Below are 142764 nucleotides of genomic sequence, written 5' to 3'. Positions count from 1 at the left end.
ATCTTTCTCTAGTGAAATATGGTACATTACACAGATAAGACCCTTCTCATTCGCAAGAAAAATCCGAAGTCTGAATAAAAACCTTCTTCTGATAAGCTTTTCTCTGTTCTATGGATAATATTTTAATATCACACAACTATTTTCTCTGTAGCAGTTTCACCTTTTAGTCAGATTTTGTATGTTGAAAGAGAAAGGTTCATGTGCATAGTTCTTACATAACTTTTCATGCAGATACCTAAAGTTCCTAAAACTGCCATAAAAAACCAAACTGTTCAAAGTTTTACTCTCCTTTAATCTTTGAAATGTTAAAATATTAAAATGTAATAAAAGTCATGAAGCACTTTGCCAAATAAAATACGATAAAAATCTGAAGAGTCTTTTTTTTATGGGTTGCAACACATAATTCATCTGAGAAAAAGCTACAAGACTAAGAAAATGACAGAGTAAAATATCACACCTTTTCCATTCACATAGGCACATTGCTTATTGTTACCACTGTAGTATGACTCCAGCTACACACTCCCTCATAAATATCAGCCTGTAGGAGACATCCCACTTGGTGAAAGACTTAGCTCCCAACAAACATAGACAACAAACAGTACCAGGAGGTCAGCTGATAGATGGTTGTCCTGGGTTCACTGGGACAAGATGTTAAAAACATGCTCTACACCGCAGCCGGGGAGAATGGCCCAACCTGGAGTCTCTGACAAAAAGCACCAGGGGAGACTCGAGGTCGACCCCTGTGGTTTTGGAGTCGGGGATACAGAGGATCCAAGGCCTGCTATACTCCCACTGAAAAAGAGATTCTGGCAGCATGTGAAGGCGTTCGAGCTGCTTCAGAAGTGGTTTGTACTGAAGCACAGCTCCTCCAGCACCGTGACTGCCAGTCCTGGGCTGGATGTTCAAACAGAGGGTCCCCTCTATGCATCATGCCACTGATGCCTATGTGGAGTAAGTGGGTCGAGCTGATCACCCAGCACGCCTGAATGGGAAACCCCAGTCGCCCAGGAATTCTGGAAGTAATCATGGACTGGCCAGAAGGCAAAGACTTCGGAGTATCGCCAGGGGGAGGAGGTGACACATGCTGAAGAGGCCCCACTGTATAATAAGCCAGCAAATGAGGAGCAAGTATGCCCTGTTCACTGATGGGTCCTGTTGCATTGTGGGGAAGCAGCGGAGGTGGAAGGCTGCTATATGGAGCCCTACAAGACAAGTCGCAGAAACTACGGAAGAAGAAGGTGAGTCAAGCCAGTTTGCAGGGGTGAAAACCATCCAGCTGGCTTTAGACAGAGAAAAGTGGCCAGTGCTCTATCTCTATGTTGAAGTGGCAAATGCCCTGTCAGGGTGGCTACAGCAATGGAAGCAAAGCAACTGGCAGCATGGAGGCAAACCAGTCTGGGCTGCCCCATTGTGGCAAGATATTGCTGCCCAGCTAGAGAAGCTGATTGTAAAAGTGTGTCAGGTGGACGCCCACATCCCTAACAGTCGGGCCACTGAAGAACATCAAAACAGCCACCAGGTGGATCAGGCTGCCAAGATTGAAGTGGCTCAGGTGGATCTGGACTGGCAACATAAGGGTGAGTTGCTTATAGCTCAGTGGGTCCATGACACCTCAGGCCATCAAGGAAGAGACACAACACACAGATGGACTCGTGACTGAAGGGTGGACTTGACCATGGACACCATCGCACAGGTTATCCAAGAATGTGAAACATGCACTGCAATCTAGGAAGCCAAGCCTGTAAAGCTCAATGGTCTGGAGGACAATGGCTGAAATATAAATACAGGAAGGCCTGGCAGATCAACTGTATCACACTGCCACAAACCCGCCAAGGCAAGCGCCATGTGCTTACAAGGGTGGAAGCAACCACCGGATGGCTGGAAATCTATCCTGTGTCCGGTGACACTGCCCGGAACACCATCCTGGGCCTTGAAAAGCAAGTCCTATGGTGACAGGACACACCCCAGAAAGAACTGAGTCAGACAATGGGACTCATTTACGAAACAACCTCATAGACACCCGAGCCAATGCACATGTTATTGAGTGGGTGTATGACATCCCTTATCATGCACCATCCTCCAGGGAAATTGAACGGTATGATGGACTGCTCAAGACTATTCTGAAAGCAATGGGGGGTGGGACCTTCAGGCACTGAGATACTCCTTTAGCAAGAGCCACCTGGTTAGTTAACACCAGAGGATCCACCAATCAAGCTGGCCTTGCCCAATCAAAACTTCCATGCCTTGTAGAAGGGGATAAAGTCCCCATAGTGCACATGAAGAATATGCTAGGGAAGACAGTCTGGGTTAGTCCTGCCTCAGGCAAAGATAAACCTGTCCACGGGATTGCTTTTGCTCAGGGACCTGGGTGCACCTGGTGGGTGATGCAGAAGGATGAAGAAGTCCGATGTGTACCTCATGAGGATTTGATTTTGGGGGAGAAGAGCCAATAAATTAAATTGCATGATGTTAATTGCTGAATAACCCTGCCACTGTATGTCATCAGTACAATAGTTGTTACATGCTATATCAATGGTATTACAGTAAGAATCACCCAAACTAATGAAGAATGGACTTTCATGAAACCAAGCAAAGTGCAGCGGTGATGGGACTGGACCTGTTTTCAGCAACTGGTGCCCAGCACCTTCATGAAGATCAACAACTTCAGTGTGCAGACCATGGCCATGGGCCACGCCAGACACACCAGCCATGACCTCTGGATGCAACATGTGACCATCCAACACCACACATCATATCTTCTGCTCTGATATACAGTTGCACCAGATGGAGCCCAACATCACGGATTAAATTGACTCAATGGACACTTTAGAGGGATGGTCCGTAGAGTAAGGGAATGATATCTGTGTGTAACATGTTAAAGACAGGGAAAGGGGTGGTGATTAATTGGAAAATGGGTGACCTGATCATGATGGTATAGAATAAGGGGTGGATAATGTCCTGGGTTCAGCTGGGATAGGGTTAATTGGTTCTGAGTGGGGGAGTTAATCACAGCTTAGGAGCACAGTGGGCACAGGGCAGTGAGAGTTGCTCTGTGTATTCCCTTGCTTTTCTATATTCTTCTCAGTATTGTTGTTGTTACGGTTTGCTTCCTTTGCTGTTCTGTTAAACTGTCCTTACCCCAACTCATGAGTTTTGCCTTTTTTCCAATTCTCCTCCCCACCCCACTGGGGGGAGGGGCAATAGAGCGGCCTCGTGGTTCTTTATTGCCAGCTGGGGCCAAACCACAACAATGGTACATGTGTGAAAGCGCAAATCTGATCATATAATTTTGCACACACCCATAAGATACAGAGAGGTCAGTCTGTGACATATGCATCATGAAGATATTTGACTATGGTTATATTAATATGCATCCCTCTATGGATAAGTGTTGATCCTATAAAGCTAATAGTTGTATTCTCCCACATAACATAGAATCATTAAGGTTGGAAAAGACCTCTAAGAACATCGAGTCCAATCGTCAACCTAACACCACCATGCCTGCTAAACCATGTCCTGAAGTGCCACATGTACATGTTTTTTGAACCCCTCCAGGGATGGCAACTCCACCACTTCCCTGGGCAGCCTGTTCCAACACCTGACCACTCTCTCAGTGAAGACATTTGTCCTAATATCCAACCTAAACCTCCCCTGACGCAACCTGAGGCCATAAACAACCAAACTAACAAAACAAGGTGAGGGGGTAACTAGGACGACACTGATAACATTTAACAAATTACAAGTCTATCACTACACAACAACACACACGAGAATGGTGGCCCAAGGTGTGCACACATTTACTCACAACAGGGAAACTCTCACTCAAGGGTACCCAGAAGACAGGATCACTCACCCCAGGAAGGTGTGAGGGCTCACTCAAGGATATCCAGAAGAAATAATCACTCATCAAAAGGGTAAGGACACTCAATCCCAGGACATTTCCATGGGAGACGTCTCAACCCATGGGAAGAGTCCCCGATCACAGGCCCGCTGCTCCCGAGAACCAGGTCTCTCTGGGCACTTCTGGTGGGGGGTCCCTTTTATAGCCTGGTCACATCTGGCCTGTGGTCATTCACGGTCAGAAGTCCAGAAATTTCCCTCAGCAGAGGCAGGACACTTCCTGTCCACCAAGGAGTCCCGCCATCTCGCTAACATAGGAATGCCAAGTGCTTCACGAGAAGTTGCATTCATCTATGCATTTACAGGTGAGCTTGTTTACAAGTACAAATATGACTGGCAGATACGCACACCCAGCTATATACATTTCATAATGCACAGAATTGCAGAAGGCGAATTAAGAGCAGAGGAAGATTGTAAATTTTCTTAAACCAACTGATACACTAGAAAAGGATGCAAGACTTAGGATACATTGTAAACCAATCTAAATCTAGACTACTATCAGTCCACCTCTCCTCTTCCACTGCTGTGTTTGTAGTTCTCTTTCTCCCTTGCACCACCAGCAACATTCAGGAGCCTGCCCATACTCCAATAATTAGGAAGCAGATCTAGCTCAGCACCAATTCAGCATAGATTCTTTGGGCAGAGGAGGAATTCACATCAGCCTGGGTTAGACCAGCTTAAATTGCCATGGAGCTACTTGATGACAGTATAGTTTAGGTAAGCAAGAAGGATCTTATCTGTATAGTGCACAGGATTTAACTTCAGCATATTGAAAGAAACCACCTCATCCTCCTCTCTCCTCATGATATGTTTTTTCTCCTTTCCTTAGGTTGATGTTTCTGACCACATAGCTACAGAATCAGACATGTGAACTGACTTATCTATACAAAAATTGGCAAAGACTTATGTTTAAAATATTAGCCTGAACAACAACCGAGCAAAAACCTAGTTAGATCACTTTGAATAGACAAGAACAGTTTGTAAGGAAAAAAAACAAAAACAAACAGAAGGACAAGATTGCCACCTTCTCCTGAAAAGGGACAGGCATTTACGAGCAAATACTCACTATGGAATACAGGACAGCAGCTAAATAGACCAGAGGGGAAAAGAGGTAAGAAACAATAAAGGCAAAATCTATAGTGAGCACAGAGACATCTTAGGAATAGCTGTCCTATTTCAGCCAGGAATATGCATTTAGACTGTTGTATTTTAGAAGTCTATCAAACACACATTTTCCCACAAGTGGTTTCCAAAACACATCACACTACCATTAACTTTACAGATGAAATTAAAATGCAATATATACAGACTAGGACATAGGAAAACACACAGCCTATGTATTTACAAAGCACATCTCCATAAAATCAGTAATACCCTCCAGCAGACTAAAAGTGCTCAGGTATCACCTCATTTATGCTACGGATAGTATTTTCTCCCTTAGAACATACCAGCAAATAAAATAAAAACAAAAAGCAAAACACTACAAATAAACCCCAAACATTCCACCCATCACTCTTAAAATAATAGATTTCATTTTTTCAGTGTGCTATCTGGATAACACATACACACACCAAAAAAACAGCACCAGCTAGGAGTATTTAACTGGTTATCATGCATTTCTATATCAGGCACTACACAGAAGTATTTTAAAGTTATTATAACACACGCAGTAGAGGAAAGCACTACCTTGAAATGAACTCTTGCCAAATTCTACACATTTTAAAACACAGTATGTTTTAGCCACTGCTATAGATTGTGTTGCAGAAACTATGTAGGTAGAATGCAACAGTTACATTAGAAATAATTTTACATAAATAGCTAGCAAACAACAAGAGAGCCTTGATTTCTATGAAAATAGTGTTACTCACAGAATAAGCAAACCAATTAGTCTTCCCATTTATCCTTTGAAGAAGACTCTCAAGTATCTTCAAAAGATAATACTGGAAACTAGAATCCCTAAACTCAAGCAAAATACCAGGAGCGCTATCGAACTACTGCTTAGCACTTCATAACCATCCTTTTTCCATTAAAAATAAATTATTTCTTTATTCAAGATCTAGCCACTATAAGAACTTACAAGCTAACTATCTCACTTCATCCATTGTTATAGCCATTTGTTTCTCAGGCACGTACTGCCTTTTTGATAATTTATGCGATTGAAGCAATGAAGTTAAGCTTGATTAGTCTTCATTTCCATTTAACATTAGAATTGCACCTGAGGAAAAACTTGTGTGCTTGAAGATCTGTTAATTTTTTTCCTAAGTGTTGCAGGTGATTTAAAGAAAGGTATCACCTCTCCATTAAAAACATTCCAGCACTTACATCTGTAGGCAAATGCAGCTACCATCGCGATACTAAAGCATGCAGCAGAAACAGATAAAAAGAACTTACTAGTCAGCCATCTAAACTCGGAAAAAATAAAGGCAGGTGTTTTCGTCACACAAAATGAACAGTAGCAAACTGAGAGAAAAGAACAGGGGCAGTATACAAGCAATAGTTTTCCTGATTCTAGGACAACAGTAGTGTTGTGATGAACATAAAATGTTAAAGAAAGCCATGATAAACCTCTGAGAATAAAAAGGGCATGACAAGAGGTTTAAACAAAAAACTCTCCAGAAATTTGCTTGAAAACCTTTTAATTTTTGCTTTAACAGTGCAACTGCTTGTAGAAGCATCTGACTTTCAAGGACTTTGAAATGTTAGCGCAAGTACTGCCATGCAACTATTCAATAAATAAATAAAGTCATTCTTAAATCTCCATAGCATGAATTTATTTCAGTAGAGTAGGTAAGGCTATCCTGATAGGACTACCTTCGTGTCTGACCACCAAACATTTGTTTTGTTAGTTTGTTGAAACTTCAGATCAAAAATTAAGTCTATGTTTCTTTAAAGTATCTTGCAAGATTAAATATGTATTACTTCAACAAAGGCACTACAGACAATGCAGAAAAGTACAGAAGGTATGAATGTGCTAATCTCAGAGAAAGGCTCTGATACGGCAAGGCATCAAGGCCATCGGGAAGCAACTTTTTTCCCAAAGATTTATTCAACTTTACAAAAGCATTACGGTTTTACTTTTAACTTTTTGCAGGCTCGAATGTGGGAAGAGAATCACCGTCTAAATGCCATAGTGCAGGAGAATGTTGTCTTGGTATTTTGGTTGCTTTAATACCCAGTTTGGCATAGACTATGTTAGCCCAAAACGATACATGGCAATAAATTATGCTGAGTACTCAAAACCGTCTGCTGTCATTCCCACACCAGCTTAAGTCAAGCGAGACTTAGCTTGCTCTTCAGCGCTTACTGGATGAGAACAAACCAATACAAGAGCAATTTCTGTCTTTTTACCTCTCCTCTCTCTGAAAGGGGGTGTCAGGAAGGTGGCACGTGAACTGGAATGCCCCCGAGCCCCTTTTGGAAGGGAAGGCGCGCTGGCGGGACCCACTTTCAGGCAGTAGGCCACCCCGCTCACCACCGGGTCCCGCCCCGCCCCACCGGCAGCTCGGCGCTCGCCCCGCTGCAAGGGCTCTGTCAGCGCCTCACTCCCCACGCAATGGTCCCGCGGGGGCAGGGGCCGACCGAGGAGTTTCCCCCCAGCTTCCGAGCGGGACGGCGGCTGGCAGAAACGTCGAGGCGCATCTTGAAGGTAAGAAAACCTCCCTCGGCCGGGGGCGGGAGGCAGCCCTCCCCTCCTCGCGCAGCCTCTCCTCAGGGGAGATCCCGCCCCGCCACCCGCTCAGCAGGCGTCCACCGCAGCAACCCTGCTTCACCAGCCCGCCTCCTCCCTCCTGCGAGGAAACGAGCAGCTTGTGCATCCCTCGGTCTGGGCCACGGGGAGTATCTGCTCCGCTGCAGCTGCGTCTTAGCCTGTTTCGTGACCCGCCAAGCGAGGCGGGCTCGTGGGTCCCCGTGAGACGAGGGGCGGCGGGGTGCGGAGGGTGACCGCCTCACAGCTGCGCGCCGCCAACAGCCGCCAGGGGGCGACGGGCGGTGGGGGCGAGGCCTGCCCGCCAAGCCCCACCCCGCCGAGTACGCTCCCCCGCCCCGTTGGTTGGGCGCCGCAGTGCCCGTCGGGAAGGAGGCAGTGGTGGCGCGGCGGCTAGAAGGGGCGCGAGCCTTTGGGCGGCAGTTGCGGGTCGGGCTACGCGGTGCGTGCCATGAAGGAGACGTGCGGGTGAGGCGGCCGGCTCCTCTCCCCTCCTGTCTCCCTGAGGGGTTCTTCCCGCCGCAGCCAACTGAGGGGACTGGCGGGGCGGGAAACCTGCCTCCTGTCAGGGAAAAACCGCCTTTAAAATAAATTGTAAACCTTTTCCGTGTGAAGGCAGGGGGTGTGGGCGCGGGTTAAGGGCGCTGCGGGAGCCCCCGTTTTCGGTGTGGTTCTCCGTGCCTATCTTGGCGTTGTGTTGTCGCTGTAACCTAGCAACAGCTTGGTGGGCTGCAAGCTGGGCTTGGGCTGCGCAGCCAGCGTAAACGAGGGGGGGAAAAAAAGTGATTTTCTCCGAATGTTGGCGTCAAGAACAAGGTGCTTGAACTTGCCAGCAGGTGTCTGCAGGCTTTTTTTAGCCTGAGTTTGCGTGATAGGAATGAAAGGTGTAGCTGGTGTTATTTCAGTGAAGGTCACAGGGTTGGGGTTTGCTTTTGTTTAGGTTTTTTTGTTTGTTGTTTTTTGTGCTTTGTACTATCAATTTTGGTGGCTTACGAGGTGATTTCCAGTCATCCCAAGAGGAGGCTGGAGTGATAAATTCCTATCCAGCTCGAGGCAAGCTGACCTCATGAGTCCAGGAAATGTGTTTGTGGTCAATGCTCATGTACTGCACTGATAGCTGAAGGCAACACCTTGAGCTGCAATAGTGTCAGCTTACCTGTTGTCCCCCAGAGTATGCAGGAGAAATAGCTTGCAGCTTTGTAGAGCTATAAATAAGTGACAAAACCTGGAATTAATCAATTTAAGTTAATGTCTTTATAGAATTAGGATCTATAAGAACAGAAATATGGTGGAGCTGTTCACTGTGGTAGGCAAATCGTAGCAAGAGTCAGTGAAATGTTAAACTGCAACAGACTTCTCATTTAAACAGAAGGCTGATGGATGAATAGATAGTATGCCATGTATGCTGCTTTATCTCTTTTCTTATACCTGGTATGTAATATGCCTAGCAGTCTGATATGCTTGAGAGAGAGAGAAGTAAGATTTTTTTTTTTTTCCTTTTTTTTTCTTTTTTAATTCAAGAGGGGAAGAAATTCTGTTGGGCATAAGTCACTTTCTCGATAAAACTTTCCAAGTCCTATTTTCCTCAGCTGTTAAGTTGTGAGATCAAACTTTCAGTAATCATGCAAGCAACTGAAAAATATCTACTATTGACTAAAAGAACATAATGTTAATAATATCTGATATATGTAATTAGAGACTGACATAAAGGATAATATCAGTTACAGTGTCCATAGGAAGAACGGGTCAGTGAAAGGCAGATGGTGGCCTTCTGTATGCTGGAAAGATCGTGAACGCTAGCTAAGTCAAAAACCCATTCTTGTCTTGTGCAGACTTTCTGAAATGCAAGTTGTACAATGCAAGTAATACACGAAATGTAGGAAGCTGCTGCTGTAGGTGTTTTAATTTAGATGTAATGCACAGCAGTTAAACATAGGCTTTTCTTCTGTATTTGTTATGTAAATTATATAAGAAGGGAAATATTCATTATGAATATTTTTACTTATGAAGTGGAAGTTGACAATGCCTATAAACAAGGCAAGGTTGTAAGTAAACAGCCGTTCTGATTGGGGGTACTAGTTGATAGGACTACAGTCCTAATAAACCCCCAGCTTTTTTGAGAACATGTAGAAGAAAATTTGAAAAATGAGTTCATAGAGAGGAGGGGGAGAAAACAACCCACTAGATGACTAAAAGGTGCATCTGTAGTTGGATAAAGCTACTCTGAGAGGAGAAATCCATCTTCCTTCCATGGAAGAGTAAAGGCAACAACAAGAAATGAGGAACTTTAGTAAGCTTTTTTTTTTTTTTTTTTGAAATCATGTTGAAGCTGTCCTTTGAGCATTTTCTAATCACATTCTAGCTGAAGTGGGTGAGATGCCTTCAATAGTTAAAAGCATCTCTGCGCTAACCCAGCTAATATTTGAAGTTGTCCATATATGAAGTAGAAAAATACCCAGTTGAATAATGGCATAATTAATCCCTTTAGCCTTGGAGTCTGGATATGGACTCTTTGACAAACATGATGAGGTGTATAGACCTTTTAATGTCTCCCCTTTTTGGTACTAGTGCTTCTGTAGAAACCCTTGATCCATTAAGTATAGTTCTTATCTCCTGTCCCATTCCTTCCTCTCCCGGTTTCAGCTGATAATGCAAAGTAGGGCTTTTTCCTCCATTTTTCCTTTCCTAAAGCAAGGGTTCTATTGTGTAACAAAAACAGCTAATGCTGCCTTTAATTTAATGTTGTCCTGCCGTGTCAGTCCTGTGCTCCTTCTGACTCCAAGTAAGTCTAAACGCACAGGGCAAGCAGAGAGTTTGAGGCAGAAATTATGCCTTGCTGTAATTGGAATTCCAGGGGCAGTAGCCCTGTGGGCTTCCAAACCCAGGTACCTGGTGTCCTGCTCAGCCTAACTGGGCAGTGAGCTAACTAAACCAGATTTGAACATCCTCTACAAACAGAGCTTAACTTGGGCTGCTTTATACGCTGACGTATGTCTCTTGGCTTTAGGTAAAAAAAAGATGTATGTAGAGCTAAGCTTCTGAACTATACAAATTGAACAATCTTTTAAGAGTACAAGTCTCTCCTAGCAACATTAGCTGCAGCTTGGTTGATGTTTTTATTCATACTCTTCCATAAACAAAACCAAGGTAATACTGAATTTACTGCATCAACTATGTTTAACAGAACACTTCATTATATGTCCTTCCTCTAGAATCCACTGTAATGCCCTTCCAGGATCAGTAGAAGCACAGCAAATAGATTTATCTAAAAGAAGCCAATGTTAAATTGTCTGTTTAAAGTTAGCAGGAAGCTGATGGGAATATCCTTAAATCAAAACTGATACAAAACAGAAATGTGTCCAAAACTTCTGCTCTATGTAGTGCCACCCTTGGATCTCAAACCTTTTTGTTTCCTGGTGATCAGTTCTAACTGTCTAGAGCAATGCAAATAAGTTGTATTAAGACAGTAGCAACTTGGATCTTTTCTTATACCCACAAATGTTTTTTTAAAAAGTAGTTGTAACTTCTAAGGTCAAGTTATCTAAAAATCATTAGCAGGATTTTTTTTCTCATTTTTTCTTAATGCTGGGTAAAAGAGTAGAAGTTTATTTGAAAACCTGTAAACTGTAGGGTGTTTTCCAGTGATGTTGTGGTTTTTTTGCTTTTGTGCAGTCTTCAGTATTTTGTTTTCTCCCACAGTACTTCTAGGCTGCAGAACCAGCCTCAAAGGCACTATGGAATTACCTCTCCGATTAGCTTGGCTCCTCCTAAGGATGTAGATTGCATTCATACTCAGAAGCTAGTTGAAGCAATGAAGCCATTTGGGGTGTTTGAAGATGAGGAAGAACTGAATCATAGGTATAACAAGATTGCAACATTTTTTAACCTCCTGGGCTTTTTTAAGGCAAAGTTAACATCAATTTTCTTTACAGGCTGGTTGTTCTTGGTAAATTGAATAACTTGGTTAAAGAATGGATTTCAGAACTTGGTGAGAGCAAGGTAAGAATTTTTTTTATATGCTCTTGTCAAAACAGCTGCAGCCTTTTTATTTCTTTTAAAGGCCATTTTGCAAGGATTTATGCTGAAGTTCAACTTTTAACTTCTAAAGTATCAAGGAGAGCTGTAGTAACTGCCATTGAAATAAGGTATAAAAAATAGTTTGGATCAAGATCTTGAAGTCTTTGGGGCACTGAATAAATTTCTGAAGTGGCCATATCAGTTGACTTGTAGGGGTTAACAAAGCTGAAAGAGCATATTGTGGGGTGAGATGGATCTTAAATAGGCACTAATCTTGCCCTAAACAGCCTACAACACTCAATCTAGTTTGAAATTATTACACTAGACTTGCCTTTTGTATAGCTCTTAGATTGTGTTAATTTATGTGCCTCTGCCGCAGGGAAGACTAATAATAGGTCTTAATTTGTGTAAACTAATGACAGGACTGCTACATTACTCATCTTTTGAGTTGCAAGCACTTGCTTCAGAAAAAACAGTATCGATCTTTTAGAATAACGACTCGGTATGGGAGTGAGAAGACATCCGTTTATAGAGGCTGTTGTAGCTTTTCCAAATAACTTGTGTGCTAGTTAAACTTGCACATAGGTCAATGTGTATCTTGTGTTCTAAAGTAGACTTTCTCTTCTACCCACAGAATCTTCCCCCTTCAGCAGTAGCAAATGTTGGTGGCAAAATATTTACTTTTGGTTCTTACAGGCTTGGAGTACACACTAAAGGTAGAAACTTTTGTTGTCTGGTCATAATGTTTGAAAATGACTTCCAACAATAACAGAAAAAATGGAATCTCTTTGCAGGTGCTGATATAGATGCTGTTTGTGTTGCTCCTAGACATGTGGAAAGATCGGATTTTTTTCAGTCGTTCTTTGAAAAACTAAAACATCAGGAGAAAATAAAAAATCTGAGAGTGAGTAAGCTATTGTATGGCTTCTACAATAAGAATATTCATGTTAAAGACTCGTATTGGTCATGAATGTCTTGCAAGCCAAAATACAAACAAGAAATTGTTTCTGAGCACCTTCTATTTTATGGAGCAGGAAAATGTTGAAGATAAACTTTTTGTTGCTTTCCGCAATGACTGTACATCACATAAGAATCTTGGTGGTACACTTCCCTACCCATGGTTTGGGAGTGAGTCAGCTGTATCAAAAAGCAAGGCTGTCTCTAGGAGCCTTCCTATAATCTTAGATGTAGTAAGGGGCTAGGAAATAAGGTAATGGCATGCAGGAAGAGGAAGGTGCAGCCTGAGAACTGAGGAAATTAAATGTGATATGGAAAGGCTTCTGTCAGGTACCTTTGCCATGGAATTCCTCTGGATGTACTTTAAGATCTCGAAGTCATTCTTCTCTGGTCGTGTTCCTGTCTGGCTACTCAGCCTGAGACTTTGCAGAAGGGATGCACAGTCGCCTTTACTTAAAGTTCATAGGAGCTGTGCTGTGAACATACAAAACTACTTTGTAAAATCACCCTCAGGTGCATATGTTGTGAACTGAATTCCTGAGAAGTGTTGCTCTTGGCCTAGTCTTCATTATGCAGACATTTTGAAAGACTTCATGTGCATAGCTAATGAGCCTTCATTTAAATGAACGTCACCATGAAACAGACTGTGGGCTGTGTCAGTTCTAGCAAGCGGTCTACAAAACTGAAAACTATCCCATAAGGTAGCTGACAGCATCTCGGGCACGGTGGAAAACGAAAATACAGGAGACTAGAACACACTGTCAAATGTGGACAAAATGTTTTAGACTGGATGTTAACCAGTAGTAATATAGCTACAGAAATTCGTTACTTTTCTTCCTCATTGCCAAGGTAAGTACCTTACAACCACTGATATTGATAGCTCATTGTGGAGGAAGGCCAAGGCTCACCTGGAATTGAAGCTGGCAAGGGATGTCAAAAACAACAAGAAGGGCTTCTTCAACTACATCAGCAGCAAAAGGAAGGCTAGGGACAACGTGGGGCCGCTGCTGAATGAGGCGGGTGTCCTGGTGACGGAGGATGCGGAGAAGGCAGAGATAATGAATGCCTTCTTTGCTTCAGTCTTCAGTGCTAAGACTGGCCCTCAGGAATCCCAGGCCCGGGAGGTAAGAGAAGAAGCCTACAGAGAGGACGACTTTCCCTTGGTCGAGGAGGACTGTGTGAGGGATCGCTTAAGCGATCTGGATGTCCACAAATCCATGGGCCCCGATGGAATGCACCCACGAGTGCTGAGGGAGCTGGCGGATGTCATTGCTGAGCCACTCTCCATCATCTTTGAGAGGTCCTGGAGGACTGGAGAGGTGCCCGAGGACTGGAGAAAGGCCAATGTCACTCCAATCTTCAAAAAGGGCAAGAAGGAGGACCCAGGGAACTACAGGCCGGTCAGCCTCACCTCCATCCCGGGAAAGGTGATGGAGCAGCTTATCCTGGAGGCCATCATCAAGCAAGTGGAAGAAAAGAAGGTTATCAGGAGTAGTCAGCATGGATTCACCAAGGGGAAATCATGCCTGACCAATCTGATAGCTTTCTACGATGACATGACTGGCTGGGTAGACGAAGGGAGAGCTGTGGATGTTGTCTACCTTGACTTCAGCAAGGCTTTCGACACAGTCTCCCATGATATCCTCCTGGGGAAGCTGAGGAAGTGTGGGCTGGACGAGTGGTCGGTGAAGTGGATAGAGAACTGGCTGAATGGCAGAACTCAGAGGGTTGTCATCAGCGGCGCTGAGTCTAGTTGGAGGCTGGTGACAAGTGGTGTCCCTCAGGGGTCAGTACTGGGCCCAGTCTTGTTTAACTTCTTCATCAACGACCTGGATGAAGAGTTAGAATGTACCCTCAGCAAGTTTGCTGACGACACCAAACTGGGAGGTGTGGTAGATACACCAGAAGGCTGTGCTGCCATTCAGCGTGACCTGGATAGGCTGGAGAGCTGGGCAGAGAGGAACCTGATGAGGTTCAACAAGGGCAAGTGCAGGGTCCTGCACCTGGGGAGGAACAACCTCATGCACCAGTACAGGCTTGGGGTGGACCTGCTGGAGAGCAGCTCTGCGGAGAGGGACCTGGGTGTCCTGGTGGACGACAGGTTAACTATGAGCCAGCAGTGTGCCCTGGCTGCCAAGAAGGCCAATGGGATCCTGGGGTGCATCAAGAAGAGTGTGGCCAGCAGGACGAGGGAGGTTCTCCTTCCCCTCTACACTACCCTGGTGAGGCCTCATCTGGAGTACTGTGTCCAGTTCTGGGCTCCCCAGTTCAAGAAGGATGAAGAGCTACTGGAGAGAGTCCAGCGGAGGGCTACAAGGATGGTGAGGGGACTGGAACATCTCCACTACGAGGAGAGGTTGAGGGAACTGGGCTTGTTCAGCCTGAAGAAGAGAAGGCTGCGAGGGGACCTTATAAATGCCTACAAATATCTGAAGGGTGGGTGTCAGGAGGATGGGGCCAAGCTCTTTTCAGTGGTGCCCAGTGACAGGACAAGGGGTAATGGGCACAAACTGAGGCACAGGAAGTTCCGTCTGAACATGAGGAAGAACTTCTTCCCTCTGAGGGTGACGGAGCACTGGAACAGGCTGCCCAGGGAGGTTGTGGAGTCTCCTTCTCTGGAGATATTCAAGACCCGCCTGGACAAGGTCCTGTGCAGCCTGCTGTAGGTGACCCTGCTTCGGCGGGGGGGTTGGACTAGATGACCCACAGAGGTCCCTTCCAACCCCTACTATTCTGTGATTCTGTGATTCTGTGATTCTGAGTGCTCGTTACAATACATGATCAGCCTCTGAATCTCTTGGCTAAATAACTTTTTAAAGCTAGTCAGTACTGTATTGGTGCTAGAATGCTTGCAGCTTATAAACAGTTTTGTTGGTTCAGAAGCAACTCAGTCTTTATATTGAGTATTTTGCATTGTAAATTCTGTACTGTATTGTAGTTTAGGAAAAATGTTAAAGTAGCAAAAGGTGTTTTCTTAGACAATTATCCTCTCCTTTACAGGCAGTTGAAGATGCGTATGTACCAGTTGTCAAGTTTGAGTTTGATGGCATTGAGGTAAGCATTGAATTTTTTTCTTTGAGTAAATTGTTTTTTCTTGCTTTGGAATAGGATACCTTCTCCAGGGACCTGTGACTGTGCTATTTTTGGAAGGTTATTGGCATCTTAAATACCTCTTTAAATATGCTGACCACAGTCTATCCCAGGAGCAGACATTGCAGTAGAATGGGACCTGATCGGAAAATAAGACTCTAGGAAGCCTGGCAGGCATGGGAACATCAGCGACATATTTTTTAAATCTGCCAGGGTAGTCTACATTGAATAGTATTTATCTTGTGAGGATTGTGTAGAGGGGGAATAGAGACAAGTGTCCCTGCTGACTGTTCTTAGCTCTGACAAGCTAGCTTTCTACAAAGGGCTGCATAGTGTAGTTCACTGTATGAATCATGTGAGCAGACTAAATGTTTTGTTGCAAATAAAAAATGAAGTGGTTAGGAGACAAACAATCTGGAAAATGAAAAGTATTCATTTGACTGCTGCAGGTTTGTCAGCTACAGCAATCCTTGTATCTTGAATACATACTAGACAGTGAATAGTGCTTGGTATCTCAAGTGAAGACACTTGAATGACTTTTTTGTGGCCTTTATCTGGTATAGACATTCACAGAATAATTTTCTTGCCTCAGACTGTACTAAGAACCAGGTACTGCAGGATCAAAAGAGCTTAGTGCATAAAGAAAACGCTATCTGCTTTACTGAAGTATGGCTGAAGTGACCGAACTTATGTCTTAATTCTAGGATTAATTTTAAGTTCCCTTTTAATGGAAATTCTAAGTTTAGAGTATCTTTTCAACTTAAAAAAACGCCTTCCTTTCCCTAGCTTAAAAAGAAAGAGGGGGTGCAATGAAGGTTTTGTAAATAAAGTATGCAACTTACAGCAATTTTTTTGAGTTTTCTGGCAAATAAAACTCTTGGGAGATGTATCGATAGTCACATAATTCTAAATACAAATGTTAACCACTCTTTTTACATTTGACTAACTGTCCCTCACTAGTGTGGTGTTTTTGCAAACAGTGCAGCATTCTAACCCACGGCTGACACTTCTTTTCCTCTTAAGATTGATCTTGTGTTTGCAAGACTGTCTATGCAAACTGTTTCTGATAATCTTGATCTCAGAGATGACTCGTGTCTGAGAAGCCTGGATATAAGATGTATACGGAGCTTAAATGGTAAGCATATTTGCACATATTTTTAAAAGACAGTGTTACTAAAATTAGTATAGAATGCACATTATGCAACCCAGACTTCTGTACAAGATGCAGAAACTGGTGTCCTGTATACTTCAGATCCATGGAGGTGGCAAGTGGACTTAAATTTAGATGTTTCAAGGAGTTGTGTGTTCAGATAGACCTGTATTTTGTGTTTCTTGATCAGAGTGTGTGCATTGTTCCAGTGTGCCACAAACTGCTTCAGATGAATAGGTAGAGCACTTGATAGAGAAGAATGTGTTGTAGTTCATGAAAAACAATGAAGATATTTAAAGTACCTGAAGCCTAATTTGCTCCCTGTTTAATGCTGACTGGTTTAATTGTTCCTGGTTGTCAAAAGAAACCTGCCATTCAGAATCCTGTAGGAAGGCCTTATTGAAAGGTGTTGGCTATAGTCTAAACTATAAAAAAAGCTGTTGAGGGCACCGGTTACCTGAAGTGATATTGAATGTTATGGTAATCTATAATTTTTAAGATAATACAAAGCAAGTAGTTGAAACTTGTTTTCATGGGCTTTAATATTCAACTGTAAGCTGTTGATCCAGTATAGCATAAAATTGACTTGTACCTGTAACTAGGCACTTCTGTACTTTTTTTCTTACAGGCTGCAGAGTTACTGATGAAATACTACATCTAGTGCCAAATAAAGAGAACTTCCGGCTCACACTCCGTGCAATTAAACTGTGGGCAAAACGTGAGTAATGTGGTTGTTCACGATCTTTGAACTTTTCAGAGGTACCTCATGCTGAAAAAATAAGACCATTAGAAGTACTTAGCTTTGGATAGCTGTTTAAATGACAGTTTTTACACTAAAAGCTGTGTTTAGTTCAAATTCAAGGTCTGCCCATGTGGTAGATTCTGTGTGGTTTTTAATGGGGGTAGCATGGGGAGGAGAGGGGAGTGTCTACAAGACAAGGTGTTGCATTGCGTATCAGGAGCCCGACTACAAATGATAAAAATGCCAAGTTAAGTATGAAAGCTTGATACATAAGGAATAAGAAAATATTGTTTGCGCATGTGGCTAGAGTAAGTGCTAGAAGAGTGGCAGAACTTTCTTAAGGGAAGCTGGAGCGAAGCTGTTAGCAGCGTAGGCAAATTTCAGAGTACCAGTATTTTGAGAAGTAGTGTGGTAATGATTCTTGTTCTCATCACTGTAAGGACCAACAATTATGGCCTCACTGCACTGTAAAAATAACTGACTTTGAGGCTGAAGTCTACTAAGTATTCTATAGATTCTGAAATTGGTGCTGTAAATTTGAAGGAATATGCTTGGGTGTTGAAAGATTACAGGCAAACTACAATGCATCCATTCTAGGACGTGGCATTTACTCCAACATGCTGGGATTTCTTGGTGGGGTTTCCTGGGCAATGCTAGTAGCAAGAACATGTCAACTCTATCCAAATGCTTTGGCTTCTACTCTTGTCAACAAGTTCTTCTTGGTATTTTCAAAATGGTAAGAGCTATTGTTTATTTTAATTTGCATAAAGAAGTAACACTTCTAGGGATGGTTCTTTATAAAAGATTTACATGGACAACATTCAGTCCTCCCCTGAGTTACATGACAGAGTTTTAAATGTACAGTTAGTTACTGGCTTTTCTTATATAGGGAATGGCCAAATCCTGTATTGCTGAAACAACCCGAAGAGAGCAATCTTAATTTACCAGTATGGGACCCTAGGGTATGTAGACATCGAATTCAAAGCCTTTAAACTTTATTCTAACTTAAACTGATGCTAAGCAAAATTGTTTTAATGTCATAGGTGAACCCAGCAGACCGATATCATGTAATGCCTATCATCACCCCAGCCTATCCACAGCAAAACTCTACATACAATGTATCTACATCAACGCGAGCAGTAATGGTAGAGGAGTTCAAACATGGTAAAGTTCTTTCCATGTTTATTAGCTGATTAAAAAGTATAATTCTTGCTATATGAAACCACATTATCTGAATCAGTTATATTCTGCGAGGTGTTTTGCCCTTTTGGGAAGTACGCCCATTGCAGGCAACAAGGGACTAGTTTTACAATGAACTGTTGTAGTAGACCTGCACTGTGCCAAGGGAATTCCTGCTTTTTGTTCTGTTAATTACTGTTAAAAACCTTTGTCTTGTAAAGTTTGTATCATGCTCTGCTACTCTTAAACAAAATGGTAATAAGGTTTTCAAACTTAATTGTAGGTCTTGCAGTTACAAATGAGATTCTTCAAGGCAAATCAGACTGGTCAAAGCTCTTTGAACCACTGAACTTCTTTCAGAAGTACAAGTATGTATTAAATCTGTTGTCTGAACTTGAAATTATTTACTTACTGTGTAGCATAGTTAACTTGCAGTCTGAATAAGAAGATGGCATTAATGTTGGTATGCAGAAAATGGAGGTAGTCATATGAGTTTTGGTAAGGGTAAGGACAAGGAAGATAGAAAAACTGTGTGTGTTATGTCACTGATAGTGTTTTTTATTAGAAAAAGTCAACTATGATACTTCAAATATAGTAGAATGCAATTCTAAAGGATGTAATCAGTTTTTCTTCAGTTAATACTGCGCTGAACATAGGACATAATCTATTATGTCTGGAAGTCATATTCTGTACATAGAAGGCAGTTTTGGTTTCACTTGAAGGAATATGAAGTCCTGAGCTAGTACATTAATTTTCCTTTTTTCTAGACATTATATTGTGCTGACTGCTAGTGCCTCTACTGAAGAGCATCACTTAGAGTGGTAAGTCTTGTTTTAGATGTGGGTTCAATACATAACTGAAACTGAATTCAGTGTTGCACTGTATTTTTGTTAACTGTATTAACAAATTAAGTATTAAACTGTGCAACTAGACGTGGAATACAGTACCAAGTTAAGTAGACAGTTCATCAGCAGAATTAGAAGCTTTCTCATGAAGGGAAGTTAACATATATCTTGCTGGTTTAAGAAGTCAACCTAAAGATCTGAGTCATGATGAGAAGGAGCGAAGAGGGTTAGTGTGCCTGAAGGTCAGATGCTCTGCATCATCTGCAAAAGCAGATGCAAGAGGTCTAAGGAGACTGCTTACCTAATACTACTTCAGTTAGGAAGATGCTCCTTGTTGCAGAGGCTGAAGCAAACAGGGATTACTTGATGTAATTGGATGCGTAATGGATGCTGGAGAGCTGGATCTCTTACTGACTCATAGAGCAGTGGTCTCCAAACTTTTTTGATTGTGCACTCCTATCTAAAAAAAAATAGTTTTTGAACATGTACTTGCAACATGTATCTACTTATTTAGAAGTTACATACACATTACTGAAGTTGTAATATTTCTTCCCATACCCCAGTGAATTGTCCTGTGCACCCCCTGGGGTACACACCCCCCACACTTTGAAGACCACTGTCCTAGAGCCTTAGAAGACTTGATTTCATAACTTTTCTTTTACTGGATGTAATATTTAATTTAGGACTAGATTGCACTCAATAGTAAGTTGCTCTCGTTGTGCAGCCAGCCTGTTCCAGAACCTACTTTTCTCCAGTGAAGTGAAACAAGGCTGTTTACTCTGGGTAAAACCTGTCTGCGCAGAGCATCTGAATGTTGATAAATTGTATTTACTATGTTTTAATCTAGTAATGTGTTCAGACATCTTGCATTTAGTGCTGAAAATTATCATTTCAGCATGCTTGGTAGTGGATAGGTAAATTGCAGGAGTGCTGATCTACTTTGTGAAACTTAATGTGAGAACCATCCCAGTTGTGGTTAAAGGAAATCACTGCTTAGGCCCTGATATTTGTCACTGTCTGAAGGAAGATATGCCAATAATAACTTGTTCAACCTATGTGAATGCACTGAATAACTGAATCTTGAAATAAGGGGAAACGGTGAGGAATTAAGGTACTGCATGTGTTTTTCTTAACCTCACTTAAGAAATGAGTACTTTGCATGCTTTGCTCAAGTAAGCAAGGAAAATAGCTCTGTATAACAGACCCCTGCTCTGAGGGCACCTTGGTTATACTTCAAAGTTTGGCTTGCGCTTTAAGGCAAACTGCTGAATTCTTGTGCTATCTGTGAAAGACAGCTTACTTAATGTTTAAAAATAGCTCTAATAGAGAATACTTTTTCCCTGAACTTCCTAATACATTTACTTAAAATGTATCAGCTGCAGCTTGATGTCGGTCAGTTAGGTGTACAACAAGGAGTTATGGGCAGAGGGCTTAGAGCCAAATAATTCTTAGTGTAAAATTTTTTTTAAGTAAACAAAGCTTACTGTATCTCACGATAAAGATGAGGAAAGTTCTGGCTTCAGTAAAAGCTGATGCTTTTGTAGTGACAGAAATGGAGGCAAATGGGGCTTGGTTTTGCATCTGGGAAAACTAAATATCAGAAAATAAACTTGCTTCAGTTTGTCTGCTATAAGAACATGTTTAGTTCACCAATTCTTGAATGGATTTGGGAATAGGTAGCACATCTCTGTTGTTCATCAACATAAGATACTTTTGAAGAATGTACAGATTTCTGACTGCTTTCAAAGTTAGCAATATTTTAGGTAAAAGGGTAAAATGCCAGTGCTTTATTTAAATGAAGAGACCTGATGGGTCTGAGATGCATCCCAGAGTCCTGAAGGAATTGTCTGATGTCATTGCCAAGCCACTCTCCATGGTATTTGAAAGGTCAGGGCAGTCAGGCAAAGTCCCTGGTAACTAGAAGAAGGGAAACATTGTGCCCATTTTTAAAAAGGGAGGAAAGGAAGACCCTGGGAACTACCGACCTGTCAGCATCACCTCTGTGCCTGGGCAGGTCATGGAACAGATCCTCCTAGAAGCTACGCTAAGGCCCATGGAGGACAGGGAGGTGATTCAAGACAGCCATTGTGGCTTTACCAAGAACAAGACCTGACTGACCTACATAGTGGCTTTCTATGCCAGAGTGACTGCATCAGTGGACAAGGGAAGAGCTATGCGTGTGATCTATCTGGACTTCTGTAAAGCCTTCAACACAGTCCCCCACAACATCCTTCTCTCTGAATCAGGGAGATACAGATTTGATGGGTGGACTGCTTGGTGGAAAAGAAATTGGTTGAAATGTCACAGCCAGAGGGTAGTGGTCAATGGCTCGATGTCCAAAAGGACACTGGTGACAAGTGGTGTCCCTCAGGGGTCTGTATGTTTAACATTTTCATCAATAACATAGACAGTGATATCGAGTGCACCCTCAGCAAGTCTGCAGATGGCACCAAGCTGAGGGGTGGGGTTGACATGCCTGAGGGACGAGATGCCATCCAGAGGGACCTGGGCAAGCTTGAGCAGTGAGCCTGCAGGAACCTTGTGAGGTTCAACAAGGCCAAGTGCAAGGTCCTGCACCTGGGTTGGGGCAACCCCTGGTATCAATACAGCCTGGGGGATGAAGGGATGGAGAGCAGTCCTGCAGAGAAGGACTTGGGGCTACTGGTGGATGAAAGGCTGGACATGAGCCAGCAATGTGAGCTCGCAGCCCAGAAGGCCAACCGTATCCTGGGCTGCATCAAAAGAAGCGTGGCCAGCAGGTCGAGGGAAGGCATTCTGCCCCTCTGCTCTAGACCTCACTTGGAGTCCTGCATGCAGCTCTGGAGACCCAGACATGGATGTGTTGGAGTGGGTCCAGAGGAGGGCCACAAAGATGATCCGAGGGCTGGAGCACCTCTCCTGTGAGGACAGGCTGAAAGTGTTGGGGCTGTTCAGCCTGGAGAAGAGAAGACTCTGGGGAGACCTTATTGCAGCCTTCCAGTATCTGAAGAGGGCCTATAGGAAAGATGGGGACAATCACAGAATCAAAGAATGGTAGGGGTTGGAAGGGACCTCTGTGGGTCATCTAGTCCAACCCTCCTGCTGAAGCAGGGTCACCTACAGCAGGCTGCACAGGACCTTGTCCAGGCAGGTCTTGAATATCTCCAGAGAAGGAGACTCCACAACCTCCCTGGGCAGCCTGTTTCAGTGCTCCGTCACCCTCAGAGGGAAGAAGTTCTTCCTCATGTTCAGATGGAACTTCCTGTGCTTCAGTTTGTGCCCATTGCCCCTTGTCCTGTCGCTGGGCACCACTGAAAAGAATTTGGCCCCATCCTCCTGACACCCACCCTTGAGATATTTGTAAGCATATATTAGGTCCCCTTGCAGCCTTCTCTTCTTCAGGCTGAACAAGCCCAGCTCCCTCAGCCTCTCCTTGTAGGACAGATGCTCCACTCCCCTCACCATCCTCGTAGTCCTCCGCTGGACTCTCTCCAGTAGCTCCTCATCTTTCTTGAAGTGGGGAGCCCAGAACTGGACAGAGTACTCCAGATGGGGCCTCACTAGGGCAGTGTAGAGGGGAAGGAGAACCTCCCTCGACCTGCTGGCCACACTCCTCTTGATGCACCCCAGGATCCCATTGGTCTTCTTGGCAGCCAGGGCACACTGCTGGCTCATGGTTAACCTGTCGTCCCCCAGGACACCCAGGTCCCTCTCCGCAGAGCTGCTCTCCAGCAGGTCCACCCCAAGCCTATAGTGGTGTATGGGGTTGTTCCTCCCCAGGGGCAGGACCCTGCATTTGTCCTTGTTGAACCTCATCATGTTCCTCTCTCCCCACCTTTCCAGCCTGTCCAGGTCACGCTGAATGGCAGCACAGCCTTCTGGTGTATCTACCACTCCTCCCAGTTTGGTGTCATCAGCAAACTTGCTGAGGGTACAATCTTTTTAGCACGGCCTGTTCTGACAGGACAAGGAGCAATGGGTTTAAACTAAGGGAGGGTAGATTTAGACTGGTTTTATATGGAAGACATTTTTTTCAGTGAGAGTGGTGAAGCACTGGAACAGGTTGCCCAGAGAGGTAGTGGAGGTCCCGTCCCTGGAAACATTCATGGCCAGGTTGGATGGAGCTCTGAGCAATGTGGTCTAGTTGAAGATGTCCCTTGCTCACTGCTGCTGACCTCTGTAGGTCCCTTCCAACCCAAAGCATTCTGTGATGTAAGAGACTTTGTGATCGTGATTCATTTCTTGGGTAAGTTTCTGATGAGACTGTGACTAGATCATTTGTTTATTTAAGGAACGCAATTTTTTCAGTTTGGCTTGAAGAGGATAAACTCTTTTCACTGATCAGTCTGCAGGAAGAATTGCATCTTTACTCAGGTGTAATTGAACAGTTGTGCTTGAACTTTTTCTAAACTGCTCTTGTCCTTGATCTTTGGGGTAAAAAGGAGTTTTGCTGCACTTCAAAATGCAGCCAGAGGTGCTGGGATCTGCTTGTTGATATTTTCATCATAGATTATAGCTTGAAATGTTGTATCTGAACTGTGAAGAGTACAAGTTAAATTTGTTTACTTCTGCCTTTGGAAACTTTAAAATTCAAATGTCACTGGAAAATGCCACAGTTAAAAATGAGTAAATATCTCTTTTCTTATTAGGATTGGCCTTGTCGAGTCTAAAATTCGTGTGCTGGTTGGAAATTTGGAGAGGAATGAATTTATAACGATTGCACATGTAAAGCCCCAGTCTTTCCCTGGCAACCAAGAACTCTGTAAACAGTGAGTTTCATTATTTTTCTGAAATAGGGTCTGGCCAATGTATTGTAACTTGTTTCTATTCATTCACCTTGGCTAATCTGTGAGAGATGTTCAGTTACGTACCTACTGTTTTGTAGGTACAAGCTCTGACAGGCAAGGTTCTGAGCATGTAAGATCTGTTTGAAGAAGGGAGAACTTCAGAGAGAAAGACTGAGAACTGAAGTATGGGCTGACTCTAATCTTTAACTGCCGCATACAGCTGAACTCTTTTGCTTAATCTCTTGAGAGTAGATACTAGCATCCCAATAACTGCATAAATGATAGATTTTTGAATCTGTCTTTTTAGGAGTGGATATGTGTCAATGTGGTTTCTTGGAATCGTTTTTAGGAAAGTGGAAAATGCAGAAAGTGTTAATATTGATTTGACGTATGTTATACAGTCATTCACAGATACAGGTAAGCATATATTCTGCTCTAGTCTTGTAGGGTTTAATTTTTGTATTCTAGGGGAAGTTGCTTCACAAAGTGATTTGTGCTTCTTTCTGGTATTAGCTGTCAGATAATTCTATAGAGAGCAATGTATAGAAGGTTAGCTTTAAAAATGTACTATTTTGACACTTTGGCAAAGTGAGTTCATCTCGAAACAGAAGTGTGTACTACACTGTGTCATACACCATATGGAAAATAACAGTTCTGCAGATCATAGTGTTAACAGTCGTAGCGAAATTGCATTTCATGAAGTGGACAGTTAAATGTGAAGCCAGGAGATTACCGGGTGTAGCTATACTTGTCAAAAACAGTTGTCAGTCAGTGAACTTTGAAAGTGGGAATTAACTGTATCAGGCTCTAAAATAAGCTGTTAATAACTGTTGACAGTATTTTCCCAAAATAATAGTTTGTATATGATATGATCTCAGAACTTTGCAAGTCAATGAGTTGTCACATTGTAATTGCATGCAGTCTTGCATGTAAACCTTCATGTTCATCTTCCATTATTACTTTTGATAGATGTAGAAACAAAGTAATATTTCAAGTGTTGATAGATAATGCTAGAAGAAAAGGGTTTTGTGGTGAGGAGTCATTTGAAAGTATAGCTCTTTTCTGTTACCTGTTTAATTCTTCCCAAGCTGACTGCTCACATGTGTGTGCTGTCAGGTTCGCACCTCGCTATTATAATGAAGAACTAAAGAAATCGGGTTATTCTTCTGAAGTGGCGTGTTTGGACAAAGAGTTCTAAACAGTGGACTCCTTTAAATGTTTGTTTGCACTGATGAAGAGTTTATCCATAGTACCAGCATGAGCTGTCTGTTGTCTTGCTCAGACAACCGGAGTAAATGAAGTAAAACCTGACCTTCTTTTTAGCTCATGCTCTGGGATATGAAAAAAAGCACAGAAAATTCCATCAAAACTCTTGTCTGAGTTTCAAGCCAGGCAGAGGTGACTTCCTCAGACTTGCCATGTTATCTGTACCAATGTTTGTCTTGTACATTACATCCAGTGGCACTGTTTCAATCTTGTGGCAAATGTAAATGACGTCAACATGGTTTATGTACTCCTAGGAGGCTAGAACTAATGTTAAATCATTTATTTCTCTGCACAAACTTTATTAGTATAGCTGTGTGCTCTTAGTTTAGTGAAGCACAGCCTATAGTATGTTTCGGATATAGGGTTTGAATCCAGAGAGATTGAACAGAAAAGCTATTTCTTGAGAGGTGTGAAATACTTTGGCAAATGTGGGAGTGACCAGTAGTTGTGTGCAAGAAAGCTTTTATCATGTTCTTTGACTTTAAGAGAATATTTTTAGAGAGCAAAGGTTAACTTCAGGTTGTTGGGCTCAAAAATATAAGCTACAACACTAAATTTCCTGTTAGTTTACAGGCAGGCTAACAACCTCAACATGCTGAAGGAAGGTATGAAGATTGAGGCAGCTCATGTGAAGAGAAAGCATCTTCACTATTTTTTGCCTGCAGAAACCTTACAGAAAAGAAAGAAGGTATAATAATAATTTGGCTCTTCTAGCAATATTTTTTTTGCTTTAATAATTACTTGAAGACTTCATTATTTTTTTAACTGTTGTTTCAGCAAAGCATGCCAGATATTAGTCGAAATTCTAGTGGGTTTCAGTGCAAAAGGACTTCTTCGGATGGAAGCTGTTTGGACAATTCCAGAGACAGGGACTCCAGAACACCATATAATTTGTCTTCATTAAATAAGATATCTAAATTGGACACCTCTGCAGCAGAGATAGAAAGGTTAGCACCGTAACCTTAGAAGTGTGAAGAAGATGCTTTTAACTGACTCAAAATGTGAATGATTTCTTGACAGAATCTATATGGATCATAAGCATGGAGGGTTCTAATGGCTTCGGGAACAAAGCTGGCATCTCCTTTGGGCATGTGGCAGGAGATAGGTTAAAGAAATCCTTGAAAAAATTAATGTACCTGAACACATAGGAATGAAGAACAACTTGATACCAGAGAAATTGTTTGGTTTGAATATAAATCCTTTTAGGTTACTGTGTAACTTGAAGCTGAGTATTTTATGTGTTCGCAACTGTTCTTTCTAACAGAAAGTATGGCTAATGCTACACAGTGTTAAGTTTTAATAAAGTGCTGATCTTGATCACAGGAACGCTAGAGCAAGAGCTGACTTTGGAGCAGTATGAGAACTCGGGCAGTAAAGTGCCTGTCACTTCCTGGGAAGTCTGTTTGTCCATGAGCTACTTCAGCACAGGAGGAATAAGTAACCTTGGGAGTAATAGCCCAATAGTACCAAATGTGTAATGCCTGCTGTGTGCAGACTGTTTGGTACTGCAGGAGTAGCATGCAAAAAAAAAAAAAAAAAAAAAATTTGGTACACATACGGGTAGAGCAGATACTCCGTGCTGCTTTTGGTGAATGTTCTGGATATACTAAGCTGGAAGACAGTACCAGTACATAGAGACTCACTAAAGAAAATGCTTAGTTTAGATTCGTGGTCTGAAGTTCAGCAAAATTTTGATTGTCTGTGAGTTTGTGTTGTTTAGTAAAGCTGAGATAATGAGCTAAGAAGGTAGATGTTTGGCTTGCATGAACTTTCTGGAAATGAAATATGTAGTATTTTATAAGCTAGCATTTTATAACTCTAGCATCTGACTTTTACAGAAATACTCTGTACCAGAGATCTAATGGCACTAACAATAGAGAGAAGATACCTCATGTAACTGTGCCATCAGCATCTAAGGGATTCTCAATTCCTGTTATTGATTCAAGTATGTATTGAAGTAGTGGGTGGAATGCAGTCTTAAATTTCATGGCTGAACTCTAAAAGCTCAGTGTCTCCTACAGAAATGGAAGCTGCAGTTGCATTAAGAACATCAGGACCTCCAATTGGTTGCACCATTCCAGGACACAACGAAACTTCTCAATTCAGAGCACATTTTATCCAAGGACAGCATGAATTAAGTAGGACTCCCATTACAGATCTGAGGAATGCTGCACCTAAACGACCTTATTCACTGACCTCTAAAGGACCTCATTCACCTACGTCAGAAGAATGCCCCAAAAAAGCAATAGATAGAGAAAAGGTAAGGAAGTGGTGCTAGGCCAGGATAGGTTTGAAATAGTATTAATTGTTGGTGTACAATGAATGAAATAACTGAGAAGAAACATATACATCCCCAACAGATTCAGGAATCTAAATGTATAGCTATTTTTTTGCAAGATCTGGCACTAGTGACTGTTTCTGGCCTGGTGGCAGGGTCTCTAAATACTACTGTGTTTATATATTACTCCACTGACCAGTTGCTCAATGAGCTTGCTCCTTTGGAAGCAGTTCTTAAAACAATTCGGAAAAAAATTATCTCAAAATCAAGAGGATATGAGTCTTATAAATACAAAAGTATGAGCTAATCTTGTTCTGGCAGATGATTCTTGAATGCCTATTGATAGTGTTGTTGCTTTAGGAATCAACAGCCTACTCAATAGGTTGTCTGCTGCTCAAATGACATTGTGGAGTTGCTTTTTAGTTAAATCTTGGTTTTGTGGAAGCTTTAATACATGCTTTTTTTTATTGCTATATATAAATTCCCTTAAGTAGCTGTTCTTGTGGCTTGACCTCTGATTTGAGACAGAGGCAAAGAACAACTAGGGAAAAAAAACCCTTAATTTTGACACTTGTAAAGAATCAACTTGCAGAACTGTTATCTAGTATCAAATATTTCAAGGTTTGGGTAGTAAGACTTTTTGAGAGGCTTGAGATTCCTGTGTGGTAACAGTAGTCTTGTCTAAAAGTTGTTTTAAGAATGGCCACTAATACATTTAATGTGTTGACTGGAAGCTATATCTAAATATGAAGGTAATTTTAGTATAGCAATTATTTTAAGTCTGAGTATTCTATTCTTCTAGTTAACTGGCCAGGATTCAGCATTCAAAGATGGTGGCAATCTAGAAGATGTCAGGAGAAGATCTACGGAAAATGTAATTTTTGAAGTGGTTTTACCCAGTAGACTAACTGAAAAGCTGAATGGACTGTTCTAGTGCCTAGGCTACCTCACATAAATACTTCATACATTTATTGATGTAAACAAAAAAGACGCCTTTTGGTTTAACTTATTTCAGTCTTCATTTCTCAAATATTACATCTGTATGACTTATCTTTTAGATGTTACTACTAGATGATTTGGTAGTATCTAGCTTCTTGCCGTGCATGAAATCAGATTTTATTTTTATTAAACCACTTGTTTTAGTTTACATCAGTGAATCTACTACAAAGATTAAAGCATTTGGCCTCTCAAAGGGAGGATAGAGAGCTCTAGATGTGATGTAGCTTGATACTGAAGAAAACTAGAGGGCACACTGTCAAATTGAGATGTCGTCTTGTTGGTAGAGCAAAGGCTGAAATACCTGAGACACTGTATGTGTGCTTACAGGGCTTTAAAAAGAAAACAACCACCACCACTAGCGAAGTGGAGGTTGTTTATTTAGTTTTTAAGTATCCTAGCTGCCAGACCTTGCTGTCTCAAATCATGAATTTGACAATGGCTGCCTAATAAATCCCTTCTGGCTTTTTAGGGTGTCCTTGGAGGAAAATCCATGCTGATTCCAATTATCAACACATCAAGATCACAGGTATTATTTATTATGCCTTTGTGTTCATAGGTAAAGCAAAACTAGAATTTTCATCTTATGTACAAAGACTTATGTACTAATAATCCCTGTAAACCTTGTAGTTCTATGTAATTGGTGAGCTTTTGCCTATCGTGCTTCCACCAAATTGAATAGCTGAACAATGACCTGACAAAGTTTACTTACAGAAGTGAAGCCAAAGTTTTCAAGTTATTAAACTGGAAAAACCATATTTCCGTGCACTCACACTGACAGTTTCTTTCCTGATTTGCCATTTTTAGGCAAAAAAGGTCTGTACTCCTTGCAGATCTTCCATACGGTCATCTGAGCTCTTACTATCTTAAATACTTGCATAGTGATTTCTGTGACAAGACTTTGGAAACTTTGAAGTGTATAAGTGGCTTTAACTCTTCTGTGTCACGTAGAATGTTGTGAAATTGAGGGTTATAAGACTGAAAGTAATCTGGACAGCAGAGACATTCTGTTTTCGTGATCCATGGATCTGAGAAGAATGGTAGCTTCCTCTATGATGCTGTTGAGCAACTTGCAACTTATTTCCCCCCTCAGGAATATAATTATCTCAATTGATGCTAGGAAAGAAGCGTGCAGAGGGGAAAATGCTCTTCCTCTGTAAGCTGGTGGTGACTAAACAAGTGGTGTGGTGAAAAAATTCTTCTCTGTAAATACTTGGGTTTGGACTGTACTGTTTTGGTATGTAAAGAATGTTATATTCAGCTATGGAAAGCGTTTATCTGCTGCTACTTCTGAAATAGTGAATTTAAAACTTTCTTTTTATATGACATTTTTGTGTTTTGTAGAGGCTTTCCAGTAAAGAACTACCTGATTCTTCATCTCCTGTTCCAACAAATAGTATTCGTATTATTAAAAGATCCATCAAACTTACCCTTAATGGGTAGCTGGTATCTCTTCAGGTAAAGATTATAATCACTTGTTTAGTGGTCCATATTATCAATGTGTATTGTAGTTACTAACAAAGTATGGAAGGCTACTGTTGCCATACTGCAATTTGGCCAGTTAAAATCATGGTCTTACTTTATAGTGTTGTTAGATGCTTGCTTCCTTTTGAACTATTCTTTGCATGTTCTTGTAACAGTTATCCTTATTAGTCTTTTTTAAAAGTCTTAACTGTCACTAGCTGAAACAGCTTTTGAAAAAAGCCACAAAAAACCGCCTGTCCTGTGACTTGGATTCAGAATGTATGTAAACAGGGTTAACTAGTCACTGCAACCACATTTTGGTTTCAAGTGTGTATGAATGTGCTTGTATTTGTTTGTGCTTTCCTAGTTCTTGTGCATATACTGTTCTTATCTTAAATTATTTTCCCATTTGGCACATACACTCCTGTGCATCTGTCACAATGGTGCTCAGCTTCCTCAGCTAGTAGCTTTCCACTGTCTAGCACAGCCATGCACTACACAAGTATTGTCTCCCATGGAGGCCCATAAATAATTTAAATAATGAAGAAAATGCAACAGAGGATACTACCAAGGTATGGAGATGACAGACATGTCCCATGCCACGTTATCTAATTTTTGTCTTAAGTCTACTCCAGCATGAGACTTGAGGGTTTTTTGTTGTCACTGGGTAGTAAAGCTAAACTCATAACACACAGCTGAAGGCTGTTGTGACACTACTACCCACCTGCAAGCTGCAGTCTTCAAAGCAGCTGGCATGCAGAAAGTGATTTCAGATAAACATGTTACATGAAAACTTGTAGTAGTCTTAAGTCTCATTCTGTAAACTGATAACACTGCTTACCTGGTTAAATGCATTAGGGTTTTTTGAGAAGCAGGGAGAAATTCTGATCATATGAAACAAATGTTATGCTATCTCTCTATTGTAATTTGTTTATAATCTGGTGTTTTTGTAAATGAAGTTGTATGTTTTTTCCAGAGTATTTTTGTATGTACTGTAAAATACTGTCTTCCAAAGAGAAATTTAAATTCTTCAGTCTCTTTTTTTAATGTAAATGGGATCTGCTTAAAAACCCCAAACAACTAAACCAATTGTAAGGCGAGGTGGGGGGCAGTGCCACAAAAAAATGTTCTACGAAATTATAATGTCAAACTAGTGTAAATTTGAGGAGACTATGCACACTGCTTTCTTGCTTCCAGCATTTCCAGGTTTTGAATTAATGCCCTCTGAATAGTGCGCTTTGTAAACTGCATTGACAGCTGAAGTCCTAGTTTGCTATGTGGACAATGGATACCCCTGAATTCTTTTAAAATTAGTTCGTTGATTTAAACAGTAGTTCTGAGCTCTGATCATCTTAAACATCCACCTAAAACCCTAGGGACAAGACCAAAGGACTGTAAAGGAATAATAAGAGGCATATATCTTGTAAGGTCTTAATTCTCTAGCATTCCCCCTACTGCTAGTATTCTAAACTCGTGGAGAAAGCATAACTATATTTATCACAAAATACTTATTTTTTTCCTTATTACCTTTGGTTTCCAACTTGCTTCAAGTGCATTTTATCTCTTAGCAAATTGGCCTTAGTGCATTTGAGAGGTCTTATTCTTCCTTCTCCCCTCCAAAAAACCTAGAACTTTGACTGCAAGGCTTAAGTTTAGTCACAGGTTAAAACTAAGAAACAGGGCCCATGTTACTTGAGCTGCTTTTAGCAGAACTACACCTTGAGTTCATAAAATGGTTACCTCAGTTTTGTGACCTGTGTTAAAACCATGGTATTTCAATATTTTCAAGTCTGTGTACTAGTTACAATATGTATACAAATTCAGCACCTGTGTAAATAAAAATCCATTATGAATTTGAAGGAATTAAAGCTGAAGTTAGGTGATAAGATAAACAGCAAAGCAAATATGAAGAGTAAGGTTTTTGTAGTAGTCTACAAACTTGTAATATTACTGTGCTTTTAAGCAAATTCTTTCACTTGAGTATTCCAAGACTGTTAAGGGCTGTTTTGTCCTTAACCTTTATGTTAGCATGTGCATTTATGCAACTATACTCAAAACTAACCTAGCTAATGGATACCAAAGTATATGCGTCTACACAGATTTTTTTTTTTTTGAACTCTTGCTTTGCAGTTATCGTCTAATTGCTCTTACTTTTTTTTTCCCTCACCCTTCAGGTTTTAAGAAGTTTCAGAAGAATTTAGGTTAGTAGTTTCTCAGACTTGATCCAGCATAGGTGAGATTACATGCTTTATCTTAATATACCCAAACTCAGCGGCTTGCGGCTTGCCTTAGTGCAGAGGCACATCACTGTTCTGGAGATTTGCTGAATGTTGCAGAATTTTGAGGACTATGCAGATTAGATTTTGGCTGTTTTAAATAAAGTTCAAAGTGTAACAATTCAACTTAAATGTTTTCCTTTGTTTATGGAGCAAGTCCTCTAAAGTGATTGGAGGGAAAGTTACTCATCCATAAAGACTTAGTGAGGGAGGCTATTTGATATCAGACTTACTGCAAAATTTACTGTTTTCTGTCTGTTTTCTTAGCTGGTTACTGTATGTGTGGCTTGGAGGTCCAGATGTAGGGGGTGAGGGATGCAGGCTCAATCTCCTTAAAGAGGAACAACTCTGTATTGAAACTGTATGTGGCTAGTAACTTTGAACAAGAAATTCCACTGCAGGAGTTAACATCTCCTGTGCTTTTACTTGTTAGGTATAAGCAAAGAAACAGTTAATGTGAAGTCACCTACAATTCTGCTGTTGCAGTGAATGTCCCTGTAGAAACTAAGAGAAAGTAATAGAATACTTACTTTTGGCCTTAATGAGTAAAAAGCAAAGGGGGGGGAGGGGGAGGGGAAAGTATCTTGAAACTGTTAATCTTGACTTTAGGAGGGAGGGGGCTTATTAATACTGCCTTTATGTAATACTGACATAAGCTGTTTAGCCTGAAAACACAAGCAAAAACTCCTAGCTGTATTTTTGTAATGACCTCATCACACTTCTTATAAAATGAATCTGGTCCTGTGTGTTATTCCAGTAATTGAAAAGCTGTGGTTGTAGCGTGCTGTGAATCTGCGTGCAGCCGAGGAGCTAATAACCATCCACGGCTGGAGGCGGTCCGTGCCCTGTCCCCAAAGGAGAGCCAACGGCTGTATAAGGCGCCTCGGTCTGAGCAGTAACCTGCTCGTGTGACAGCAGGCATCTTCCTCTCCCACAGGACCACCCCAGTGGGCTGCAGCCTTGTTCTTCCCTCCACCCACTGCAGAGTGGCTGTGGGAGCTGCATGTCCTTTCCCCAGTGGGGAGAGCTGGCAGGCTGGAGGGGAGCTGCGGCCCGGACTTCCCATGCTGGGGTGGGTTTCCTGCCGTAAGGCCTGTGGCAGAGGCAGACTGGGGGCTGAGAGCTGCGTGTGCTGCAATGGTGCTGCCATGTGACAGTACTGCTGCAATGCTCTGAGAGTGGCCAGCTGGGAAACGCTGCTGCAGCCCTGTGCTGCCTGCCACCCCTGACCACCTGCCTGGAGGAGCTGGGGGGACCAGCCGCTGTCCCCTTCTTCCTGCCCAGCTCTGCAGTCGCTCTGACTTTCACTGAATCCTGCTGGCCCAGGCTGGACTAAGCAGAGTACAGTGGGGTGTTTTCAAGCCAGAGCTGAGAAGGGGAGTGGTGGGCTGTTGAGCACTCCTTGCTGCCTCCTAGCATGCTGGTCAGCATGGACTCCGCTTCCCATGGCTGAGGGTTTCTTCAGCCGTCATCTACCCCTGGGGTGCTGAGCTCTGAGCATGGCCTAAGGGCTCAGGGCTCCAGCCTCCTGGACCTTGTGTATTTTCTGGGGAGGGATCCTAGCAAAACAGTAGTCTGGGGGCTGACTTTTCTCTTGTTCCAGAAGATACAGCCTGTTGACCTCTTAGCTGTCTGACCTTCAAGAAATTGATAGAAATCAAGAAAATCAAACTAGGCCTGCTTGTCCTTGGACAGTTCCTCTTCACTGGGAAGACCCTGCCTGAATCATCCTGCTCTCTCCACCCAACATTATTTGTTATTCATGCTTCATCTCTTTTCATTTCATCTGATCTCAGACTCTTGCCTGTCTTCCTTTCTCTCTGATAACTTACGTGTTCCTTTCTCACCCAAGTCCATCCTTGCTTCCTCTGCATTTGAACTGGGTGGTATTTTATTTTGTGCTGATCGAGTGAAAATCCCAGGAGTCCTGAAATGAGAGGAGAAATAACCTACCCTGTTTCAGTTTTAGTGTGTGGCAGCCTGGCAATGAAATGTCTACTGCAGGGACCATCCAGCTCACTCTGCAGTATGTGCAATGGGGAGAAAGCTGAAAATTTGGCTACTAAGCAAGTCTGGCAAGCATGTGTAAGTTCAGTATTTTCAAAGGTCTTTGAAAGGTTCAACACATGCCCAGATATGTGTTTTTTTTCAAAGAGCAAAAAGTCCAGTAGTGCTAGATTTCATGTCCTTATTTCTGAAATGTGAAGAAGTTAAGAGTTTCTTAATAAAAGTTTTAAGAATTCTTTGAACATAATTAAAAAAACCGTGTTCCCCATGACTCATTCTTAGAAATGCTTGAGTCATTTTTGTTCTGTTTTTCCTAAAAATCAGCTGGAGGTGCAGTGTCTGTAATCATACTGCAAAGAAAAGTTTCTGGCAAACTTGGAGTAACTGAAAATGTGGCCAAAAAAGAGGAAGTGTTGACTAGTCATAACCAGTAAAGTGCATGGATGGTAATATGACAAAAATAAAACATAGTACCTAATTGCCACAGCATTAACTGAAGCTAGAAAATGCTGGAATTTATTTTGTGCCTGCATTTTTAATTCTGCTCTGTTTTTCCTGTGTGGTCACTTGGCAAGATCAGAAAGTTATCATAAATGCTATAACCAAATGCATGCACACAAAGAACAACAACTGAGTGTTTTGGTTTCGCCTGCAGCTGGCAACAAAAGCGCTATGCGGATGCCCCTCCCCCCGCCACAGTGCGGAGGAGAATGGAAAGAAAACAGGCAGAAAACTGGTGGGTCGGGATAAGGGCAGTTTAACAGAACAGCAAACAAAGGGAACAAAAACAACAATGATACAGATAAGGTGAATACACAGAACAAACCCCACAACCCCACAGACCCGCTCTCCCTGACAGGACCAGCGCTGCATGCTCCCCAGCTGCGACTGAGTCCGCGCCGCCCCCCCCCCCCACCGGAACCCAGCGTGAGGGCACACGTATGGAATACCCGGCTCTGTTTGGCCAGGTGGGGTCAGCCCCCACCCCCCTGGCTGTGCCCCTTCCTGGAGTCCGGTGAAAATTAACCCTGTCCTGGCCAAACCCAGGACATTATCCACCCCTTATTCCATACCATCTACGTCATGCCCAGGTCCCCCATTGTCCAGTTGATCACCACCGCTTCTCCTGTCTCCAGATATCATTCCCTTAGTCTATGGATCATCACTCTAAAGTGTCCGTTGAGTTCATTTAATCCATGACTTCGGGCTCCATCTGTCATAATGGCCTCTCGTGGCAGGAGAGGTGATGTGTGGTGATGGGCGGTCACTTGCTGCATCCGGAGCTCACGGCTGATGTATCTGGTGCGGCCCGTGCCCACAGTCTGCAGGAGATGTTGATCTTGATGAAGTTGCTGGATGCCAGTTGTTGAAAACCAGGTCCAGTTCCATCATCGCTGTGCTCTGCTAGGTTTTCATCGAAAAAAGTCCATCCTTCTTTAATCTGGACGATTCTTACTGTGATACTACTAGTACAACATATAACAATTATAACAGTGATAACAGACAGTGACAGGGTTATTTAACAATTAACTTTATACAATTTATTTATGGACTATTCTCGCCCAAAATCAAATCCCCATGAGGTACACATCGGACTTCCCCATCCTTCCGCATTACCCACCAGGTACACCCAGGTCCTTGAGCAAAAGCAATCCCGCGGACGGGCTTGCCTTTGCCTGAGGCAGGACTAACCCAAACTGTCTTCCCTAACATGTTCCGCATGTGCACTACAGGGACTTTATCCCCTTCTACGGGGCGCTGAGGTTTTAACTGGGCAGGACCAGCCCGGTTGGTGGACCCTCTGGTGTTAACCAACCAGGTGGCCTTTGCTAAATGGGTATCCCAGTTTTTTACAGTCCCACCCCCATTGCCCTGAAAGTGGTTTTTAGCAGCCCATTGTACCGCTCGATCTTTCCAGAGGCTGGTGCATGGTAGGGGATGTGATACACCCACTCGATACCATGTTCTTTGGCCCAGGTGTCTATGAGGCTGTTGCGAAAGTGAGTCCCGTTGTCCGACACAATTCTTTCAGGAGTGCCATGTTGCCACAGGTTTTTTTTTTGAGGCCCAGGATGGTATTCCGGGCGGTGACATAGGGCACAGGGTAGGTTTCCAGTCATCCGGCGGTGGCCTCCACCATTGTGAGCACATAGCGCTTGCCTTGGCGGGTTTGTGGCAGTGTGATGTAGTCAATCTGCCAAGCCTCCCCATATTTATATTTTAGCCATCGTCCTCCAGACCACTGAGGCTTTACCCGCTTGGCTTGCTTGATTGCAGCGCATGTCTCACATTCATGGATAACCTGTGTGATGGTGTCCATGGTCAAGTCCACCTCTCGGTCATGAGCCCATCTGTATGTCGCGTCTCTTCCTTGGTGGCCCGAGGTGTCATGGGCCCACCGAGCTATAAAGAGTTCACCCTTATGTTGCCAGTCCAGATCCACCTGAGCCACTTCAATCTTAGCAGCCTGGTCTACCTGGTGGTTGTTTTGATGTTCCTCAGTGGCCCGACTGTTAGGGACGTGGGCGTCCACGTGATGGACTTTTACAACCAACTGCTGCAGCCAGGCAGCAATATCTTGCCACAATGGGGCAGCCCAGATAGGTTTGCCTCTGTGCTGCCAGTTGTTCTTCTTTCATTGCTGCAGCCACCCCCACAAGGCATTGGCCACCATCCAGGAGTCAGTGTAAAGACAGAGCACTGGCTACTTCTCTTGACTGGCAATGTCTAAAGCCAGCTGGATGGCTTTCACCTCTGCAAACTGGCTTGACTCACCTTCTCCCTTGGCAGTTTCCGCGACTTGTCGTGTAGGGCTCCATACAGCAGCCTTCCACCTCCGCTGCTTCCCCACAATGCGACAGGACCCATCCGTGAACAGGGCATACTGTTTCTTCTCTTCTGGCAGCTGGTTATACAGTGGAGCCTCTTCAGCATGTGTCACCTCCTCCTCTGGCGATGCTCCAAAATCTTTGCCTTCTGGCCAGTCCATGATTACCTCCAGAATTCCTGGGCGACTGGGGTTTCCCATTTGGGCTCGCTGGGTGATCAGCGCGACCCACTTACTCCACGTAGCATCGGTGGCATGATGCGTAGAGGGGACCCTCTCTTTGAACATCCAGCCCAGGACCGGCAATCGTGGTGCTAGGAGGAGCTGTGCTGCAGTGCCGACCACTTCTGAAGCAGCTCGAATACCTTCATATGCTGCCAGAATCTCTTTTTCAGTGGGAGTATAGCGGGCCTCCGATCCTTTGTATCCCCGGCTCCAAAACCCCAGAGGTCGACCTCGAGTCTCCCCTGGTGCTTTCTGCCAGAGACTCCAGGTTGGGCCATTCTCCCCGGCTGCGGTGTAGAGCACGTTTTTAACATCTTGCCCTGACTGGACTGGACCAAGGGCTATGGCATGAGCTGTCTCCCGTTTAATCTGTTCAAATGCCTGTTGTTGCTCAGGGCCCCATTCAAAATCATTCTTCTTCCGGGTCACGTGGTACAGAGGATTTACAATCTGGCTGTAATTTGGGATGTGCATCCTCCAGAAACCCACAACACCCAGGAAAGCCTGTGCTTCCTTTTTGCTGGTTGGTGGAGACATAGCTGCTATTTGATGACATCCATTGGGATTTGACAGTGCCCATCCTGCCATTTTATCCCCAAAAACTGGATCTCTTGCGCGGGTCCCTTGACTTTACTTCGCTTAATGGCGAAACCAGCTTTCAGAAGGGTCTGAACTATTTTCTCCCCTTTCTCAAAAACTTCCTCCGCTGTGTCACCCCATACAATGATGTCATCGATGTATTGCAGATGTTCTGGAGCTTCACCCAGAATCACAGAATCACAGAATCACAGAATAGTAGGGTTTCGAAGGGACCTCTGTGGGTCATCTAGTCCAACCCCCCTGCCGAAGCAGGGTCACCTACAGCAGGCTGCACAGGACCTTGTCCAGGCGGGTCTTGAATATCTCCAGAGAAGGAGACTCCACAAACTCCCTCGGCAGCCTGTTCCAGTGCTCCGTCACCCTCAGAGGGAAGAAGTTCTTCCTCATGTTCAGACGGAACTTCCTGTGCTTCAGTTTGTGCCCATTGCCTCTTGTCCTGTCACTGGGCACCACTGAAAAGAGCTTGGCCCCATCCTCCTGACACCCACCCTTCAGATATTTGTAGGCATTTATAAGGTCCCCTCGCAGCCTTCTCTTCTTCAGGCTGAACAAGCCCAGTTCCCTCAACCTCGTAGGGGAGATGCTCCAGTCCCCTCACCATCCTTGTAGCCCTCCGCTGGACTCTCTCCAGTAGCTCTTCATCTTTCTTGAAGTGGGGAGCCCAGAACTGGACACAGTACTCCAAATGAGGCCTCACCAGGGCAGTATAGAGGGGAAGGAGAACCTCCCTCGTCCTGCTGGCCACACTCTTCTTGATGCACCCCAGGATCCCATTGGCTTTCTTGGCAGCCAGGGCACACTGCTGGCTCATGGTTAACCTGTCGTCCCCCAGGACACCCAGGTCCCTCTCCGCAGAGCTGCTCTCCAGCAGGTCCACCCCAAGCCTGTACTGGTGCATGAGGTTGTTCCTCCGGATTAGTCCATGGCAAATGGTGGGACTGTGTTTCCACCCCTGGGGCAGTCGATTCCAGGTGTACTGGATGCCCCTCCAGGTGAAAGCAAACTATGGCCTGCACTCTGCTGCCAAAGGGATGGAGAAGAATGCATTAGCGATGTCAATTGTAGCGTACCACTTGGCTGCCTTTGACTCCAGCTGATATTGAAGTTCTAGCATGTCTGGCACGGCAGCACTCAGCGGTGGTGTGACTTCATTCAGGCCACGGTAGTCTATTGTCAGTCTCCACTCTCCAGTAGATTTTCTCACTGGCCATATGGGACTATTAAAGGGTGAGCGAGTTTTGCTGATCACTCCTTGACTCTCCAGCTGGCGGATCAGCTGATGAATGGGGAGAAGGGAGTCTCGGTTGGTACGATACTGTCGCCAGTGCACCGTTGTGGTTGCGATGGGTACGTGTTGTTCTTCAACCCTCAGCAACCCCACAACGGAAGGATCCTCCGAGAGACCAGGCAAAATGGACAGCTGTTTAATTTCTTCTGCCTCCACAGCAGCTATGCCAAAAGCCCACCGATAACCCCTTGGGTCCTTGAAATACCCTCTCCTAAGATAGTCTATGCCAAGGATGCACGGAGCCTCGGGGCCAGTTACAATGGGGTGCTTCTGCCAGTCCTGCCCAGTGAGGCTCACTTCAGCCTCCAATACACTCAGCTCTTGGGACCCCCCTGTCACTCCCGAAATGCGAATGGACTCTGACCCTTGGAAATCTGATGGCATTAAAGTACACTGTGCACCAGTGTCCACTAGAGCTTTATACTCTGTGGATCTGACGTGCCAGGCCACCGAATCCACACCGTCCAATAAATGCGGTTGTCCCTTTCCTCCACCTGGCTGGAGGCAGGGCCCCTCTGATCCTGGTCAGAGAATTTGCTGCTCACCTGCTGTAAAAATGACTTGGAGGTCCCCTCCAGAGGATCGGAATCAAGATCAAACTGCCTACCTGGTCTGGAGAGCTGGCTGCTGGAAACTGGAGCGGCATTTTTCCTAACAGAATCCCCTTTTGTGATTGTTTTACCTCGCAACTCACGCACTCGTGCCTCTAGGGTTGAGGTGGGTTTTCCATCCCACTTCTTCATGTCCTCTCTGTGATCATGCAGGTAGAACCACAGGGTGCCCCGTGGTGTATAGCCTCTGTATTCCCTCTCCTGAGCAGAGAAACGCTTGCCCCTAATAGCTGAGACACTGGGCCGTACAGGTGGGGAGTAGGACATATTCTTTTCTAGTCGCTTGACCAGTTTCTCCACGGCTGAGACAAGGGAGGAAGAGAGACTTTCCTCATATTGCCGGCGTCTGACAGCCACCTCATCCACTGTTGGTGCCTCCTTACCTTTCCAGTCTACTATTGCCAGTGAGTTGGCATATGAGGATGGTGCGCTCCGCACAAACTTCCTCCACATGGATTGTGAGCACTGGAGTTCATCTGGGTCTGTGGGTACCTGCTGATCGTCTATGTCACAGTAAACCAGCTCCCGCACAGCTAATTCCCTCAAGTACTGAATACCCCTCTCCATATTGGTCCATTTGCCAGGACAGCATACAAAATCGTCACTGAAGGGGTATCTCTCCCTCATGCCTGACAGAAGTCTCCTCCAGAGGCTGAGGACTTGTTCCTTCTTCCCGATGGCCTTGTCAATGCCCCCATCCCTGGCCAAGGATCCCAGCTGCTTGGCTTCCTTGCCCTCTAATTCCAAGCTGCTGGCCCCGTTATCCCAGCACCGCAGCAGCCAGGTGGCAACGTGCTCGCCTGGGTGGCGGCTGAAATCCTTCCGCATGTCTCGCAGCTCACCCAGGGACAGGGACCGGGTGATGATCTCTGTCTGTATCTCCCGCGATGACCCTGGCTCATCGTCATCCCTCCCGGAGCGATCTGCTCTCTTTGTGTCTTTAGTTTTACAGGGGCGACTGCTACTAGCACAGGTTGGTCACTGGGATCAGCCGTGGTGCCTGCAGCTGGAGCTGGGGCTGGAGCTGCTGCCGTGCCCGCCGGGAAACCGAGGCAGACCCTGCGGCTGTGGCAGCGGTGGTGCTTGCTGGGGGGGCTGCAGGGCCGGCTGGGGGGGCAGCGCCAGTCGCAGTGCCTGCAGCTTCGTTTCCCCCTCTTTCCCCTTTAGGGCACTGAATCAGGTTGAACAGGGCTCGGTAGGCGTGGGCCAGACCCCAGCACATTGCGGTGATCTGTGTCTCTCTGGAGTTCCCAGGGTGGCAGCACACTTTTTGCAGATATTTTACTAGTTTGTCCGGATCCTGCACTTGTTCAGGGGTGAGTTTCAAAAACACCGGTGGTGCCCACTGCCCTAGGTACTTGCCCATGCTGTCCCACACACCCAGCCACTCAGAGCTATCCAGCCCCGGGGCAGGTCTCTGCACGATGTTCTTAACGACTTGCTTAACCCTAAACAAGACCCAAAACCCATTTAGGAGGCAGAACAAAAGGAGAGTGCTGGCCTGAGCATCCCACGGGTACTCGAAATTCTCAAAAGCCGTTAGGACCAGCCTGAGGGAGAGAGGGTGGGGAAAAGAGTGGGGGAAGGTATCCCCTCTGGTTTTCCCCACAGATTGGGTTTGATTATTAACAAATTCTAAGACATAGGATCCGAGGTACGGAAATGACCGCAGTGCCACATGCAAATACAAGCCTAATTTCATGCACAGTGATGTTATCATTTCATTAGTCCATATCGTACAGTACAGTAAAATCATCATCCTGATCCTTTTCCCCGTGATGATGAACAGCACCACAGGGAACAAGTACAACAAGTACAGATTCAAAAACCACAACCATCTGATCAAAAACAGAAACATTTTTACCGGCGACTGTTTAACTAACACAGTAAATACCTACAACAAATTATAACAAAAAGGTAAGAAAGCAGTTTTAACACCCGCTGCTCAGCCCTGCCGTTATCCCCGCTCCACGTCTGGGCGCCAATTTAATGTTTTGGTTTCGGCTGCCGCCGGCAACAAAAGCGCCACGCGGCCGCCCCTCCCCCCGCCGGGGTGCGGAGGAGAATGGAAAGAAACAGGCAGAAACCGGTGGGTCGGGATAAGGGCAGTTTAACAGAACAGCAAACAAAGGGAACAGCAACAACAACGATACAGAAAAGGGGAATACACAGAACAGACCGCACGACCCCACAGACCCTGCTCTCCCTGACAGGACTGGTGCCGCACGTTCCCGAGCCGCGAGTGAGTCCCCGCCACGCTGCTCCCCCTCCCACCCCCCCCCCACCGGAACCCAGCGTGACGTCCCATCGTACGGAATACCGGGCTCTGTTTGGCCAGGTGGGGTCAGTCCCCACCCCCCCGGCTGTGCCCCTTCCTGGAGTCCGGTGAAAATTAACCCTGTCCTGGCCAAACCCAGGACACTGAGGTATATCACTTGACAGGTAAGTGCTTCGCTGCATGCTTTCAGCACTGCTTTTAGTATGTTCATTGCAGTTTTTGTCAGATTGTTGTTCTTATTTCTTTGATACAAAATTTACATTTTATTATTTTATTACTTGAGCAGAAGGGCATAAACCCATTTTTGTGAGCAATACAACAGACATTTCTAATAACTAATCTAAAGTAATAGTTATTCTAAATTCTACATTTTCTGCCTTCCCAAATGAGGGAGGCATTAGACCATCGGGAAACTGAAAGTTGGTCCCGCTTCTGAATTGCATATACGAAACCAGAAGTCTTTAAGTATTTCTTGCAAGACTTGTGGCTGGTCATTACATTCACTTCTGTTTTTATCTAGATGGTATAGCACATGTTAATCTTCCCCACTCACTTGAAGTGTTTTTACAGGCCTTTACCAATATTTTACCTTTTCTGCTGTGTGAAATAACAGCTGTTGGTAGAGTCTGTAAAGCAACCCACTGTAGGTTTTGTTCAATGCATTTAGAAAAAAAAAAAATCCAGTCTGTCCAATTATGAACAACAGGAAGATCATGGGTACAGTATTTTCGGTATACTGATTGCTTACATTAATTTAGTTAAGAAAAACAAATGGGACAAAAATATACCTCTGGGAGTCACATTTTGAGGCAAATGACTATGTGGCAAGCAGCTAAGTACTAGCAATGAGAAGGCAAGGGAATCCCCTGTTTCTGTTCCTCTGTTCACCCACTAAATAAACCACTGTGTTACATCAAATGATAAGTTGTGTAAGTACAGAGATGTTTACTTTTATGTAATTCAGGGTAAATATTTGGCACATGTCTGTAAAATTATAAATGTTTACTAAATTATATTCCTCTTATAGAAATAAGTAATCAACACTGTGTTAATTTTCTCTCCCATTCTTACATGTTGTGACTTCAAGTGGGGAAAATTCAGTTAAGGTAATATCTCAATTTTCTCCAGACTATGCTTATTTAAAGTTGTTTTCAGTTCATCTTTCAGTAACAAGTAAGATGAGATGGATTGGCCAGAAGCCCAACTATGGAGCTCAAATAGAGATTTGTATGTTCAAACTCAAATGTTGTATGTGTTCAGCCTTAAAGGTCATCCCTGATTTCAGTGGCTGTGATGTCAGTGGGGAAACCCTGCTGCACTTTTGGTTGTCCTTGTATGAAGGTCTAAAAATGTCAAATGAAAGTAAAGCAACTACTTAGAAAAGCTTAAGGCTTCAGTATAGAAACTAACCACAGGATCTTAGAGACTCCTAAGCAAGACTGAATTGTATGCTTGTATGTGAACTTGGGTCTTCATCACTATTCCTTTAGCTTAGATTGTTTTTCAACAACTTGTTAAGGAGAGCTTTTGTTGAGAAACATGGGATGATCTTATATTTGTTAAGTAATGGATGCCACTAAAACCAATGTTTAAGGTGACCTCTTGTCTGAAATAATTGGACAGGGGATGAACCAGGGTGCCCACCAAAATGTCCTTATTTGCTCTTTTTCAACACTGAATAATTCTTTATGACAATTCTAAGAATTGGGTTTTTTTAAACCTCTGCTTTAACAAATGAGGAATCTAATGCACAGAGACTAACAATTTATAACGGGTAAGACAGAAATTTTGTGGCAATACCAGAAACTGAAGCCAAATTGACTGAATGTGTGAGATTGTGTTGTTTGACCCTTTTTCTTTAGTTATGTTGTCCATACTTGCAATGGGGATTCCCAATACATAACAGTTACTGCATCCAGCTAAGGACTGTTGTAGCTATATCTAGAGACTATAACTGAAACCAAGTGCCGATTTTTAAGCCACTACATATGTGATAGCCTGCTGTTCTTTCTTGTTTACTCTTTCTTGTTGCTTTTTAATAAGCTTGCAATTTAAACAATTTTTCCTTTCAGACCTGGACTACCTTCTTACAAAGAAAAAAATAAGCACAAGTTTGTTTCTTGCTTATTTTTGCTTCTCCACAAAAGTCTCACTAAGAATTTTAGCATGACATGCAGTGCCATGGAACTGTCAGATCCAAGTTATCACCCTACTAAGTGCTGATGGGTAAGTTTTTATATCTTACCATTGTGAGGGTGGGTGGGGTTGGTAAGGGGGAATCCCAATGATTCCTGGTAGTAGAACTGTAAAAAAAAAAAAAAGGGGGGACATTTTCTAAGGAGTTCCTACTAGTCTCTACAGAAAATGAACAGCTGCTAAGTGTATGTCCTTTAAAAAAAAAAGGAAAAAATAGTAGAGTTCTAAGTGTTCAAATTTTAGGTGGCTTTTTACGTAGTCTTCATCAAAATTCTTGATTAGACACTATGCTAGAGATGTCTTTTTCTGCTGCTGAACAGTTGCTGCAGTATTTAACCAGAGTTTCTATGTGAAAGATGAATGTAGCTCTGAAGTGATTGAGTAAATCTTTTGCAAACTGTTATGTGAACCGTTATGAAAAATTGGATATCCCGTGATACCATTTCAGTGTAGGAGGCTCCACACCTAAGGCTGTGCATTAAACCCACAAAGGCCTTAGATATAACAAAATAATGTTGAGGAACTGCATGAATTAGAGAGGCTCTGGTGCTCAGTGAAACATGAATCCCTAAGATGTGTGTTAACTACTGCAGGACTGAGCAACGTAGGACCTCAGTGTTGCCATGGATTTGCCTCCAACTCACAGCCATGACATCAGACTTTTTTTATTATCACTCATTTTACCTCCACAGTTATTCCCCTTTAGATTCACTCTTAAAAATTACTCTTGGCTTCAGTAGAAGCCAAATCCTTTTATTTAGGAAAGAGTTGTAGCTACTGAGTTGAGTAGGTTAAATGATGAATGTTACATATGTGAACTGGTACATTGTTCTATCTTCCTGAATGAATGATAGAGTTTACAGTGAGTTGCTGGTAGCTATCTCCCTTACAATACTTAGATGAATGGTTAGTTTGCAGGGCTATGTATTTTTATCACTCAGACAAAATTTCCAGTCAACCCAAGTGGAAGCTTTGCCTGTAAGAGATGTGCGTGATTGGGTTCTTGATTCTTAACTGTACTGTATTGCTATGAATGTATTATTGCATGGTCCCAAATTTAATAAACTTATTCCTGTAATCAAAGTTTGTTCAGTGCAGTGAACAAGTGCAATGAGCATGCCTCCAGGGCCTAAGAACGTGCTATTGCTTAAAGCCCCTCAAATGAAGGTGGAAGAAATACTCAGTTGAGGGAAGTTGACATGCCCATTCTCTCCGCCTTTAGAAGTGTGAATCTTCCTAGATGTCCTGAATAAAGCTGTTAACATGCTCAAGCAGCAGAGACTGATCACGAGCAAAGATGGAGACACCCTTGTAAAGGGAACCACAGAGAATTCTGGCTCCCTGACATCTTACTGAGCCAGAACAGGAATTTATGGAGACATTCTGTTCATAAAGCACTGCTATGCATGCTGCATTAGAAAGCTTTGGGTTGGTAGACAGCCAGTATCTTCTGCCAAAGTTGAACAAATTTGGGGTTAGAGGCTTATGAAGGTAAGGATATTGCAAAAGAAAGAGAACTGGACAGGATTGCTAGAGAATAAAATGGCTATGGTCACTATTAAGGGGAGGGTGAAAAAAAACCAACACACTTCAGTCTGTTAAGCAGTAGCTAATTTGCTGTTTATTGTTTTCATGAGCCATAATCAGTTTAGTTTTTATCACTTCAGGATGTTCTTGCCACCACCTTCATCCTCAGCACACTAGAGTCGTCCTCCTTTCCTGGCTGGAGACTTCTGCTTCATCAGTTGCAGTGAATCAACTATCTGTATATAGCTAAGGAGCCAAACACTCTGTTAAAGGGAGCAAAAAATAACATTACATTTATTTACCCCTGTTTTTTGTTATTTCAGATTAATTACAGGGATGTTTATGAGGCAGGGTTGTTGGCCATGCAAATACAAGTTGTTCATAATACATATAATCTGGGAGAAACTGTAATTGCTACGCTAAATGTAATTTACTCTGTGGTTCCATTCAGCTACATATTTAATGTTATTCTTCCATTCTTCTTCTAGGGGTACTAGTAAACATTCTTCCAAGCAGGGATAATAATGATGAGACAGTAATTGTCGAGTAAATTATCCAAGCAACCTTCTTACTTTTTTTCACGTCTCACATTCCTGGTGTCCTCTGGCATCATAACAGAAATATATGTTAGTCCTAGGCTACGTAAATGAAAAGTTCTGTCTACATTACAATTAAAAAAATGTCAGATCACATGGTTTCCGCTTGACCAGTTACAGCAGTACGGTTTTGCAAAGAAGGTTTTAACTCTGTTGCAAGTGTGAAGACCTGAACTGACCAAGACTGTAGTAACTGGGTCACCTGCTACAGTTTTTGTGACGTAAGTCATGGGAATATTTGCAGAAGCAGAAGTGCTGTAATTGCATAGCTGTACCAGTATTTATGTTGACCTTGAAGCTTAAAGATGCATATTTGGGAAAGAGAAACAATACCATGTGTAACTTAAGATATATAAAAGGAATACAAATTCTGGTTTAAAAAAAATCCAGCAGCTAAACGGCATGGACTTTTGATGAAACATTGTAATTATTTCAAGTTTACTTTCTAATGGGCTTTTTGCACCATGAGAGCTGCCCACTGTTAGAGAAAGAGAATTAGTAGCAGTAGCATAACTCCAGAAAGAAACCAGTGTATCACTGAGAAAAGAACAGTTCCTGGCCTGTAGAACTGATTGCTAAGTATATGATAGAGTAAACACAATATATACTTGTGAAGTAGAGAGACTGTATAACACTAAGTAGATAGTATCACATGTAGTTCCCTAAATATAAAGAGATTAGATTGACCATGGGATTGCCATACAGCCAAGGAGCTGTAGTCTTAGACCACCCTGTTTGTGGTGTGGAGGCAGGATGATAAATCCACCAAAATTGTCCCAAAGCCCTAGCAGTCTAAAAATAGAGTAAGAGAACAGGGGAAGATGTTGAAACAAGGTAGCACCAGCAATTTACAAGACAGCATCTGTCAGCAAGCTGATCACTATCTGTGAAGAAAGCTATAGTTAAAGCTTTTCTTGCAGTAAGATCTTCCTCCTGGGACCTATAGTCTCACTTGGTAGGTCAGATAAGTTTGAAAGACTTGCAGCAGTAAAAGTATCCAAAAGTGATTCAGGTCTCAGTACCAATTTCTGAATTGCAGCAGTCTCTCTTCAGATTGTTCACAGGTAGGTGTGGACCATAATGAATTTTAATTAAGTGTAGTAGTTATTTGTACTTTAGGCAAGTCTTTCTGCCACTACCGGGTTTGAGTTTCCTGGAATCACTCAGTTACGGAATTCATATCTCACTGGACCACGCAGCATCCATGCCATTGGAAACAGGTTTGGTAGTTCATTTATTGAACCATGAGTCTCTAGTCTCTCAAAAGCTTTGAAGTCATACTAAATCTGAATCAGTTTGCTCATTGGTTTTTACTTGCAGAGGATAAGAGGAGGTGGTAACAAAAACTGAAACAGCTGTGTTAATTTTTAAAAAAGTAAACTTTTTTAGGTGGACCTATAGATTTGGCTTTTGTGTCTGATTTTTTTTTTAAAGCAAATTATTATCTAGATTCGCAGAAATACTTTGCAAATTCAAGTGGGAACTTTGGTCTCGGTTTATTTTCTGTTATGCAGCTCATTATTTATGCAGGTTTCCTTTTAACAGAAAATCCTGGTAAGGGCACAGTTGGTTATCTTTGGCTGTTTTTCTTGGAGACGAGAGGTCAGGATACCACAGAGACTAAAGTTCTGTGCTTTAAGCACAAAGATCTTTACGCTCTTGCACTGGAAGAAGCATGAAACCATACGAGTATGACAAGCAGTTAGAAGCAGTTGTAGTGAGATTTACTGGGAAGAGAGTAGTTTTCACACCCTTTCAGGAAATCATTGTAGCGACCACGAGGGGGCATTTTATTAAGAGACGGCAAACCCAACTGTATTACATAGAATCATAGAATGCTTTGGGTTGGAAGGAACCTTAAAGATCATCAAGTTCCAACCCCCCTGCCATGAGCAGGGAAATCTTCCACTAGACCAGGTTGCTCGGAGCTCCATCCAGCCTTGCCTTGAACACTTCCAGGGAGGGGGCAGCCACAGCTTCTCTGGGCAACCTGTGCCAGTGTTTCACCACCCTCATGGTGAAGAATTTCTTCCTAATATCCAATCTAAATCTGCCCCCTTTTAGTTTACAGCCATTCCCCCTTGTCCTATCACTACACAGCCTTGTAAAAAGTCCCTCTCCATCCTTCCTGCAGGCCCCCTTCAGGTACTGGAAGGCTGCTGTAAGGTCTCCCCGCAGCCTTCTCTTCTCCAAGCTGAACAGCCCCAACTGTCTTAGCCTGTCCTCGTAGGAGAGGTGCTCCAGCCCTCTGATCATCTTTGTGGCCCTCCTCTGGAGCTGCTCCAATACATCCATGTCCTTCTTATGTTGGGGGCCCCAGAACTGGATGCAGTACCCCAGGTGGGGTCTCACGAGAGCAAAGGGGCAGAATCACCTCTCTTGACCTGCTGGCCACACTTCTCTTGATGCAGTTCAGGATACGGTTGGCTTTCTGAGCTGCAAGCTCACATTGCTGGCTCATGTTGAGCTTCTCATCCACCAGTACCCCCAAATCCTTCTCGTCAGGGCTGCTCTTGAGTCACTCTCCGCCCAGCCTGTACTTGTGTTTGGGCAGCCTGTACCTGTGTTTGGTTGCTCATGATCACTGGTGAAGTAACATCAAGGCCCTTAAAGGACAAGCTGTTCTGACAGCCAGGAGTAAGGGTGCTAGAACAATAATCAGGCACTTTATTGCCCTGCTGGCTTGGCTTGCACTCCAGGTTCTCACCAGAGACTGATCAGAAGTGGAGCTAGGACATCAGTGGCTTTACTATATATAATTAATCTTTTCTATATCTGCATGTTAAGGAACCTTTCAATTAAGCAGTTATTTTTTTCTTTATATTGAACTTGATATATGACATTGCCATTCTAGCCATCTCTAGGCCTCGTTCTAATTAATTCTTCTTGCCACCAGCTTGTTTCTGTCATCTCTTTCTTGAGTTAGGTCTTCTCCTTCTGGTTCCTGCACTTATTTGCCAGACGAAGCTTGTGGTGGCGATTCTCCCTTCATGTCTGTTTTGTTTCCATTCAACAGACCATGTGTCTAGATCTGTTTTTTCCGCTGCACAAAGCAAAGAATCCATTCAGTTCCTTTTCTCTCAATGTGTATGGTACAACAGATGTCTTGAAGAGTTATTATTCTTCTTGGCTTATTGTTCCTTTTAATCAAAAATAAAAGGCAGAAGACTGATGCAGATATTCTTTACTCACATTTAGGAAAGTACTTTTTCCAGGCATCTGACAATGTTCTGAGTCTCGTGGTGGTTGACACATTTACTATGTCTAAGGCACAATATTTCGGACTGAAAACCCAGAGGATGTTGTTTGGATTTTACTGATTTTAAACAATATTAAGGTTCATAAGTGGAATTGCTGTGCAGGTGAATGAGTATGTATTAAATGTATTGTTATATGAGAGGCTAACCACTACACTGATTACAAAAAGGATGTTGAACTTTCCCCAAATGTCCTAAAAGAAAAACTGACAAGTCATGCAGCAACTGCCAAGTGAACACGACTGTGAAATAGCAAAACCCATCGCTGTTCTATGTGTGACAAAGCCAGGGGTTTCAACCTTGTAACTAAGAAAGCTCAAGCTAAAAATTGTAGGCTTACTAGAATGTTGGCCATATGAGTAAATCTAAATTATTTTATTGCAGCATACTAGTAAGTAGGATGTATATGCACACACAAAGTCCAAAGACACACCATGGAGACTTAACTGTTGAAGTGGGGTGAAGCAGTGGTGTTGCTTGTGACTTACAACTATTGACGGTAAGACTTTGCATGGTGAGGTGGCATTATGACACACAGCCCCAGGCAATTTGTAATAAGGGTTAATGTAGGTCTAGATAAGATGAGTAGCTGGCCAGTTTACAAACTGTAGATATGCTTTGCATACATAGGAGGACTTTATGCATAAACTGGTCCCAGGAGGCATTATGTTTTTATATTCAACCTGAAGAGTGGTGTCAATTTCTGTGATTCCTGGGTGTAATCCTTTAACTGTACAAGTCAAACTACAGAAGTCATTGGGCTAGAGATTTAAAAATAAGGTGCAAGACTTCAAATTAAAGGGAGATATATCTGAAAAGGAGATATATCTGGTGGGGCTGTACTGAAACGATATGCCTTTTTATCTCTGTTATTGGCTGCACATACAGTTTTCTGAGACTTTTGAAGCTCAAGGTGATGTTAAGTAGCCTAAACTCCTTGTGAGCCCTGAGGAAAAATGGAAGTCTTGTAATAACCTGAATGAGCAGTTGTTATCCTCTGTAGGTGAATCCAGTGCATGATGGCTGGCTGGTATGTGCTGGGGTTTTGGGAAGTGGGAGAATTCATATGAGCATACATTGCCTATTTTTTTTGTTGTTTTTTTTTCAGTACATAGTTTTCATGTTGCTACTAAAATACTCTAATAGTTTGTTGTTGCCAAAAGGATGATTCCTGTCCTTTGTTCTGCTGCTTTTTTTTTTTTTTTTTTTTTTTTTTTTTGGTGGCTGCAGCTAGAGCAATTCTATTGCTTCCCTTTTTACCAGCAATAATGATCTGGCTTGGAAAGCTAATCTATTTGAAAAAATCATTCCGGGCAGAAAAAGGTTGTTTTCTGCTGATTTAGCTCATCATGCTCAGCCTAAGCTCATGTCTTCTCTATGTCCTCTCACTGAAGCACTACTGCATCAGATGAATCTTGATTGTGATATAAGGAAGAAGTTTCCAGGTTGTCCATTTCAGAGGTCACTAGATCAGCTTCAGTGTAATATGAGGCTTTTATGTAGTGCAGTGGAAAAAGAAAACACTCCTCAATTTTTTTTCTTTGCTTGCCAACAAACATGAAAGATTTTTCTCTATTGAGATAATGCAGCAACTCCCAAACTGTGGCATGTGTTGATAGCACTGGGATGAGGAGAAAGGAATGGGAAACACTTGAGAGAGCTGGGGTGAAGGTACCCGAGCACTTCTGCTCTGAAAACTAACTTTGGGAAGGAAGGATTGTGAATTAAAAATTTCAGAGAGATTTATCAATTTCTCAAGCTAAAAATAGAACATTAAGCTACAGTTCTATGGAGCTAGCACTCTGTCAGGAAGCAGGTACCTCTGCCCAAATCTGTCTTCCAGAAACTTGTCCTGGTCTTCATGCCACCATATTTCTTTCTGCTGGCACAGTCATTTCTGTGACTACATGGAACTGGCTCAGTAAAAACTGAATCAGCAGAAAAACATTCTTTTTGTTTCCCCCAGGTTGCTTTTAAGCAAGCTCCCATGTGGCCAAAGGAGTGCTTGCAACAGCCTAAGAACTCATGAGTGAGTTGCCTGGAGGTAAGGAGAGAAAGAGGGGAGACTGTCTTTTTCTGATACTACCACAGTCTAAAATGATCATGGAACTATCATTTTATTGTGCTTGACACTTTCATATAACGAGCAGTTCATCCCCTGAAGAAATTGCATCATGAGTGAATAAGGTAGGAGTGTGGGAGCAAGGAAGTATCTTCTCTTGACTTCTGGTGGGGAAATTGAGGCTCAGAATTAAACGACTTGCCTAACAGTAGAAAGACTGACTTGCCAAGAGCCAAATTCCAGTCTCCTGAATCATAGCGTTGTGCCTTATCCACAAGACCAACCTTTCTCTATTAGTGTTTCCTTTCTCTCCACCCCATTTTGGGAGGAAGCACAGTAACATTCTTTCTCAAGCAAACTCAAAGTATGATACAGGATCGTTTCCAGCAGAATGGCTTGAACAACCTTTGAGTTTATCATTAATCTGGAAGCCATGACTTTTCTTGGAATGGCGTCTGCATTAGCACCTTCCTCGGGACCAATAACCACAAAGCTTTAACCACTGAAAAGCTTGACAGTGTTTAAATAAGAGGCCTTTGTGATTAAAAAACATACTTCAAAGAACAAAAGGTTTCTTACAGCATGGAGGACTGGAAATTACTGATCAGGGGAGTGTGTGAGGCTTGAGATACAGTGGACAAGAAAACAGGACAACTTTATTCCATAAGGAGAGAAGTGAATTATTTTATTTTTAGTATTGTTATTTACTTTTAATATTGTTATTTTTATTCGTAGTATGATGTACCTTATTAGGAAAACCATAATCTAAAAGTACCTTAGTGCCTACTTGGCTGCTTAACCAGGCCAGTGACAAGCAGCTTATCTTTGATCTAAGTCAGATAGCTGGGAACAGGAAATAAAGACTTAACAGTTTGCCTATGCTTCTTCTATATCACAGAAGACTTTGGGCAGTGCCTGTGCTAAGCGCCGCTAAAGAGCCGTTATCCTAGATCTGACAAATATCATGTCAAACAGTCTTTTGCTGTAGGAATTTTTGGTGGTGTGTGGGTTTTGTTTTGGGGTTTTTTTTGCCACTCTACCCTTTTTTCCTCTTGTTTGCCCCATGACATTCTGTGCCAGAGCAGGAAGCTTAATTCCGTATGGCAGCCTAAGTGTTAACTGTGCTCATGCAGCAGCCAGTGAAAAGCAGGAGGGAGGACTTGTCTTTGGAGTTGATAAGTGGAGAAAAATGGGATCTTTAGACACTGGCTTTAACTGGAAGACAGGAAGTGAAGCACTGGATCAAACTGGTCTAAGAATTCTGGTATCTTGCCTCTGGCTATAGCCAAAATCAGCTGACAAAAATAATAGTGATGCACCTGGCTTTTGTTATGCAATGCTACAGGAGGGGAATTCCATCCTGCTCTTTGCAAAGGTCTGCATATGCCCAAAGTTATGACATGTTCTTACGCTTCATGTCAGTTGCTGACCAGTTTTCTGTAATTACCAGTGCTGTACTGCAATTCTTTAGTTCACATCACTCTCATGGGATAATCCCCGTGCCGCGGATTCAGATTGTGATAGAACAAAACTGCATACAGGTTAGTCACAGGAGTAGAGGGATCTATCTGTATGCTTACATGATTTTGAGTAAGGCCTCTTTAATTTGTTTAGGTTTTTGGCTTTTACTTGGGAAGGTTTCTCGGTGTCTGCAGAACTTTCCCCTAGTTTAGGAACATGCGTATTTTAAAGCAGCCAAGCTGGGCTTAGACTAAAAGATCATTTTGGCCCACTGTTGTGCTCTTCCCTGGGCATCAGCTTATGGGTACTGCCAGAGAAAGAAAAACTGTCAAGAAAATGGCTCCACTCACACTGTCCTTTCTCCAATAACTTTGTTCAATGACTTCCTGAGCCAGATCTAGTCTCAATGTATTCAGATGATAGGAGCATACAGATCTTATACAGTGATACCACCATATAGTTGGTTATCCTCTAATTATATTATAGATTGTTTTCATTTTAGGGAAGGGGTAGGGATAGAATTAAAGTTTATTGGGATGCTATAAGACATGCAACCCAGTCATTTTCTTCTTAAAAATCAAGAAGTTGTTTGTAACATAGACACTGATATGTATGTGAGATACTGCCTCAGTTTCTAACATGCAGTCATAAGGATTATCTTTGAGTAGCCAGTTCCTGCAAGCCCCAAGAGTTAGAGTTCAAAAGAGCTGGGGAAAATAGGGAATGTTTATTGATGTTTTAGTCATAACACCTTATTTGTATTGCCTGGAATATTGCCCTTAATTTCACATCAGTTTACACTGCATAACGTTCAATAACATTTTCCTTCTGAAGAAATGAGTAGACTCATCTGTTTTGAGCCACAGAGGTTCCCAGGTGCCTTGGTCTCTGTCTATTCAGTAGCATCATGGGCTAGAGAAGTAGGTGGGAACCAGGGATGTAAACTGTATTTAGGGAAGCAGCTAAATTCTTTCTTCCTGAAAGGCCACAGTTTACTCTCTGCAACTTTGCAAATCAGCCTGAAGATAAGAAAGGGAAAGTATTTAGTCGGTTCATGTGCCTGTACTGACAGTTTGCTTTACATCCAAACCCAAAACTTAGATATACTCTAGCTTCTGCGTAATAACCTCCCAGGGCTTTTCCAGCTTCGGCTAGCAGAGAGGACTAGCACCCTTTTCCCTTTTAAAATCCTGTCCAGATCACTTCTGTGACCTGCAGGGATGCCCTCAAAATGGGAACATTTCTCCAGCTGTTCAACCCTGTGAGTGAAGGCTGTCCAAAACTTGTGCCACAGCCAGGTGATCAATTAAAAAACTGAAGTAGCTTCTAATATTAAATGTTCATGAACTAAATGTGTTTGGATGCAGGCACTTTGCAGAGAAATAATCGTTGTGTGTTTTCCTATTTGCTGCTTTGATGCTTCTTTTACCAGAGAGCAGCACAAGCAATGAGGTGCTGAGTTCTGAGCACCCTCTATGTTAACATGCCATCCCATTGCATCTTCTAACCCCATCACTGAAAATGCAAGAGAAAAGCATTTGCCCTCCCCTCAACCCCCAGATACCACCTTGAACAATTTTTTGTTGGAGGTCTTTTTGTTGGTGGATGCTTTGTGGTTGTGTGTGTATGTTTAGGTAAAGTCTAAGTTTGAGAATATTAGACCTGCTTTCCTGCTTGATTTTGACGTTGTAAGTCATAGGGTATCCAAGAAATCCCTGAAGACATAAAGATCTAGTCTTGATTTCTCATATTTCTAGGGCACTGCTGGTTTCTACCTTTCTTGGTTTTTTTTGTGGGAAAGAAAATGAGAAAATTGTATTATTCTGGCAAGAAGCTAACCCACAACCATATAATTATTTCAGCATACTATCTAAATGTAATCATGTAGCTGTTCTTCCCTTTAATCTTCTAGAGCTGATGTCACAGACATTTTGGTTATCCCATGTGCCCCATAGGATTCTTCTGTTCTGATTTCAGTTATAAATTAGATAGGGGTGTAACAATCCTACTGTGTTAACAATGCCATGAATATATGTTGTGTAATGTTCTTCCCAGGATCCTCTTAAGCACCTAGCTCTGTACATCAGTAGAGTTTCATGGCTTCACTTTCTAAAATCCATCCTGGTAATATATCTATCTAGATGACACACTATGAATCTTAATTTAAATAAGGGAAGTTTTTTTTGTGGGGTGGTGAAAGATAATTTCTGTTTCTAGGAAATATTCTAGAACCATGGATGATGACAGCTGGGCAAAATTAAGGCTATAAAGAAAAGTCCTCTTGAGATGGACCACAGCACAGGAAGAATAACAAGCATAGGGCAGTCTCTGCTGCTTAACTACCTGGGTTACCGTATGGATTTGCAGATTATAAAGCAGCATTTTCTCCTGCAGTTCATATGTATACATCCCAATAATCATTGCTTTAAATAAAGGATAGTGAGAAAAAGAAGAGTGAAAAACTACCCGTTCTGTACTTTGCTTGAGTGCTCTTGGCTTTTCTTGTTTTATTGTTTCCTTTTCAAGAATACTAATTCGTTTAACCTCATTTTCACATGACAGTGCATTGCCTTCCCAGAGTAAAGAATTAAGAAAATTTTAAATCTTGTTGCTAAGTAAACACAGTCTTGTACTGCAGATGTGTGTGGGCTTGGTGTTCCTTTGTGTTCCTCTCTTCACAAGGTGCTTGTAACACCCCTAGATTTGTTTGTTCCTTACTGACCTCTCCACCTGATACCAGTTTGCACAGTGTCCATCTCCTGCTTCCCTTGATCTGGCTGCGTCAGGGATGAGCTTCAGATTTGGATTTCAGATTGCAGATGTGGATCTGGTTAGGTAGAGTTTAAGTTGACCATTGCGGCTTTTCCTTACCTTTAGTATCAGACTAGCCCTGGTAGGTGCAGTTTTCTGTTACTGCTGGCTGCGTGTCACCGCCAGGCACCATGCAACTGAGTAAAACCACGGATAACGGGAGACCTCGGTCTCTGGGGGCTGGCAGAGAGGGAAAGCGGAGCGTTAGTGTGAGGTGGGGATGCTGCCAAGGCAGGCGGTTCCGGGTGCTGGAAAGGGGGGTGAGGGGTAGGGTCTAGCCCGACCGCTCGGAAGAAACGTGCCCTCCGTGCCTCTGCTGCGCTCCGAAAGGGCAGGGCTCCCGCGAACGGCCTTCCCCGTCCCGGTTCTGGCCCCCAGGCAGCGGCAGCCTGCCCTCGCCGCTCCTCCCTCGGGGGCGCCGGGCACGTGGCGGCGCCGCGGGGGCGGGCGCGGGCGCGGCAGCCGGGGCGGGGGGCGGTAACGCGCGCGCACGTCCGCCCGCCCGCCGGGAAATTCCGCCTGAAAAGGGCGGCGTGCGGGTCACGGCGCGGTAGAGCGCAGCGCAGCCGGGGAGGGAGTTGGGCCCGGCCGTCCGTCTGAGCCGGCGTGCGTCCCTCCGAGGTGTGCGGGGCCCGGGCGGGGAGCCCCGCGGCGGCAGCGGGCCGGAGCGGCTGCGTGGAGCTGTCAGCATGGCTGGTGAGCGGCGGGACGGGCCCGGCCCTAGCACGGCGGCGGGGGGGTGCGGTGCCAGGGGAGAGCCGCCTCGCGCTTCCTGGTGCCTGGCGGGGCCGCGCCCGGCGCTGGCGCGGTGCGGGCAGCAGAAAGCCGAGCCCCTGCAGGCCTGCCTCGGCCGGTCCCGCTGTTCGAACCGCGCGGCTACAGGAGCGTCTGCTGGCGGAGGGGAAGCGCGGGGTGCCGGCCGGTCCTTGGCTGCGAGGGGCGGTTTGCTTCTCCGCTTCCACCGTCTGCCTCTCGGCTTGGTGAGTGAGGGACGGCGCTCTTGGCCCGTCATCCCGGCATCTGCTTTTGATACGAGGTCCGCGTAGCCTGTTAAGCAGGCTTATGGAAAAAGTTAATGAAGAAAGGTCATGGGGTTGTTCAGATTAGTTGTGACAAGATCTTACAAGGCTGTTATGTTTCGGAATGGATGTTTTATGGTCTTGAAGTGGTACAATTAAAAAGTTTAGGTGCTAAATAAGCATGAATCTTGTCTCTGGGCAAGAGACGACGATAGGCCAAAGACCCTCTGCTGCTCGACAGGATCCTGTTCACGTAGGGACTGGCCTATGAGAACGCAAATGAATAAGAAACAGAGATGTCATCAATGCAAAGTAACATAGGTAAGGGATTGTGTGTGGAGTTAATTATGACAAAAAGCACAATTAATTTTCTTTAGGCTAAATAAAGCTGAATTTGTCATTCTTTCAGAAGGTGTTTCTCTGTCACCTTTCTTAGGGTTAAAAAAAAAACACCCCAAAACTGAAGACTTGGCAGCATTAATTAGAATAGCATTTCTAGGGAAAGATGCTCTCCAACCTCAAAACTTAGGGGTGTGCGTGTTCAGTTATGTTTAGAAAAGTATGAACTTTCAACCCTGTTAAATATATGGGTGTGCTAACTATCAACAGAGAAGACAACTGGATTTATATAGAGGCATCTTTTAAATGTTAAGTATTTTAGAGTGGCAAAACTGAAGTGGGATAGCACTTTTTTTCTTAATATATTAATATATTTTCAGTGTAATTAGGAACCAGATAAGGAATCTGTCAGCAGGGGGAAGTTCATAACTTCCTGGTACTAGCTAGCTTTTGTAGGTTTTGGTTTTTTTTTCTTATGGTTACTGTTCTGTAATGTAACATGATAATAAAGAGGAAGCTCGTGAGTGGTTTTGTCTCTGTTAGAATCTGTAAGAGTCCTAGGTGGATTACGGCTCTCTAAAGTAGAAATGTGTTCACACTTTTGGTTATTTTAGATAGAGCTAGAATGTGCTATAACTAATCTTCCACCATAGTCTCTTCTGGCTGAGGTGTTGCAGGAGGTTATAAGCATGCAGATTGTCTGTGCTTGCTTCTCAGAAATGGCTATTGCTGTGGAGGATGTAGGGTCACCAGCGATATGTACAGAGCAGTGATACCAAAGGGCAACACTTCTCCCAGCTGTGTCTCATTGCAGTCACCTCGGATCATACGGTTTCGGGCGATACTTTCACATCTTCCACAACAATCCACAGCTGCTTGGCTTTCACGTGCAGATGTTGCTGGAGAGTCTGTTCACAGGGTACTCCTAGTTGAGCAAGAAGGTTACAAATTGTGTAGTCCCTCCAGAGCCTGCTTCCTTTGAGCAAAGGAACCTACGAACCCTTGATCCCGTTGTTGCTTTGCTTGGTGGCGGCATGTCACACTTCCTCCCTAATGGCATGGGCTGTGTTAAACTTTAAACTATCCCACATTGCTTATCACGTAGAGGTCTGATGGAGGTGTTGTTTGGGGTTGTCCTTTTGTTCCTTTTTGTATTGCTCGAAACAGTTTAGAATAAAGCAGCCTTCATTTCTTCAATGAGTAGAAGCTGGTTGAACTCTTGGAGCTGTTACTGCTTTTACCTATTTTCCTTGCATATGTAATTGGGACATTTGATCTTCTGTATTTTTTAAAAATTATTTAGTGTGGTATTCAGGGCATGGGGGGAATAAACAATAACAAAAAGAACAAGAGGCAGGTTGTAATACAGAATCATAGAATGCTTTGGGTTGGAAGGGACCTTTAGAGGTCATCTAGCCCAACCCCCCTGCACTGAGCAGGGACATCTTCCACTAGACCACCTTGCTCAGAGCCCCATCCAACCTGGCCTTGAATGTTTCCAGGGATGGCACCTCCACTACCTCTCTGGCATAATGTTTCTATTGCTAGCATGTGTATAGGCAATTACAGGTAATTACAGATGCGAATTAAACTCTTAAGCACTTAGATGCAGGATTAGCTAGATTCTTGGTTTTCTTCTTTTTTGGATGCTTTTGTGAGTAGTTGTGGGCATGTAGGTAGTGTGAGTAGCCATGCGTTTCTCTTCCAGCATTAATGAAAGAGAGTTTGGTTTTTGGCATAGCTCATATTTATTTGACAAACACAGCAAGACCTGAGGAGGACAGGTCTTTAGGAACTGTGTGGGAGCCAACAGACCTCTGTGTGTGAGAGTAGATTGTGAAATAGTTAAGCCATGCCACTTCACAAGCATGTTGCTGATTTGCAGAAATAGGGAACACTGAGCAGCCCTCCACTTCACTGCAGAGTGCTGATAATACCTTTAGTTCGCACAAACACTTTTGTGTGTTTCCTCTCTACACAAGACATGATGACACCGATAATCACGGAAATATGATAGTGTGATTCTTAAATAGAGTGAGAGAGAACCAAGATAAAATGAAGTTTAATGTTTACTCTCTGGAGGCTACTGTGTCATTGAATTTTACTTTCCCACAAACACACCTGCTGCTAAGTAGTGGGTTTGCCTTCAGTGACACTTGTTCCAACCACAGCCCCGTAAAGATCGCTGAGCCCAGAGTTTTAAAATAAAGTGCTCTTAATAGGTGAGCAAAAAGCCCTCTTAAGCAAGTATTAGTAGAGCATGAAGGGAAATTATTGGTTAAAGCAGAGAGAGTTAAAGACTTGAAGTGATTGCTGTTCGAAACTACTGTAGAACACAAGGCTCCAGCTAGTTTTGACAAATACAGAATGTATGTGGGTGTACTGTGCATCTGGTTAGAAGCTATGTAAGCACGTGCATCACTGAAGTAAGGTGATTAGTAGTCATTTTGTTGCAATTTTGTCATTATAACTTCTAAAATAGATTTTTAATTTAGTACGTGGATATGTGTCTTTATTTGTGGCATACTGTGTTATGTAGGAACAGAAAAGTGAGATTGTTTTCTCTCCTCAATTGCATGATGGAAATGGGAGGCTGACTGATACGTGGCAGTTGCTCCTCACTGCTAGCAGAAGTCCTCTGTTGTCTGGTGCTGGACTGTGCTGATAAATACAATAGCATAAGTAAATACAAGGATGAAAGTTAAATAGCCATACGCTGGTGTGTGAGACTGGTTTTATGAGAAGCTCAAACTTCTCTGTCTTTGAAACCAGCTTTTTGTCATTTCTAGGCTTTTTTGTTATCAATTTCTGTCCCCCAACACTTTGTTGGACATGCTTATTTTCCAGAAAGAGAAAATACGCAAAGCTTATCCGAAGGACAGTGAAATAAAAGCTGGGAAGTATCTAGGAAAAGGACCATCCTTGTAAGTAGCTGGACCTAGAGTAGTGGCTAATATGTAGTTAGTGTGACAACTCATGTTCTATTTTCAAAATTATTTAAAATCTACTTGACGTTAGGTGATCAGTTTAGGTATTGCATTTTGATAAATTGTTAAAAAGGAATATAGAGAGTCCTAAACCGTAGTTCTCAAATGTTTGGCACCAAGCACAGGCTGAAGTTGAAATGTATTGTGCCTTTGTAAAAGGCATTCAAGATTTGAAAAGGCACAAGTTGTTGAAGACAATTTCAGCATCAGACCTACTTTCTCATACTGCTATTCCACAATTGTCTGTAGGTGTGTTACAGTTGAAATGCGTTCAGGTCAGACCAAGGTAACATCTTGGAGATGCAGTTCTTTCCATTCCTTCTCTACTTAATTACTTTATCTTTTAGGTTATGATATGCTCCTACTTTAGCGTGAACTGCTGCAGCACTGCAAGTGTTTTGCGGTCAAGAAATCTGAGGCATAACGTTCAAGCTTTGTTGGCAGATATACCGAAATCTTTTATTATGAACTTAAGATTGGAGTCCACCTCTTTGCCAAAACTCAGATTCTGTGGACCTTAGGCTGTATAGACCGTGGGTAAAAGGAAGTAGGGGATCTTTTACCCTCTTAGTGCTTTCAATATATTTAATAACTGTTTTGCTTATTATGTTGAAGTCCAAGCACTTTCTTCAGTGCTGTGTCGCAGGATGTTGCCTGTCATGTTTATATGTGATGCTCAATCTTGCTTGAGTAGGATGCTATTATATGAAGATGACAGAGAGATCAATAGACATTTCCATAAGCTACGTTCTTCTGATCGTGCAGCACCATGATGATTCAACTTTTACAATATTTGCTTACCCTCTGTTACTTGTTTTTCACATGCCATCCCACTGTTGTCACTGTTTGACTATCCTGTTTGTTCTTCTCAGTGAGATATATTAAATAGCTTGTTACAGTCTGGCAATAAAAAAATCACTTGAAATGTACTTATGCTCTTGTCTAACACACACAGGCACACCCCACCTCCTCCCCCCCAGTTAAGAGTTCTGCTGTCTTTTATTCTTGTCTATCACTCCTGTTTCCTGAAAACCTCTTTTTCACAACTGCCCAATAGCTTTTATTAAGGTTTTGTTGTCTGGGTAGATACTGCCACTAGAAGCTAGCCCTGTGGGAGGTGGGCAGCTCAAGATGTAGAATTCAGTATCAGCAATCAGGTATTTTCTGAGCCCACAGTAATGACATTCAACCCAGTAGGGGGTGGTTTGGTTTTTTTATAATTTGCAGAGTTTCTGCTTCACTATAATAGGAACTAAATCAATTCTAAGGAAACGTCTTTACTTTCAGAGGACATTTAAGAGAACATAGTACTTGACAGTACCTGTACTTTGAGAGGACAGCCATCCCTACAAGTGCATTATAATTAAAAATATCAACCATTCACTCATAATAATGGTTTATTTTCTGTTGTATAAAATCTTCTTTTGTCAGACACATATTCTATAATAACTAAAAGAAGCTAAGTTCTAGGTGAGATGGGGGGGAGGGCATGCTTTGCTAGTTACTTAAATGGCATTGATACCTGGAGGCTTCATTTAAATCTGTTCTCTCCCCTCGCCCTCCACCTTCAATGTGTGCATGTACATAAAAAGGAGAGTAGGTTGTCTGAGAAAGTAGACCAAGTGGAAAGGTGGTAATGTCAATCAAAGAAGAGTCTACATATTCTAATTCTTGCATCTTCCGCTGCTTTTTAAGTAGACAATAGTCTACTAACATTGAAAATGTTTTGTTTTTCAGGTGGCCATGAGCCCTATGTTGAAATATTTGAACAACCCAGGCAAAGGGGTATGCGTTTCAGATACAAATGTGAGGGAAGATCAGCAGGCAGCATTCCAGGAGAACACAGTACTGAAAACAATAAGACATTCCCTTCCATACAGGTAAATACTGCTTTTATCCATTAATTACCATTACCCACGTGAACATTGTGCTATAGCTACAAGTTGGACTCGGTGCACTAAGTGAAATACTTTTCGTGTTCTGTTACTCTTTTTGTTGACGTGCAGATATAGTTGCAACAGAGTGGAAAAAGAGTTCTTTGCTCCTAGTCATTAAAGAGATGAGGAGAAGTTATAGAGGTAGTTAACAAAGTTCTGGTAGAGAGGGAACTCAGTGAAGTTATTAACTGTCTGGGTATCATTAATTATTAGCTTTTTCTGTATGCACATTTGTTCTGGTATCTTAGTTATGTGGCTTGGGTTTGTTTTTACTATTTGGACTGTAGTATGAATTTTGGGAGAGCTTTGAAGGAGTTTGTGTACAAAATTTGAAAAGACTTTGAAAAGCTGCTGTGCGCAACATGAAAGAAGACACTTTGTACAAGTGAGCAAAGTAAGAAAGTGACTTGCAGCCAGTGATTTGGTGATTAGGCTCTGCTAAAGAAACTGCCGTGAAGTATGTGAAGTCAGAAGGGGATAAAGAACTTAAAAATGAGCTGAGGGGAACTATGTGGTCAGATCATCTGCAATGAAGATGAGTTGGGTGGTTGCAGTATGGATAGGTTGGGAAATCCAGAATGAAGGGATTCAGAGTAGCTGTAGCAGCTATGATCAAAGTAAGGACAAAGATACAGACAGTAGAGGTGGAATGGAAGCGCTATGGCAGTACCTTTTATATGTGGGACAAAGGAATGTGTCAGAGATCCTAGACAGGTAGGGTAAAGGGGAAGAATTTCTGGTCTCTTGTTTGAAGTTTAAGGTGCTACTGTTTCCTTGATCTCTTTCAATTTGGAGAGGATCTTTCAGAGATGGGATTAGAAGAGAGCACTAAAATATAAACGGGAAGTTAAGAGTACTTACCATCTTGAAGTACATTACAGTGCCCAGGAACAGAAGCTGTGTATCTGTTTGCAGTGTGTGCAAGTATAAAAAAAAAAATAAATGGAGCCAAAGATTGAGTATCTGAAATCACAGCAGAAAAAGAACAGACATCTGAAAAATATGGGATGTTTTAGGCCAAGGCACAAAAATTCTTTTGGGAGAGGGAGAGTTTGAGAAAGATGGTATTGGCAGTCACGTGTTGAGCAGCAGAGTGAGCCTCCACTACATAAAGCAACTGTGGAAGCTGGTCTAGCCCTGAAGCCGGAATTACTAAGGGAAGAAGCAAACACAAAGATCCCCCCCTTGCCTGTCACAGTGTCAGATTTGTTAAAGGAATGCAGGAAATAAAAGATCTTGCCAGGATTTTTTTTTTTCAGCACTCTGCCAGTTGAACAAGGAACTAAGTAGGCTGCTGGCAGGACTAAATACTTCCACAGACTCTCAGCCTAAGTTTGTGTCAGGGCACACATTGAACAGACAGTGTGAGCCCTTGATTCCCCTTAGCCTGGACCCAAAGGGAAGATGGGACATGGAGGGTGACTGTGCAATCCTGGCCGTAATTTGTTGTTTTTTAAAGGTGACTGTTGGTGACAAAGCTGATTGTTACCGATAGCAGGTGATTTCTAGGTGAATTCCTGCCTCCCTGAGGCCTGTAGGAGGCTTTAGTGCGGATTGGCTGCTAGGGGAGTCCCCTCTAGAGATGGAAACGTCAATGAGGATGGGAACAGGGAGGCCAGGAAGCAATTAGATTTCGTGGTGTGGTTGAGCTGAAGAACATCGAAGAGGAACTGGAGAATCAAAAGTGGCTAGATAAGACTTCAGGTTCAAGGGACTGGATGTGAAATGAGAGAGAAATGATGTAATAGTTAGAGGTGAAGGAGTGGTGGAAGTTTTATTGTAAGGGTGAAAAGTAACGGTGGTTTGTATAAAGGCCGAGAAAGTAGCCAAACCGAAGACTGAAGAAGCTAAGAGGTGATATGAGCTACAGGAGCAGAGGTCAAGTCAAAGGTTTGAGGTGTTGGTAAAAAGGATGTATGATGGATTCTTGGAGTCTAAGGAGGAGGAAAGAAAGGGCTGAAGGAGGAGAGGAACAGTTAGTTACAGGGCAGGGGAAGTGGAGGAGGAGAGCTCGCCTCTGCACAAATGTGTGCCTGAGCGAGTCTTGTATTTGATTTCAAGTTGTTAAGCTTCAAACAATTTAGGCCAAACTGTTCTTTTTTTTCTTTTTTTTTTTTTTAATCTCTCACCCACACAACCCTTGGTGACTTCACTGGTAGCTGTCAGCATGAGGGAAGACTTTTATGGACCTGAGAAACATGTGTTGAATTAGGCTGATGACTGTTATGAAGCCCCTAGTAGGAGCTTGAGAATTCAGTGCCCCCCTTCTTGAACACAAGATTGAATATTCATCTGAGAATTAATTAAAAAAAAAAGACTTCATAGGAGATTATGTCATGCTGTATCCGTTAAGATCCTCTTTTACCACTTAGTGTTTGTGCGCAGGTAATATCCTTATCCCTGAGGATTTAGGAGCTTTTTCCTAAGATATTTGGAGCTACACCTGTCCTTCAGTAAGCATTTGTATGTGGTCACCTGTGTAGAATTTTGCGTCTTTCATTGTAAGGCTAGATATGATAATGAAGTATGTCTTGTTGCATTTGGTCTTACAACATTGCAAGCTGGTTTAGTCTCAGGTCTAAGCTTCTGTACTACCTCTGGCCTTTTGCACAGGGGTGAATTCAACTCACATAAAGAGCCCTGGCAAGATGATGAAGCAACAGATCTTCAGCCTCAAAAAAAAAAAAAGGAACTGGGAGAAGATTCTTTAAATTCTTTCAGACTTCCTTCCCATTCTTGCAGTAGGCTAGTTTAAGAGAATGGAATTGATTGAGCGTTGAATACTGGCACCAATGAAATGTTGTAATTACAAATAACCAGCTTCTTTGGTAAAAATAGCAGGTGAAGTATGTTGTTTTACTTTCTCAAATAGAGGAGATACACTTTTGAAAAAAAAAATCCACTTTTAAAATATTTTGCTAAATAGTTGGGTTTTTAGTGTAAAATGAACAGAACTGAAATGGAATGAACAAAACTTCTGAACAGTCCTGGCTTTTGTGAAGTAATAATATTTTCTTAGCTGTATAGGTTATTTTAGGATAAAATGTATTTTCTGTTACATGTTGGGGACTTTACTACCCCTGGTATCTAAAATCTAGAAAATGTCTGACATTTTTTGTAGATTCTGAACTATTTTGGAAAAGTCAAAATAAGAACTACATTGGTAACAAAGAATGAACCCCACAAGCCACACCCCCATGATCTGGTTGGAAAAGACTGCAGAGATGGCTACTATGAAGCAGAGTTTGGGCCAGAACGGCGAGTCCTGTCGTGAGTAATGGTGTTGCCTGGGATTTCAATTAATTATGCAAATAATTTGCTAATATTATGCTTTAAAATTCTGAGTGGTGACTAAAAGGGCAATTAGTATGCTGCCTTTGCTGAGGTTTACTGATCCATCTCAGAGAGAGGGCAACTTCTCTTTGAAGTATTTTCTTCATTTTTAATACTTCACACACTCATCTTTGGTCCTGTTCTTTTCCTAGCACCCTTTTCTTTCCTTTATTAATTCTCCAAATGTCTGTCTCCTTTTGCTTTCTCCCACTTGTTTGCTTTATTTTCAGTCTTGTTCAGTAACATTTCTTACTCTTGAGCGTGACACTCTCCTACATGTAAAAATGATGAGCAATAGAATAGGTAACAACAACATTAGAATTAGTACTTTCATGGTGATAAGAGATTTAGGGAAGTTCTTGTCTTCCATGGGAATTACGTTTGGCCTTTCTGGAAGCTAGGGGAGAAGGTTTGTGCTGGCTAAGTATCGTGTCATTTAAAAGATAATGGTTGTGGCGCATCTAGAAACATGTTAGTAGCTGTCACTGTTGTTTGTTTGTTTGGGTTGGGGGTTTTTTGAGTAAAATACAGATTCTGCTCAGGCCCAACTCTGTAGAGTAAGCATACCGGGGAAGGATCTTCTTGTGGATGCAGTAAGGAAAATTCAGGCTGTGTATGAGGTGTGTTTCTCAGTGCTATTTGGAGGCATATTAAAAATATCTAAAATACAGTTGTATTTGATGGCATTTCCTGTAAGTTTACTGAGTCTAGTGTAATAAAGTAAAAGCAGAATAAACTGCAACAAGTGTTGAGTGATTATTGCTGGAGAGGGGAATTTAGAATCGACAAGCTGTTTGTGGTTCATAATTTGCAATGTAGTAAATTTGGAAGTAGGTTGTTGCTTTGCGGTAAATATAACTGAGCTGGGTATTTCAGTGTATAAGTAGCTCTTAAGCACTGCTCTCAGGCTGCTGTGATTCTGTTCATGTTAGTGAAATTACTCTAATTTACGTAGATTTAGTCAGTAGAACACTATTAAAGGAGAGAACTGAAGACACAGTCTGTTTGAAGATGATGATTGCCTGATGGTGAAATAAAACAGTTGTAATAGTGGAGGTGCTTCTTCAACATACAGCCCAGGCTCAAGTGATCATCAATGTGCTGCAGTGTGTTCAGGTGGCACGCAGCACATTGACTGTACTGTCTTTTGCTGTTACAGATGCAAGAAGTGTAATTGGTTTATTGTTTTTAGCTCTGTTCGCAATGCTGTCCTAATTAGCAACTGGTAGAAAAGGACCTATAACTTTTCTCCCACTGTCCTACCTCTAGAAAGGTAGGGCTTGTCCCTTCAGGCACTTACCTTCCATCTTGGTTGTTGTAACCTCACCCTCATCGGCTTCCCTGCAAGAAAGAGTTCCCCTTCACATTGTCTAAAAGGCAGTTGTGAATATATTAACGGTTGAGGGACCTTGCACCCGCTTCCCCTTTGTCTTCTCAAGTTAAGCTTCGTCACCAAGGTCAAAGGATGTGTGCCATTCTAGCCCATCCCACTTCCTGCTCTCAGCTCTGTGCCTTCTGATCCAAAGCAAAAAGCCCGATTGCTTAACACCTTTTCTGGTTATGTATTACGTTCACTGGGTGCAGGAAGAGACTGATGATTGCTTTTCCTCTTGGCATTTTGTTACACAAGGTGAAGTGTGTAGGCACGAGGCCATTACAGGATGTAATGCCAAAAAGGAGTGGAATTCTCTGCAAATATTTATTAGCAAATTTTTATTTCATCTCCATTATGTGCATCCATCAAATCCTGGTTTTTGACATAATGTTGTGTCGCCATTTCATTTAAGGCACTTGTGATTGTTTGCTGTATACATGAATTCTTCACAGGATCATTAGGTTATAAGCCTCTCCGTTTCTTACAGAATAGCAAGTGGGCTGCTTTCACTTTACTGATAATGCAAAACTGTGAGCTTCAGTTGAGCTTGACATTGGAGATCATGATGAGAGGAGGCTAGAAATATTCTCTTTGAAATGTTCCCAACATCAGTACGCTCTTTTTTTTTTTAGCAAGTCATTGGTTGCTTGAAGAAGAAAGAACAGTATGATCCATAATTGGTTCTGGATGTTTAAAGTAATTTTCCTTTTTGTGGCTGGTGACTCAGTCTTCACATTCTTCTCTTCGAGTCCATGTTGGAGAAAAGCCTCACACAATAGTAGTGAGCAGGAGGTGTCCTCTATTGGGAGTGGTTCTGGCTGTTTACTCTTTCTGATCATTCCAAATGGAGGAAAAATACAATTAATTTTTTTTTTCCAGAAGTGGAATTAGTAATCCCAGATCTTGGGTTGATCAGAGTAATTACTCTGCTTTCTGCTTGTTTAAAGTTCCCCATGTAGTTCTGGTTGAACAAAGTGTTTTGTTCTGCCTGTGGTGTAATAATCTTTGTACTGCTGCGTAAGCTTCGTCAGAGCCCTCCCTGGCCAAAACGTCAAGGCAAAAGTATGAGTGTTGGAGTGTCTGTGACTGCTCTCAGATTTTTACTTGGTAGTTTGCTATCTCTCTACAGGGATGATATCATAGTTTTTTAAAATGTCTTTCTCTTTTTTTTCTCTCTTCCTACTTCTCTCTCTCTTCTTGTTATCTTGCTTGCTTCCTGTCAGCTAGTGTTGATGTGAAACCCCGTGGCCTTGCTGAGGTTCTCGACAGTTTCTTCTCTGATCCATCCCTCTGTTTAGCAATAGTTCAATAGACACTTTCACTGTTTAAGGAAATCTTTATAATCTGTGAGTTACAGCGTCTCTAAAAGCCTAGTTACTCTCCGTGAGAGGCTTCCTTCACAATGGTTGAAAGGTGCAAAGTAATGGCTGTCAGTCCTTGGGTAGAGCTTTTGTTCAAGGCTGGTTCTGCATACATGCTTGCTTGGCATCTGTGACTTCTGGTGGATGGCTGGAGAGCCTGGAACTGCCAGATGGCAATTTGGGGGTATAATATGGAACCAAAGTCCATGGACTTTGAAGTGTGCTTCGTACTGAATCTGTGGAATACAGTGGGTATTCTGCAGGGGGGAAGTGATAGGTGCTGTGATCAAGCCCTAAAAAAAAGTACTACCTACAAAAGAATATAGCCATGATATGAAGCCAAAGTGCTTTAGTGAATTATGAGATGCTACTGCATTTTATTTTTCTCCAGGTCACTGTATCAAGCTCAGGTTCAAAAAGGAAGCCTCTGAATTTCTCTAGTGAATAAAGGTTCTGGAAGTGGAGCCTGGTTGCAGAGGATTTGGGAACCTCTGAACAGACAGTGTTGGGCGCAGGCAAGGGAGTTTAAGAAAATTAGCCGTAACATGTTGCTAGGATAGTCTTATTCACAGCAGGGAAATGTAGAACTATTCTTGAGAGTGTTGGCAGGAACAAGGAGTATCTTTAGGTGCATTAAGGTGGGTTTTTAGGCATAGCTAAAGCAAAGAACTTTTGTGGAGTTTCAATGGAAGTTGCTGGTACTTCTGGAGAAAAATGCTTGTTGGCCCAACCTGTCTTCCGAGTTTGTTGTAACATCATGAAACACGGATTTTTTTTTTTTTACACTTCCTGCTTTACATCCACTCAGCTTTGATGTGATGTCATGGTTTTTCCATGTGGGAAAGAGTCAGCTCGCCCGGGACTCCCCCCACCTCCTGCATCAGGGTGACCTGCACTCTTATGCAAATCAGGAAGAGCTGCAGCTCTTCAGAACTTTTCCATAACTACGTGATATTTAAAAACCTGTTTAGACTTGTTTCAATAAACCTTTAAAATAGTGTTTGAAATTTATGTTCCCTGATAGAAGCAGCAGGATAACTCTTTAACTAATGCAAATCAGCAGGTTTATTGATAACAAAAATAATTGTCACTTTAATTTGCTTGAAGTTGAACATTCAACTTTTTAATCACCACAGATTTACTGCAGAGTAACAATTTTTAATATATAAGTATATATTCTTGTTTAGAATTTTATTTTAGTATTTTTCACTTCTGTTTCTGCTCTTATTGTGGAAGAAAAGCTTCCCTGCTTTTCAGATCTTTTACACCCTTCTCAAAATACACTTTTTAAAAATTTCTTACACTGTATGTTATCACGCTAGTCAACATCAAATCATTTATTTAATATTCTACGCTGAAGATTTTATTAGCTGCTGAAATCCTACCATATGTGCTTCAGTTTTCAGAATTTGGGCATTCAGTGTGTGAAGAAGAAAGACTTGAAGGAATCAATTTCTTTACGAATCTCAAAGAAGATTAACCCTTTCAATGGTGAGTGAAACTTAGCTGGTTCACTTTGCAGGGTGGTGGGGTTTTGTTTGTTCTGGCTTTGCATTTGTGGTGGAGCTTTATTTTTTCCAAAAAAATATATTCTGATAAACAGATTTCCCTTGTGTCCCTTCTAGTCTTTCCTCACTGTCATCACATGATGAATCTGTTTGGATATTTGCTGCCTTCCAACCCCCCCCCCCCCTTTTTTCTTTTTTTTAATCCCCAGCAGCAATGTGAGTGGCTGCTTGGACAGAAGCAATGGGATAGCAGCAGCAACTGTCCATGGAAACTTCTACAAGTACCTCAGGAATCATTCCCCAGTTTTTGCAGCTATGAGAATGAAAGACTGAATTAGCATAACTCTGCAACATCTTAAACCAATATAAATCTAGCTTGCCACCGTCCCATCTCTTCTTTTGTGACACTGGTGTTTGTGACCTCTCAGCCAGCCAGTTCAGGGAGCTGATAGATTCCTTGAAGCCACCCCTTGCTTGATGTTACAGGAGCTCAGGAAGTCCACAGCAGTATTGGCCTCAGTCAAGTCTGAGGCAAGCTGTGCTGCTACAGAGCCACACCTGTAAGGGCCTACCCACAGGCTGTAGTTTTATATGACAGCTGATCTGTCAGCTGCTCTCAGAAAGAGTCATCCTGCTCTTCCCTCCATCCTTGGTCACACACTCCTACTACTTTCCTGACACCAAATACAGAGACTGTGTGGCTGCATGGTGAACAACGGACTCAGCATGTTGGAAAACCAACTTGCAAAAAAAAAGTTTCCCCTCAGATCAACTTGCTAAACTGATTTATCTCACAGCCATGTAACTGCTAAGTTCGATGCGCAGAGGGGGTGGGGAACACCCAGCAAATTGTAAGGCCAACTGGACGGGGTCCAACACTTCCAGCATGCAGGCACAGCTGGGGGGAATTAGATGAAAAGCACAACCCCCCTCAAACTATTAGCTAAATGTTATTATGAATGCAGTTATGTATTTGCTTAAGTGTGACAAGAGCTTGGAGATTTTTCAAATACTTTTTTTTTTAAATACCCACAGAAGTCTTCTTAAATTCAGGTAAGACTGTTCTGAGAGAGTTGAGAACTGGGATCTGGCTAGCTTCAAAATACCTACTTTGCTTTTGTCCTGAACCATGTAGAAGTTATTAAAGAATGAGAAATGTTTTAGATCATTTTTCTTAATTTTAGAACAGCCATTTGGAGTCAGGCTGATGGTCTTATTGATCCATCTAGATAACTGTCCTGGTTCTGATAATATATGCACACAATAGCATCTGTTTTTACATTAGTTTAGTCCATCAGCACAATTTAAACAGTGTAAGTGTTTTAATTATTTTACCTTGACTCAGCCAGCTCTGCCTTGATTTGAGACAGAAAAGGGGACTGTTCTGTTCAGCTCGCTTGGCTTTCTTTCGCTCCATAAAAAAAAGACATTTTCTCTTGATGTTGTGCTGTAAAAGGACATTGATAAAATCCCTTTTTGTACATGTATTTCACAAAAGAGACTTTAGCAACCACATAGTTAGCTCTGTTCCTAGCACTGCTGAGTGTAGTAGTGAAGACATGTTTAACTAAAATTATTTGACAGTAGATTTTTACAGCGATTGGCACATAACTCCAAATGAACTACTCGCTGATGGGTGATTACAGGAGGTTGCACTTGGCAGCGTCAGGGCAGATCCTGGTCTGCTTTCCACCAGTCCAGCAGCAGAGGAGATACTTGCTCGGGTGACACACAAGGCAGGACTCTGCTCTTGTCGGGCGTTGTGCTGAGAAGCAGCCACTGGCAATCCCCAGTCTGCATAATTGTGCCTTTTGGCACTTGTTAATATGTCAGCACAAAGCAGAGCCGCCTTGAGAGTGACCTCCAGCAGCTGCGGGGCAGTCCCATGCTAAGTAGAGCCCAGAAGGGCATAGGACCAAGGTCTAATAAAACAGGATTAGTGATAGAAGTATTTTTATGTGTATACTTAGTTGATCAAAACAGGGTTTCATTAGCAGCAGTCACCATAATGTTCGCTGCTTGATAAGATTGAAAGTTTTATGTATGGATTTAGTGTGTTTTTTAAGGTCAGAAGAATATCATTATATTCTTCAAGATTGCACAGGCTCTATTGTATCCATCCTGCATTGTGATTTATTTAGGTGTCTGCAGAAAGGCATCTGACTTCTGTTTAGAGACATTTGGGAGTTAGGTGCATCCTCTAAGCAGGTCGCAAGCTAGTGTTACTCATTTCTTGTGTGAACATCATAAAATAAATTTCATGGAGCTGAAAACTAGCCTGCACGGTGTTTGTGAGTTGGTTGTTTTTTCTTTTTGTTTCCCACCTTTTCTGGAACAGTCAAACAGTCCCTGTCCTGAGTCTCCTTTCGGGGCAGAGGTTTGGTATTAACCCTATTAACAGATGCAAAATGCCTCCAGCCTGCCAGCATATGTTTTACTTGTCAGTAAGGGATGAAGTAATAGCAAGGTGTGGGTCCACGAAGTTGTGTTCCAAACTTCTTTGTATAAAGGGGCCATGGATTTCAGCAAAACCCAGGTGCCACAGGCAACTCTAATGGCAAAGGGAGAGTGAGCTCTAATACAAATTCTCTGGTGGTGTCATTCCTCCTTCATGCCTTCCAGCATATGGTATGGACACACGCTGAGTGAGGGTCATCATCAGAAACACTGGGAAGTTGCTTGGTCAAGATGTATGCGGTTAAAGATCATTTTCTCCAGCACTCTTGCCTATACTGTTGAAGCAACTGATGTCTACCTCTGAACACCTGGATGATTAGAAGTCGGTGTTTGCAGATCATGCTGTGTGCCTAGCTGGAGCTGTCTGCGTGTGAGCCATTCTGCAAGCGTATCTGTAAGGCTGTTTCACTATGAATTCTGTGCTATTGTCTTGGCAGCATTTTTCCCTCGTTAAGTTCAGTACAGGCTGTGCAAATTGTGTGCATTCACTAGGATGCTCAGGTTGTTCCTCTTGCATGAGCCTCATTTAAGAGAGTTGCTGTTTTCATGCCATCTCTGGACATGTTCATGATCTGCTGTGTTCACGAGGCACATCCCATATATTTTTGAATATAAGTTGAATAAGAATAAGCTGAACAACTCTGGAAATCTCTCTTGTCTCTCATCCCTGAGCGCACCAGGGAAATGGTGTGTATTGGCAACCTAAAGTATAACTAGGACTTCTGGGCATGCTGATGATATAAATAGCACAGCGTTGAAGGAGCAGAGTTACTCCTCCAGTGGAGCTGGTCCATGTCTGCTTTTTAGGGTGTTTGTTGTCTTTTAGTAGCTGTTGAGTTGTGCCATATCCTTGTCTTCCCATGTACTGTCTGATGTACAGCCAACTCAAATTAAAAGAAGAGCCAGTCTTCAGTTAAGAGCTTTTGTGGGTGGATGTGACTTGACATTGAGACAACAATTGAGTTAATAACGACTCAAGTTAATTATCAATGAGGAAGAGCCCTAAATATGTTCTTTAAATTTGGAGGAAAACTTAGCAGAGTATTGCAGAGGACTGATCTTTTTCTAACCAAATGGATGACACCATGAAAACCCTTGTCTTAGAGTGAGAAACACAGAGAATTGCCAAATTTCAGGCTGTTGATCAAGAGGGTGTAAAGGGCTTTCCCTGGAGCTTGACACATGCCTAAGGATCTTGTGCCTTTGTAATTGCTCTAGCTAGTAAGCATTTAGTTAATTTTTAGGCGCTCTCCTGTACTGCACAGCTAATGCAGCTGTTTTGCCTCCGCAGCCTCTTTCCTTTGCTGTTTCCCTTTTCCACCCGCAAGCAGCTGACCCCGCGTTGGCTTTGCACTCGTCACAGTCTCCATGACACCCCCCCCGCCTCTGCACTGCGCCCACACTCGTCCCCACACCAGTCAGTCACACTCGCTTCCTGCTCGCACGCGCAGTCACCCACTCCACAGCTTCCCTCACTGGCCCCAGCGCAGCTGCGCTCGTGGGACCCCCTCACCTCTGACGCCACTCGCCCACATTGGCCATGTTTGCTGGGATTCCACCCTCTCCAGCCTTCTTGCTGCAGGGGAGCCCCTGCTTTACAGGGAGGCTTATTGGGCCACGGATTATGTGATGAGCAAACAAGCAAAATATTATGAAACAGAAGAAGACTTGTAGCAAGAATTTGGGAGTGGGGAATGGTTTGAAAGTGTACAGGATCAGTCCTCTTGTAATGAATGCCCCAGGTGTTAAGAGAAAATTTAAACTTCTGTCCTTGAACTGAAACTAATGTCTAACCCTTCTCCCCTGCCCCGAATTCTCAAGCTGAAAATCTTGGTGAGAGTTCTCAGCTTTTTAAGAGGCACAGAGCAAGTCCACTTGCGGAAAGCTAAATGTTCTGATCATAACATGACTTTAGCTTTTACTTTTGGAAAGCCCTTTGTTCTTTCATTCCTCATGCAAATGCTTCTTGCTGTTTATGCTGAAATTTTTATGTGAACCTACAGGGCAGCCCCTTTTCAAGTTGTTTAAACATGAAAAGGAAAATTAACAAATAGAGACACAAAATTGCTGACTTCTTTTTTTTGTGCTATAAACAGAAACTGCTAAAAAATGTCATACAGGGGCTGCTGGATATATTTGCTTAAATCTGTTCTATTTTTAACTTTTTTTATATTGGACTTGGGAAGAGAACCCAGATTCAGAGAAACACTGTCTAGATAAAACAAGGACTAAGTTTCGAGAGTTTGAATTTGTATTCCTAGTTCTTCCCTTGGCTTTTGTATTGGGCCAGGCCATTCATCTTCCTTGTGCTGCTTTCTTCTGTAGAACAGGGATGGTGCCGCTTCCATATGCTGAAGCAACCTGAAAGATGCATGAGGGAAATGTAACAGTAGTAGTTTGGGCATTTATTGACTGCAGGTTAGCGTCTGAATTTGACAGTCATTTGCACTAATCAGCTCCCTGAGTTTTTACTTGTTTACAATTGTTGAGCATTGCTGATGCATGTTCTGGGTATAGGTACATGCAAAGGTTTCTTTTTTCTGCAGAATTGATTGAAGCTTGCCTCTTCATGGATCACAGAGGTATAAACCAGGCATGGGTGTATCGGGAGAAGAAACATAGTGCTGCCACAGTCCTTCCCTCCCCTTGTTCCCGGCTTCTAACTATCAGCAAGTGCTAGTGCATGGTATTAGGTCTCTGGACGTGTAGCTGAACAGCCTGGCCCTGCATCCAGTACTGTGTGTCTAGTAGCCAAACCCCAGGTATGAAGAGAGCACCATATTCTGCTTTTGACAGAAAGGGGCAAATAGCACACCAGGACTATCTGTTCTTTCATTTGTGTCTGTGTGATTATAGTTCACTTGAAACAGCAGATGTAGCGTTTAGCCAGTGAGGTCCATTTTAGCTTTGTGGAGTTCAGCTACAGGAGATGCCAGTCAAATATTTGGGCAGTTGAATGTATGCTGCTTTACTTGTCTGCTGTAGCCTTTCCTAAGGCTAGACAGTCACAGCAGCAGGCAGAGGCTTTGGGGAGTAAAATGAATATGAAATGTACCTCACAGGCACTGAGAAGGGACCTGTGACTTGCACCCATTTCCCTGACTGGTTGAACCTGGCGTAAATCAGCACTAGCACTGGAAGAGGCAGTCCTTCATTTCGCTGCTTTGTTTGCTTCCACCATTTCCCTTATGCTAGGGCTACTAGTTGTGGGAACAGAGTGACTGAAAACAAGCCTTTTCCTCTTTTCTTCTGACAAGCTAGTTTTGAGCCAGACCAGTTCCTTGATCTGATTCACCACAGGCGAGCTAGTCCCAGTGTAAGTAGTGGTGCTGGAAATGAGCAGAGCCTGCCTTTTACAGCAAAACCTCTGGCATAGACCGAGTTAAACTGATCAGTCGGTATCAGGGCTAAAGAGAGTGTCTTTGTGCTCCAGGAGCAAAACACTTGAGGCAAATCACCTCTGTGTCATCACTTAAATAAAACTGAGCTCCCAGCATATCCCTAAATTAAAAACCATTGTCTACGTAAGACAAAAGGCAGATTACAGCTCATCGTGATTATTAATGATGTGTGTTCCTCAGTGGTCTCCTTGGTGAAGTGTTGTTGTTTGTGGGAGGTCATTCTCTTTCTCTGAGATCTAGTGTGGCTCATATGCCCCCGCAGCCCCTTGTTGAGAAGGGAAGGTCACAAGATGTCCCTTTGTGGGGTAAACTGGTATTCTCAGCGTAGCCCTCACTGAATGTGTCACACCACATCATTTGTCCTGGAAGTTTCCATGCAGGTTAAGTTTAGATGCTAAAGTACCTCAATCTCCACCCACTCCAGAAGTTTCTGACATCATTAGTCTAGAAGCTCAGTGGAGGGCTGTATGTGAGGAATCTGCTATTTAATCAGGTATCACATTATCAGTCAAAAAAATAAACACTTCATCATTTCTCTTCAGAATTAACTTTCGGTTTCCCTGTAGCATCACCTTATGAGTAAACATCACAGCCCTTAACCCCCCAGCAATTTCATTGGATAAGTGGCATTTTATTGGCCTTTTTGGAAGTTGAAGACTTTTAAAATAGTAATAAACATTAGAAATTAATAAACAGGAACAAACAGGAGGCCTGATCTTACCAGCATTTTTAATTTTGTGCCCAAACTTGGAATTGTGTTGTGGGTTGGACCCAGAAGATCTTCAATTCTGTGTTACAGAAGCAAATCCAAGAAGTTTTCTCATTCAGTAGAAACCCAGCGGGACATCTCTGGATTTCAGTGACATAAAACCCTGAGACAGGGACACCCCAAACCTAATGGCTGTGTTACATGAGCTGCTCAGATTAGCTAGCTCAGGCTGGAAGGAGTTCATGGTTTAGCTTGCGTGGGGTGTTACTGTGCCCACGATGGGCCTGTATCAGTCTCTTCCTGCGATAGTGGATGATGGATTAGAGAATTATTTCAAAGGTAATTATTTTTTAAGTTGCGGAATCAGCATTTCTTTCAGAAGAGTTGTAAACAGATCTATAAAGAAAGGATTTACTAGTTATTGTAGGCCCTTTCAGGCTGAACAGCTAATACTTCCCGGGTTTGGTTGTAGCTCTAGATAATGTTTTTTAAATCCCACTGCAGAATCCTGGTGAGTGGGGTGAGTTTTCTTTTTCCGTTGTGCTGGTGGTGTTTTTGTGGATTGTTTTTGGCAGCTTGTCCCATAAGTAACTTAAAATTTTAACTCTTTTTAAATATTATTTTCATTTCTGTGTGTTTGAGCTAGTAAGCATATCTTGAAAGCTTTCCTTCCCCTTGTAAAAGCGCTGTACTTACAAACGTTCCTTCATATATTCCTGTTTGCATAGATAACTAGGGAAGATGAATTTCTGCCAGGTTAAGGCTAGTTTTGCATTAGATTGGGCCATCACAGGAACATACCTAGACTGCTAGTTGGATTCCAGCTCTTCCATCTGGTTTCTTATCTTCAAAAAGGGCAAGAAGGAGGACCCAGGTAACTACAGGCAGTCAGCCTCACTTCCATCCCGGGAAAGGTGATGGAGCAGCTCCTCCTGGAGGTCATCAACAAGCAAGTGGAGGAAAAGAAGGTTATCGGGAGTAGTCAGCATGGATTCACCAAGGGGAAATCATGCCTGACCAATCTGATAGCTTTCTACGATGACATGACTGGCTGGATAGACGAAGCGAGAGCCGTGGATGTTGTCTACCTAGACTTCAGCAAGGCTATCAACACAGTCTCCCATAACATCCTCCTAGGGAAGCTCAGGAAGTATGGGCTGGATGAGCGGTTGGTGAGGTGGATTGAGAACTGGCTGAATGGCAGAACTCGGAGGGTTGTTGTCAGCTGCGCTGAGTCTAGTTGGAGGCTGGTAACTAGTGGTGTCCCCCAGGGGTCAGTGCTGGGCCCAGCCTTGTTTAACTTCTTCATCAACGACCTGGATGAAGAGTTAGAATGTACCCTCAGCAAGTTTGCTGATGACACCAAACTGGGAGGTGTGGTAGATACACCAGGGTCCTGCACCTGAGGAGGAACAACCCCATGCATCAGTACAGGCTTGGGGTGGACCTGCTGGAGAGCAGCTCTGCGGAGAGGGACCTGGGTGTCCTGGAGGACGACAGGTTAACCATGAGCCAGCAGTGTGCCCTGGCTGCCAAGAAGGCCAATGGCATTCTGGGGTGCATTAGGAGGAGTGTGGCCAGCAGGTCGAGGGAGGTTCTTCTTCCCCTCTACACTGCCCTAGTGAGGCCCCATCTGGAGTACTCTGTCCAGTTCTGGGCTCCCCACTTCAAGAAAGATGAGGAGCTACTGGAGAGAGTCCAGCGGAGGACTACAAGGATGGTGAGGGGACTGGAGCATCCCTCCTACGAGGAGAGGCTGAGGGAGCTGGGCTTGTTCAGCCTGAAGAAGAGAAGGCTGCGAGGGGACCTAATATATGCTTACAAATACCTGAAGGGTGGGTGTCAGGAGGATGGGGCCAAACTCTTTTCAGTGGTGCCCAGCGACAGGACAAGGGGCAATGGGCACAAACTGAAGCATAGGAAGTTCCGTCTGAACATGAGGAAGAACTTCTTCGCTTTGAGGGTGACGGAACACTGGAACAGGCTGCCCAGGGAGTTTGTGGAGTCTCCTTCTCTGGAGATATTCAAGACCCGCCTGGATGCGGTCCTGTGCAGCCTGCTGTAGGTGACCCTGCTTTGGCAGGGGTGTTGGACTAGATGACCCACAGAGGTCCCTTCCAACCCCTACCGTTCTGTGATTCATATGAAGACAGTAAGGTGTGGTAGCACACAGCGAGAAGCAGTCAGAAGAGGAAGCTGAACTGTTGCCCAAAACAGAGTACTTCTTCCTTTTATTCGTGTGTTGTGTTCGAGCCTTTTTTACCGTATCTGCTCTCGACACACTGTATTGTGCGACATTTGTACTTCACGTGTGTAATGCCGCTGATTTCAGTAGAGCTGCTTATGTTGAGCTTGTGCAGGTTGATGCAGTGGCTGCTCTTCTTCTCCAGTCATTTCTGTTCCCAAAATCTTCAACAGCATTTCTTAACTTTAATAGCTTCAGGTTTGTCAGGTTTAACCCTGTCTGTTGTCCTTCTGTACAGAAGCTGGTGAAATAACACTGAATTACATTACCATCCTCCATATGGCTGTACTCCAGGCATTAGTCAGTGTGTTTGTCTGCCATGTTTTTGTTTGGTTTTAATATTCTTAAGGTGTAAGCCAGCATCTGTTCAAGTTAGTGGCTACACTCAAATTGACTTCAGAGGGAGCAGAGTTAGATGTTTGTTAAAAATAACATTTTGTTTTGGTTGGATGATTGTCTTTTAGGTGGAAATGAAATGTGTTTTCAAATTGATAAAAGCTGTGCACTTCACGGAATCGCAGAATCGTAGGGGTTGGAAGGGACCTCTGTGGGTCATCTAGTCCAACCCTCGTGCCGAAGCAGGGTCATCTAGAGCAGGCTGCACAGGACCTTGTCCAGGCGGGTCTTGAATATCTCCAGAGAAGGAGACTCCACAACCTCCCTGGGCAGCCTGTTCCAGTGCTCTGTCACCCTCAGAGGGAAGAAGTTCTTCCTCATGTTCAGACGGAACTTCCTGTGCTTCAGTCTGTGCCCTTTGCCCCTTGTCCTGTCGCTGGGCACCACTGAAAAGTCTGGCCCCATCCTCCTGACACCCACCCTTGAGATATTCATAAGCATTTATAAGGTCCCCTCTCGGCTTTCTCCAGGCTAAACAAGCCCAGCTCCCTCAGCCTCTCCTTGTGGGAGAGATGCTCCAGTCCCCTCATCATCCTTGTAGTCCTCCGCTGGACTCTCTTCAGTAGCTCTTCATCTTTCTTGAAGTGGGGAGCCCAGAACTGGACACAGTACTCCAGATGGGGCCTCACTAGGGCAGTGTAGAGGGGAAGGAGAACCTCCCTTCACCTACTGGCCACACTCTTCTTAAATGCACCCCAGGATACCATTGGCCTTCTTGGCAACCAGGGCACACTGCTGGCTCATGGTTAGCTTGTCATCCCCCAGGACACCCAGGTCCCTCTCCACAGAGCTTGCTCTCCAGCAGGTCCACCCCAAGCCTGTAGTGCTGCATGGGGTTGTTCCTTCCCAGGTGCAGGACCCTGCATTTGCCCTTGTTGAACTTCATCAGGTTCCTCTCTGCCCAACTCTCCAGCCTGTCCAGGTCTCACTGAATGGCAGCACAGCCTTCCGGTGTATCCACCACTCCTCCCAGTTTGGTGTCATCAGCAAACTTGCTGAGGGTACACTCTGTGCCTTCATCCAGGTTGTTGATGAAGTTGAACAAGACTGGGCTATGCACTGACCCCTGGGGGACGCCACTAGTTACAGGCCTCCAACTGGACTCAGCACCGCTGATGACATCCTTCTGAGCTCTGCCATTCAGCCAGTTCTCAATCCACCTCACTGACCACTCATCCAGCCCACGCTTCCTGAGCTTCCCTAGGAGGCTGTTATTTTATGTGTCGGAAGCCTTGCTGAAGTCTAGGTAGACAACATCCACAGCTCTCCCTTCATCTACCCAGCCAGTCATGGCATCATAGGAGGCTGTCAGATTGGTCAAACATGATTTCTTTATATGAATATGAAATCTAGCTGCTGTATATTTTTTTTAAACGTCATCACAGGATGGATTTGCAGCTGTCTTGTTCTCCTTTTTTGCTTTGTTATGTTCCTCTCATCTGGTTAAAAATAGCCCAAGGGGAATCAGTCTTGACCGCGCACTTCCTCTTTCAAACTACAGATTTTTAAAATTATATTAAATTGTTTATAAGAACATGCAAATTAGGAGCAGTGGGTTTTGCTATAATACTATGAGCTGTATACAGCAATTCTGTTTCTTGCAGTTATTGGCAGGCCACACCTTTCCTATATTGGGTAGTTGAACAGATTTATGGGGAATTTGTGAAAGTTCATAGTGTAGGAAATTATGTAATTTGAATGTTAGCATTACTAATTTTCTCCTTATCTAGTGTACTTTTGCATTTATAGAGTTCTCTTTAAGTTTTAAGTCTGCTGCTATTTGTTTCTGAGGAAGAGGCTGCTGCACCTGTGGAAAATGCATTGCAGGACTGGTGTTGCTTTAACCTGCGAGAAAGCGCCTTGATTGCATAACCACAATGTCCTCACTTTTGATTCAGAATCAAAAGCCAGATCCAGATTTTGTGCTTGGCTTCTGTCTACAGGGAGTTGAATTAGACAAAGGTATTGAATCTGTATTCTCAGTTTAACTTTTAAGAGGTCTGAAATTTGACTACTGCTTGGGCTCTCTGGCCACATCCACATGATGACCAGTGGCTGATGCAATACACAATGTAAGCCTTGATGCCAGAGTGTCCTTGGGAGCTAATTGCCTCTTGGCTGTGATGTCAGAGCATGGTGTAGAAGAATCACCTGAGCTGCTGGGAGCGAAGTAGCATTGCAAGTCCTGATTATCCCTTCTGCAAGGTGCAATGTAGAGAAGGTACTTTTCTTTTTTTATTTTTCATATCGGGCGGTATCAAGAGGCAGCTGGGTTGCAGAGTCTGCCAAAGCTCAGTTAGGCTGCACAACTGTATGTTCCAAACTGGTTTTCTGAAGATCCTGTTTTATTATGTGCTGGTAATACAGTCAGCCACCAACCTGTGAAGTGCACACTGGCAGAACTCCCCTGGGCACCACTGTTTCTGAAGTTACAGATGTAGTTGCAGCTTAGTTTTGTACTCACTGGTGTATTTGTCTTGAAATACTGCAGACTTCCAAAAGGGAAAGGTGATTTGATTTCTTCTTACAGGAGATTTCTTCCTTTTACCAGGAGAAACTGAGGTATTCAGAGCACAAGAAGGGCTAAAAACATCAGTAGAAAGTATTCTGAGCTCAGTGCATTTATTATTTGACACTATCAAAAGGTGAAAGGAATCAATCATTCAAGTGGGCATTGTGGAATCCCACTTATGGCAGGGTGGAGACCAACCTGGTGATAAATGTTAAAGGTCAGAGCACTGCAATCTAATCAGTACAGTGTGATCCCCAGACTTCGTATTGCAGGCACGTTTAATATTTTATTATTGCAAGTGGCCTTTGAAAAGGCAGGGGAAGGAGTGGACTTGAGAGGTGGTGATCTGTTGACTTGGCACATGTTCACTTTAGGTAAGTGTGAGGAGTATCCAGCTATGTGGAACTGATGCCTTGAACAATTTTGGATAAGAGAGCCACTTTAAATGATTTTAATTATCAGTACTTCTACTTAAATGAAATTAAATCGGTTTCTCATTTTGCTAGTATTGAATGTCAACATAATAGTTTAATGTCGGATCTTAAAGGAAAGTGTCAAATTCAGAGAGGGCTGCTTTTCCCAGACTTGCCCATTACGCTAGGAGTACATGAAATGTGCAGTAATGGTATCCCAGGTCCAGTGTCTTGAAATTAAAATAAGTGAAAGAGTGAACAAAACTGAAACGCTGAGCTTGGGTTATACATTACTGTGTTTTACACTGGGAGGAATATGTAGGGAAACAGATCCTTTCTAGCAAGGGTTTGCTTGTTGTACTCTGAAACTGTATCATAATGACACCACTAATCAGTATTCTCAAAGGTACTGAAGTGACACAGATGTTGATGGGAGGGGGGGGAGATGGTTTGTGTTGTTTCGGCTTTATTCTTGCCCCAAGAACTGCCTTCTGATTATTTTTCCGTCTCAGTTTCTAGACGGAAATAATGATATCAGGTAGCTGAAGTCTCTCACTGTTGCTGAAAATCTTCAGCTGGTCTTCTTACTTGTGTTGAAAGATTTCTCTTCCGCAGCACCACTCATTTTGTAAATTTTCTCACGTGCAAATGAGAGAGAAGTGTGTCTAGGGAATGACATCTAAACTGTAGAAACTGGTCTGGAAGGCAAGGTGAGGAAACCAGACACAAGAAACAGCTGGAGAACTAGGACAGTTTAGCCCTGTTTGGTGAAGGGAAAAGCGTTAAAGGCTTCTTTATCATTTGTTGTGTACAAGGAATTTATTCATGTAGCCCTTGTAAAGCTAGCAGGGTCATTTTGTCTGCATTGGCAACACCACCTCTTTTACCAGAGGAGATTCTTCCCCAGTTTGTTAAAGAATCACTGCTGGTTTTGATGACTGATCCTCAGTCTTGTCTTTCCTTCTGCTGTTCAGTGCCTGAGGAGCAGCTGCACAACATTGATGGGTATGATCTCAATGTCGTCCGTCTCTGCTTCCAAGCTTTCCTCCCCGACGAACATGGCAACTACACGTTAGCGCTTCCTCCTGTGATTTCCAACCCCATCTATGACAACAGTAAGTACCAACTCAGCCAAATGTGGGGTTTTTTTTCCTTTTGTTATTCTCTTTTGCTTGGGGTGAAAAATGCCAGGCCAATTTGAGGTCTATGCCGGTCTTCTGGGTCACCTCCGTGGCTTGCAACTGTTAGATGCCTGTCTAACACGTGGCAAGTCAGTGAGCTTATACTCAAAAGATGAACCCAGGGTGAAGTGTTGGCTGACAGTAAGAATTATCTGTCGCATCCATGGACTCATGCATGGGTGCTTTCTCAACCCGTGTTTGCATATCACAGTAATGACTGCAAGGAAAGCCTGCTCCTGACTTGCCAAGCAATTAAAATAAATAGTAGGGAGATGGGTGGCTGCCGTAAGACTGATCTGTTTTCCAAGGATGTCCTCTGCTTTAGAGAGAGGACCCATGAGGAGTGTTGGTACCCGTGAGGAGTCTTGCCTTTCTTTTGTGAGGGCTTTGGAGCAGGACTCGAGAGAGATTTGTCCCAGTGGGCAACTGTCTTAATGCTTTTATATCCTTTTGTATCCCGGTCGGTTGCCATTTTCAGTGTATAGGTAGGTATTAGAGGAATGTTTGATTTTGCTCTGGGAGGGTGCAGAAGTATGTGAAACACCCCTTCTTGGCACCGTTTTCCACATTCAGCAAAGTTGGACTTCTGTATGGTCGTAGTAGTTGAGGATTTTAGCCCTCAACGTGTGCTGGAATTCTTTGCTGGAAAAGAACAGCAGAAGAGCTTCTAATAGTTGGAAACTTTTTGGCAGTGTTTTTTATTTCTGCAGTGACAGTATTTGGATGCTAAATATTTAGTGTCAAGGGCCACTGCTTTAGCAGAAACTACTGAGTAAAACAAGGTCTGCTTTTTATAAAGTTGATGTTAGAATTGTGTTGATGTGGGCATAACCATTATGAAAACGTTGAATATGAACTTGAGTGTGTTTGATATTTTTAGAGTCTCATTCTAGAATTATCTAGAAGTTGAAATTGTGTGCATTGTTATTGAGAACCCTTGTAGTACTGAAGTAATTAGGGTTGAGATAAAATTGAGGTACAAGATTTACAGCTGTGTCTCGGATGCCATTTAGAAATACGCCAAATCATGATTACTCGTCTATGTTGATTGACGTCAGTCTAAGCTGCTGAAATAACAGATAGCTGTGTGGTGGGGGAAGCTTGTTTTTTTTTTTTAGCGTGGGTGTATGTGGGCAGCTTCTGATACACTATAGGTATCTAAAATCCTCCCTGTAACACAGCAGCGGTATAAAGAAAACAGTGCATAACTGCAACCGCAAGTCATAAAAATCATGCCGCTCTTGTCTGGAACAGCTGTTTCAGATCTGAATTTCTTTTTAAAATGTTAGCCTTTTTAATCCAGCTCTATCGTACAGAACTGGGTAAGGTCAGGTTATAACTTTAGATAAAAGATTAAATTGTATGGTACAATGGGCTTGGAAATCCTATGTTGTTAGATTTCAAGCTTTCACAGATCTGTCCAGATCAGGAGCAAAAAGGTATTCAGAGCTGCTCTGAATATCAGTTTGCACATTTTAAATCTAGTATTTTCTTCACTTTCTTCATAGTCTCCACCTGCTTTGGATGGTAGAGATACATAAGAATAATACGAAGATAATACAGAGGCAATCCCATTAGCAGAGACTGCAAGTGTATAAAATTCAGTATCACAGGCAGCTTCTGTTTTCAGTTGCTTATAACATTAACTGGTTTTGAACAGAAATTTTTCAACTTGCGTATCCTATCACGCTGAAAACTCTTGGGAAGAGTCAGATGAAGCAGCTTACTGTTTCTGAGAAATGAGGTTAAGGAGAACACGGTGTTTTGCCCTTGTTGAAAGTGACACGATTTTTGACAGGAAGCTCGTTTTGCTAAGGTTCTGTTACCAGGGGTGTGTTTTTGGGGAGCAAGGAACAGCAACTGGGCACGAGTCGAGGTGATGAGGAGGCGAGGGCGTGCATGGGGGAAGAGATGGGAAGCATCACAGCATGACAGAGGCCACAGGGAACGACTCCCTCTGAGGCTGGCACTGAACTCGGCGTTCCTGCCCCGCACCTGGGCTGACAGCAGAGAGTGGTGTGTTACCCACATCTGCTGGTGTTTATGTTTCAGTCCTTTGTCCTCTCTTCTAAACTCCCCTTAAAATAAAAGACAAAACAACAAACTCCAGCCTAGGAGACCTTCCCAAAAACCTGTTAAAAAGACATTGAGTGCCATTCAAGCATACAGAAGTGAAACAAAGGTAAAATTAAGTTTCTCCTTGCAATTCTTAATTTACCCTTCCTGTGAAAAATGCACGATGACACTGTCCATCATATGATCCTCTGCTGTTTCTGGATTTGTTTTGTTTCCCCTCCCTTCAAAGTTTCTGATTCATTCAGCGAATGAAGTGGCATGTGTCATGTTGTAAATGAGGCTGTAGCACCCGCTTCTCCTAAAAATAACAGTAATAGCTGCAGATTGTAACTACGTAATTGGGGTCTGGCCTGAGGTTACCAGGAGCTCTGTTTTAAGTGTAGTCCATGTTGTGCTGCAACGTACTTGTACAGTACCGTGAAAGACTGGGTAGGAATTGACTCAAACCGAGTGTCTAAAGTAGATTTTTTTTTTTTTTTTTTTTTTTTGAGGCTCATACCATGAGCTTTTGTTTAGTATTTCATCTCTCTGCCTGGAACAGGGAGCCTGTGGTGGTGGAGCCTCATGTTGCTGTGGCGGTAGGAGGATTGGTTTCTGGGTTGCAAAGCAGCACCAGCTGGATCCTCCCAGGCATTTGAAATACATTTGGAGTTGATGTCTTGATGTAAGAAGACAAGACAACATCATGGCACAGTGTAGTTTCGTTCTGTTGAGATTGGAGGGATGGAAGAGGGTGCAGTAAACTATAAATATGGTCACAGACAGTAGCAGAGAAATGAGCATCACTTACTTCATACGTTAAATGAAGACGAGGTCTTAAAATTGATAGGTGGTCACGTACTTAAAAGTATTAACACAGCACATAGGCACAAGAGGTGAACTTTTGAAATAATAGAGTTCTTCCATTCTGGTTTTCATGTTTGTTTGTTCTTGTTACTTCTGAATCACTGTATTGTGACATTAGTGCCCTTTTAAAATGAATTGAAACATAGCTCACAAAGCTCCAAGGGGGCTGTTCTTCCTTGCAGTAGTCTGCTGTCTGTATTTACTCTGCAGGTAAAGCTGCTGCTACTGACCGGGGCCAGACACTGTAGCTACCTCAGGCAGTGCTTGTCTCCATCCCGCATGAGTTCCCTGTAGCCATCGGGTTGTTTGGATGCAGTGTGCAAACTTGGGTTACGGTTAATTTATTGCAGCACACAATGCTGCCAGAGATTGCGCACAGGGCAGCTCTCCATCCACAGCTATCATGAGTGCCGTCCACATACAGCCACAGCTTGGAGTTGAATTTTGAGCATTTTGGGATGAAATCCACTACCCTTAGTAAAGGCATGAAACCTAGGCTCCTAAACCTGTTCTGAAACACCTAGAGAAGTTTGATGGCCAAGTATGTCTGATATTCAGAGAGGGGAATTTTCTTGACTTGCCAACCCAGCTTTTTCCAGAGAAGCATGACTGTAACAGGTAATCAGTCACTCAAAGAACTGCTTTGAATTCTGCAGCTTGAAGGGCAGCAGTACTGAGCACAATCACGTCATTGGGGAAGTATTTTGAGACTACTTTAGAATAGTTACGGAGTGAGTGGCACAGCTGCACTGGTATTTTGTGTTTGGAGATGAGCGGTCGAGAGCTCTAGGATCATGCAACATCAAACCCTGCTTCCGAATTTCCTGTACGAAACAACTTGTTTAGTGTGGATTTTGGGGTGCCATGCTCCTCCAGCTGTTGCCTTCCCTTCACATGCCTTAAATTCCAGCACCTCATCCTCAATAGTGACAAAGATACAGTGATTCTTTATCATTAAATTTGCCTCTTTGTTTCCAGGAGCTCCCAACACAGCAGAATTAAGAATTTGTCGTGTGAACAAGAACTGTGGAAGTGTAAAAGGAGGAGACGAAATATTTCTACTGTGTGACAAAGTTCAGAAAGGTAATCATGACTAGGTTGGCTTTTTTTTCCCCCATCTTTGTTCCAAATGGCTGGCACTACCACTTTCTAGCTGGGGAATTTCAGCCCTTCACCATGCTCCCATGTAAGTGGTGGGAGCTGAGCAGAAGAGCTTTCAGGTTCAAGGGCTCTCAGCACCTCTGAAAGAGACTCGGTACCTTTAAAGTCAAGCCATTTAGTTTGCACTTAAATTCTGAGTCAAGCTCCTTTCTTTGTTCCCCTTCCCCCTTTTTTCTGTTGCAAATTTTCAGTTTTCAGTTTAACAAGCATCTTCTGTTTCTAATGGACTAGATGATATAGAAGTCAGATTTGTCTTGGACAACTGGGAGGCCAAAGGTTCCTTCTCACAAGCTGACGTTCACCGTCAAGTTGCAATTGTGTTCAGAACGCCACCGTTCCTCAAAGACATCACCGAGCCCGTCACGGTGAAGATGCAGCTACGAAGACCTTCAGACCAGGAAGTCAGTGAACCTATGGATTTCAGATACCTGCCAGATGAAAAGGGTATAGTTCCAATTAGTTAAGTTTCTTAAAAGCTGTCATCAGTGCAGAACTCACGTAGATGATAAACGGTAGCTTAATTAGTAAAAATTCTACAACTCTACCTCTGCAAAGTAGATTTTTGGTTTTTAAAAGTAACAATAGTCAGTTTGCTCCCTCTTTCAATGAAAATATCAAGAATCACTGTTAATAACATGGCCTTGATTAGTGCTGTCACATCTGAAATATTTTTCTTTAAATATATTTTACTACAATTAGGGGCCAGTAGTCTAAGTTTGAGAAAGTTCCCTTCCTAAGTATATCAAAGAGAAACTTAACACTTCTTCCTTCTACTCCTTTCTGTATAGATCCATATGGCAACAAAGCAAAAAGGCAAAGATCAACGTTGGCTTGGCAAAAGCTCATGCAGGACTGTGGTAAGGAAAATATTTGTCTTTTTCTTGTTTGAGTGAAGTTACATTTAGATGGAGTTATTTTACATAAAAGAAAACATTCAGTGTAGATTCATGCTTTCTTCCATTGCAGGATCAAATGCGACAGAGAGGCCCAAAGTAGCTCCATTCCCTGCTGTTGCCCCTGAAGGGAAGCTGATTAAGAAAGGTTGGTTTTCGCATGCATGTTCCAATCTGACAGCGGTTTGAAACAAATAGTGCCCGATAGCTGTAGGGAAGGGCGTTTTTCAGGGGGGCACCGAAGTTCCCAAGGCAGCAGTAGTGCCCATCCTCCTCTTACTCCTCCAGATTCTTCTCAAAGCCTAAGCCACGCTGCAACTTCTCTTTGCACAGGAGAGGGCTATGCCTCCTTCATCTTCAAGTGTTGTTAGCTTTCAGCGTTAATTTAGATAACTACTGATTTTCCTATGTGTTCAGATACTCAGCCCTTCAGACATACACTGGTTCCTTGCCTTCCCTTTGCTTGAAATTTTAATAATCTCTTGAGGGTTTCTTCTGTAAGATATTGGTAGTTTTGACTGTACAAACTTAAACCATCCGTTATTTACCTAAATGTAGCTATTGCCTTCAACATTTGCCATAGAGGGGTGAGGTTGGATAGCTGTCTGACTCCTGTCCAGAAATCTAGGGTCCACCCTGGAGAGCAGTTAAGTACGGAAGTGCAAATGCACATATAATCTTACTAAGATAGCACTGCTTTTGCTTTGCTTTTTACCTTTTGTGATTTCTTAAAAAAAATACAAAAAATGGCATTAAAATGTCTTTCCTTTCCATAGAACCAAGCATGTGTTCATCCGCACTGATGATGCCGGGGCTAGGAACCCTGGCCAATACTAGTCCGATCTACCCTGGCTGCAACCGGATTGCCCATCCACCTGCACAGCTGGGGCTAGGGAAGCAGGACACGCTCCCCTCGTGCTGGCCGGCGCTGTACAGCACCCAGTCTTCAGCCAGCAGCCTGCTCAGTGTGCACCCACAGAACAGCTTTGCGGCAGATGGGTCTCAGCCTGCTGCTCAGGGCAGCGGCGCTCTTCCAGCTTTCCACAACAACCCTCTGAACTGGCCTGAGGAGAAGGATTCAGGCTTCTACCGGAATTTCAGCAGCACAAATGGGATGGCAGCAGTGGCGGTGTCAACTGCAGACATGCAGAGCCTTTCTAGTAACAGCATTGAGCAACAAGCTCATCCTGCCAGCGTCTCCACAGCTACCATCGTGAACATGGAGACCGATGACATGAACTGCACTAGTATAAACTTCGACAAGTATAATCCAGTGTTAAATGCAAGCAATCACAGGCAGCAGCTCCATCAGGTGCCTCCGACTTGCCCATCTGTAGGAGCCCCGGGCAGCATGCCTTTTAATTCGCAGTGTAACTTAGCTGATACAGCAGTTTACAGTTTTATAGACCAAGAAGTTTTAAGTGACTCAAGACTATCCACCAACCCAATCCCAAACCATCAGAATAGCATTGCAGACAACCAGTATTATGACACCGACGGTGTCCACACTGATGAGCTCTATCAGTCTTTCCAATTTGATAACATATTACAAAGCTATAACCATTGAGCCAGCAGGGTCAGGCTGGAAGCAGGGACAGAGCTTTAAAATGGCTAGCTGTGTGAAGAGGAGTACCTTACCCTTCTGGAGCCTGTGCTTTCTCTTTCAGAATGTTACTCTGCGAGTTTCATGATAAAACTTCCAAGTTCTTTATTACAGCCCAAGGACCGGTGCCCATGAAGGAGAGGTGGGAGTAGGGTTTGTGGTTCTGTACCTTAAAAGTACCTTGTACACATATTTTTACACTGTTAGAAAAGGGAACTGTTAACACTTAAATCCTCCTTACCTTTGGGGACTGTGGCATCTTCAGAAGGGTTAAAACTTCAAATACTTCATAGGGTTAAAATTGTTTGAAAAATAACAAATTTTGCTACGGAAATTAAATTTAAATTTTGATAGGACAGAAATTAGGAAAAAACCCTGCATGTGGGCACTCTAGTTCAGACTTGCCAAATGATCTTAAAAGTTTTACTCAACTTACTTGAAAGCTTTAGGTTTTTCTTACCCTCTCTCATATAAAATATTCTTCTCCTAAAACAAGATCATGCATTGATTTTTCACATTTTCACCACGCTCCATTTGCTTTGAAGGCAAATTTACTCTAAAATTTTTTTAATGACTATGTCATTGTTAGATATATTTTAAAAGACCGGAAGGTTTGAGTTTTTGAATAGTCCAGCTCTGTTGTAAATTAACCACTGCACAAAAGAACAAACAAAGTAAGGACTTCTCTGCACTTCATCCAAAGTGCACTATTTTAAATAACAAACCCCTGTTGCTTTAGGAGTGGAGCACGCTGTTATTTCTCTGGAAGTGTTTGTGTGTGCGTGGATGTGTGTGTAGCTGTGATGTGTGTGTCGGTTTGAACTGCAGAACTGTGTTGAGCCGAAGCACCTACCTGTTCTTTCCTCAAGTATCCCGGCAGTTTCCTGCTATGCAAGTGACTGCTTAAAAGAAGACTCGGATCCTGCCTCCCCCTCACCCGCACCCAAGGAAGCTGTGGGGCAGACCCAGAGGCAGTCTTAGTGCAGCCTCCTCTAGATGCACTCTATTAACAACCTCGGGCCATTTCAGTCAGTACTAATTAAAAACACACTTCTAGACTCTTGTATCAGAAACCAGAACTTCCTCCCTCCCACTTGATTTCCAGTCTTCATTCTTAGCCTGAGTTGCGAGATGTTCAGTGAAAACTTGCGTGGATATAACTGGCTACGTAAGACACTCTGCATTATAGACCTTTGCTATTTTATTACTAACATTTTTTAAGAAGCAACACAGCAAGAAATGTATGAGATTTCTTAAGTTACACAGCTGTTTTGTATGTCAGATAAGGCTTAAGAATCTAACTGTTACTGTTTGGCAACATAAAACTGCACCATGGAAAGAAGCAATTAAAAAAGCACACTCAGATATACAAAAAACAAAAACTGCAACCCCAAATCAAAAAAGCCATTTGAGAAGCATAATTGTACCCAACTTGAGATGTGTAGTTGTACCCAAGGCAGAAAGGAACTCCAAAACCTATCTGTAGTTTATAGGAAAGCAATGACTCCTTAACTGCAGTAATTCATTGCATTCAAAGCAGTAACGTGCTGCTGCTGTAGTGCATTACACCCATTACACAGGTTTGACAGAGTATGCTCTTTAGACAATGTGCAGAGTGTATGAAGTTTGGAAAACTGCTTCCCCTGACTCCAGGTACACAATACAGTGAATTGACTCTCCGTGTTTTGAAGCAGTTTCTCCTCACTTCTGTGTAATACCTTTTTCCAGAGCTCCTCTGCAAGTCTTAAGTAATAGAAAGACCAAAGAAATACAAAGAAAGCTTGAAATGTGTTGTTTATTTGGTTCTTTTTTTGAAGTTCTCAATTTTAAGTATATTAAATGTAAACATTTTACTTCATAGAAAGCTCTTTATAGAACAGGTTTTTTTTACAGTATAATTAAATATTGTCAAAGTTCTGTTTTCCTTTGTAAATGAGTTGGTTTGGTAATTAAAAACCTGGTTATACTAAGTACTCGGCTTCTGCAGCCTTCTCAGATTCACGACATCTCTCACCACAGGAAAGCCGGAGAAATGGGAGAAGGTAGGTTATGGGTTGCTTATCTTGGGGCTTTTTAGAGTATTTTCTGCTTGCAATTACTGTTGGCCACTACAAAACAAGTAATGTGCGCAGGAAGCATTCATCTGCACTTAGCAATTTTTTGTGGCAGAGCACTTGACTTTTTTGTCCAAGGGGCAGAGAAGACAGATGCTTTCATGCTCAGCTAGAGCTGTGCTACTAGAGCTTTCTCCAGGTTCAGCTAACCTCATGCAAAAAAAATGTAGGGGATGCATTATTGGTGATGAGTTGTTGGGAGAAACACAACGGCTTTAAGTCCTTCCGGTGTAAAGAAGGATGGTGCCAAGGAACACTGGACCTCATTTTTGAGTAGTTTTCACATAATATGCTAGAAAACACCTACCTCTTTCACATGTCTCATGAATAAGATTAAATCTTATTCTCACAAGATGTCCTATGTGAGTACTCATAAGCAGGTCTTTTAAAACCAAGATGAAGGCCAAAGTACAACATTAATCTTATTGCTGCAATATCCACTAGAGATTATGATAGTTCAAAGTGTTTACCTTGTATTAGAAACTGCAGACTTTAAGCAAAGTTCAAAAAAAAACAGATTACATCTCTTTTTCACATGATCACTGAACAATTCTAAAGAGCTGTAGAGATAACTTGCACCAGCTTTTTTTTCACCTCATTGGGATACTTCACATTTATCGTAAAAATAAGCAATTTGGGATTTTTTTGATGGACCTCTCTACATTGTATGGAGAAATTAGACTCAGCATATTTATCTGCACTTTGATTCTTAACACGGTTGCCTCTGTCACCATGATAATGTACAGCAAAGTGCAGAAAGCGCTGCAGATGAGAGCTCTGCGAGTGTCCATGCGCTATGTCAGGAGCAGGAGCCCTCTCTGCTTCTGCCTCGTCAGCTTCGTAACCCCCCTTGGAACAGCCCTGCTCATGTCTGCTGTTGTCCATAGCACAGTCTTGTTTACCCCCCCTCCCCCTGTAGTTTATGGAATTTATAAATCGTATTTTAGCTCACTTTGGGTTTCAAGAAATCACATAGATATGAGACTGAAATTCTCTTTTGTTTTCTGAATTCAGTTTCTTAAGTTTTCCATCATTCATGACGCTTCCTTTCTGGGTACTGATTATTATCTGAGACAACTACTCCTGCAATGTGTTGCTCATGACAGCTTTTCAGATTAAAAACAAAATATTGCTGTCTGAATCATGTTCCTATTATTTTTGTGTTAGAAAAATGGGCTTCTGAACTACTGCCATACTTCTATTACAGTGGACTAGGAAAACAAATCACGAGAGACAAGTTTTGACAGCCCATCACATGCAAAGTGTATAATATTTAGACTAATTTTTCAAGATCAGCTTTTAGGACCTCCTTGAAAATGTATTTCTTAATGTCTTTTCGAGCCTTCAGCTAAAGTTATCATGCAGCTGTTCTATCACGAGGTCCTGGCACCACCAAATTGATGCTAAGACATCTCAGTAATCCTCCCTGTCTCCAGACAGTGGTTTGTCTAGGCCAATATTACCCTCTTTATTTCTGAAATATTAATTAACAAAGAGTCCTTAAATTGCAAACCTTAATTTCTTGTTGATAACTTCCTTCTGTACTTCACGCAAGCAGAAGCATCTTCCTAATGGATTTCCATGACAGGCATAGAAGTAGCTTTTCCTAAAGATGTAGGTGGTGGGACCTGGCTAACAAACATAATCCTGCAGCCCAGGCCCTGCTTTGTTTGAAACATTTAAAATAACACAAATAAATAAAACTCCCTCAGGTCTTCTCTATTCCAGACAAGTTCCTAGACAATGTTCAACTCTTCCAGGCATCCATCCAAGGTTGGATACTAGAAAACTATATTGTGCTATAAACCAAAGCTTTTTATCTCTGACTTGTTCTCTCAATACCAACATTTTTCAGTACATCTCGTATTTGCCTGTGCTTTGGGGTTTCTTCATGTTCCTTTTTTTCTCTAGATTTCCATCGTGCACCACTGCCAGGAGTTTCCAGTCTTTTTATATATGGTGACTCAGCTGGGGAAATCCTATGCCTGAAGAGGACTGTAACCAGGCCAGAGAGCTGTTGAGGCCTCAAGTACCTCAATGGTTGTTTCTAGGAAGAAACACTGATGTTTTTAAGTGAGAAAAACTTGGTTTTAAGTGCAAAGTTTTCCTCTGAAAGCTGTTTTTCCCTTTGAAAAGTACTTTGGAGACAAATTTGCCCATCTCTAAAACTGTCACTGACCAAGAAGCAGAGAGCAGAGTGCTGCCTTGTTGCAGGCACTATTGTAGGGGTTTCAGAGTCTGCTGACTTTTGGGAAATACTCCTGCGTGAATAGTGCTCAGAAGAAGTTAGGACTGGGTTTCAGGTAACTCAGTGCTACCTGCATCCAGACAAGAAGTTTTAATTAAAAATAACCCTCCCTCAAGCCGTATTTTCTTAAACATTTTAAACTACAGCAGAAAGCATATTTGATGTACTTGCTCAGTACACCATTTGCATGTTACACCATTTACCTTTTTCTTAACTGTTTTCTAAAAAGACTTCTTATTGATACACTAGCTTACCAAATTTTATGCACAGAAGACATTAAAATAGGACTAGAGGTTGAATGAACACTACCTGTTCCAGACTGTTTAAAGTTGATTGAAAGCACAGTAGCCTTTGGCAGATCAACATGATCCAAACGTTCAACAGAAATACTTTGCAACCAAGCTGTAATACTACACAGTGTTCAGTAACCAGCTGTTGACAGAGTTGCTGCTTCTTCCTTGTCTTAACTTGAAAAGTTAATTATCCAGGGTTGGAGGCCAGTCAACATCAACAGACTAGAAAAACAGGGAGGAGAAAAAAAAAAGGCACAATCAGCAGACGATATTTTACATATCTAAAGAGACTTGCTCTGAGAACTCTATGCTTGTCAGCTACAGGCTAATAGTGGAAAGAAACAGTAAATAAAGGGCACTATAATAAGAGACATGGAACAAGACAAGCAGGAGCCAGTGGCATGAAACAGCCGTGTCATTCTAGTGCCTCCATGTATGTGTGGTGCCAGCTCGCTGGGAGCTCAGCTTTTTTCATAAAGCAGAATCACAACTCCTTGTGCTACTACTACTACTTCCCAGCATCATTCAATGTTGGCCTATATTTGTAGAGTGTCCAGAACTGTTAATTAAAAACACGAACCATCTCCATTTTCTACCCATCCTGCAGATGGGCCGTTATGACGTGAAAACAACCAACCTGTTGACTGAACAGAAATATTCAGGTATTGGGCAGTGCAGGTAAGGGTCAAGTAGAAAACCATCACCTGTCCCCCAATTTGCCTCCTGAGTAAGGAAAACTAGGCTAAAAGAAGCAGCTGTCAAGCATTATGTGCAAGAATTATCTAGGCAACAGCATTAACAGTCATCCTGAGTGTTAGTCAAAACGGACAAAACATGCCTGATGCTTTATTAGAAGCAAATGTCATAATTACTACAACTTGGATTATGCCCTTCTTCCCTGGCCTCCCTGAGGCCACATCTCCAATTCCCTTGGGGCATAAACTTGCTGCTCACCCTCGTCCAAAAGCAGAATGCTCAACATTACCCTAATATCACCATTTGCAATCACACCACAGCACATTAAAACACCTTGGCTTCAAGACTGCCTACGTTAATCACACCTACTCCCTGTCTAATCTACAACTTCATCGAAGGATTAGGCTCTTAGGCTGAGCTAAAATGCATTATAAGCAAGATGACTAATTATTTTGAAGTCCCTAGACATGTTTCATAGTTATGTCAAATAACTGTAGCGACGCCTATGCATAAGAGAGTGATGATCATCTGCCCAAGCCCCAGGTCACGTATTCCTGTTTTCAGAAGTAACTGAAGTGCCCTCTGCAAACTCTCTTTCTGTATTACCCTTCAAAAGATACACAAAAAACTGTAAAATGTAACGCACGGGCAGCTTTCCAGAAATAGATGAGAACAAGCATGCTGATCACTGGCTACTTGAAATGAAAATCCACGTTTTATATAAACCTTGCCAAACCACTAGGTTAAATATTAAATCCACATCTCTACATACATTCTTTTAACCAAAACAAATTTTTTCACCTGACTCCAACAAGTGAACAGATATAATTTCTCGCTGTGTTTGAACCACAACTGAAGAAGTCAGTTCTCTCCTATTTTTCATCCGACCCAGTTTTCAAAAGAAATGATGCAGTATACAGAGCATTGCTAAGCTCTGTCCCACTGGGTGCTAGTCCCAAGTGTCATCAATTCATGGTATGTCTTCCCATTTCTCCCCAATATAAATTCAGCAAAGGAAGCCTGTCACATGTGGCAGCATGGTACAAACCACTATTTTTGCATTAACATCAATTGTTCTATTAACTGTGGTTAAGGAATGTTCGTTGGGTTAGAGCAATTCCACTCACACCATCTCACAAATGCAACTGTGTTACTAATTTCGAGGAAAGATAAATAGCAAACAACTTACTTCTACATCCAACTCCACAATGTCGGTGGTTCTGTTCAGTAGGGAGCCAATATTGGGTTTTGTTCTTCCAAAGTCTCCATGCACAAATTCTTTAATGTAGCTAGAAATACCAGCTAAGGAAAGGTGTATTTTACCACAAAGAAATCAAAAGAAAAAAACAAGAGTATGGTGAAAAACACTCAAAGCAAAACTAGTGTCTTTTCCTATTCCTAAGCCAATTTGCAGTCAACATCCTGTTAAGCCCATACCCATCTTTAAAAGACATTCTAATTCTTGGCTTCTGACTCTAATGCAAAAAACTGCACTATCAACTTGTATTTTCTGTTTTATTCCAAAGCGAGAGGTGACTTTATGACATGACTGTTAACTTGTAAGTATCAGCAATCTACAGTATGCATTGCAGTGCATTAAATATTGCGGAAAAGCTTATTTTCTACGGTGAAAAGTTTTCAGTTAAATTAGAAAAGGCTTAAGCATATCTTTAACCATTTTTTATAGTTATCGTACTTTAAAACTATCACACTGGTCATCACAGAAATACATACACACAGGTAGCATTTTTGAATGAAAGCCTGAATGTGGAATTCTGACATTAAAGCAAACATTATGCAGCAACCTATGACTGCTGAAGAGCAGGGATTTAGAAACACCACAGTGATAAAAGCAGGAAACTTCCCATTACCCGAAGTACTCTAATCAGCAAGCTGTTTTGTATGTGTTGTGTAACGGCATCTTAGGATACGTTCCTGCTTGAGTCTTCAGATGCAGGCGAAAATGATGCTCGTCTATGTACTCAGATTGCATGGTGTGAATGATCCGACATCTTACAGCTAGAGGCCTTCTGTGAAGAACCCGCAGAGGTGTTTTCTGGTCAAGTTTTAATTCCTGTTACAAAAGGTAACAAAATAAACGAGGAAGAAAATGTGCATCATACTGCACAGATTGTAAGAGTCACACATATTATTAACCAGTCACATCTTTTTCATGTAGTGTTATGTTAGTTGAATGATCTTCTTGGGGCAAGACTAATTTTTTCCATGTTTATCAAAGGAAAAAAGGACAGCCATCTCAAAGGCTCAGTGAGAAGGCCTCATATGAACACAAACTAATGGAATCACAAATACAGAGGAATAACCCTGAAATCTCCATAGTCCTTTGCTGGCATGACTCCAGGATTTAGAAGCTCACCGAGAGCCTCACCGCAATTAAATAAATAAAAAAACCCCAACAACCTCACCCAAAAATGCTTTGTCTAAACTACAGCCAACCCCCTAGAAATAAAAGTGAGGAAAAAAACCCTGAAATGAGATTAGATCTTGTAACAGTCTTTTTAGAAGTTCATTCCCACCCTCTTTCCCAAATGAGATGCAACAGTTTGGAAAGCAACTTATCAGGAAGTGAGTGGGCATGCTAAAAAAAAAGCTTCACAACAGTTGTCTCCCTCAACTGTAATGGCTCAAGCCCTCGCTTTGAGAATGATTTCATGGCCAAGAACCATAGGAAATGGTGCAACACAACAAAAACTTAACATGCTTCTCCATCAGCAGTATTTCTCTGACCACCATTTGGAAAAAGTTCTCGTTAACACAGCGTACTTGTTACACTGAGCACTTTATAAGGCCTCTTTGCATTGTCTTCCATAGACATTTCAAACTCCTAATTGCTGCAGCTGTGGAAGAAGGCTTTCGAGCTCACAGAACAAAAGACCTTCTCTTCCCCAAAACACTATCTAAGCTAAAGAAAGGGGTGCAGGTGCCAGATTTCCTCCTCTCCCATGCACTACTTCTTATTATCTGGTCTACTGTAAGGTCGACATTATACAACAATTTGTTGTCTTGGCTAATAGCCAGCTGGCTATATTGCTAGCATGACAATGGTGAAGTAAGGAAGGATGAGAAGGGGGAAGTAAGGTACGAAAGTCCCCATAGCAAAAGAAACCCTGATGTAGAAAAACACCAAACACGGCAAAAGAGGTATGTCCGTGGCTGCATGTATATAAACTCTCCCCTTACACACCAGGACAGGTACTATATAAATTAGCAAAAAGAGCTACAGATACCTTGATATCATCTAGAAATGCAACATCTTCTTTCTGTATTGCTTTGTTTGTCCATATTAAGGCACTGTAGGTCTTGGTCTTTTCTTCTTCACCTTCCTTCATACGACCAATTGCCTCTCTAAACAAAAGAAATTAAATTACTCACATAACATAAGCATAATTATATAACGCTGCGAGCAAGAATGCTTGCAAAATTCCCAAAGCATCGCTTTGAAATCCCTTGCCAGAAGTGATAAATACTGACCTGGTGACAAGCTGTAAATCTCGAACCTGTATTTTGTCTGAAGAGTTATTAATTGTCTGTGACATTTAAAAAAGAATCAGTTAGCAAAACTGCTCAGTTAGAGAAGAAACACATGCTTTATGAGTTCTACAAGGTGCAAATGATTTACCTGCTGAAGTCCCTTCATTTCCTCAGCAGTAAAATGTATTCTACGAGGATTCACAAGCTCAATTGCAAAGGGCCTTCCTGGCAACATGCACAGTCATAAAACATAAAAACATGTTGTTCTAAATTAACGTTTGAATTTATGCAGTAAAGTTGGAAGGTGTGAAGATTGTCTGCTGTTATGCAAACGGGGATAGGACTTGCGGGTTTAGGAATGTAGCATCAGACGGAAGGAAAGAAATAAGGGACGTTTTTGGGCCACTAAACTCCAGTATCAGCAATAAGTGCAAATTATGACTTCCTAGAAGACATCTTGTACAAGTTGTACAAGTCTGTGCTAATTAAAAAATAAAATGAGAAAAGAAGTTAATTAGCTAATTTTCTGTCACCTACAGCAATGCCCAGGTGCAAGATGATGTTAAATCCCGCTCCCTCAGCTAAACATCTGTTGCAATAGCTGCGCTTTCTGTGCTCGGGGCCAGGGATGATCCTCAGTATAAGCAATGCCAAGAACTACGCTACAAATCAGACAGCAACTGGAACACATCACTGTTAATTTTTACTTTTTCTTTCCGCTCCTCCTTTGGCTATGGTAGCTTCAGCATGCTGGAAAGCAACTGACCTTTATAAAGGACCCAAGTTCAAAAAGACAATAAGGCTTCCCCACCCACCAGTGACAGTAACGCAAAGTAGAAGGACCCAACAGAAACCATGATAGGAATCAGTCTGACATAAATGGCTTAAAAATAGGAAGTGAATAAAGTACTCCTAACAAGCTATGCAGCTCCATGCATCTGTGCAGCCCAAGGACACTGAAAAAAAGCCCCTCTTTCAGTTGGTTTTATGAAAATGTTCGGTCTTTGGGAATAAATATATAAAAAATGTTTCCAAGAAAATTTCAAAGCATGCCTAGTCACGCACTTATGCACTTAGCATTCAGCGAGATCTATTAGGGTAGCTTTGGTTAACCATTTTGTTTGTTTCTGTGTTTGATAAGGGATGTTCCAAGCCTTACCATTGCCTAGTGTTCTCACATCCACATCTTCTCTTCCAGAGGAAGAAAAATTAAAGCCTAGAACAAGGGAGATGAGATTTTATTTTACATTTTTAATACTCTCTACAGCTTTTAAAAGGTGAAATATTTTCTTTCTAAACTTGTTTACAAATACGCTTTGAAGAGCTATCTTTATAAAATGAAACCTGTACTGTATTTAAACAAATCTGGGATAGTTGTTGTTTATTGCATCAGGTTCACAAATTTCTTGAACAGCACTCCTAGTTCCTTGGCCTGAATGAGATCGCTATAACCCTGAAAATGTCCAAAAAAAGCCCAGTACCATCCTAAAGGAATTCCACTTACTAACTAATTTTGTTAATTTCTCACCTAGCTAATTCAAGTCTACGAATAAAATCAAACCAAGCTGTCTTCCTTCAAAACACAACTTTTTATGCTAAATACATCCAATGGTTTCTAAAGATTTCAGAGAAATTTCTGCTAGTCACACACACTTGGACAAAAGAGGAAGAAAATTCAAGTCCAAGCTGAGAATAAACCTCTATTTGTTTTTTTTTTATCTTTCATGCTACAAAAATGTACTGCTGGGGAACACACAGAGCACATAAAGATTTCCTCCTCGGGTTTTATTCTCTCATTTCTCTGGTCATATTATGGCAACTACATAACCATCTTCCATGGTCATGAAGGCGTATTTTAGTTATAGTGTCAATTTTCTTAGTTGGGAATGTTCCAGACCCTTAATCATCTTCACAACCCTTTGCTGTACTCATGCTGGTATGTCCACGTCTTTCTTATACTGGGGAGCTCAGAACTGGACTCGCTACTCCAGACGTGTTTCCCCAGTGTTGAGTAAAGGGGAATGAGCACCTCCTTTGACCTGCTGACAATGGTCTTCTGTTCATTTATATCTCTTCTCAACATTACTGCACACACAGTGCTGGTAGTCACCTGTGTCAATTCTGCAAGCTGAAATCAGGTGTTAGATAGTACCTGGCCTAAAGACACAGTTTGAGGATTTTCCAGCGAAAGTAGCTGTTTTTTCCAAACTAATATTTAATGTGATTTTTCCTTGGGCCTTCTATGTCTTTAATTCCAAGTCTAGTAGATGACAAATAATGGGCAAGGCTCATTTCATCTGGATAATCCCTGGACAAGCATTTAGCTTGTGGAACCCTATACACTGAAGAAAATTAATTAATCAAGGTAAGAAGCACGAAGAGGTCAAAGGCTAGGCTGATATTATGGAATGCAGATGGCAAAAATCTTGTCATTACAAGACATTTTGTGAATTACCAACCATAAAGAAGTATGACTAGGCACAAAATACTACCACATTAAACCATAATATTTACATCATGAGATCAACTGAGGAGATATTTTAGAAGGATAAAAGACACTGCATCAAACAAAGCAGTCATCTAATTACTCACAGATCATAGCTAAAAAAAGTTTACAAGCTTTGACTTAGAAGGATAAGCGAGGGATAAAGAAACATAGGGTTTTTTCCATTACAGTCTGTATTAAGTGAGTAGCTACTAAGAAAAAATATTCTAGTAATGATGAAAAATAAGTATGTTAAAAGAACTCCTAGATACTTACTATCTGCTTTGAATTCTGCCATTAGATGCTCCGAAATCAGTTCTTCCACTGAAGATTCCAGCTTCCGCTCCCCATCAATAATCCAGGGAGTCTGAGGTAAATTCCTTGAATATTTGTTGTATCTTCCTGTAAAAAACAACTATGTTACCTGTAACAATTCTAAAGCAATGGATAAAAGCTCCTGTACTGCACAGCACAACACATATAATTTTCACTGGAGCCTTGTGAAAATAAATTTACAGGCTTAAACTTGTTTTATGGCAAGAGCATTATCACAACAGTATGAAATGCATGCTGCTGCACCTATGAGTTTCAGCATCCCAGATGGTCAGCTTAAAGGTAGACTTGGAGAGCCAGTTGCTGCAGTTGTACCTTCAGGTATAACCATAGAAATAAAACTGTATATAGCCTGACACAACTGGGAATGAAAACCCAAAGGTTCAAGTCCCTAGTCTGAGTCAACTTAATTCCGAATATAATTTTTTTTTTTTTTTAAATCAGACCATGGTCTTTAATCAGACTTCCATACACCAAACTAGTGTTATACATATGCCTGTCCACCAATGTATGTATGTCTCAGGTGAAGAAGTTCCCACACACCCTGTATCAAGTAGTTCAGGTTTCAGTCCAAGTTCTGCCATTGTCTGAACATTTAACATAAGAAACCTAAATTAAAATACTTCGGCTCATTACAAGGAAAACCATGTGAGTAAAATGTCTTTACAATCAAGTACAAATTTCAAGAACCTTAAAAAGTTGCCCTGTAAAGAGACTGCCATCCTCTGACTGATTCCAGTCAAAGTCTTGTGTTATGTCACACTAGCATGCTGTCTCCCGTGACACCAGGATTGCTATGACCAAAGAACAAGCCTGACACGGATGACCAAGATGAGCTTTCTTATTTCCAGGTTTTATAAGAAGTGAAAATATGCACAAAACAAGGAACTCATTCATGAAGAACAATGAGTAACCTCCCTGCACAAACAAGTTTCAGTCTGAAACCTTGCATATAGAAAATAAAAAAGGAGTTCAAAGTAACTACGCGTATTATACTGTGCCTCTGCCATCTGAATTTCTTTGGTTTTCAGTATCATATTTTCCTATTTATAACAATGTTTCTTTCTTGCACTTTCATCTGCAGAAAAACCCACACAAAGAAATGGGGAAACTGAGTAATACTGTTTCACTGGGGCAAATAATGAAAGTAATATGACTAACTCATCAGAAGTCAGCTTCACACTGCAAAATTATCTTTCCATAAAATGGAAAAAGGAAAACAATATTTTGTTTTCTCTCAACTCCCCATTCTAATAATTTTGGCTTTTGCTCTGGACAGGAGTGGGTTAAAAAATCAGAAGGTGTTTCTCAGTTTGACAGCTTCTCCTGAACCCTTAAAAAAAAAAGCTGGGGGGAAGTGATCACTAAACACCAAAGATAAGATCAAGAGGGCAATACCAACTCTGCAACTGTGCTTACAAATTAAGATCCCGTCTCATTTAATAATAACAAAATAACTGCACTGTACTTAATAAATTCTATTCTGGATTTAATTGTTCAAAAATTAAAGACAACATCCTGCCTGGGTTCTTTTTTGTTTTTTTGGTTGGAGCAAGCTATAAACTATAAATCACAAAACCAGTATTAAATCACATGCAAAATGCTAACCCTATGTCTCACTCTCCATACAGATGAATTCTGATAAAACCATCCAACAAAGCAACCTAAAATGAAACAGTGTGTTTGAAAAGGCTAAAAGACACTGGATGTCTTGGATTCACGTACACCTAACTGTCTAATCAGTAATTAAAAATAAGAAACAGGTATGTCTAGAACATCAACTAGCCTGCCATGAAAACATCCACTTCCGCATTTTTTGTTTTCATTTTACATTTTCCTTTATTCAGGATTTGTACCATTCTTTTAAACATAGTATGCTGGATTTAAATTGCAGGTGTGTGGTTTTTTAAACAATCTGTCTGCATATATTTAAATAAGTGATTGTTTATATATAGGACTGGGGAAAGGGTACATACTCTTGCAGGCAGGTGATAAAAAAGTTGAATTATATCAAATCAGGGACACCAAGTGTTGTCGCATTACCTGTCTCACCCAATTACCTCAGACGCTATCTTGTTTGGAGGGGGCAACTGGAAAGAGCTAAGCCTTCCAAAATTTAACCTTTATTAATCCCATTAAGATTGGCAGTTTTGGATGGAATAACATGCAGATAAATCCAGATGGTGAAAACCTCTGAATCCAGATCAAAATCCAAGCAAGTGAAGAGCACTGCCAGGAGCTTATTTAGTGGGAAAGTGCCTTTCCCAAACCATATGAAGGGACATATTACAACTGCAAGATTTGCAGAGATAAACTTTTTCCGAAGGAGAGAGCAAGCTTTGATGACAGGTCAAAATTTTTCATTTCATAAACTGCTTCTGGATAAGCCCCCTTGATGAGCAGGGGCACAAAGTTGTTTTAAATCTTTACATCACCTTGTGCTGTCTCTAGAAGAGAGAACTCTTCTATCTCTCAAAGCAAAAGAAAAACAATGGCAACGAAAAGCAGGATCTTCCTAAATATCCAGAAGGGACGTGTGCGCACACTGGGAGCAGCAGAAATGACATGCTCCCCCCTCCTGCAGCTTCTACTGTGGGAGCCAACCCTGTCTTGGCCCTGATACAGCTGTCTGCAGCTCCCACTCCTCTTCAACCACATTCCACCACACACTATCTCCAAAGTTTAAATTCACCATGTAGTAGGCAAATAGTTGATTATAGCAAGTTGATCTGTCATTTCTAACTTTTGACAAAATCATGTCTTCAGCAAAGGCAAGTATAATTTCTTCCCCTTTCAAACAAGTCCACTCTTGGAAAGAGCTAGATTTGTTGTTTCTTTACTCCTCATACTTAATTACAGGAATCAACAAACAGCAAGAATCTTCTGGGTCTCATGGCAGTATTACAAAGTTATGTTTAAAACAACACAGCAGCAAATAAATGGATCACTTTACCAGCCACAAAAACTGCACCATTATTGCACTGAATTTCCAGAGCAACACAGAGGTTCTTTGGTGAACTTGGGGGACATCGAAAATGCCTGTTTAAAAAAAAGATTAAAAAATACTAGTAATACCAGAACACAATGGAGCATCACCATAGCAATAATGGCATGACAGATGACAACTTCAGTTACACAGCTGCAGTATAAACTCAGTATTCACATTAAAAACTGGAACACCAAGAAATGGATAAACATTAAGCAAATCAAACACCACACTGCAAATACTTTAGTCAATCTGTCATTAAACCTTATCGAAGTATAACACTCCAAAGCATGCTAACAAGATGTACTATACTATAGCTACAGCAATGATGAAACTAAATACTGTGTGAAAACTAGCTTCAGGATCTATTACTAATTCTTTGCTGGGAATCAAAGAAAAGAGCTGTGAAGACTTAGTGCAATTAAGCACAGTGAACTACAGAGAAAGCATCTGTTAATGTCTTCCCACTGCTTGTGATTTTTACTATGTTACAGCACTTGAAGAAAACTTGAGTTTTCTTAAAACTCAATTCCTAACATTTTGGAAATATGGGAAAAAGTCTTTCTTCATAAAAAGAAGTTTGCCTTACAAACTCTAAGGTTCAAAATACAGAAGGAAGTTCCATAATTTCTAAATCTCTTCTGTGGTTTTGGGGATGTACATAAAGATTTTTGAATGTTAATGATTGGCAATACTACAACAAACTGTTTTCACTTCCCACCCTTCCAAATCCTATGCCAGCCCAGAGATCTGAAGTGATGTACTGCCGAAAGCACAGAGCAGAACTACAGCTCTCTGACCTCCAATTTCTCCTCTGTGGTGCTCCTGAGATAATAAACCAATGAAGCACTTTTACTAACGGGAAGAAGACCATCATTTGTGTCATGTCCAGTTTTCCATCCTCTGTTGCTTAACTCAAGGATTTTAAGATTACTCCTTAATTAAAAGATCTAGAATGACACTTCATTATCAGAAGAACAGAAAACACAACACATTTTAACCAGTAAACTAGCAGAATATAAACAATTAAAAGTTATAGACAACTTACCATTACTTACCCATCTAATATTTTCCTCCCCATCCTAATTCTATACAAAAGCATAATACAAAGAACTAGTTTCAGTATATACTTACCTGAGAAAATCCTCTTCTTTTATCTTCTCTAGTGCTTTTATAACTGCCATTCTAGTGAAAATAGACTGCACAATGAAATAAAAAAATGAGTCAAGAAGTAAGGGAAGCTAAGAAAGGGTATGCCTAAATAAGAAAAAAATCCCTAAAACATATACACCATATGCTTCTCACAATACAGTTTTTTCACTTGTGTTTTCTATTTTCTTATACTTAAAAGCAGCTCTATATCAGCAAGAACTCACCATGATCTTAACCCTAACTTTAATAAGGCAACAAAGAACAACAGGTAATTTTGTGAAAATATATTCAAGCAACTTCACTCACAACAGGAAAGCAATACAACTAGTACAGCTGACAGATCAGAATGTAACAGTTATTTAGCTGTAAAATTAAGATTTGACCAAGTAGCTTAAGTTTGCCCTTTTGTTTCCAGAAGACACATACAAACAGTAGTGTATGTTTCCTCACTCTGCTTTTACACAGAAAAAAATAACAATTGCCACTGACTTTCAGCAGGTCTAAGGTTACTGCCACACTTCCAAAGGAACCTACTTCAGGTCCTTAGAATATTTAAATGCTAAGCCTGCGCTTTGGTTAGGTGAAAGAAAGGCTAAGCATATCTCTGGAAACTATCTCATTTCAGATAATATACAAAAGTGTGCAAAAGCAAGGACAAAAAAAGCAATGCTTGGGAGCTCAGGTCCAAATTTGCAAAACAGATTAAATACAGAATCCTAAATCCACTAATAGAAACCTTCCCCATTTTCAAAAGTTAAGTATACCTAAGCCCCAGCTTTTATCTCAGTGACAGCAGGCAGCTAGTTCTTCTGAAAAGACAACTGTTGAGTAGATCTCCGTTCAAAAGGTCATTCACACTCAGAAGTAAGGGCTCTGAATGGTAGGGCTTGGTAGTTCCCGAACTGTGGAAGGCAAGCAACTTCAGACTCCCAAGCTGCATCAATATACCAGGGTGAACTGGTAGTAAAAGTAGTAAAAATAGTATAATAGTGGCAGGAGCCGCAACTACCATCCTCCATGCACAGCCAGGTGCTGTTGTTGATAACTGAAGTGAGGCTGAGGCAGAAGACACAGAATTTAGGTTTCTAGTACAGGAGGAACAAATGCTGTAACAGGTGAGGTGGAATCCTGCTTTAGGAAGGCTGGGGACAGTAGACGGTCTCTAAACGAACCTCCTAATCAAAGGACAGTCAGCTATGAGATCAAACCACATTGCCCAGGGTTTTATCCAGTCAGGTCTTGAAATCCTCCAAGGACGGAGCCTGCACACCCTCTCTGCACAGCCTGCTCTGCTGTCCTCATGGTAAAACGTTTTCTCTTGTATCTGCTCTAAACTTCTCATTTCAGCTTACGTCCACTGTGTCTCATCTTTCCACCATGCACTGTGATGAACAGCCTGGCCTCATGTTCTCAATAACCTCTCTGTTGGTACTAGGGTGAGATTCAGTTGGGTCTTCCACAAAGACTTCTTCAGGCTGAAAAAGTCTAGGTTCCTCAGTCTCTCCTCCTAGGGCATGTGCTCCAGCCCCGTGACTGTCTTGATGGCCACCTGCTGAATTTCCAATTTAATGATGACTTTTTTGCAAACTGGATTAGGGATTGGAAAAAAACTGAAAAATACTGGGTCACTGTTTGGGACAATTCAAGTCTTTGCTCTAAAACAGAGTTCCTGGATGCCTTCAGGAAAGCTGCTCTTTCTAAGCACAAACTAGAGACAATAGCACTTCCCCTTCTCTCAGAACAGATGAGCTGGAAAACCCTTAAACTAGCAGCAGGTTTAAATAAGTATCTACAGCAGATGACAAAGAACCCAGTTTTCATACTACTTCTCTGATTAACACAGCCCTTGAAGCTAGCTTCAAGCACAGCTTCTTTGTAAGTATGAACCTCTGACGGCTCTTCAGAGTCAGTATTTTTGCTTTAGATTCCCCTACATCTTGTTGCCTGTGTGGTTTTAACAGTCAGGCCCTGCTGCTTTAACTCCTTATGGGGGATTTCCCTCCTTTTAAAGGAAAGCAATGCAGCAAGCAGTGAGTTATAACAATATAATCCTAAAAAAAGACTTGCATTTATTGGTCAGGTGGAGTACAGTAGGCAGAATTCCTGGGTCAGACTGCCTCTGCCAAATGTCAGTAGACTCTTCACCAGAAAGAATAAAAGGGCTTGCATAGGCTTCTGACAGTTACTTGTTCTCCCTCTGATCACACCCGCTGTCCTACTTCTATCAGTTTCTCTCCAACAGTTTTTTTATTCTTACATGTCCTCTTTTCCATCAATGATTGTGTGTGTGCTCAGGGTCTGCAACAAGTGGCAAGGTCCATTTTGTTTCCTCCCCTCCTCCAGAGGTAGACAGGATAAAACCATCCTGCATGTATTGTGTCTTTCATACAGATCAGAGGACACGAAAACTGCAGTGTGATCATTCTCTTTCAGCTGCGGAGTCTCATCATCACAATGCGACTTACCTGAACTGTTTCACCCACAGAGAGCTTGAGGATTATCTTTTATGCTACTTTTAATGCATGACAATCAAATTCCTAGATCTTAAGGGAGGTGTTTACAGAGAACGTTCCTAAAATTACGGCCTTTAGACACTTTCGGAAATGAATGACCTAAAGAAAAGTACCAAGCGCTTAGTTTTCCTAAGCAGAGAAATATTAGCTGAATAAAGGAGACAACTTTATTTTCAGACAACTGAAAACTGGAGAGATTTTTTATGAAGGAAAACCAGACATTCAACACTGACTGAATACCCAGGTTAAGTTCTTCATTATACCTACTGCTGTGAAAATCTGAATGTCAGAAAAGAAATACAACAATGATGAGATCCTACCTGTTTGTTCTTCGCTGGTTTGAAACAGTCTGGACAGGCTGTGGCTCTAAATACAGAAATGAAAATTAGCTGCTACTCTTATAGAAAAAGAAATAAACAGACAGACTTCTAAGCACAGCAGTACATGGCCTTTGTACCAACATGTCCAGTATCTCACTTCCACAGCATAGCACAGAGCAGATTTTAATATTAACTTTATCCTAAACCACAAACGGCGGAAGGTGTGTGTTGCTTGATCTAGAGAGAAATCATGGACAAATCTGTGCAATCGTCTTTTGCTCTGACCAACACAAATGTGTCTCAGCTTTGAGATGGGATGGAAAAGCACACAAGAAGTTCTAATCCTTCTCAATAAAGGTCATGATTCATGTTTAAGTTCTGTGAAAGATTTGCTGACATCTTGAAATCTATACTTGCTGTTCTTAGACAATGCATACTACAAACTAGAGATTCAAATTGCTGCTTCTGGATAGGAAAATTCAATTTACTACAAAAAAAGTAACGCCAGATATTCGATACCATTTCTGCTTTGCCTCTTCAAAAGGAAACTACTGGTTGTTTCATGAAAATGAAAGCCAAGTCAGTGAAACACTTTTTCTGAGTACTGTAGAGGAAGTTGCTGTTCCTATTAGTGGATTTCTATGTATGCAGTTAGAGATGATCTCTAGCCTACAACGCATTTCTTGCTGGTGCTTTTCAATGCCTCTATAACTACTTAAGACTAAAAGGAAGCAGGTCTGACCTATTGCTGTTTCTATACAAGCAAAGCATCACAAATTCCCTCTTCCAGAATTCAAGTATCACCTTACCTTTAAACATAAATCTCCAAATATAAAGTAACAAGAGCCAATTCAATCTTCCTTGTCAAACCGAGGGTCATTTTAGCACACCTACCTACACATAACTGTGTAAGAACAGCTTGAGAGATGAGAAACTGCAGACGCCATATTGGAAATCCCATCCAAAAGCATATCTGGAGGACTTGTCCAGGTTGAGAAAAGGTCCTGCTTTGCTTCCACAAAAACCATGACTGTCATTACTAAAGTTGTGACAATTGCCAAATTTAGCATATTTACATTAAAACCAAACCTCAGAATATACCCAGAGCCAGCCATTCAGAAATGCAGAATGGCTTGACACCTGAGAAACTACTATGTAATTAGATTAGTTAATATGCTGTTACTTCAGAAAAACATCTAAAAGCTTAATTGCTGTTTAAGTATGGTAAAAGAGAAGGCAAATAAAGGGAGATTGTCAAGTCACATGGAATAAACCTGAGTAGTTGGAATGTGAGGTGGCACCTCCTTATACCTTTCACCTCTACAACTATTCCTCTTGCAGTGCTAACATTGGGACCATAACATGCTTGGCATCAACATTTTTGAAAGGTCAGAAAATCAGTGGAAGGATGAGCTGAAAATAAGAGCTGCCAGGTTTCAGAGCAAGGAAGAGCACTACAGAAAACAAGAACTGATCAAGTAAAATTAAGTAAGTAAGAGCAAAAGGGTACAGGATCCAGGAACTTTTCAGTTTTTACAGGATTGCAGGTACCATTATTTAGAATTGTAGTTTACCTTACTACTTTCTCCCTTTTCTGCCCAGTCATGAAGAAGCTGGACAGGAAAGAAGTTCAGCAAATGCTGGTAATGAATTCTTCCTAATACCAGGTACGTCACAAAGCACACATTCCCTCACCCCACACCCCAAGGCATATGAAGGATGCAGTTGTTGAAAACCAAGAAGTTGGCAGATTGGGCATTCAATCAAAGATCACAACTTGCCAGAAGGGAAAGAATCAGGGAAATAGATAAAGGCTACAAAGGAAATCTCTAGACTCAAGAGATGAAGTCACTATGCAACAGGATATTCCGAAATTCTATGCCAAGCCTCTTTCCATGCTAAGATTTAACTTGCACTAGGAGCACAAGTGATGAAACTGAGTGAAACTTCAGTTTTCCAGGAAGCACCAGCAAACAGGAAGAGTGAACCTAATTATCCAGAACATACTACTGCTAGATTTTGAGAAATCAGATTAAATGGTAGCTACATTCACAGAAATATTTTGCTTATTTGTGCATAGCAGACACCCTACTGGGCCAGGCCAAAAACGATGTGTAGTGGCCAGGGAACTTCTGGTGGTTTTAATCAACCAGCTAAGTTGATTAACTCACTTCAAAGCCTTCCCTCCCATCCATGTCTCCTGTAAGAGCAGGAAAACCTAGGCATGACCTCAAAAGACTCCCCCAGCTGCAGCTACGTAGTTTGAATTTATTTTTTAATAAATACATTGAAATAAATTATTGAAGAGAGTAATGGCTTTGAAAAGGGCTGAAATGGAACAACTTATCTGAATGTTTACCTTTCAGTTCAAATCAAAATTCTCTATGATTTTGTTTCTTGGTTTTAAAGAACAGAAATAACATGACAGAGATGGCCTAACTTTAAGCTTTGCAACTCTGTGTGAATATGAGGAAGTTTAGATGCAGGCCTCATTCTAGTTTATAAACACTGCATATTCTCATCTGTAGCAAATCCAAACCAACAAAGTTGCACAGTATTTAGATAAGGATCTTTTGTTATTTATATAAAAACTTACAGGAAATGGCACTCCTCATCTGTTTCAGGGTGAGCAAAGACCACGCTGACTTCAAACAAACTCTAAATAAAAAAAATAGAAAGAAAAAAGAAAGGTTATACTTTGTTAAACAAACAGGGATGATATTCTCAAGCATCCTTATTGTAATATTAGGGAAACAGTAAAGAGGTAGACAAAAAGAAAGTAACCCACTTATACAAATTATATAAAGACATTAAAATGTGTGCCATAATAGCATTTGCATTTCTGAAGTAACCAAAGATGATCTGAAAGTACTTCAAAAACATGAGTGACCTACACATCATAGATACCAGCCCCATTTTGCACAGGAGGAACTGAGTCAGAGACAGTATATGCTCAAAGCCTATTACGGTCATTAAACTTAACAAACCTTCTGGGAGAGCAGTGCATAGCATGGAATAAAGATAAAAGCCCTGTAGCAGTCACCACCATAAAATTTTGTCAGGGGCTTTGTTTGCAATGACTGGATGGCCTTGAGGCAAAAAAAGGCACCACGTCCTAGTGGATTGACAGCTAGACCAGTAACTCCAGTGTAATCTCAATTCTACCCCCAATTCCCTCTTTGGCCTTGGGCAAACAACACTCATTACTTCTGTTATTCAGATACCAGAATACCTCAAGAGGGCTATTGAAAAGATTGGCTAATATTCAAGTGCCTTGTAGATAAAGAGCACTAGACAAGTAACTTTTATGGTACAATCATGTCTGCAGTGGCTTCAGTTTTTGCTAAATTGGTATGTAAGAAGTTTGCTTCCTCTTGGATCATCTTCAGGGTAACTGAGCATTTCTTTCTTCATTAAGACAAAAAGGATGTTTTCAATTAGCACCCCTGGGAAAAGACAATCTGTAATTATTACGGAAACTGACAAACCAATGTACAGACTAAGTGAGTCTAGTCCTGGGGTCAGTCCTATGGCTGATGACAAGTGAAAACTGCAGACTTCCTTGTCCTCAGCAGGAATTTTAGCCATGTTTGCAGCAATTTTACATTCAAGATGATGGTGTTTCTGAATTTGATTGGCAACATCTGAATGTCATCTTCAACCAATGCATGTCAGAAACATTTTAAAGATGTTAGTCAGAATCTGAAAGTTGAAAAAACATTCCTATTGCTGACTAACAGGTATTGCAGGTTCCAACATGTCTATTTCTAGCATTCATTAAAGTGAACAAGGACCAGTTTTTCCTCTTCCCATATGTTTCAGAAATATATTTTATGCACAGAATTTAACATGCTAACAACCTGAACAATTTATCTCACACAGCAGTAACACTGTTGGCAGTAATAGGAGAGCAAAGGAGAGCAAAGAAGGAATGTGTGAGCATTTTCCTTAGCCTGTGGAAAACAGAGATCCTGGAAAACGCGAAAACTCAGAAAGTCTCATTGATAGAAGGAGCATAGCAACCCAAGAGGAAGAGATTTAGCAAAAGTCTACAATGGTTTCAGAAGATGCAATAATCTATGTGTACAAAAATGAAGATTGGACCCCTTAGTATTGAGAGATCTCTGGTTAAAAGAACTTCCCCACTGCCTCCTTCTACAGTGAATATAACAGCAGTGCAACTTGTTTATCTGTTAATAAGGGGAAAAAAGTATTGTTTTTTCCACTCATACATGTAAGTGTATAAATATATATACTAACACTAACACATATTAAAAAGAAAACAGAAAAAAAAAGCATTTTCTTATTTATACTACACCTTTCCATCAGCAGGAACACCCAAATCTTCCGACAGTTGGGGATGAATAATCCACTTGTAAGCTTCTTTCAGCTGAACGATGCCATCCTTTGCCAAGGAAAGGCCCAGTTTTCTGAATCACATACACAAAGAAATAATAACTTGCACAGGAGTCTGTCAAAGATAGATACATGACATACAATATTTCAAGACAAACTTAAGTAACTAGTCCCAGGTAAACAAGCAATGCACAAATAAAATAAATGACAAAAGAACTAAGCATACAGACCATGCCATGAAAGAATGAAAGGCTATTCCAAGTTACTCCTGTAACTGCACTGAATCTTTGTCCTGAATTAACAAAGTGTTGGGAAAACATTAAGGCCAGACCAGGGTACGCTGCTTCCCAACAAACACATAAGGGTTTGGCAGGGAGTAGTTAAAAGTTGTAGCTGCTTGAGCTACAGTCAGCTCAAGCCAATTTAGGACTGTGTTGTCTCCTCCCTGCCTCTGGCCATGCATTCCTGCCAGTACTTGCATGCTGACACTATAGCATGGTAAGTAATACCAGTCCATTGATACCATTTAAAGCAAACCCTAATCCGCCAAAAAAAGTGGGTTTTTTTCATCAAGATCAGTGAGATGATCAGCTCTCCGGGTGGTCACATCAACACTTATGTTAACACAAGAAAGACAGAAGGTACATGCAGATGGATGCAAGATCCTTCTGATAGTAAATCAACATCTAGTTCAGCTTAGGTAAACTGAGTACCTGGATCCTGTAGGGCAGCACCTGTCCTACTTGCTAAGGAGCCTCCTGTCCAGCTTCCACCCTAACTAATATGTTGTTTTTCCCTGTTTCTATGTGCCAGTGGTTTTTTTCACTAATATATAAATACAGATTCTTTTATTTTCTGAACATTCACTAAGGCAAACTCATGCCACAGCTTCATAGCAGGTAAAAACTTGCAAAAGTCTTTCCAGAGTCCACCTGGAGAAGAGCTGAGAAAGACAGTTGCACAAAATTCCTTTGTTTAAAAAAAAAATAAATCTCGTTAGACTTATTTTTGTTGTTAAAAGGGTAATCTAGTCCTTCATTAAAGGAGGGCATGTACTCCAGCGGGCACAAATTCCTAAAAGGAAAAGCCCAGATGACAATATCAGTTGACCTTACTGGGACAGGCTCAACTTGACCTTGCTGGGACAGGCTCAACTGCTTCTGTAGCTACAAGATCAGACCTCAACTCCTGTGTCTTTGCCTACGGAGAGAGAAATTAAAAGAAGCAGATGCCTGTAAGGATGCCAGAATACGAATTCAAACCACTTGTCTGGGAACTTACAGAGCAAAGTGCATGTCCTCCCATACAAACAGCACCAGTGGTAGGCTATGTGGGCAGTATTTGCCCTACAGGGCGTCATCCTCTCTCCAGCAATTTAAAAAAACAATTGCTTTTAAATTTGTCTCAAAGTAGGAAGGGATTCATCATCTTTTAGAGAATCATAGAGTGGTTGGCCTGGAAGGGACCTTAAAGATCATATAGTTCCAACCCCCCTGCCATGGGCAGGGGCGCCTTCCACTAGACCCGGTAACCCAAAGCCCCATTCAGCCTGGGCTTGAACACTGCTAGGGACAGGGGAGACACAGCTCCTCTAGGCAACCTGTTCCAGTGCCTCACCACCCTGACAGTAAAGAATTTCTTCCTGATATCTAATCAAAATCTACCCTCTTTCAGTTTAAAGCCATTAGCCCTTGTCCTATCACTACTTGCCCTTGTAAAAAGTCCCTCTCCAACTTTCTTGTAGGTCCCCTTCAGGTACTGGAAGGGTGTGATAAGGTCTCCCCAGAGCCTTCTCTTCTCCAGGGTGGACAGCCCCAAATCTCTCAGCCTTTCTTCACTGGATAGGAGAGGTGTTCCAGCCCTCTGATCATTTTTGTGGCCATACTCTGGACCTGCTCCAACATGTCCATGTCTTTCCTGTGCTGAGGGCTCCAAAGCTGGATGCAGGACTCCAGGTGGGGTCTCATCAGAGCGGAGTAGAGGGGCAGAATCACCTCCCTCAACCTGCTGGCCATGCTGCTTTTGATGTGGCCCAGGATATGGCTGACCTTCTGGGCTGCGAGTGCACATTGCTGGGTCATGTTGAGCTTCTTGTTAACCAACACCCCCAAGCCCTTCTCAGGGCTGCTCTCAATCCATTCTCTGCCCAGCCTGTATTTGTACTTGGGATTGCCCTGACCCATATGCAGGACCTTGCACTTGTCCGTATTGAACTTCATGAGGTTGACACAGGCCCACCTCTCAAGCTCATCAAGATCCCTCTGGAAGGCCATCCCTTCCCTCCAGCATGTTAACTGCACCACACAGCTTGGTGTCGTCAGCAAACCTGCTGAGGCTGCACTCAATCCTGCTATCCATGTTGCTGACAAAGATGTTAAATGGTGCTGGTCCCAATACCATCCCCTGAGGAACGCCACTCGTCACTGGTCTCCACTTGGACATCAAGCCGTTGACTGCAGCTCTTTGAGTGCGACCATCCAGCAAATTCCTTATCCACCAACTGGTCCATCTGTCAAACCCATGTGTCTTCAATTTAGAGACAAAGATGTCATGCGGGACAGTGTCAAACTCTTTGCACGAGTCCAGTAAGACTTGCAAAGCATTTTAGTTTAGCTTTCTATGAATATCTTGAAATGATACTTCCAGCCAAGATGGCTTCCACCAAAGACTAGTTCAGTATCCTCAACCAGCTTTGAGACAAGTGGATTTCTTTCCTCTTGCGGACAAAGACAATTCATCCATTCAAAATGGCTCTAATATGTTCTCATTTGGCCAGGAATGGACAAAGAATCAAGCATTTAAATTGATTTCAAAACACTGAGGTTTAAAAAAGAAGAGTCAAAACTAACTTGCTCCCACTGCACTAGTATCATTCTCGTTACACTACTGACTTTTCACCACTATCTGACTAACAATTTTCAGTCACTATTAATGTAAGCTAAACCTGAAGAGGTCTGTATTTCATTATGTCTTCCATGTACAACAAGATTCTGGCTCACCGATAGCACCATGGCACCTCTCAGGACTGTTAAGTTAACTCAAAGCCATACACTTAGACAGGCAATCTGCACTCCAAGTTGAAATGCCATGTCCTAGCTAAAATCACACTATGAGGCAAAAAAGATAAGAAACCCCAATTAAGGTCAAACCAGGTTAATAAAAAAAAACCACACAAAAAACAGCTGCCATTTTATCCTTCATAAGCATCAAGTAAACTGGACAAATGGACAAGACTATAAAATCATCTTCTTGTCTACATAACATTTATATAGAGAAATCTATATAGAAGAGTTCTTGTCAGACAGACAGCAAAAGCTATGGACAATCAAAAATAAAATAAAATAAAAAATGACAACCCATTACAATTCTGAACTTCCTTATGCTTAGTTTTGAAGGTACAAAGCAAGTTAAAATCTTGGGCAAGGACACAGGAAGTGAGTTAGGAGAACTACCTTTATAGGAGAAAGTATATACTTTCTGTTAGGAGAAATTGTTAGGAGAAATACCTTTATGAGAAAGCAACTGTCTTGACATCGAAAATACAGCATTAATTGCTTGGTTAGGATTTTCTCTTAACATACATGTCTTGGCAGGTCCACTGCATTAAGTGGTTTCTCATTTCTACTATGCTGGAAAAACGTTATAGTAAGAGTATCTCTCTAAATCTGCAGAACTCTCTAATAGAAGTGGTATGAGGGCTGCCAAAAGAAATTACTCACCCCATTTCCTGTTTTACCAGCAACCAGGCAGCACACTATAGGTCACCAGCCATGCCCAGGAAGCAGACAGAGGAAAAAAAAAAAAAAAAGGCAAGTGAAATTAAGGCTCAAAACTCCAACAATTTGAGAGACTGCTAGCAGAAGGAAAAATCTTTAAAACTCAGGACAAAAAGGAAGTATTAGAATTTTAATGTAGTTTTTGCTTTAGAAGTGAAAGACAGAACTAGTGTTTGTTTTTATTTGTAAGGCATCAATTTGCAATTCACCTCAAATCCTATCTGGTTTTAAAAAAAAGATCAGCCTGCATTAAACATACTTTGAAACTTGTTGTTAACACTATAACTACACAAAGCCTCTGACAGCCTGAGTCAAGTGCAACTAGCAGTTATCAACCACACAGATAAATGTAAAAAAAAAAAAAAACCCCACAACTGTCTAAATGGATGGTACAAGAAAATCAATTTGATATATAAATTAAAAAAAAAATCAAATTCAATTATCATCCATTATAAAAAACATGAAAGACATACTTGGTCTTACGGTAATCAGTAACCCTTTCCTTGAGGACCGCCCCTTATTTAAAGCACATCACCTAGTTTAGGAGAAGACATGGGCTGAATATGAGAAAGTCGAGGAACGGAATGAATACTACTAAAAATCAGAGGGAGCTTTTAGTATAAATGCTCGAGTTCACTAACAATTATTTATCACACAGCACACATAGGAACAGCTCGAAGATCTGATCTGAGAATCATGGGCAGATTCATTCTTGAATTCTCCTTTTTTCATTTCCCAATTGACCCTCTGTTGCTTTGTGCATATTCTCTGGGAACACCACCTTCTGCAGCTCCTGATGCACTTCTCTGAGTGGAAGTTCTAAGAAGTAACATTTGCTTTACATATGTGACCACAGGATAATTCAGGGACCTCATGAGGTCTCTATCCAACCTTGTGCTTATAGTAGTATCAGCTATGAAATCGGAAAAGGTTACTCAGGGCTCTATCCAATGAGTTCTTGAAAACGTCCAGTAATGGAGACTGCACCACCTCTCCGGACACCCTGCTCTAACGCTTGATTGTCCTCAATCTGTGCATTGTAAATGCTTCCTCAAACTCTACTACCATCACTTAGGTGTCCCAGCCAACAAATGGAACTCAGCAGTATAAGAATTAACAATGGTTACAACAAAGGTCAAAAGTAGAATTAAAATTACCAATGAAAGGACAATAGAAAAATACAAAAGTAAGCTCAAAGGAGCAACAGCCATCAAATCAGTGCAACACTAAATGACTTGAACAAAATCAAAAAGGATCAAGAAATTGAAGACTTCCAAACAATATTGCTTATGCCAAAAATCTACCAAAAGCCAATCTTTCCCAAACTCTGCTCTGGGAAGCCTAACATTTTAGAGGTGCATCTCTGCAGTTTCACTTGCGTCTTGTTGTACTGACGTATGGACTGTACAAAATGATCTACTACTTCAGCATAGTAATTGTCCCACGCTTTATGCTTTAAATTTTGTCTCTGTGTGGGCCAAGAGTGACCGCCATTCTCTGCACTACAATGAAAACATACCTTACTAAACTGAAGCGCATTACAGTGAACCAGAATTTTAACTTCAACCTCAAACGGCCTTTCTATTAGGTCTTTAAGTGGGGAAAAAAGTGATGTTGGACAGAGGCATTCAGAAGACCCATACAATGTTTCCATTTCAATAGAATGCCTATCAGTGCAAAAGCAGTTAATAGGAAGAGAAAAACTCCCCTCAAAACTTCCTGCAATGAAGCAACAACATTTTCAGCTCTTCCTCTACTAACAACAACAAAATACATTAAGGCTGGCAGGGTGCCACTTAACTAATAGAACCCGTACTGTCAATACACAGTCTGGACAATTAGGCTCATCATCCTCACTGAAGATGCATTCCAAACACCAAGTTGTTTGGCCTGAAACAACTACAATGAAAAAAAATCGAAATTAGTCTGTGAACTGCAGACTACTAGTAAAGCGTCAGAGAAAGGTGACTCCATACACTTTTCATACAACCATATATACATATGCAATGTCTAAAAGACTTGGTATCTCAAAAGCAGTGAACACCACTGATTTAAATTCTTCAGAATTTTAAATCCCTTCCCTGCCTTTCATTCTTCATACATGGTGCTTTAAGAATAACCTCCCCCCAAACCCTGCTGAAAGAATTACTGTCTATTGTCACAGAAATAATTCTAATGAAGAGGTTTGAAAACATATATCAAAATTAAAGGAGCAGAGCCAGGATCACATCACCTTTCTATTGACATCAGAAGGAACTACATCATAGATCTCTTTTACACTCTGATAGAGGAACTCAACCAAAAACATGTCTATTATCCTTCCTTTGGTACATCTAAATGAACCAGCGAATCCTGAAAACAGTGCTAGAAATATTAAGGGGAAAGAAGGATGGCAAAGAGAGGACACAAACTCTGTTAGATATACGATACACAAAATTGCACGCTACGGAACAAAATAAATACAGCTGGATTGATGCAATACTGTTTAATTCACTGTGATTCATTATACTTCATATGTAGACAGGATGAGTAAGAGTGCTTCACCAAACACCACAAAGTATGCTGTAATCTTGTTTGCATAATAACCCAGATAGAATCATAAATAAAAATAGTTTCCAATTGAAATTCCTTGAACATAACTCTGAACTAGAGAATATGGCAACCATAGAACCAGGTCTAAAAAAATCTGTGTTTAACAAATGCCTATTTAAAAATTCTCGTATGCCTTGATTTAAAGCACATGTAGGTTTGGTACTCAGTCAGGTGACTAGCCTCACTCCTTTCCTCTTTTTTACAGGGGTACAATTACAAAACAGAGAAAACTTCTGCATGTAAGTCACTATGCTAAAGTGAGACCACAAGTCAAATTTTATTTCCTCTCTCTTGACTTCAAAATTGAAAGAGAATTAAAGAAATTACTTTTCCCCTTCAATTAAGAGGAAACAATAGATTAGGACACTGTGAGCACAGAAGTCAAAAGATCCCAAATTCCAAATCACATTCAACGACCAAGCCAGCCAAACCTCTCTACTCCTATGCCTTCATTCCCCTGCTCTACTCTTTCCCAGCTGTATGTGAAGCAGGGGATCAGATCCCTCTACTTCATAATCACTTTATGTTTGTGAAGTGGTTTGAAAATGAAAAATACTCATTTCAGAGCTCAAGCCTGCAGGGCAATGCTTAACAGCAAATATATTTCTGAAATACACTAGCTCAGACACTATATTGATTACAAGCTGCTGGATATTATTCTAACACTATCTGAGGGATCACAGTGGCAACAGCTGAAATACCATGTGCAATCCCAGCCACAGCGTTTTTTCACTGTATTAGAAAAGAGCTTTGAGATGGGGAATTCCATGATGAGGTATACACAGTCCTACAGGGAGTAATGACTACAGATGCTATTTGCATCAATGTCCTTGTAGCAAGTACCAGGATGATGGATCACAACTGAGACTACAGACACAGCTAACAGTCACGATATTCTAATATAGCTGTCTGACATAAACTTGGGACTCCTGTATTTATGAATTATTTTAACCAAATATCTTACTTGTCGAAAGAGGTGATAGCTTCTTTGCAAATACTATGCAAACGTCAATTTTATGTCATTGTACATTTTACACTTGGCAGGATGACAACTGTCATAATTACATTAGTTGAAGGTAATATTAAAAGGTAGTTTCTGATTTTTTGTTGAAAAGAAGTTAGAGAAAATCTGTGTGTCATACAGAAAGGTCAATGGGAGGGTGGCTCTTTGGGGTGTCCTTTTATGATAAAATTACATATGTTCCTGTACAGTGCAGTTCAAAGAAATAAAAGCAGTACTTAACAAAAGACCTCTTCAACAGAAAGCATTTTGAGATATTTGAGATTTTCTGACATATTACTTGCTGCTTTTCTAATTGTAAAACAGTAGCTGTTTTTACCAATTATTTTTTTAACTGGTGAACAGATAGGTGGTAAATAAACCGCCGTGATTTTAAAGAGCTTCTTTCTCCACCATTACCCATTTTCATCCCTTCATTTAGAGCACAGCTACACAAATAGCTTTCTAATGCAGACCTGCTCCCAGATGAACCTGAACTGTTTCCAAAGAGAACAGATCTGGTTTTGGAGCTTCCTGCTCACTCATCTCACTCCACCTATTCATTTCCGGACTCACACCACAACTTCTATTCCTGTGGTTGTACCAAGAACCGTAGTATTGTTTGTTTGCTTGAACATAAGAACAAAATACATTGAATGAAGCAGATGGACAGGTTAAAAATCACATCTTACCCCTTTTATCACACTAATAATTTATTGCACTTAGAAGACAAAGTTACTATAAAGTAATAAATGCGGTTTTCGTCCAGCTTCATTTGCCAAGTCAGTTTTCCCAGTCCACACAGTCTCAGTGCATCATCAATATTTCGATCAGCAAAAGGAACTCTCTGAAGTCAACTATTATTCTTTGTTTCTATTTACAGCCAAGGCTGCCTCAAAGGCAGACAGAAATACTTGCCCTGCTTGTTCAGATTAGTGCGAGAACATCACTGAGCTAGAACTGCAATGCAATAACACCCTCTACCGAGGCGTTCTGGCAAAGACCCACAAGGAGGGTGAGGAAGCACAGCAGCATTAAATTTTTCTTCCCTTGCCTCCACCATTACATAGCTATGCTATGAAAAAAAAAAAAAAAAAGTTATTTTTAAGCTAGATAAAGTATAGCTGTCAAGCTAAAGATACATAATGGAAATGTATTAAGAACTTGATAACATGGGAATTGTAGTTGGGACTCTAGCCAAAACATTCTGTGCATCACTTTGTTTTTTGCTCATTGAGGTTGTAGTGAATAGAGCAAAGATAGTCTCGGTAGGACTAGCAATGGTAGACCTCGAAACAGAAAAGACCTGATCAATAGTACTCTAAAAATAATAAGGCTTCTCTTTTTTTTAAACACCTAAGCTCACACTAGGCATAAAATTGGAGTAAGCTTGACCTACATTTGGAGTTTTACAGAGCATCGCTGGCACACATGCATATATCCATACACTCACCTAGCCTGAAAGTGGTTTTTTGGCATATCTCGTTTTTTGGATGACCATAAAATCAAATGGTAATACGGGCAGTTCATCCTGCCAGAAAGCACAAAGCAATTTGTTCTGGTATTATTTCACCAGACACAGTAGCAGCTGAAGCAAACACACCAACTATGCTTAATTGCAGATGTGAAGTAGAGAATCTTAAGTTCATGAAGACTTAGAAGTAGAATACATGTTAGCACAATGCAGCTATTACACTGGCATTTGGCCAAGAAGCCAAAACTAACAGTACAAATCAACACTAAACGCATAGTAGATTATTTAACAATCAAATTGTGTGGGATGAGGACAGACCTCACGACAGATTTATACCAAAACCCAAGAAGACCTATACTTCTTTCTGCCATGTTCACTGAAGCTTCTACTACATCTTACCACAGCAGGCATCTATCGTAAAGACTTACATGTTACCTTTTAGAATAGTATCTTTGCATGATTTTATATCAGGAAGCAGGGGAACACCGTAAAATATTTCACAATTAAGCAAAAAATGTTGCTTTATTAATCAAGTTATACTATGCTTAGTATTCTCCCTCAATTAAAAAAAAAAATACCAGGGTTACACACTCCTCCATATTACCATTATCCTCTGTAATTAAATGACTGAAATGTAAACAAATCAAGTTTGATTAAAATTGCCATCAAAATCAGCAGTTTTACAACTGCTATGAACTGTAGTTTTACAAATCTAGACTTTCAACAATGCCCAAGACAGGTGACTATTAAAACGTATATTTTCACATAATTTAAAATGCTGAACAGTTACAGTTCATCTTCAAATTCCTTCATTTGTATTCTGCACTACCAATTACAATTAATTTCAAGAAAGGCACCAGCTGTGCAGCTCCTTCTCCAAGAAGATCTACAAAGCAGAGCTGGCATCTGTACCAAAGGGAACAATACAGTGAGGGTTTAAAGAAATTCCTTTTAGATTTTCAGATGTAAAGTAACTCCTGGGCTAACTGAAAACTGAAGTGACTCAGACACTTTATTAATCTAAATAATACTCACTAACAAGGAAGGAGAGAGCAGACTTCACTTCTAGCATGTGTTTTGGATTTTTTTTAAACAACAGCAATTAAAAATCAAACCACCTCCAGCTTGTACATTCCACAGTTACTTTCTTTAACATGCATTTAAGTTATGAAGAAATATCTGTAAACACTCACCTCCCTAACAGACAGCTGTGCGGGCAGCGACACAGAAAATACAAAACTCATGAACTGGTAGTCAGCAGAATTAACCTTTTGGCATACCTGTAAGAGAAGAATTTTAATATTAAACCACAGCAATGGAACTGAGTTGATAATCTTTTAAGATATTCTTTATTCTAGTGTAATCACTGTAAATCCATGTTAATACACATTCAGATAGATGCCAAACATACAAACCAGAGTAATCCTAACAACTTGAAATACAAGCTTCTTTTTTTGTTAAAAAAATAAAAGGAGATGCTAATAAACTGTATCCTTATTGCTGTGGCATTATGAAACAACAAAACTCACTATTTTAAGGCTAAGACCAGCTATACCCTGAAATCTTTGCAACAAATTACACCACAGTGACCAAAGGCTAGAACAGCTGTCTCAAAATGCTTTTCTTCATGGCACTGATACAATTCTACAACAATAACAATGTTTAAGGTCCTGGGATAAGACAGGAGCAAACTGGTATCTACAGTATTAATAACTCTTCATTGTAAAAAATCATGTTTGTCACTGGAAATAAAGTAAGACCCCAAACATGCATCAAACATTCTGAAGTAGGCTAGCGAGAGCGGATGGCTAGACGTCTCTAGTGGACGTAAGCTTAAACACACATGGAAAAGAAGCCAAAATGTCAGTGATTTTAGTGAATGTTAACAAAGACTAACTGTGAGCTTTCAGGGTGAAATCAACATCTCAGACAACGAAATTTCCTTATAAAATAATCAGGTTTTGTGGTGCCTTAACAAATGCTGTCAGATTTTCCATTGCTACTCAAGAGACTAACTCTGAAACAAGTCTTAAAAGTGGATTCCATAAAAATATATATACTCTGCCAACGGAAACAAAAAAGAAACATCATGCACTGTAACAACAGAAACTATATACTATGCTATCTGTTTAGTCCCATTTTTAGATATATTCATGCTATTAGACAATTCTTTTCTATTAAAACTCTATTAAACATCTCAAACACAAATGGGATTTTTCTAGCTGATATTTGTTTGTCACATATGCAATTATATCGCTCAGAGATGATGTTTGCAACACTCATCATGCCCACATTCTCTCCTAGCTCATATCTTCTCAATTACCTACTGTCTGTCATATCACCAACACATTTTCTTCTGCTGCGGCTTTCTAAATAGTACTACATGGTAAAGACAGACTCATGCCATATTAGGAACATGTTCAAGCTGAAAAGCACAGCGTGTGATGCCTCCTTATTTTCCCTTCACATAGCAAAAGGGAAGAGAGGTCACCATTTACAGTGAGGTTTTCCTTGTAATCTAAGCAGCTGAACCTCAGGTTATCTCCTAAATTCATGTAACTGTGTATCCAAGTCATTTTCTTGGGAAAATGTGTTCCTAGCAGTCATTCCATTGCACCCGCACTGCTTTTTTTTTAAAAAGTCACATTATGGTCACCCTGACAAATTTTATTTCCCAGCTGCATAGGAGGTATGCAACCACTGTCAAAGAAGCTATACGTAGTTGAATGGCGCCATCTACATTTCAAATATTCAAAACAGATAAATGTTTCAAATTTTTTCCAGTATCTTTCTCTCAATTCTTCTCTGAATTGTTTAACTGTGTGGTGGTTTAAATCACCAGGTCTATACTGTGGGCCCCAACATACACAAGCGCCAATCCAAGTACACATAATGTTAATACTCATTATTTACCTTTTTAACAAAGTCAGCCTCGCACAGCTCCTGAAGAATTCCCAAACACACATTGCAAACCTTCACAGTTGAGTTCTCCATTGCAGTATTTTCAGCATTAACTGAAGAAAGCTGCTGGAGTCCTCTATCGTGGTTCAGATCATCAGGCCCTTCTTCTGTGTGTTCAAGTCTGATTCTCTTACAAGGTGGATCAACTATGTCAAAAAAAACTGTATCTTCTTGTTCCTGATTATTTTTCAGAAATTCTTTCAAATCCTTCATCAAATCCTGACACAAAAAGAGGAATCATACTGTTGTTGTTTTTTCCTCTTTTCTCCAATGCTGTAACAAGCACAATCACAATTCTAAAAGGCAGTACTAACCATTCCAGTTTAGCCTTAGTATATGTGATTAGTAACTTGGAATTCATACCAAAAGACATCCACAGAATTAAAAAGCTCCAAGCTGTGTTTCTGTCAAAATGTTATCCAGAGGAACTGAATTTTGCCAAAGAGACTTCTTTATCATCCAAGAAGAGTGAAAACATTTTACAGATCTGACTTGCAACAATGCATTTATCTTTGGCCCCATCGCTATTCAATGAAAATATATGTTTATTGCCCTTTCGTCATTTAGATTATATTATTTAATTCCTCCAACTTCATTAGCCCAGATTAGGAAGAGAGTTGGCTAGTAGTGTACGAGAAGAAAATGAGAGCAGATAGAGGTGAGGGTGAAATTAAATACATAGAGGAAGACCTTCATATAAAGAGAGAAGCCTACAAAAAATAAAGGATGTGCTGGTGAGGAAAGAGAACAACTACCTGCATGTCTCTGAATTTTAGGAAGGATAAGAGATAGAGGGAAGACACAGTTCCAAAAATAAAGATTTATAAAAAGGTCTTCAGTAACAAAGACAGCAGTTACTGTGTTGTTGCAACTCAGAAAAATTAGGTAGAGGTGCGAAAGAATAAAAAATGGCATACAGAATGAACACTTCTCAAATGATTAACAGAAAATGGAAAAGGGAGAAAGATGTTAAAACTGAATTCTGAAGATTCTAAAAATGAATTCTGGAGTGTCTAAACTTGACCTGAATTAAGACAGACACCAGAAGACACAAGCATAAAGGAAAGGGATTATACCAGGTAAATGGTCATGTTTATTTGGCCCACACAATGAGAGAGGTCTCAAAGAACCAATATGGAGGAGGAGCAAATAGTCAAAACCAAGTTGAGGAGTATCAAATACAAGAACAAAGGCAAGAATGACAATGCACAGCTAGGAAAATTTGAAGAACACTGAATTTCAGCACTAAGGTCAGCTAAAAAGGATGCCTGACAACACTGTGTTTGACTGATTGAAAAAGGAAGATTTATCCTTAACTTGTGCTCCGCAATTCTTCAGTTACAACCCCCTACCAATTCTACTGAAAGAAGAAGGAAGTATAAGGCAAAAACATTTGGAGCATAGAGGCAAAAACGTTTGGAGCATAGATGGTTCCTCCTCTGCATCAGCTGCATTGCCCACAGCTCCATTACTACTTACAATATTCAAGGAAAGAGAACAGATGGAAGTCATAGCTGCTCTGCTTCAAAAGTGATAGAGCTGTGCAGAAGCTAACATGCCCTGTGTTCTGGTGTCTTCAGGAAATACATAGCAACTTTCACAGTTAAAGTTAACATTTAATCCACAACAACTGACATATTCTATGATCCTTGTAATTTCTCAAAATTGCACAGTGTAGCAGCAGTCATTTTTCATACTTCATTCTGCAAAGTGTTTTCCTCTCAGGCAAAGAGCCCAAGAATACAATCACCTTCTCCTCCAAGGTAGTGGAAAAACACTTCATTCATATGTTGACACATTCTAATTAGGAATACAAAGAACAAACCTTGTATGAACGTCTATAAAGTGTCTGTGATCCCACGGAGCAGAACCTCAAAATACATCGTGGGCAAGTACCAGTGTTCAGTAACAGCTGAACAATTGGTCTGTCCTTTTCTGTTAGTGAAGACATGCTGGATAATTCTAAAATTTAAAAAGAAAACAAAAAAACAAAAAAAAACAACTTAGAAGAAACACAATGTAGCAATTCAACAATAAAAGGATTCTCTTAACTGCACCATATTTAGAATCCTTGGATTTTTTTTTTTGTCCTCTAGAAAAGTTTAGGATACATTGGTCCTAAATCAAAGGCACAACAGAATTGGAAGACCAACCCAAAAAGACAACTGACTTAGGGAAAGCTTCCGTACTTCCTAGAAAAATCTGAAGTCAAGAGTTCTGACAAAGCTATGGTGACCTTTTCCCCAGAGTTTTATCTTTGATAAAGTGCATTATGTGACATGTTATTCTTTACTGAATGGAGAAGGCCAGTGGAGCTAAGACATATTAAGCCAAATGTAAAATGGAAATTCCTTCTAAAATTGTAGCAACTACAGAATCACCATTAAAATCACACCGGAATAAAACAAAAAACAGAAGCCATCTCCTTTTTTCACACAAAGCCTTAAAGGCAAATGAAGTCTTTTCTATCCATTAGCCCCTTCAATTTTTTGAGATTTCTTATTTCCCATCTCAAATATAGGACTACCGTTCTTGTGAGAGATCTCATAATGCTTTTTTTCCTAAAAGATTATGGCTAATTTGTTTTCCTGACACTCTCTCTGCCCAGAATTTGAGAACAGACTCATTTACTTGGCTGAAATTTAATAATGGGATAGAACTCTCAGCAAACTTAAGTTCCTGCGTTTTTAGAAAAAAATGGAAAAAGAGAGATTCCCCGTGAGGTGCTCACCCTTACTGGATATCTAGCAAAGTTTAGGAGGCACATAAGAATAACCACAGTTGCTCAGACCAAAGGTTCAATTAGTCTACTGCCACCCAAAGCACGGATAAACAGATGCCACAGGAAGATACAGGTGTGCAAGGCATATCCCTCTGCCAAGTGCTCTCTGCTTCCATTTATTTCTGGTTTGGAGGATTCCTTTGACCTGGTGTGGTTTGCCTGTTGGTAATCCTTAACAGATCTCTCCTCCAGTCCTTCCCCAGCACCTCTTTGAAATTCTTCTGCCTCTACATTCTTTGGCAAGGAATTCCACAGTACCTACTGACAGATGAACCACCTGATTTTGTTTTGGGCTTAGCTCCTCTAAGCCACATTTGATAACCCCCTATTTTTTGTATTGCAAGAGGCGGTGCAGAGGCAAGATATATTGGTGTTCTCCATGCCAGCCACAATCTGTTACCCTCTGATGTACTGTCCTACTCAGGAGTACCTCACACAGAAATATCTCAGCCATGGAAAACCTTCACAGCACAGGAAAAGTTATTCGTTCAATCAATTTAGTTTCTCCCGGATTTGGATTCTTTATGGTGAGCTGCAAAAACCAAGGACTATCTAGAAAACATCAAACCTGTTTTTAAAAAGAAAACAAACCAACATACTTTTAGGTATGTTAGCTCGATTCAGCTTTGTGAGACTTCAACACTTGCCACAACAATGTTTCGCGCGACGACCGCCGGAACCCAGAGATTTAAGCAGAAAACCACCGAGAAGCTCCTTAAGAAATCTGAACCGAACTCAGGCGCTGCACGGCCGCAGCCCGGCGGGGACGGCAGTCACCGCTTCCCCCGCCGCCACCCGGGAGGGGACAGGACGGAGTGCGACGCGCCTCCCGCGGCCGCCCAACGGCGCAGCCACGCCGCGGCCCCCGCGACACCAGCAGATCGCGATCGCGACAAGGCGAGCGCTGAGCGGCCAGCTCAGCACCCCCGCTCCCGGCCCGGACACCTCCGGTTTCGGTGAGGGAGCCCCATAACCCACCACGTTGCGTATACACACACCAGCGCGCGCCCCGGCGGTTAGAACCGTTACAGCCCCCCACGCTGAGGCGCCTGAGCCGAGGGGAGAATGGGGACCGCTCAAGCACGAGGCCCCCCTGCCGTAGGAGGCCGTAGGAGCCGCAGATGAGCTCTGGGCGGCGGCGGCGACCGCCTTCGCCTCCGCCACCCCACCCCGCTCCGTTCCCCACAGAGCAGCGATCACCTCACAGCAACCCCCACTCCACGCGCGGCCTCGCCCCTCCTTCCCGGGCGGCCAGCGGAGCCAGCACAGGCTTGCGCAGAGGCGAGGCAGAGCGCATCGATGGGCCGGCGCGGCGGGAGGCCCTGCCGGAACGGCGGGTGGTGAATAGCTCGGTGCTCCCGCGTCGCGTCTGCCGGTGGGCGGGCGGAGGAGCGCGGTGGGCCTGGCTGGGCTGGGCTGGGCCGGGCCGGGCCGGGGGCCGAGTGGGGCTCGCAGTGAGGCGGAGATGGCGTCGCAGCTGCCGCCTCCCAAGCCCTGGGAGAACCGGCGGCTGGCGGGCACGGTGGCGCCGGCCTTCCAGTGAGTGCGTGCGCCGGCCCGCGGCCGGGTAGAGCGTTCACCCCCTCAGGGCGGCTACGCCTCCCCTCCTCGGGCGTCCTGCCTTGGCCTTCTACCCTGAGGCGAGCTCAAAGGTCGGGCCCAACCGGGCAGTACCTCCGCGAGCTAGTGGCTGAGGAGAGCGGCAGGGGGTTTGTCGGTTTAGGTCACCCGGGGGCATGGGTTGCCTGCTGGGGTGGTTTTGGGCCGTTGTGCCCTGCTTTGTTGAGGGGTCGTGTGCTGGGAGGTGTCTCTGGTGGATTCCCCTTCTCGGTGAGGAGAAGGGGGTGGGAGGCTCCCGAAAGCTACTGCCCTCAAAAACCCTACCTGTGTCTGTAGAAAGTTACATATTTAATATTGTGAAGGTAAAGCTGTACTTGTTGCTAAGAGTGGAGAGAGTGTGGGGTATCCTTTCCTGGGGATTATATAGCTGTGTGTGTGTGCCTCCGCAGAACGGGAGAAGCGGTGTGGTGGTGTCCGCAGGAACTGGAAAAGATTCATGCATCAGTCTCTCAGGTGTGCTCACCCGGGAATCTGAGCTTTTCCAGAAAATCCAATCTGCTCACCGAGACAGTGTTTGTAAGCTCCTTTGTTTCTATTAGAAATGAAGGAAAGCTTGGCAGCTGAAGATCAGTCTTGGTTTTCATTTGGTGCTCGCGACTGCAAGTTGAGTAAGCTGAAACTGAGCAAAAGATTAGCCCAAGACTAAACGTTCAACAGAAACTTTTCTGCTTTCACTGCAAGCTGAAGCTTGCTGAGCAAGAAATTTGATGTTAAGTTTTCCTGGTGGCGTTATCTAGCTCATTGTCAATTGCTTCAAGCAGCTTTAAAAGCGTATCGCGGAGAGGTGCCGTATGACTGAGTAAGTTACAGTACCTCTGTTTTCTGTGATAATAGCTTAGTTTTTGCTTCTGTTTTTAACTCCTAAGAGAGTTAAAGTCTATGATGGGAAAACCAAACAGAGTAAAGATAAATATTGTTCTTTGCTGTGGAAACCTGTAAGTTTTGCTGAGACGAAGTTGTTCCCTACCTTATACAGAAATAATATAGCAAGCATGCTTCACATTGAAAGTAGGGCAGAAAGAAGCAGCTCCATAGCAATTCAAACTTGACTGTTGTTCTTCTATTTTTTTGTGTGAATTTAATGGACTGCCGAAGTGGGAAGTAATGGGATGAGGCAGTAAATATAGGAAATGATCAAAATGTGTGACTTTTAGGATGATATGTGATTAGCTTTTAATGAAACTGCAAAAGTTGGACAGCTGCTTGACAGTACTCAAATACCAGTCTGGTACTTGCAGAGTCTCATTTCAAAGGGCATAGATAAAATGACCTAAACTTTTGGGCATGTGAAGGAATAGAAGTTCTCTAAATTAAAAACAAATAATTGACTCGTAATACCTCTTTCTGCCAGCTATTAACAGTAATAGAGCCTATCCCTAAGCGTGCTACATAAAGGTAGTTAGATAGTTTGGGGAGAGTGGGAGATTGGGGGACCCAGAACCCTTGCATATGTTGTTGTATAATTCCTTGGATTCTCAATTAGGTCACACCACCCTTTTCTCTAAGGGCGGATTCAAAGGAGCTCTCAGACTTCCTTCCTGTTGTACCATTGGTTCATTGTATAGAAGAGCTGAAAACAAGTATTGGAAATAAATCTTTCATATTGCAAAGTTCATAAATATTACTGATAGTGCATATGAGAGGCCTTTGTGTGCAGCAGAATGACCCAGGTGTTACAGCATCAGGTTTGATGCATCTAGATGTAGCATTTCATGCTTTGTTAGTCAATACAATAAATAGACAGAAAGTTTTTCCATGTGTACATTTCAGATATGCTGCGGTTCCATATTTACACTAAATACATCATGTTTTGAGTTTTTTTTTTTCCCCTGAAAGACCTGTATTTCCTGACTAGATTTTTTACTTTGCACAAACATTGTGCAATGTACTGAGTGTTGGGCTACCAGGTTCCCCATCCTGGCGCTACTGAAACACACTGTCCTATTTATACGGTTAGCCATTAACTCTGGGGAAATGAAATTACAAGCTTATTTTGAGTGCTGATCTTTCTTGTCTGAATTTGTTTAGGTCTGCTGACTTGGGTGGCAACCTGCTGACCAGGCCTGGACAACCCACAGTTGCACGAATACCTCCACCTATTTTGCCAAGACCATCTCAGCAAACCGGAAGCAGCAGTCTGAGCACTTTCAGGCCAGCATATAGTAGTTCTTTTTCTCCAGGCTATGGTTCATATGGAACCTCTTTTTATGGAAGCTATAGTCCTTACAGTTACGGATATGGTGGTTTGGGTTATAACCGCTTTCGTACAGATGACATTCCCCCCAGCAGGTTTGTTCAGCAGGCTGAAGAGAGCAGCAGAGGTGCATTTCAGTCCATTGAAAGTATTGTGCATGCGTTTGCCTCAGTCAGCATGATGATGGATGCTACTTTTTCAGCTGTGTACAACAGTTTCAGAGCTGTGTTGGATGTAGCCAATCACTTCTCCCGCCTCAAAGTACACTTCACAAAGGTGTTTTCAGCTTTTGCTTTAGTGAGAACTATAAGATACCTATACCAACGACTGCAACGATTACTGGGTCTGCAGAAGAGCTCTGAGAATGAAGATTTGTGGGCTGAAAGTGAGGGGACAGTAGCTCACGTTGGCCTTGAAGATAAGGTGGCTAACTCTGCAAAATCCTGGCCTATTTTCTTATTCTTTGCTGTTATAGTGGGAGGTCCTTATCTGATTTGGAAAATGCTTTCTACATACAGTGACGAAGAAACAGGTAAAGATGCTCTGCAGCACGAGAGAAGTGCAGCATATATTGTTCATTTTGTTATCACATGGATAGCAATTAATCGTATACTACAGTAATAGAAGTTAATAGATGCTGGGGCACAATACTGGATTTTAGGCACGTGATACAAGTAACAGCCTGTTTAAGTATCCAGTTGCTGAGTTAGGATGCAGTTTCATGGTAAGTGTGTGATTCCAAAATCATGGCTCCTTTCTGTTTCGGTTTCCTGTCTATTAGATGTGGCAGTTTGGGCGGGGAGAAAGTATTGGTTGGATTGACTCAGCAAATCATGCTTTGTTTGTTACTCCTGGCAGTTCTCTATTGGAAAAGTTTTAGCAAGGAAGTTAGTGTTTTCTTCATTTTCCTTTTTTCCAACGCTCTACGCCACCAAACTTCATAATTCAAAGCAGATAAACTTTTAATTTCTTTGTGGAAACAGTGTCTAGTAACTGGGTGAGTGGAGAAGATGATCATGTAGTTGGAAGAGCAGAATATGACTTCAGTGCTCTCTCAGAAGAAGAAATTTCTTTCCGTGCTGGTGACATGCTGAAATTAGCACCCAAAGGTAAACTTCTAATTTTTTATTTATTTGCTAATCACATGTGAAGTAAGTAATGTTGTTAGAATCTGAAAATGAAAACAAAAAAACCCCACCTTATTTGACCAAACTCTTCATCCACACCAATTTTTTTTTTTTTTTTGCCTGTAAGTTATTACTTGCATTGTAGTAAAACTTACTGAGTAGTTTTGTTCAATTTCACTAAGATACGATACAGCGTAAACTTACTCAGGGAGTGCTTTGTGGTTACCCGTGTGGTTATCTTTTTCTCACATGTGCCGCAGAATTGTGAAAATCCCTAGGCATCTGCAGTACGGTGGTGTCTTCGATTTCAGAACATCTTGCACTTCACAGTAGTCTTCAGCTCAGCTCACCTCACCAATGCAGTTCCTAGTCGTTTATTTTGTGACATAATTTCTATTCATCTTTTACACACAGTTATTTTCTCTGCATGGTGAGCTGTTGTCATCTACCTTCTGGTGTATTTGTGCCTCAACTGCAATATATTTTGAATTGTTTTGTAACTTGATGCATTTGAATTTTCTTCTACAGAACAACAACCCAAAATCCGTGGTTGGCTTTTGGCTAGTTATGACGGCCGAACAACAGGACTTGTGCCAGCTAATTACATCAAAATCCTGGGCAAAAGAAGAGGTAGGAAAACAGTGGACCTGGAAGGGATTACAGAGCAACGGCCAGCCTTTACCAGCACATCTGTTAGAGGATCCATTGCTACTGTGACTTTAGAGGAGCAGGAAGCTGCTTTTGATTCTGTTTTTGCTGGAATTAATAAAGTTCCTGTTGCGTCTGACTCCACTGTGGTTAGTGGAGAGAAACAGGAACTCTAATGCACTTCGATCAACAAAGCAGCTGAACTGTGCTTTATTGATAAAACTTATCTTGAAAATCTGTATTGTAGTGGAACACTGATGGGTCTGTACCAGTTATTGCTGCTACTGACTGGGGAAGGGATGGAGAAATGGTTGCTCAAATTTGAAGTATTTATTTTTGACTCATCTAAGGCTGTACATTAGTGACTACCCAACCACCTGGCAGCAGCTCTAAGATCTTGAGACGAGGAGGATTGGGTCATTTATAACACAGCAAACAAACAAAAGAAAAGACTGGGGACTCCTGGACTATTCTTGTTAAGGAGAAAAACTGTTGGTGAAATTTGGAGATCAACATCCGGTCTTCATTGGAATATTAGCTTGACAAGAGGCCTCTTCTATAGATGTGCAAAGGGAAGAAAGATTTCTGTAAGATGTCCTCCAAAACTGGGTGCTAAGGACCATAAAATAATAGTGCATTGTTTTCCTCTGAAAGGAGGGAGAATTGCAGGAGGTTTAGGTGACAATAGAATAGTTAGAAGTTGCGTGCTTTTCATAAGAAGTAGGGCTTCTGTCGTAAAGACAAAAAAGGAACTTGCGAGAAAGGAGGGAGAAATACAGTTTACAAGGGGCAGGGAGGCTTCAGCAGTAGTTATAACCAGTTCTCTTTTGTTTATTAAAAGAACATTAGTATAAAGGGTATACTGCAGTCAGGCGCTTTCCATGGCTATTAACTAGTAAAATAACTTTGCATCACTCCTAGCCATTTTGTGTTGTAGCTTGTTAAACCACCTATCAGTAGTCTATCAACTGCCATCAGCATCTCAACTTATTTCTGTTCTTTTTTGGTCTTATGTGAATGTCAAAATACCTATACTGCCTTTTAGCGCCGTAGGAAAACATTGGATTGGGGGAAGTTTAATATCATTTGAGTGGCAAAGAAAAAGTGACATTTCTTGCTTATTTGTGTTGGTTAGCTAAGGTCGTGGAGTTAGCTCTTTATGCTGCCTTTCAGGTGGTAAATTGTGCCTCTGCCCAGAAAATTTGAGAGCTCTGGTCTATCAAAAGCCATAAAAACATTAAGACTGTTCAAAGTATTTAGTATTTTCTTCATATTGGTGTTTGAGAATTCTGTATAGAAATACTGTTTGTTTTTTTAATGAAGCAAAGATAATTAAAACTTTTTTCCTTGTAATAGATATGTATAACATGTTGAGCTTCTGAAGGTTAGAGCAATGGACAAAATGACTAAAGCTTGTCTTGATCATTAAACTAGTTTTTTTTTTTATTGTAAAGGTACTCAAAAGTGTTAGTGAAAGCACGGCACACACCTTTGCTTAATTGATCAGTAGTTTCAGTTTGACTGTTTCTACAGAGATCTTCAACACCCATTATGTGTTAGCAAAGCTTTCAGTATTCATACTTTAATTACATTTGCTGGCCTTGAGTTCTTAGAATTCTATTCACCACAAAAAAACTCTGACAAAAAAAAAATGAAGTGAGCACAGTTTTATTGAGGTAGAGTGGCTGCAAAGATGCATATTATGCTGGAACCTTGGATTTTAAAGTAATCTCTAGATGCCTGTTGTTGATAATGGCAGCCAGAATTTAAGTGGTTGGGCTCAGGTATTGGGAGATGGTACGAAGAATCATTTTCACTAGATTGTTAGATCATCAAGTGCAGAGGAAAAGGAAAGAGTAGCTAAAGGGCAAATAGTAAACCTAGCTTCAAGTTTCCCAGGTTTAAAACGGAACACGTTCTTGAGACATTTCCCTATATACCAGCACGTTGAAGAGAATTATGTTTGGAAATGACATCTGTTGCTGAAATAAAAATAGCAAATAATCCTGAAATATAAAATACAGAGAGGGAAAAGGGGTGCGGGGGTGGTAATCAAGCGCACAGTTCTACTTACAGTGTGTGTTCATGGAGGCAGTTAATTTACTGTTGTTAGTTTCAATTAACGGACTGCAGCCTCTCCTGTCAGTGGAAGATTTCAGTCAGAGGAATGGTCTTTAAATAAATTAATACATAAACCCAAAAGTTTTTGTAGCATATCTGTTCAAATAGACTTCTGTTTTCCTGCTCAGAACATGTTGGGAAGACAGTACCAGGATGTTTGTTAGAATCTTTAAATCTTACTAATTTTTAGAAAGAAGAGTTTAATTTCACTTTCTAGTCATACTATTTTGAAAAAAGTTCTTTTAGTAGGAAGATAGGTTATTAATAACTTCACTGACTTGTCTTTATAGTAGTTTGACTTAGTCTGCCAACTGGTAATTGTCATAACGATATCTGCTAAATCTTAAGAATTTTGATCTTCTCAATTTTGTGATTAATGGGAAAAGAAGGCTCTGAGGAGGTGGAAGTTATTTAACTCAATTGTACTGATTGCAGAAGGGTATTAAAATTCACTGAAGTAAAATATATGCTGTGCTTTAAGATTTTGATTTATTTTTGTTTTTAATGCAGAAACTAGCATCAGGAAAAAAGTGAGTCTTATGATTTCATTGTCTATGTTTCTGCCCATATGTCAGGCTACAGAAAAAACATCTAAATGAATGCCGATTGGTTGACAGGCTGCTCAAGACTTGCACAACTTTAGCAAGGTGAGAAGATTAAAAGGAGCAGGTGTGGCTGCAACAGGAGTATATAGAAGGGGAGATCAGAAAAGAGATGCTGTTGAAATATTGCTGAACTTCTGCATTAGGCAATTGACTCTGATTTTATGATCTGTACATACAAAGTTACCTTTATGTTATTCTTTCGAACTACTTATATACCTGTAGCAGACCTAGAAGTCTGCACCAGAGCTACAACATTTGTTTATATAATGCTTTCGCTTTTCATCTTACTTTAATCATACTGATACTGTTTCACATACAAACCATTTTATGCTTGAATACTGTCTGAACTAATGACAGATGCCAGTTGTGACTGGTTCTCTGGGTGCTAGCAGCATATGAACATGCACACATTCAGGTTTCTGAATAATAAATTAGAACTACTCTTTTTGTCTAGCAGAACATAATAAAATTGCTTCTTTTGCACAGGTTCTGTGGAGCTAGACTGCAACTGAGCTAGTAAGATTGTTTGACTTGTTTGGCAATCTTGGTGATAGTCAGGTAAATACAAAGAAAGTACAGTTTCTTATAGATCTGATCTGTTTGCAGTGCAGATTTTCCAGAAGAGGTACAAACTCAGAAACCAACACAGTGATTTTCTTGATGCACCATAGCCGTTGTAGAAACACGGTTGTCTGCAACAGTAGCAGAACTACCCTTACTTTACAAAACATAAATAACATGAAAGCATATGTTTTTAAGTAGCTCCTTCCATTTTTTTTTATCCATGCAGGTGTGGCCATGTGTTGGGCTTGGCCAACATTTTTGGCCTGTAACGACAGGTAGTAATTGCATGTGTCCACAGGTAGCAATACACTTTTTTCCGCTCCCCCACGCTTGTGTCCTGGGACTGGTTCCTCTGCAGACCGATTTGAAGCAGGTTTGGGGTGATAAATCTGCCTCCTGGATTCTGTGGCCATACCGAACGAAGCCTTTAAGCAGCTGGATAATCTGTGCTTGAAAGAAATGTGCTCGTATAACAGGTTTAACTAGTAACCTAGGCATGATGTCAATACAAGCCACCCCTGGATCCTTCTTATCTGCAGTTTTTAATGATACTTTGAGATACTAAAGTTCCCTAAATTTCACAGTAGCCACAAAACTATAATACTCGAGCAAATGACATGGTTTGCTTATGCTGTCAAGGAGGATCTTTACAGGTTTTTTTGTTTCAGAAATTAAAATACTTCAAATGCAAAGAGCTAGTTCCACTACATTTGAATTATTGGTAACTGAAGAAATGTAATTTCTAGACTATCAAATGATTAAAATTTGAGACATTGAGGTCGTTTTTTTCCCTCAAATACTGATATTGGTGTTTTTTTTCCTATTAGAAAAAAAAAAGAGGGACTGAACTTCTGCCTAACAGCACAGGTTAATTCAAAAACTGTGTTGCCAGTTCTCTGATGTACCATGAAGCCTGCATTTATAGTGTAGTAAAGTGATGTCATAATAATATAGCAATGTTGCAGCATTAGCTTATTCTGTGGTTTGCTGTGGGACGGTACAAAATCAGGAGTGTTTCCTACTTTAACTGAAACCCAAAGGAAGTTTTCATACTGTTAAAGAATTCAAAATTCATATGCTTTTCTAGATTGGTAAAATCCTTTTTCTGCACTTTTCTGTGCTTTTTTGCATTCTGTGTCCTAAATGTGTTATATTAGGATTTTGTGGCCGTGAAAACCTCAGAACAGCTTAAACTAAGGCTGCTGGTCTTTGGTCAGCATCTTTTTGTCGGTGCAGTGCAGTCTTCATACTGGAGTGTTTTAACAGAAATTCTTGCATAATTAATTTGGTGTGCTTAGATCGTGAGACTAATTTGCATACCTGACACATTATTTGACCGGTGATAGCAACTCTACATGTTAGGACTGCCCGTTTTTTCCTTCACATGACCATTTAGGCGTTTTTAACTGGTATTTTACTGTCACGGATTTTTACTGAAAAAAATGGCGTCGGAGTTATTCCTGTGGAGCGCTGACCTGCCGCTCAAAAATCCCGCACGGGGCTGGATAGGAGGGAAGGCTCGGTGTGACGTCACACTGCGCTAGGGAGAGGTTTGCGTAACGTCATGTGTGGTGTTGAGCGGGAGCCCTGACGCCACGCGTGTAATGTAACCATTCCCTCTACCCCCGCCCCCATCACTCGGGACCGAAGCGCGGGCGGTGTCCGCGCTGCGTCACTAGTTCGTGACGAGGCGGGGACCCAGTCTAGCGTCACCACTGCGCCACGCGGGGGCGGGGAGGGCCGGCCTCGCCCACTCGCCCGGGGCGGTGTGTTGCTAGGCTAACGGATGCGAAGTGGAGGGTGGCTCCGCTGCACTGCGACAAGGCGCGGCCGCCGCCGCAGCACGGCGCGCTGGGGCTCCCGCGCGGCCGCGGACCCCCTTGTCCCCTCCCGGCCATCCCATTGGCTGTGCCCGGCGGGGGGGTGGGGTCCCATCATCCCGCCGGGCGCCGATTGGCGGCTGCCGCCCCATTCGCGGCGCTCCGCGCCTGTGCGCTCCACCTACCCGGGAGAGTGGGGCCGGGCTGCGCCGGTGTGTGAGGGCGCCCGTCGTCCGGGCTTCGGGCCCAGCAGGTGGAGCCGGGGCTGGCCCGCGGGTGCCGCCGCGCTGGGGAGCCCCAGGGTGGCTCTGCCGAGGTCTTCAGCGGGAGCGGTCGTGCCGAGCTGCGCCCGGGGCGGTGCTCGTCTCAGGGGACCGGCGGCGCCGCCGTCCTGCTGCCTGCCCGGCGGCCGTTGCGCCCGGAGGAGGAGCCCTTGGCCGTCCCGCCGCGCCGCACCGCTTTGCCCGCAGCCGCCGACCCCTCCTCGCCCGAGAGCCCGCCAGGTAACCCCTGTCGCGGCGCAGCCTCCCGCCCTGCCGGGAGCCCCTCCGCTCTCCGGCGGCTCTGAGCGGGGAGGTGGTGCCTGGCAGCTGCGGAGGGCTTCCCCGTCCGAGGGGTCGGGGTGGCTGGCGGAGGTCCCCGCGGCGGATGGCGGGTCCCGCCAGCGCGGTGTTGCGTGAGGAGGCTGGCTACAGTTGTAGGGTCTTGTCCGAAAACTGGGACCCGTGGGGTTTTTGTTTGTTTGGTTTGGTTTTTAAATTTAAATACCTTATTTTGATTTTTGACTAGTGTGTGGGCAAACTACGATCAAAGTTGCCGTTATTTCTCCCCCCCCCATCATTCTGCACCATCCCTTTGTTGCATGTAAGGATTCTGCTTGAAACCTCATGCCCATCTCACCATCTTTACCTTCCTGCAGGTTATACACGTGTAAGGGGATAGTAATTCTAAATTTTTAAATTGATTCTTTGCTTTAAATGTAAAAAATCACTCTTAAATGAAGTGGTGTGTTTCCATAATGTAAACCAATTCCTGCATCATGTATTAACTATTTAAGTAATCAGTTTCATGAAATAAGAAGGTGTTGGGAATCTTTTGCACCACTTAATTTAGAATTCCAAGTATTAATAAAAGTTTGCGTTGTCATGGATCTTTCTATATTGTGTATACCAAATTACTTGATCAGAATTAAACAGTTCTGAAACTTTTTTCTCCAATTTCCGTAGTAGAGAAAAGGGTTAACTTGAGCTTTACCTTTACTTGCAGTAACAAATTGGAGAGAATCCGTAGAAGTTGCCTTCTCTCTCTTAACAATATGATTTATTACAGGCTTTATGTTGCTCTTCTTATGGAGTGCGTCATTCTTGCATGAGACAGAATTTTGTGTGTGTCTTTAACTGTACTTCTGACAGGATTTCCTAACGGACACAAAGTTAAGTGTTAAATGTCACATGTAAAGCCACAAAGAGGAGTCCATGCACTTTCCAGAATAGAAATAAAAAGACTTAACTTCTGTATGCTTGTAATTAAATATGCTCCTTCATTTATCTTTGCAGTAATAAGCATATATAAATCTGTATTTTAATGTACAGAATAAGTGGGTAAAAAAAATGTTTCAGAGACAAAGGTTTAATCCGTTCTGAATGTGTCATTACATTCTAGAGTACCTGTCATCCTTTCATGGTCCGCTGTGCTGATGTGTGTGTAACCTTGTCACCAGCAAAGTACTCAAAATGTTTTCCTCTAAATTATACCCTCTAACTATTGCAAAATAGCTGTTTTTCTTTCTTTCTTTCTTTGATTATGCAGTATGATCATACTGTAGAACTAGTCCTTAAGGTGGTGGTTAATGGAATATTGGCATTGCTAATAATTTTACTTTTATTAAACGTATTTTATGGCTCAAGACCAGAAGATTCTAATACTCCATTTACTTATGTCATTAAAACATATTTTTGAACCATCTGCTACATGCGTACAAGCTAGCACAGGAAGGTGTGTTCCTGTTTTATAATCGCTCAGGCTTGCCACTGGTGCTGACCTGTTCTGGCCCGGTTATTTCTTTTCGTAGCAGCAGATATGGTAGGTACTCCGTGGCTTAAACGTAACTGATACTGACATGTGTCTGTGCACTGGTACTGCAAAGTCTTCAGCATAGAATTACCACAGTGACACGACCTTATAGTACTATTAGGATGAGGGCTAAAGAGTCAATGACTGCAGGGACTGATTACCTCATAGTGGCATCTGTCTTAGTTGGAAAGTTTGGGCTCATATTGTCTGGGAAGGATCTTTGTCCTTTGAAACTTGTTATTTGGCACACTTTGCAATAGATTTCATGTAGGTAGAATTTCTAAAATGCTGTGGCTTTTCCTATTGGACTTGTCTTCTGTGCTGTGTTTGTGGCTTTTTTTTTTTTAATATCTCATTAATATATGATACCTAAGAATTGTCTTGGTGGGTTCTGGGTTTTTTCTTTCTAGTGGTTTCATTCAGCTGCTCTTTTGAGAGGATGAAAGCATACCATTACCTGCTATTGTGATTTCTGTTTCTACCAACAAAACCAACCAAAAAAAGGTGCTGGAATAGCTTGTAGGGTCAGAAACAAAACCAATGTTATTTTGTATATTTTAAGCATCTTTTCTTTTAGTCGCATGGAAAGAGGGTGATGCAAAAAGCAACATTTCCATGTAGTATACTTTTAGTAACAAGTGATCAGTTACATCTCCTGTCATCTAAGTGTATTTTCCCTGAAATTCTCTGTAATCTTTGCTTTGTAAGTCAAAATTCTGTATGCGACTTTTAGGTTCTGTTATTTATGTGATCCCTTTAAGGTACTTTGGAAAAGGTCCCAAGCACTTTCCAAATACAAGTCCTCACTAAACTCTTTGAATTACTTGAATATGAAAGTCTTAATTAGCGTCTGCCTTTTTCTCCCAGAATATTGTAAAACAGCACTCTGAACTTTTATTGTGTTCCCTGGTGCTACCCATAAATTCATTTGGAAAAAAGAAAAAAAAACCCTAAATATAACACTTTTTTTTTTTTCAGATTAGGAGAACTGCATTTTTAGTCTTCACTGCTGTCCTTACGTGCTTTGTTCTGGTCTTTAGTTTGAATCTGAAGGATCAAGGGGTTTTGGCCCTGACAATGCCAGCTAATCAGGAGTTACGAGTGCTCTAGGAGAACTCAAAAGTCAGGTCTTCAGGGTTTCCTGGCTCCAAAGTGTTCTTGATTGCCCTTAGCTAGGTGCCCTGGCTTGGCTCATATATAATGGAAGTCAGGTGTGCAACACAAATAGGCAGAGCAAGAGGAGACCAAAGCTGAGCGGTAGTGATAACTGTAAATGTAACAAATGTAACATGTAGGGGATGTTATCACTTCAGGTGGTCAGAAACAAGTCTTGGTTCTTTGTGAATAATTGGGACGGTTGCAAGACAAGGGACTCCTGAATAATCCCTTTAGGCGCCTGGGCCTTGGGAGAACAGGTATGCAAACTACAGAGATAAGGAGGCTGCAGGATAATCTGAAGACCCCCGCCGAGAGACGCCAAACAAACATGTGTGACGGACATTACCATATATTAATGAATTCTCGGAAAAGCCATTACTATGATAAACATTTCTTGGAAATGTAATTAATATGTATGTTAACATAGCATAAATACCTAGTAACTGTGTCTCTTCGGTGCACACGTTTGGAGGAGAGATCCCCCGTGTGCCCGGCGCCACAATAAAGAATACCTGCTTAATAGTCTGCCGACTATTGAGTCTTCAATTCCAGCTTTTCACGGCGTCAGTAGAGAGTTTGGGGAAACAGACAAGTGTACTTGAACGTAAGTAAATTGAAGTGAAAATGTCCTGCTGTAGTTTAGGCTGTTTATTTTGAGATTGTGGGAAGCCTTTTTTTTTTTTTTTTTGTATTGGAGGACTCAGTGGTGTGAATCCCTCCTGGAAACAGACAACTCAAAGGAATAGTGGGTAGTTGCTGCTGTTGAGTTGGTTTTGGTGTGTTTTGCACACCTGCTTCTCCCCCCAGGATTTTGAGGATGCAGATACAAATACATAAGATTTGTCAAATACAGCATCAGTACTTGACTGTATGCTGTAGTAAACATTTCCCATAGTAATTTACAGAGTGCTGCAGTTAACATAGATCAAGCTTAGCAAACTGTGCAGTGAGACTTGCTAATAAATTTTTCGCTTCTAGGCTTAAGTAGCTAAAGATGAGTCGTGGATTTTCAGAAAACAATAACTTTCCGTATGACAACAATCAAATGGTTTTGGATATCATCCTGTGTTCCATAATTGGTGTTCCTCAGCCTATCAACTGGGACAGTGTGGCAAGGCTAGTTCCAGGATA

General features: G+C 42.0%; 5 protein-coding genes across 13 annotated transcripts in view; 4 read left to right on the top strand and 1 right to left on the bottom strand.

Annotated features, from left to right (window-relative positions):
• Positions 1–8057: 8057 nt before the first annotated feature.
• On the top strand, positions 8058–30335 carry PAPOLG (poly(A) polymerase gamma). The gene is made up of 22 exons (XM_075413561.1): positions 8058–8074; positions 11306–11464; positions 11539–11605; positions 12258–12339; positions 12418–12527; positions 15581–15634; positions 16694–16805; positions 17449–17538; positions 18160–18298; positions 18452–18524; positions 18606–18726; positions 19025–19109; positions 19509–19562; positions 24215–24334; positions 24660–24769; positions 26185–26306; positions 26396–26565; positions 27457–27563; positions 27640–27878; positions 28699–28770; positions 29365–29421; positions 30237–30335. Exons 1-22 carry the CDS (start codon positions 8058–8060, stop codon positions 30333–30335), a joined length of 2259 nt encoding a protein of 752 aa, XP_075269676.1.
• Positions 30336–56910: 26575 nt separating this feature from the next.
• On the top strand, positions 56911–91853 carry REL (REL proto-oncogene, NF-kB subunit). 2 transcript variants are annotated; one of them, XM_075413554.1, is made up of 10 exons: positions 56911–57074; positions 62461–62603; positions 65782–65930; positions 70129–70220; positions 83345–83485; positions 87452–87556; positions 87866–88078; positions 88423–88491; positions 88601–88675; positions 89304–91853. In XM_075413554.1, exons 1-10 carry the CDS (start codon positions 57068–57070, stop codon positions 90092–90094), a joined length of 1785 nt encoding a protein of 594 aa, XP_075269669.1. In that variant the 5' UTR covers positions 56911–57067; the 3' UTR covers positions 90095–91853. The 2 variants fall into 2 exon arrangements, with proteins under 2 accessions (XP_075269669.1, XP_075269670.1); XM_075413555.1 differs by lacking the exon at positions 56911–57074 and adding an exon at positions 57327–57358.
• PUS10 (pseudouridine synthase 10) lies at positions 87989–128996 on the bottom strand. Of its 3 annotated transcripts, XR_012763133.1 has the most exons (19): positions 128702–128996; positions 126747–126883; positions 124874–125140; positions 123154–123240; positions 116838–116872; positions 113081–113192; positions 111359–111420; positions 108763–108808; positions 105912–105976; positions 104745–104830; positions 101735–101860; positions 100133–100189; positions 99122–99198; positions 98974–99029; positions 98730–98847; positions 97413–97555; positions 96671–96770; positions 94802–95007; positions 87989–88062 (listed from the first exon to the last, which is right to left on the bottom strand). XR_012763133.1 is itself a non-coding variant. In XM_075413556.1 (18 exons), exons 2-18 carry the CDS (start codon positions 126870–126872, stop codon positions 94969–94971), a joined length of 1602 nt encoding a protein of 533 aa, XP_075269671.1. In that variant the 5' UTR covers positions 126873–126883; positions 128702–128996; the 3' UTR covers positions 91907–94968. The 3 variants fall into 3 exon arrangements, 2 of the variants coding, with proteins under 2 accessions (XP_075269671.1, XP_075269672.1); XM_075413556.1 differs by lacking the exon at positions 87989–88062 and having other exon boundaries at positions 91907–95007; XM_075413557.1 differs by lacking the exon at positions 87989–88062 and having other exon boundaries at positions 91907–95007; positions 128904–128996.
• A 123-nt stretch (positions 128997–129119) lies between these two features.
• On the top strand, positions 129120–135880 carry PEX13 (peroxisomal biogenesis factor 13). 2 transcript variants are annotated; one of them, XM_075413559.1, is made up of 4 exons: positions 129120–129242; positions 131352–132049; positions 132501–132626; positions 133173–135880. In XM_075413559.1, the coding sequence occupies exons 1-4, from the start codon at positions 129169–129171 to the stop codon at positions 133466–133468; spliced, it is 1194 nt and encodes a 397-aa protein (XP_075269674.1). In that variant the 5' UTR covers positions 129120–129168; the 3' UTR covers positions 133469–135880. The 2 variants fall into 2 exon arrangements, with proteins under 2 accessions (XP_075269674.1, XP_075269675.1); XM_075413560.1 differs by lacking the exon at positions 129120–129242 and adding an exon at positions 129260–130122.
• Positions 135881–138496: 2616 nt separating this feature from the next.
• Positions 138497–142764, top strand: part of SANBR (SANT and BTB domain regulator of CSR) — a 26477-nt gene continuing 22209 nt past the window's right edge. For 2 of the 5 annotated variants that reach the window (XM_075413552.1, XM_075413550.1), the window contains exons 1-2: positions 138497–138905; positions 142612–142764. The exon at positions 142612–142764 is cut by the window's right edge and continues 13 nt beyond it. In XM_075413552.1, the coding sequence (XP_075269667.1) occupies positions 142628–142764 (137 nt within the window). In that variant the 5' untranslated portion in view covers positions 138497–138905; positions 142612–142627. Of the gene's footprint in view, positions 138906–142611 lie in introns of those variants that run through there. The other 3 variants (XM_075413551.1, XM_075413549.1, XM_075413553.1) reach the window with 2 other exon arrangements.

The sequence above is a fragment of the Opisthocomus hoazin genome, chromosome 2 (genome assembly GCF_030867145.1).
Source record: "Opisthocomus hoazin isolate bOpiHoa1 chromosome 2, bOpiHoa1.hap1, whole genome shotgun sequence".
In the NCBI taxonomy this organism is placed as follows: Eukaryota; Metazoa; Chordata; class Aves; order Opisthocomiformes; family Opisthocomidae; genus Opisthocomus; species Opisthocomus hoazin.
The sequence above is the reverse complement of the archived record's forward strand: the minus strand, read 5'-3'. Positions and strand labels throughout refer to the sequence as shown.

What these genes read in the sequence shown, in the direction of transcription:
- REL (XM_075413554.1), top strand. An exon ending in GTGTGACAAAGTTCAGAAAG is followed by an intron (nt 87,557 to 87,865) that starts GTAATCATGACT and finishes CTAATGGACTAG; the next exon opens with ATGATATAGAAGTCAGATTT. An exon ending in AGGGAAGCTGATTAAGAAAG is followed by an intron (nt 88,676 to 89,303) that starts GTTGGTTTTCGC and finishes TCCTTTCCATAG; the next exon opens with AACCAAGCATGTGTTCATCC.
- PUS10 (XM_075413556.1), bottom strand. Translation starts at nt 126,872, where the DNA reads ATGTCTTCACTAACAGAAAAGGACAGACCAATTGTTCAGCTGTTACTG. An exon ending in CTGAAGACTCAAGCAGGAAC is followed by an intron (nt 96,771 to 97,412) that starts GTATCCTAAGAT and finishes TGGTATTTCTAG; the next exon opens with CTACATTAAAGAATTTGTGC. An exon ending in TTGTGGAGTTGGATGTAGAA is followed by an intron (nt 95,008 to 96,670) that starts GTAAGTTGTTTG and finishes CTGTTTTTCTAG; the next exon opens with TCTGTTGATGTTGACTGGCC.
- PEX13 (XM_075413559.1), top strand. Translation starts at nt 129,169, where the DNA reads ATGGCGTCGCAGCTGCCGCCTCCCAAGCCCTGGGAGAACCGGCGGCTG. An exon ending in ACGGTGGCGCCGGCCTTCCA is followed by an intron (nt 129,243 to 131,351) that starts GTGAGTGCGTGC and finishes GAATTTGTTTAG; the next exon opens with GTCTGCTGACTTGGGTGGCA. An exon ending in ATACAGTGACGAAGAAACAG is followed by an intron (nt 132,050 to 132,500) that starts GTAAAGATGCTC and finishes TTGTGGAAACAG; the next exon opens with TGTCTAGTAACTGGGTGAGT.
- PAPOLG (XM_075413561.1), top strand. An exon ending in ATGTATACGGAGCTTAAATG is followed by an intron (nt 16,806 to 17,448) that starts GTAAGCATATTT and finishes TTTTTCTTACAG; the next exon opens with GCTGCAGAGTTACTGATGAA. An exon ending in AAGCAATAGATAGAGAAAAG is followed by an intron (nt 27,879 to 28,698) that starts GTAAGGAAGTGG and finishes CTATTCTTCTAG; the next exon opens with TTAACTGGCCAGGATTCAGC.